Below are 144,179 nucleotides of genomic sequence, written 5' to 3' on the forward strand. Positions count from 1 at the left end.
TTTTATCTCAACCATCGGCTAAAAACATCCAATCTCGTTATTCTTGTCCAAAAGAAAAATAAAATACAACTTAATGTTTTTTTCTTGCCTAAATCTACGAGAAAAATGGTTAAATTATTCATTTCACATTAATCTAGAATTGATTGTGGATGAATTAGAAACACAGTGAAAATCCAGTCTTCATCTGCCCTCCGTCACTGTTCACTACCCGAGTGCACGACTACCAATCATCATCCTCGTCATTATTATACGTTTCCTAAACAAGTATAAGCTCAAGTTTCCACACAGGAGGGCCTGAGTGGAAACTTGAGCTGTTTATACTGAACCAAGAACGAGATGTTCATACATCAGAATAAACCATTTGTACGTCAAAAGAACCGTTCGTACATCTGGATTAACCTTTCACGAACCAGAATGAGCCATTCATACATCAGAACAAACAGTTTGTACATCAGAACGAACTGTTCATATGTCAGAACAAACTGTTCATACGTCAGAATGAACTGTTCGTACATCCAAATGAACCATTCATTCCTCAGAATGAACAGTTCGTTCATCAGAACAAACTGTTCGTACTTCAGAACGGACCGTTCGTTTATCAGAAAGAACCATTCATACATCAGAATGAACTGTTCATTCATCAGAAAGAACTGTTCATACATCAGAATGAACCATTCGTATGTCAGAACAAACTGTTCGTACACTCAGAATGAACCATTTGCAAATCTGAATGAACCGTTTGTAAGTCAGAACGAACTGTTCGTACATCAGAATAAACCGCATGTATGAACATCAGAATGAAGCCTTTACACTTCTGAATCCTGAACAGTTTATGCTTCGAAAAGAACTGTTCATGATTTAGAAAGAACTGTTCATACATCTAATTGAACTGTTCGTAAACTGTTCATCCTAATTGATAAAACTCTCCTTCGTCTATCAGATAGAGAAGATTTGAACAAGCCTTTCATGAGGGCATTTGGACCAGAACCGGATCATGTTAGGACCCTGTCTCATCACATCATGTGGTTCTGTGTGCGAGGTAGTTCTGAGAACTTCCTGAATTAACTCAGAACAACCTAGAATCTGAATGTTTTACAGCAATGAGTCCAACACGAACACAGCTTCCATCGGATGTGAGGAACCGGTCCGTCTGACAGGAAGTTGGTGTGAAGGGAGTGATGTCGTCCCGTTCAGCAGCAGTCACGTCAGAGCGGATCAGAAGGTTCAGAAATATAAAAACCCAGAAGCAACAGATGAGATAAAAACACAGGAAGGTTAAAACGTGAGACACCGCTGCCGAGTTCCAGTAGATACCTGAGTTACACACCTGCGTCACAACATCAATGTGTCAGCTGACCCCGACTCAGCGGCCGAGTCCACCTCGGTCCGTCGAAGGACCGTAAACAAACCTGATCCAGTTAAAAGGAGGACGGACCCAAGTCTGACCAGAACACAAGACCGGGTCCGATCCAGGAATCTTTGATTTTATACAACACACACATCAATGCCTGATTCGCTTCTGATCATTTGACTGATGCGAAGATGCTGCCGTTGTCATGGTTACTAAAACGTAGGAGAAACAGAGAGGTTCTGGAGGTGTCATTTTGTCTGGGTCGGATTCTTCCTGCACATGATCAGAACACAGTGTCAGAACCCCACGGTTCTGCTGAAGCTGTCCTCAGTCTGAGAGGAGGAGGAGGAGGAGGAGCGTCAGGAGGAAGGAGGCGGGATGGAGGCGTGTTGGGCATCACACAGGATCTGCTCCAGAACCGTCAGCAGGTGTTTCAGGCCGTAGATGTAGCCGTGATCCTGGCTCTGGCTGGGGAAGACGTGGGCAAAGTCAATCATCCTGACCTCCACCTCCGGGTCTCCGCCGTCCCCCTGTCCTTCCTCACCTCCTTGTCCCTCCTCTTCCTCCTCGTCCCGTCTCCTCATGCTGCTGTTCTTCCCTCCTCCATCTTCATCGTGCTCCAACTTATTCCCGTTTCTATGAGCTTCCTGTCTCGGCTCAGCCGTTTGCGTCCAGGTGGCGTTGTCTTCCTCCCACAGAGCCGAGGTCTTCGCCTCAGAATCTGGGCTCTTCATCAGCTGTGTGACACCATTGTCATCATCGGCACTCTTCCTGTGACCGGTGCAGTCCCACGGCGTCGCCACCAGGATGTTGTTGTTGGTCTCAGTCGCCTCCTTCTCCCGACTGACCTTCAGCTTTGTTGCTGTCGGACCGACTGGCGGATCGCTGTGAAGGGAGGAAGAGGAGAGGGAGGAGGGGAGGCCCTCATAGACGAAGAGCAGGGAGCTGGCGTAGAAGGCCAACTGGTTCTGGGAACGGAACCAGTGGAGGATCCGCTGGACTCTGCGTATGCTGGCTGAGATGGCATCCTTCCTCAGACTGACTCCGTTATGGAAGAACTTCGCCAAACCTGGAGGAAGAAGAGAAGAGTCATCAGACCTCCTCTGTTTAACCACAGAGGGGACAAAAATACAAAAATAGTCAAATAATGAAACCAGATTTTATTCCCAGTAGAAGATAAACATCATGTCAGATTTTATTCCCAGTAGAAGATAAACATCATGTCTGATGATGAAACTGGGACATTTTATCATCTGATGGAAAATATGAATCTGATGCAGCAACACGTCTGGAAACATCTGGAACAGGAGCAACAGAAGTCTGGAGAAGCATTAAAAGAGGAACATGTTGCAGTTAATCAGGTTAACTATCAGGTTTATGTTACACAGGTCAAGAGATCTTTAGAGAGGCAGAGTCTCTCAGAAGTAAAGCCAGACGGAGCTTCAGCCATCAGCAAAACTAAAACATGAAAACATTTCAGATTAATGTTCCTGCATGTAAAACTGAAAACTTTTAATCTGAAGACTCTCCTTCAACATCTGCACTGGAGGATCGTCTGCATTAAAACCAGCCAGGATTCTCTGCCAGACCTGATTCTGGATCTACAGGATCCAGAAACACACCGTCTTCTCTGGACCAAAGCTCATCTAAAATGTTCAGAGTGGAAACCTGGATGAAGATGTGGAATAGTTTGTGGACAGCATGGACGGCGTGTCCTGCAGACTAAAGAGGAGAGGGAGCATCCAGCTTGTTATCAGCCTGCATCTCTGATGGGATGGGGTTGCATTAGTGCCGATGGCGTGGGCAGCTTCCACATCTGGGAAGCTCCATCAATGCTGAAACATCTGCTCCCATCCAGACAACGTCTCTTTCAGGGAAGATCAGCTCATAATCTCTATCAAATGATTAAATGTCTTCATCATCCTGCATGTTGTTTATCTTCTACCAGGAATAAAATATGAGTGAGATTCTATTTCATTTACATTTTGCACAGAGAACCGATTCAAACTGGTTTTATTGATAAATCTGATGAAAAACCCACCGTCTTTAACGGTGTCCTTATCCAGTCCTCTTCCGTAGTGCTGGTCGTAGGACTCAAAGGTGTCACCTCGGATGTCGTACACCTGAAAAACAAGGTAAACAAAACACTGCGTTTCCATGGTTACCAGAACATCATGCATGTAGTCAGCAGCTGTTGGCTTGACTACTCTATGTTCTTTCAGGACAATAGAAACCATCCTAGAGCGCAGCTGTGGTCTGATCTGGATCACATGGTGGATCTATTTCTACTGGAATAAAACGAACTGGATTAAACTGGACTGAGTCTGTATAAATGATCCGATGCTCGTCTGTTCAGCTGAACTGAATTACAGCTGGTTTTCCTCTGGCTCCACCTGCTGGTCGTCTGACAGGGCTGCATCAGAAACATGCAGCAGATCTTCATCGTTCAGATCAATCTACTCCCTCCTCCTCCTCCTCCTCCTCTTCCTCCATCTTCATTTTAAACCAAACCAGCAGCATCCAACTGGTGGAAACAGGACAGCAGTGCTTCCCAGCATGCACCAGTCACACACCTTCACTTCCTCTGTTATGGTTCCCAGTTCATGATCCAGTAGAGAAACCAGATCTAACAAGACCGGTTCTGATCCGCTTGTAAAATAATGCAGCTTCACGTTTTCATGGAGAAAACTGTTGATCTGAAGTCTCCAGACCAGAATCTGGTTTAACTGGTCTCAGTTAGTCTGGACTAGAATCTGGTTTAACTGGTCTCAGTCAGACCAGAATCTGGTTTAACTGGTCTCAGTTAGTCTGGACCAGAATCTGGTTTAACTGGTCTGAGTTAGTCCAGACCAGAATCTAGTTTAACTGGTCTGAGTCAGACTAGAATCTGGTTTAACTGGTCTGAGTCAGACCAGAATCTGGTTTAACTGGTTTGAGTCGGTCCGGACCAGAATCTGGTTTAACTGGTCTGAGTTAGTCCAGACCAGAATCTAGTTTAACTGGTCTGAGTCAGACCAGTTAAACCAGATTCTGGTCTAACTGGTCTGAGTTTGGACCAGAATCTGGTTTAACTGGTCTGAGTCAGTCCAGAATCTGGTTTAACTGGTTTGAGTCGGTCCGGACCAGAATCTGGTTTAACTGGTCTGAGTTAGTCCAGGTATGCTGGTCTGAAGCGGGTTTTTGGATCGGGTCACTGACAGCTGGAGAACGTCTCCAGAGGGTTCTGGATCCTCCGTCTCATCGTGTTCCTGTCGGATCAAAGTGAGTCTGGGAAAAACCTGAGTCCACCGAGTCAAACATCACTGAAGCCAGAAAACTGTTTAAAACGAGCTGTTCAGGAGCAGCAAGCGGAGTTCGGACTTATCAGAACTTTCCCACACTCTCCTGTATCCGTAAACTTTTCCCAAATTCCTCTGATTATCTGCATCTGGATCAGGAAGTCCATCATCTCTAATCAGCCTCGTTTCCATCCAAACAAACAGGAAGAACGTTTTCCAGTCACGCAAACCTCATCCAGAACCAGGAGGCACGACATCCCGGTCCCATCCAGCAGGTCCGATCCACAACGGAACAGAGACACTTTTCTCTTAACCAGTTCACTTAGTCAGTGTCCTGATCCTGGTTCTGGTTCTAGGAATCCACTGCTCAAACGAATGGATCCAGAACCAGAACCACACACTACTGCTTCAACACATCCAGCATTTTAAATTCTACAGAAACTGAACAACCTGAGATGTTTCTCATCTGGTTTTACTTTGTTCTACAAACGGATCAGAACCAAACAGGGGACAGAACCAGGGACAGGAAGCAGAACTGGATCCGGTTTGTTTGGCAGAACCAGGTTCTGAAACAGGAAAGTTATCCAGTCTCCAGAAATGAGAGAACATGTTTCAGAGGATTCCAGGAGAAGACTGTGGTTCCGGTCCAGTTACAGACGGACTGAAGTCCAGAAGACGCATCATAAATGTTCAGATCCTACGGAGGAAACTAAAATCTGCAGGTTTTCTTCTGTACAGATCCAGAGATGGTCTCAGAACCAGCACAACAGCTCAGTCTGGGTCGGAGGCTTGGAGCTGGTCCAAGTTCTGTTGGACCTCACAGAGACGGGTTCAGGTGAAGAAGCTGATGTTGCCGAGACTGATCCAACGTTAGAAACCAGAAACATGATCAGACATTTCATCTCCTGATGGATTCTCATCCTGGAACAAACAGAAAACTTCTAAAAAGTGAAGATGCATCACTCAGTGTCAAATCCTGGGGCAGAAATGCCGCCTTGCATAAGACGAGCTCCATATTCCTTCATTTAAATAAACTTTTTATAACTTTCTGACCTTAAAAACTCATTTTGATGCCACTTCACAACTTTTCAGCTCGGAGAATCACTTTACAGTAACATTTTGCTTTATGGCACTACGTCACCGACTGCCAACCAGATGTCAACGCACCGGCTGTTTAGTACAGAAAACAGCGAATTCATTAGAGAAACTCATGTAGATAATGGTTCGGGGTCGTCAGGAGAGGTCTTAGAAGAAGAAGAAGAAGAAAAAGAGACAGGACGAAGGCGATGCCGGATTAGACGTTGTTGGGGGGGTCTCAGAGAAGAGACAGGGCGAAGACGATGCCGGATTAGACGTTGTTGGGGGGGGTCTCAGAGAAGAGACAGGACGAAGACGATGCCGGATTAGACGTTGTTGGGGGGGTCTCAGAGAAGAGACAGGACGAAGACGATGCCGGATTAGACGTTGTTGGGGGGGTCTCAGAGAAGAGACAGGACGAAGACGATGCCGGATTAGACGTTGTTGGGGGGGTCTCAGAGAAGAGACAGGACGAAGACGATGCCGGATTAGACGTTGTTGGGGGGGTCTCAGAGAAGAGACAGGACGAAGACGATGCCGGATTAGACGTTGTTGGGGGGGTCTCAGAGAAGAGACAGGGCGAAGACGATGCCGGATTAGACGTTGTTGGGGGGGGTCTCAGAGAAGAGACAGGACGAAGACGATGCCGGATTAGACGTTGTTGGGGGGGTCTCAGAGAAGAGACAGGACGAAGACGATGCCGGATTAGACGTTGTTGGGGGGGTCTCAGAGAAGAGACAGGGCGAAGACGATGCCGGATTAGACGTTGTTGGGGGGGGTCTCAGAGAAGAGACAGGGCGAAGACGATGCCGGATTAGACGTTGTTGGGGGGGTCTCAGAGAAGAGACAGGACGAAGACGATGCCGGATTAGACGTTGTTGGGGGGGTCTCAGAGAAGAGACAGGGCGAAGACGATGCCGGATTAGTAAACCTCTGAGTTCTAACAGGTTTTGGACAATAACCAACAGATTTACGACCACTGTTGTCTGGTTAGATTTGGGTTTCTTTGGTAAAACTGTCCCAGAAAGGAGAGGGAGGAAGAAGACAAAGATGGGTGATACTAAGTGAACAGAACCTGAGGAGACACTGTGACTATCAACCATCTAGTTGCTGACTGCTGGTCTGAGGTGAAAGCATCTAGCTGGCCTCTAAATGTCAGGAAGACACTTTACTCAGATGGAAAACCGTCCAACAGTCCAGTAAAACACAGTCCTTGGACTTTGTGAGTAACATGTTTCCATGGCAACCGGAACCGGTTTCATTGCAACTTTAGGAGAAAAATCTTTTTGTCCCACATCAGACCGAGTTGACAACAGACCGCTTATCTCGCTGCTTACGTGAAAACCAGAGCACGTTGCCATGGAAACTGATGAAGCCGATGATAGTTTCGCTGTCTGACTCTTCATCCCAAACAGATCATTTCACAAACCCTTTCCTGTAATCTGTTTGTTCTGATCGTCCAGACAAACACAGGGGTGTGTGTTGGACGGTTTCCTGTCGAGTCGACATGAGTCGGTGTGTCAGGTCCATCCTGAGCTGCATGAGTCGTCGGTCTTTCCAAACTCTTCATGGTTTAATCCAAAAACTGTTTTTGTTACCTAAATTCTACAGTCTGCACCCCCACAAACACACTTCCTTCCTGTGATTTTTAAAGACAGCCGAAGCCGTTTTCTCTGTAAAGATTAGATTGAACCGCTGATGGTGTTACTTTCCATCTGCTGTAGCCTCTCTGCTCTTTTTCTCCTCCCGCTCTTCCGTTTACTCTCCTTTCTCTGCCACCGCCCCTCTCATCAGGTCCACTATCAATACAGACATCCTAAATGTTGTTGTTACGCTTCGGTCAATGAAAGACCGCAGGGAAGAACCGGTACAGACTCATAATGGCCACAGGAATAACTTCAATCTAACAAAAGTAATAATAAATAAAACTTCTATGAAATTTAACCAGTGAAAAACCCGACACTCCTTCTCAACCAGGCGTCAACAGAATTATGTAAAAACTTGTGAAACAGCCTGGACAGAAACGATGGTACCCTGAGCTTAATATTTTGTTGCACAACCTTTTGAGGCGATCAAACGTTTCCTGTCACTCAATGATGATGGTCTGTTTGGAAACCATAAAACTCATTTATCTGGACTTCACTGTGACCATGTTTCTGGAGTCTGCCAGCAGGATCTAAGAATCCAACATAACCGCGAAGATTTAACGTTCCCGCCTCATTTCCACACTTCATTACAGCAGAAGCTGGTTCCCAGTCCAGGTGGAACCTGGTCTGATCCTCCAGGACCAGGACCACAAGCATGTTTCTGGTGAACCCAGATGTACGGTCTGACCCATCAGGGCCTGGACTTACCCTCATGCCGAGGATCAGGAAACCTATTTCCTCCATCAGAGGGTATTTCCTGATCTGCTGTTCCCGCTTCTCTTCGGAGGCAAACGGATCGTAGCTCTGCTGGCCCAGCTTCACGTCCATGATGCACGGCCTGGTGAAGCGACGGGTCACGTCCTCCAGCTTCAGGTAGAGGTCTGGATCACACACAGCAAACAGATCTCATGGGTATCATTATCATTCTGGGTTTTGCCAATCCAATTTCTTTATCAATAATTTAAATTCCTCTTTAATTCTGAATAAAAGTTAATTCTGCTTTAAACTGATGAAAAACGACCATGTAAACACTTATTCCTAATGCTAGTTGAGAATTAAACTTAATTCCGATGTAAGTGTGTGGTTTATTCGCATTTTAATCCCGAACTTTTTAATTCCTCTGTCATGTAAACCTTCATTCCGCTCTAAGTTAATTCCAGTCGTTCTGAGCATGCTCGTTACCTTGTCCTGTCCCGATGACGCACGTTGTTTTACCTCCCGTGTTCGGTGGTCTATCCTTCGTCTTCTCAGTTGCTGCAGAAAGTGAAGTAGTATGCTGGTGTTGAGCTGCTAATTCACATTTATAATAAAAATAGCGGCGAAACTGGTACTTATTATGTAGTTTTTATAAGTTAGGACTGAAAAGACGAGAAGCAGGGAGCGACTTTGTTTATTTCAGGTATACATCATACGTCACGTGTCCAATCAGAACCCTTCCCAACCCGCCGCTCTAAAGAGGAATTAAGTGTTTCATGTGAACCTTCATTTGGAATTATTATTTTCATGTAAACTTGTAGGAGAATACGTTAATTCCAAATGATTAAATTCTGAATTAAAAAACATCATGTAACCGCAGTCTATGTGTCATTGATCCTTTCAAGCCTGAGCTCTTTTTTAATCCTTGCTTTGTTATATGAAAAATTAACACAAACATCAATTATTTTCTACATAATTAACATCAGGGGGTGATTCTTTGTTGGTGATTAGAATCTTAGATATGTCAAAGATTGATGTTTTCAGTAGTTTTTATGTATTATTATGTAGTGGAGGGAAAATCTAATCGAAAATCTGGATTCTTTTGCTTCACAATTTTAAAATTGATTTTTCTTCTTAAAAAAAAATCTTTTTTTTTTCCAAATAAAAATAATCCATTATAAAATTTTTGTAATTTTTATTGTTTTTATTGATCTTTTTACTTGTCTTCTTGGGCATTATAGCAGCAGAATGGTTGCTGTGTTGTTTTTTCCCCACATTGAAATCAAGAAAAATCATGGGCAAAAAAACAAAAAAAACCCCAGTTTTATATATTTATTTTGTTTTGTAATCTACAAAAATCAGCAATATCGAAGAATTGTGAGAATCGCAATATAAATCGAATTGACACTCAAAAAATAGGAATCGAATCGGGACAAAAGCATCATCACAGCCCTAATTATCAGATAATCCCTGTGGTGGCCTTTGTAGCCAAACTGTCCCATTGACGTCTATTAAAACTACTTATTTTAAACTCATAGTTGTTATGGTTTTAAACCTTTAAAATGTAAATGTCAGCATTTTATTTGGAATAAAAATGGTAATAATTGACATTTTTTTCTGGATTCTACCAGATTCAACTGGTTTCCTGATGTAAGCAGATGAAATTCAAGCCTTTCTGTTGGTTATATGATGAAGTCATGAGATCACCAGGGTGGCATTATCACTGAATCGTTGTCAAAATTCTTATCACCACCTAGAGATACATCCCCTTAATATTTATTATATAGAAAACAATTGAATTTGTGGGTTTTTGTAATAAATTATTAATAATTCAAATAATCAAACTGTAATTTAAAGGGTTAAAACCTAAAAAAAGGTTTAATATTTGGAAATTTTGAGCTGTTAAAATGATTTATAAAAGAAAAAACGGAGTTCATGATGATGATGTTGCAGTTTCTTCTGGACATATTTGACCACTAAGGTCCCCATAAGGTGGTGAAAGAGGTTAAAGGTCGTCTTACCGTTGGGGCTGTCGGGAGACGACCAGGTGCCGTAATATTTGGGAAGATGGTTCTGAAGGTCCAGGAGACACGGATCACAGCAGTCATCTGCATACACCTATAACACACACATCATCATCATCATCATCATCAATGGATGAAGCTCATCAGCAACACTTTCTTCCTCCTTTCCATCTCATCTTCTCCTCCTGGTCACGCGAGCTAACATTTCTACAGGTCTGATCTTTTCTTGTGTTTGTGTTCCTTCAGTTTTTCTGTGGTGTTCTGGTCGTAGGACTAGTTCATTACATATTTACATTTATGCCCATACGAGATCATCCAGAAAACCATCACATCTGCTGCTGAAGGAGCTTCTAGAAGCTGCTGGACGAGTTTTCCATTGGATCCGACTTCAGCTCATCTGTTACTGAATCCAGCAGCTGGTGAAGAGCCGGGTGGGGTTAGAGGTGTGTTTCATATCGAGTAGCAGCTGGTGAAGAGCCGGGTGGGGTTAGGGGGTGTGTTTCATACAGAGAAGCAGCTGGTGAAGAGCCGGGTGGGGTTAGGGGTGTGTTTCATACAGAGAAGCAGCTGGTGAAGAGCCGGGTGGGGTTAGAGGTGTGTTTCATACAGAGAAGCAGCTGGTGAAGAGCCGGGTGGGGTTAGGGGTGTGTTTCATACAGAGAAGCAGCTGGTGAAGAGCCGGGTGGGGTTAGGGGTGTGTTTCATACAGAGAAGCAGCTGGTGAAGAGCCGGGTGGGGTTAGAGGTGTGTTTCATACAGAGAAGCAGCTGGTGAAGAGCCGGGTGGCGATAGAGGTATGTTTTGTACAGCGGAGCACATGTGACCAGAAACTCTTGTTTTCTTGTTCTTATCAGTGTGGTTAACATTTCTCAGATGTGGGTGGAGGACTTTAATCTCACATCTGTGGATTAATAGTTACTTCCTTCCTTACTGAGCTCACATAACGAGCTCACAGCGACATAAACAGACAGAGATGAAATGGTCGTGTCCTCTGATTTAACACAATACTGCTTCACATTTACGGGACCAGATTTGTTTATTGTTTCCTACCAATGGACCGTATATAAAAGATAGACTGTGCCTCCGGCTGTTAAAAGTGAAGCTTATGTTGAAGTGCAATATACTGCAGTTCCCCCTTCATCCACTAGGGGCTGCAAAACAGAGTAAATCCCCATAGACTCCCATGTTAAAAAGACCAACTTCACAGCAGAAATAAACATGTTTACAGCAGAAATAAACATGTTTACAGCATAAATTAACATGTTTACAGCAGAAATAAACATGTTTACAGCAGAAATAAACATGTTTACAGCCTGGTACAAAATTCCATTTTCAGTTTAATAGGTCCGGTTTACCTTCATGACAACTTTGGAGCGTTTAAAAGTAATTTAATATAAAAATTCTGCATATTTAGGGGCGTGTCCTTTTGATTGACAGGTACCCAATCTCCCGCTTCAAGTCAGAAGAACGTAGAACAACCGCGGTTTTTAGCCGGTTAACAACGTGACTTAGCTTTAGCCCGCTTACCTCCGTTAGCTGGTTAGCTACTGTTATCTCCAGGTTAGCTCGGTTAGCTCTTAGCTAGAGTTCGCTTGATGTCAATCATCCACCATGACGCTCACAGCCCCCCTCTCAGCTCCACCTCTTTGCCCATATTTGTATTTTCCAGGTGAGACGACACGCATGCCCCTGCCAAGATGACGATGGTAGGAACCGCCCACCGAGCTTCAATTCAGCTCTTCAGAAACCTGGGGGTGACGTCACAGAGGCTCTGTCTATCTTTTATATACAGTCTATGTTCCTGCCTCATTCTGGCTGATCAGCGCTGTGACTTCATTGTTCAGCAACCCAGACCTGACCCAGCGTTGGCTAGCAGACTCTCCAAAACTAGCGGCTACAACAAGACTGCTTCTTCACCGGCTGTGGATTGATATATATACAGTATCTCACAAAAGTGAGTACACCCCTTGCATTTCTTAAAATATTTTCTCATATCTGTTTATGGGACGACACTACGGAAATGACCCTTTGATGCAATGTACAGTAGTCAGTGTACAGCTTGTATAACAGTCTGAATTCACTGTCCCCTCAAAATAACTCAACGCATAGCCATTAATGTCTAAACTGCAGGCAACAAAAGTGAGTAAACCCTTATGTTACACAGGTCCAAACTGGGCCCAATTAGCACATTTTCCCACCCCGGTGTCATATGATTCCTTAGTGTTGTAAGTCCTCAGGTGTGAATGGGGAGCAGGTGTTTAAAATTGCTGTAATTTCTTTAAGACTGTCATACTGTTCACTGGGAGTTCAACATGGCACTTCATAGCAAAGAACTTTCTGAGGATCTTCAAGAAAGGATTGTTGCTCAACATAAAGATGGCCTTGCCTATAAGAAGATTGCCATCATCCTGAACCCAAGCTGCAGCACGGTGGCCAAAACCATGCAGCGGTTTACCAGGAAAAGTTCCACCCAGAACAGGCCTCGCTGTGGTCCACCACAGAGTGCACATGCTCAGCGTCATATCCGTAGGTCGTCTTCGAAAAATAAATGTATGACTGCTGCCAGTATTGCTGCAGAGTTTAAGGGAATGGGTAGTCAGCCTGTAAGTGTTCAGACCATACGATGCACACTGCATCAGGTTGGTCTGCATGGCTGTGGTCCAAGGAAGAAGCCTCTTCTTAAGAGGATGCACAAGAAAGCCCGAAAACAGTTCGCTGAAGACAAGCAGACTAAGGACATCAATTACTGGAACCAGGTTCTGTGGTCTGACGAGACCAAGATTAACCTGTTTGGTTCAGATGGTGTCCTGTGTGTTTGGCGGAAACTAGGTGAGGAGTACAAAGACAAGTGTGTCTTGCCAACAGTTAAACATGGTGGTGGGAGTGTCATGATTTGAGGTTGCATGAGTGCTTCGGCACTGGGGAGCTTCAGATAGTCGAGGGAACAATGAATGCCAACATGTACTGTGACATATTGAAGAAGAGCATGATCCCCTCCCTTCAGAAACTGGGCCCAGGGCAGTATTCCAACATGATGCCGACCCCAAAACACACCTCCAAGACAACCACTGCCTTCCTAAAGAAGCTAATGGTAAAGGTGATTGACAGGCCAATCATGTCTCCAGACCTAAACCCTATGGAGCATCTATGGGGCATCCTCAAATGGAAGGTAGAGGAGCACAAAGTCTCAAACATTTACCAGCTCTGTGATGTCATCACAATCTGTGTGGCTCTAGTCAACTCCATGCCCAAGAGGGTTAAGGCATTGCTGTAAAATATTGGTGGCCACACAAAATATTAACACTATGGGCCCAAATTGGATCTGTTCACTTGAGGGTGTACTCACGTTGCCTGCAGTTTATTTTGAGTTATTTTGAGGGGACAGTGAATTCAGACTGTTATACAAGCTGTACACTGACTACTGTACATTGTATCAAAGGGTCATTTCTGTAGTGTCGTCCCATGAACAGTTAGGATGAAATGTTTACGGAAATGTAAGGAGTGTACTCACTTTTGTGAGGTACTGTATATCTATCTATCTGATAAAACTTTATAGAATGCGCCCCCACAGTCTGCAGTGTGCATCTGTGTAATCAGCGTAGCGGGAAATTGTGCATCAACAAAGGTTCCGCAATTAAATGCATTTATTATTAACGCATTAACTGCTCTGTAATTAATTCAAAATAATTAACACAGTGTCACACCCCTAGTTTCTTTATTTAACTCTTAAAAAAATTATTGTACAATTTTGCATGTGGCTACTGGAAGTGTGGAGCTGTCGCCCTAATAAAGAACTGATGCATCAGCCGCAAAATCGGTTTCACTGTTTGAAATGTTTTGTTTCATTCAGCTGAGTGAAGCAACAAGTTTATTCTAACAATAATGTTTTTTTTTGTTTTTTTTTTTTAAAGGAAAACGTTCCAGTGCAAAGAGTAAATGTGAAATCAGAGATTTTATTTTCCTGATCGCTGCGTGTTCAGGCTGCAGACGGATTACCAGAAAGCAGCTGCTGATCCACACATGCTGCCTCTGCAGTTTCCACCCGCTAACAAAGCAGCAGCAGTCGGGCCTGAAAGCTGCCTGAAAAGAGCTTTTTATTCATCAGAGACAAACGACTGGTCTGAACTGACGGAAGTCCTGCTTCATGTTGCGCCTGACGATTTACACTTACATTTATTAACAGCTGACCTGTGGAAACGGCACGTGTGTAGGTTCTGGATCAACAAATACATTACTGCTAATTGCAAAATGGTGAAGAGGAACAAGCCTGATTTTTACATATTTACATTTGCAACAGTTTTTTTAAAGAAATTTGTTAAAAAAAATAAATAAATAATTATTAGTGAATTACTACCATTACCTTAAAAACTCCAAATGCATCTTTTGCTATTTTTAGGTTTTTCTGTTTTGTGTTAAACATGGTGTAAAAACTAAACTTTTACTCCCGGTCCGCATGCAGACGTGACGTTTCCATGCGGACGCGACGTCTCCATGCAGACGCGACGCCTCCATGCGGACGCGACGCCTCCATGCGGACGCGACGTCTCCATGCGGACGCGACGTCTCCATGCGGACGCGACGCCTCCATGCGGACGCGACGCCTCCATGCGGACGCGACGCCTCCATGCGGACGCGACGCCTCCATGCGGACGCGACGCCTCCATGCGGACGCGACGTCTCCATGCGGACGCGACGCCTCCATGCGGACGCGACGTCTCCATGCGGACGCGACGCCTCCATGCGGACGCGACGCCTCTATGCGGACGCGACGCCTCCATGCGGACGCGACGTTTCCATGCGGACGCGAGGTTTCCAAGCGGACGCGACGCTTCCATGCGAATGTGATGTTTCTATGCGGACGTGATGTTTCAGCCTGTCAGATTATGAGGCCAAAATGATGTATAATGAATGTATCAATAGATATAGCCACATTTGCACCACAAATAAGCAAAAAACAGGAATTACTAATAGAACTTCCACTTCTTCCTGCTACTATCTAATTGCTGTTGTCACTGCAGCACCTCCACCTCAGCTGCATCACCAACATCTTCTTGGGTTGATTCCACTCATAGAGGATCAATATTTTCCTGCTTTTCTCATCACTTGTTGATCTTTGGCTGCTCCTGATTGGACGTTACCGTCAGTTTAAACTCTCTGATTGGTGGAAAGTCTGACAGGAAGTGTCTTCATCATAATGTCCAGGTGAAAATAGAGGTCTCTTAGCAACATGGTAGTGATGGTGATGAAGATGTGATAAATAATGGTGGATTTACCATCTAGAATCTCTGAATAAACACTACATGTAGTGTCTGGATTGTAAACCTCCTGGATGAGACAGAAATGTGTAATCCATCACAGACTTGCACACTGCCGTAGAAACCGATGATAATGGAAGAGATGGTGCTGGAGGTGGCGGTTTAAGGGTTAAAGTAGGTAAACAGACTGCATATGTAACCCAGTGACCAAAAAATAACTATCTGGGGTCTGGTTGTGGGAGTTTCTGTCTAAGCAAGGAAACCCAGACTTCCCTTGCCCTCACCACTTCTTCCAGCTCACCAGGGGGGACCCCAGGTGTTTTCAGGCCAGTGGAGAGATGTCATGGGTCTCATCCTGGTGGGACATGCCTGGAACAGCTCACCAGGGAGGCATCCAGGAGACATCCAGACCACATTTCCAAACCTCCTCATCTGGTCCATGATGTTCCTGGGATTCAGCATTCTTTCCCCTCCTAACACGGCAAGTGGAGACTATACCAAAAAGTTCTATTTTGGTCTCATCTTACTGCATGACATTCTCCCAGTCCTCCTGTGGTTCATCCAGATGGTCACAGGCAAACTTTAAACGGACGAAAGCAAGACAACCCTTCGGGTGTTGCAGGATTTTAATCCATGACGGATAACCTTTGTGACTGTGGTCCCAGCTCTTCAGGTCATTTACCAGTTCCCCTCGTTGAATTTTGGACTGATTCCTCACCATTCTCAGGAACATTCATTCCCCACGAGGTGAGATTCTATTCTATTCTATTCTACGAACATTTAGCAGACACTTTTATCCAAAGTGAGTGAGAGCAACACAAGCACGAAATCAAACAGTAGAGGACATCATAGGTGCTGGTGGACTGTCCAGTTGGACGCAGGTCCTTACATGAAGTGCTACAGGCTTTTTTTTTGTTTTTTTTCCCATGGGGCTCCACCTTGAGGGAGATTTTCAGTAAGTTTGCATTTGTTTCATTTTCTAATAATTTCACCAACAGCTGATTTTGTCTCACCATGACTGGCTAATCCCATACTTGTGCAGGTCTACATTTTATCCCTGGTGTCCTTGGATAGTTCTCTGGGCTTGGCCATGGTGGAGATTGGTGCCTGACTATGTTTTGTACATCTAACGAGTTCAAACAGGCACTATTAACACAGGTTACATGTGGTTACACTGTGTGTGTGTGTGTGTGTGTGTGTGTGTGTGTGTGTGTGTGTGTGTGTGTGTGTGTGTGTGTTGTATTACCATGCTATAGAACTGTGTTTCCCGCAGACCTCTGGGTGGAGGCTGAACTTGCTTCAGGACTGTTCCGTCTGGGTGCTGCAGAATACCTGCAACCACACAGAAATGATAAAAACATCAAAACTATAAATATCAATGTGATGATGATATTTAACTAGTAATATCACTTTTTTATTTTTATAATAACATTTTCAGTCCACTTGTTTCTCCTCTTCATCTTCACAGGAGCAGGCACAGCTGTACGTAGCAGCAAGACAACGCAGCTTTAAAGCAACTTTTCCACCTAACTGGACCACGTCGTCCACTTCATACCATTCTGCAATCAAGGACGGGGATCGACCGATACGTCTGCAGGATGATGGATCGGTCTATCAGCTGATAAACCGGTGTGCTCACTGGTATACTTTTCCCAGAATGAGGACTTGAGTCACATTTACAGACAGTCACATTTACAGACACAGTCCGGTTATAGTCCAGTTATAGTCCAGTTACAGTCCAGTTACAGACACAGTCCAGTTGTAGTCCAGTTACAGACACAGTCCAGTTATAGTCCAGTTACAGACACAGTCCAGTTAAAGACACAGTCCAGTTATGGTCCAGTTACAGACACAGTCCAGTTATGGTCCAGTTGCAGACACAGTCCAGTTGTAGTCCAGTTACAAACACAGTCCAGTTATGGTCCAGTTACAGACACAGTCCAGTTATAGTCCAGTTACAGACACAGTCCAGTTATGGTCCAGTTACAGACACAGTCCAGTTAAAGACACAGTCCAGTTATGGTCCAGTTACAGTCCAGTTATGTTCCAGTTACAGACACAGTGCCAGTTACAGTCCAGTTATAGTCCAGTTACAGACACAGTCCAGTTGTAGTCCAGTTACAGACACAGTCCAGTTATAGTCCAGTTACAGACACAGTCCAGTTATAGTCCAGTTGTAGTCCAGTTACAGACACAGTCCAGTTGTAGTCCAGTTACAGACACAGTCCAGTTGTAGTCCAGTTACAGACACAGTCCAGTTGTAGTCCAGTTACAGACACAGTCCAGTTATTGAACAGTTACAGACACAGTCCAGTTATGGTCCAGTTACAGACACAGTCCAGTTATTGAACAGTTACAGACACAGTCCAGTTATGGTCCAGTTACAGAAACAGTCCAGTTGTAGTCCAGTTACAGACACAGTCCAGTTATAGTCCAGTTACAGACACAGTCCAGTTAAAGACACAGTCCAGTTATGGTCCAGTTACAGACACAGTCCAGTTATGGTCCAGTTGCAGACACAGTCCAGTTGTAGTCCAGTTACAGACACAGTCCAGTTATGGTCCAGTTACAGACACAGTCCAGTTATAGTCCAGTTACAGACACAGTCCAGTTATGGTCCAGTTACAGACACAGTCCAGTTAAAGACACAGTCCAGTTATGGTCCAGTTACAGTCCAGTTATGTTCCAGTTACAGACACAGTGCCAGTTACAGTCCAGTTATAGTCCAGTTACAGACACAGTCCAGTTGTAGTCCAGTTACAGACACAGTCCAGTTATAGTCCAGTTACAGACACAGTCCAGTTATAGTCCAGTTGTAGTCCAGTTACAGACACAGTCCAGTTGTAGTCCAGTTACAGACACAGTCCAGTTGTAGTCCAGTTGTAGTCCAGTTACAGACACAGTCCAGTTGTAGTCCAGTTACAGACACAGTCCAGTTATTGAACAGTTACAGACACAGTCCAGTTATAGTCCAGTTACAGACACAGTCCAGTTATAGTCCAGTTGTAGTCCAGTTACAGACACAGTCCAGTTGTAGTCCAGTTACAGACACAGTCCAGTTATTGAACAGTTACAGACACAGTCCAGTTATGGTCCAGTTACAGACACAGTCCAGTTATTGAACAGTTACAGACACAGTCCAGTTATGGTCCAGTTACAGAAACAGTCCAGTTGTAGTCCAGTTACAGACACAGTCCAGTTATAGTCCAGTTACAGACACAGTCCAGTTATGGTCCAGTTACAGACACAGTCCAGTTATAGTCCAGTTACAGACACAGTCCAGTTGTAGTCCAGTTACAGACACAGTCCAGTTGTAGTCCAGTTGTAGTCCACCAGTTGTAGTCCAGTTACAGACACAGTCCAGTTATGGTCCAGTTACAGACACAGTCCAGTTAAAGACACAGTCCAGTTATGGTCCAGTTATAGTCCAGTTACAGTCCAGTTGTAGTCCAGTTACAGACACAGTCCAGTTACAGACACAGTCCAGTTATAGTCCAGTTACAGACACAGTCCAGTTATAGTCCAGTTGTAGTCCAGTTACAGACAGTCCAGTTGTAGTCCAGTTATAGACACAGTCCAGTTGTAGTCCAGTTACAGACACAGTCCAGTTGTAGTCCAGTTACAGACACAGTCCAGTTGTAGTCCAGTTACAGACACAGTCCAGTTATGGTCCAGTTACAGAAACAGTCCAGTTATGGTCCAGTTACAGAAACAGTCCAGTTGTAGTCCAGTTACAGACACAGTCCAGTTATAGAACAGTTACAGACACAGTCCAGTTATGGTCCAGTTACAGACACAGTCCAGTTACGGTCCAGTTACAGACACAGTCCAGTTATGGTCCAGTTACAGACACAGTCCAGTTATAGTCCAGTTACAGACACAGTCCAGTTGTAGTCCAGTTACAGACACAGTCCAGTTGTAGTCCAGTTACAGACACAGTCCAGTTATAGTCCAGTTGTAGTCCACCAGTTGAAGTCCAGTTACAGACACAGTCCAGTTATAGTCCAGTTGTAGTCCACCAGTTGAAGTCCAGTTACAGACACAGTCCAGTTATAGTCCAGTTGTAGTCCACCAGTTGTAGTCCAGTTACAGACACAGTCCAGTTGTAGTCCAGTTACAGACACAGTCCAGTTGTAGTCCAGTTACAGACACAGTCCAGTTATAGTCCAGTTGTAGTCCACCAGTTGAAGTCCAGTTACAGACACAGTCCAGTTATAGTCCAGTTGTAGTCCACCAGTTGTAGTCCAGTTACAGACACAGTCCAGTTATAGTCCAGTTATAGACACAGTCCAGTTACAGACACAGTCCAGTTATGGTCCAGTTACAGACACAGTCCAGTTATGGTCCAGTTACAGTTACAGTCCAGTTATGTTCCAGTTACAAACACAGTGCCAGTTACAGTCCAGTTATAGTCCAGTTATAGTCCAGTTACAGACACAGTCCAGTTGTAGTCCAGTTACAGACACAGTCCAGTTATAGTCCAGTTACAGACACAGTCCAGTTATAGTCCAGTTGTAGTCCAGTTACAGACACAGTCCAGTTGTAGTCCAGTTACAGACACAGTCCAGTTGTAGTCCAGTTACAGACACAGTCCAGTTGTAGTCCAGTTACAGACACAGTCCAGTTATTGAACAGTTACAGACACAGTCCAGTTATGGTCCAGTTACAGACACAGTCCAGTTATTGAACAGTTACAGACACAGTCCAGTTATGGTCCAGTTACAGAAACAGTCCAGTTGTAGTCCAGTTACAGACACAGTCCAGTTACAGACACAGTCCAGTTAAAGACACAGTCCAGTTATGGTCCAGTTACAGACACAGTCCAGTTATGGTCCAGTTGCAGACACAGTCCAGTTGTAGTCCAGTTACAGACACAGTCCAGTTATGGTCCAGTTACAGACACAGTCCAGTTATAGTCCAGTTACAGACACAGTCCAGTTATGGTCCAGTTACAGACACAGTCCAGTTAAAGACACAGTCCAGTTATGGTCCAGTTACAGTCCAGTTATGTTCCAGTTACAGACACAGTGCCAGTTACAGTCCAGTTATAGTCCAGTTATAGTCCAGTTGCAGACACAGTCCAGTTGTAGTCCAGTTACAGACACAGTCCAGTTATGGTCCAGTTACAGACACAGTCCAGTTATGGTCCAGTTACAGACACAGTCCAGTTATGGTCCAGTTACAGACACAGTCCAGTTAAAGACACAGTTCAGTTATGGTCCAGTTACAGTCCAGTTATGTTCCAGTTACAGACACAGTGCCAGTTACAGTCCAGTTATAGTCCAGTTACAGACACAGTCCAGTTGTAGTCCAGTTACAGACACAGTCCAGTTATAGTCCAGTTACAGACACAGTCCAGTTATAGTCCAGTTACAGACACAGTCCAGTTATAGTCCAGTTGTAGTCCAGTTACAGACACAGTCCAGTTGTAGTCCAGTTACAGACACAGTCCAGTTGTAGTCCAGTTGTAGTCCAGTTACAGACACAGTCCAGTTGTAGTCCAGTTACAGACACAGTCCAGTTGTAGTCCAGTTGTAGTCCAGTTACAGACACAGTCCAGTTGTAGTCCAGTTACAGACACAGTCCAGTTATTGAACAGTTACAGACACAGTCCAGTTATAGTCCAGTTACAGACACAGTCCAGTTATAGTCCAGTTGTAGTCCAGTTACAGACACAGTCCAGTTGTAGTCCAGTTACAGACACAGTCCAGTTATTGAACAGTTACAGACACAGTCCAGTTATGGTCCAGTTACAGACACAGTCCAGTTATTGAACAGTTACAGACACAGTCCAGTTATGGTCCAGTTACAGACACAGTCCAGTTGTAGTCCAGTTACAGACACAGTCCAGTTATAGTCCAGTTACAGACACAGTCCAGTTATGGTCCAGTTACAGACACAGTCCAGTTGTAGTCCAGTTACAGACACAGTCCAGTTGTAGTCCAGTTGTAGTCCACCAGTTGTAGTCCAGTTACAGACACAGTCCAGTTATGGTCCAGTTACAGACACAGTCCAGTTAAAGACACAGTCCAGTTATGGTCCAGTTATAGTCCAGTTACAGTCCAGTTGTAGTCCAGTTACAGACACAGTCCAGTTACAGACACAGTCCAGTTATAGTCCATTTGCAGTCCAGTTACAGACACAGTCCAGTTATAGTCCAGTTGTAGTCCAGTTACAGACAGTCCAGTTGTAGTCCAGTTATAGACACAGTCCAGTTGTAGTCCAGTTACAGACACAGTCCAGTTGTAGTCCAGTTACAGACACAGTCCAGTTGTAGTCCAGTTACAGACACAGTCCAGTTATGGTCCAGTTACAGAAACAGTCCAGTTATGGTCCAGTTACAGAAACAGTCCAGTTGTAGTCCAGTTACAGACACAGTCCAGTTATAGAACAGTTACAGACACAGTCCAGTTACGGTCCAGTTACAGACACAGTCCAGTTACGGTCCAGTTACAGACACAGTCCAGTTATGGTCCAGTTACAGACACAGTCCAGTTGTAGTCCAGTTACAGACACAGTCCAGTTGTAGTCCAGTTACAGACACAGTCCAGTTGTAGTCCAGTTACAGACACAGTCCAGTTATAGTCCAGTTGTAGTCCACCAGTTGAAGTCCAGTTACAGACACAGTCCAGTTATAGTCCAGTTGTAGTCCACCAGTTGAAGTCCAGTTACAGACACAGTCCAGTTATAGTCCAGTTGTAGTCCACCAGTTGTAGTCCAGTTACAGACACAGTCCAGTTATAGTCCAGTTGTAGTCCACCAGTTGTAGTCCAGTTACAGACACAGTCCAGTTGTAGTCCAGTTACAGACACAGTCCAGTTGTAGTCCAGTTACAGACACAGTCCAGTTGTAGTCCAGTTACAGACACAGTCCAGTTATAGTCCAGTTGTAGTCCACCAGTTGAAGTCCAGTTACAGACACAGTCCAGTTATAGTCCAGTTGTAGTCCACCAGTTGTAGTCCAGTTACAGACACAGTCCAGTTATAGTCCAGTTACAGACACAGTCCAGTTGTAGTCCAGTTACAGACACAGTCCAGTTGTAGTCCAGTTACAGACACAGTCCAGTTATTGAACAGTTACAGACACAGTCCAGTTATTGAACAGTTACAGACACAGTCCAGTTATTGAACAGTTACAGACACAGTCCAGTTATGGTCCAGTTACAGAAACAGTCCAGTTGTAGTCCAGTTACAGACACAGTCCAGTTATAGTCCAGTTACAGACACAGTCCAGTTAAAGACACAGTCCAGTTATGGTCCAGTTGCAGACACAGTCCAGTTGTAGTCCAGTTACAGACACAGTCCAGTTATGGTCCAGTTACAGACACAGTCCAGTTAAAGACACAGTCCAGTTATGGACCAGTTACAGTCCAGTTATGTTCCAGTTACAGACACAGTGCCAGTTACAGTCCAGTTATAGTCCAGTTACAGACACAGTCCAGTTGTAGTCCAGTTACAGACACAGTCCAGTTATAGTCCAGTTACAGACACAGTCCAGTTATAGTCCAGTTGTAGTCCAGTTACAGACACAGTCCAGTTGTAGTCCAGTTACAGACACAGTCCAGTTGTAGTCCAGTTGTAGTCCAGTTAGACACAGTCCAGTTGTAGTCCAGTTACAGACACAGTCCAGTTATTGAACAGTTACAGACACAGTCCAGTTATAGTCCAGTTGTAGTCCAGTTACAGACACAGTCCAGTTGTAGTCCAGTTACAGACACAGTCCAGTTATTGAACAGTTACAGACACAGTCCAGTTATGGTCCAGTTACAGACACAGTCCAGTTATTGAACAGTTACAGACACAGTCCAGTTATGGTCCAGTTACAGAAACAGTCCAGTTGTAGTCCAGTTACAGACACAGTCCAGTTATAGTCCAGTTACAGACACAGTCCAGTTATGGTCCAGTTACAGACACAGTCCAGTTATAGTCCAGTTACAGACACAGTCCAGTTGTAGTCCAGTTACAGACACAGTCCAGTTGTAGTCCAGTTGTAGTCCACCAGTTGTAGTCCAGTTACAGACACAGTCCAGTTATGGTCCAGTTACAGACACAGTCCAGTTAAAGACACAGTCCAGTTATGGTCCAGTTATAGTCCAGTTACAGTCCAGTTGTAGTCCAGTTACAGACACAGTCCAGTTATAGTCCATTTGCAGTCCAGTTACAGACACAGTCCAGTTATAGTCCAGTTGTAGTCCAGTTACAGACAGTCCAGTTGTAGTCCAGTTATAGACACAGTCCAGTTGTAGTCCAGTTACAGACACAGTCCAGTTGTAGTCCAGTTACAGACACAGTCCAGTTGTAGTCCAGTTACAGACACAGTCCAGTTATGGTCCAGTTACAGAAACAGTCCAGTTATGGTCCAGTTACAGAAAAAGTCCAGTTGTAGTCCAGTTACAGACACAGTCCAGTTATAGAACAGTTACAGACACAGTCCAGTTACGGTCCAGTTACAGACACAGTCCAGTTACGGTCCAGTTACAGACACAGTCCAGTTATAGTCCAGTTACAGACACAGTCCAGTTGTAGTCCAGTTACAGACACAGTCCAGTTGTAGTCCAGTTACAGACACAGTCCAGTTATAGTCCAGTTGTAGTCCACCAGTTGAAGTCCAGTTACAGACACAGTCCAGTTATAGTCCAGTTGTAGTCCACCAGTTGAAGTCCAGTTACAGACACAGTCCAGTTATAGTCCAGTTGTAGTCCACCAGTTGTAGTCCAGTTACAGACACAGTCCAGTTGTAGTCCAGTTACAGACACAGTCCAGTTGTAGTCCAGTTACAGACACAGTCCAGTTATAGTCCAGTTGTAGTCCACCAGTTGAAGTCCAGTTACAGACACAGTCCAGTTATAGTCCAGTTGTAGTCCACCAGTTGTAGTCCAGTTACAGACACAGTCCAGTTATAGTCCAGTTATAGACACAGTCCAGTTAAAGACACAGTCCAATTATGGTCCAGTTACAGTCCAGTTATAGACACAGTCCAGTTATGGTCCAGTTACAGACACAGTCCAGTTACAGACACAGTCCAGTTAAAGACACAGTCCAGTTATAGTCCAGTTACAGTCCAGTTACAGACACACTCCAGTTATGGTCCAGTTACAGACACAGTCCAGTTGTAGTCCAGTTGTAGTCCAGTTAGACACAGTCCAGTTGTAGTCCAGTTACAGACACAGTCCAGTTATTGAACAGTTACAGACACAGTCCAGTTATAGTCCAGTTGTAGTCCAGTTACAGACACAGTCCAGTTGTAGTCCAGTTACAGACACAGTCCAGTTATTGAACAGTTACAGACACAGTCCAGTTATGGTCCAGTTACAGACACAGTCCAGTTATTGAACAGTTACAGACACAGTCCAGTTATGGTCCAGTTACAGAAACAGTCCAGTTGTAGTCCAGTTACAGACACAGTCCAGTTATAGTCCAGTTACAGACACAGTCCAGTTATGGTCCAGTTACAGACACAGTCCAGTTATAGTCCAGTTACAGACACAGTCCAGTTGTAGTCCAGTTGTAGTCCACCAGTTGTAGTCCAGTTACAGACACAGTCCAGTTATGGTCCAGTTACAGACACAGTCCAGTTAAAGACACAGTCCAGTTATGGTCCAGTTATAGTCCAGTTACAGTCCAGTTGTAGTCCAGTTACAGACACAGTCCAGTTATAGTCCATTTGCAGTCCAGTTACAGACACAGTCCAGTTATAGTCCAGTTGTAGTCCAGTTACAGACAGTCCAGTTGTAGTCCAGTTATAGACACAGTCCAGTTGTAGTCCAGTTACAGACACAGTCCAGTTGTAGTCCAGTTACAGACACAGTCCAGTTGTAGTCCAGTTACAGACACAGTCCAGTTATGGTCCAGTTACAGAAACAGTCCAGTTATGGTCCAGTTACAGAAAAAGTCCAGTTGTAGTCCAGTTACAGACACAGTCCAGTTATAGAACAGTTACAGACACAGTCCAGTTACGGTCCAGTTACAGACACAGTCCAGTTACGGTCCAGTTACAGACACAGTCCAGTTATGGTCCAGTTACAGACACAGTCCAGTTATAGTCCAGTTACAGACACAGTCCAGTTGTAGTCCAGTTACAGACACAGTCCAGTTGTAGTCCAGTTACAGACACAGTCCAGTTATAGTCCAGTTGTAGTCCACCAGTTGAAGTCCAGTTACAGACACAGTCCAGTTATAGTCCAGTTGTAGTCCACCAGTTGAAGTCCAGTTACAGACACAGTCCAGTTATAGTCCAGTTGTAGTCCACCAGTTGTAGTCCAGTTACAGACACAGTCCAGTTGTAGTCCAGTTACAGACACAGTCCAGTTGTAGTCCAGTTACAGACACAGTCCAGTTATAGTCCAGTTGTAGTCCACCAGTTGAAGTCCAGTTACAGACACAGTCCAGTTATAGTCCAGTTGTAGTCCACCAGTTGTAGTCCAGTTACAGACACAGTCCAGTTATAGTCCAGTTATAGACACAGTCCAGTTAAAGACACAGTCCAATTATGGTCCAGTTACAGTCCAGTTATAGACACAGTCCAGTTATGGTCCAGTTACAGACACAGTCCAGTTACAGACACAGTCCAGTTAAAGACACAGTCCAGTTATAGTCCAGTTACAGTCCAGTTACAGACACACTCCAGTTATGGTCCAGTTACAGACACAGTCCAGTTACAGACACAGTCCAGTTAAAGACACAGTCCAGTTATAGTCCAGTTACAGTCCAGTTACAGACACACTCCAGTTGTAGTCCAGTTACAGACACAGTCCAGTTATGGTCCAGTTACAGACACAGTCCAGTTATATTCCAGTTACAGACACAGTCCAGTTATGTTCCAGTTACAGACACAGTCCAGTTATAGTCCAGTTGCAGTCCAGTTACAGACATAGTCCAGTTGTAGTCCAGTTACAGACACAGTCCAGTTATGGTCCAGTTACAGACACAGTCCAGTTGTAGTCCAGTTACAGACACAGTCCAGTTATTGAACAGTTACAGACACAGTCCAGTTACAGACACAGTCCAGTTATGGTCCAGTTACAGACACAGTCCAGTTATGGTCCAGTTACAGACACAGTCCAGTTATAGTCCAGTTACAGACACAGTCCAGTTATAGTCCAGTTATAGACACAGTCCAGTTAAAGACACAGTCCAGTTATGGTCCAGTTACAGTCCAGTTATAGACACAGTCCAGTTATGGTCCAGTTACAGACACAGTCCAGTTACAGACACAGTCCAGTTATGGTCCAGTTACAGACACAGTCCAGTTACAGACACAGTCCAGTTATGGTCCAATTACAGTCCAGTTATAGACACAGTCCAGTTATGGTCCAGTTACAGACACAGTCCAGTTATGGTCCAGTTACAGTCCAGTTATAGACCAGTTACAGACACAGTGCAGTTAGTTTGTTTTTGTTCCTGTTTCTATGGAGGAGAAATCAGCTGATCATCAGCTGATCCCAGTCCTCAGCTGGACCAGTCAGAGGAACGAGACGCATGAGGAAGTCTCTCCAGAAGCTGCATGTGTACGTTATGATCCTCATGTTCTTCCAGGAGCCGAAGACAAGGGGGGAATTTCCTGCTTTGCAACGAGGGCGACTCATTAAACTTGGCTGAACTTTGGCACAATGTGATTGGTTCTGGGTACCAGCAGGGGGTGCTCACTCGCCTGTCACCTGTCAGAACTTCTGGTTTCCATCCTCACTTTCACAAAAACTAATCTAAAGGCACACAAAGTGCGATTTTCCCGGCGGACTTGGAATATATTCTTTTTATAGCTTACTTTTTATTAAATTTTGCAATGCTCAAGTATTACAAATATGCCACATGTCATCAACATGTCTGCAGTTAAATGTTTGCAAAGTGAGGCTGACTTGAAAATAAAACACAGAACAAATAGTACAAAAAAACAAGAAATAAATAAATGAATAAATACATAATACATATCAGACTTATTTTCAACATAACAGGACTTTTGCAGGACTCCACCTTTTAATAAACAACTCCCTTTGTATTCTTAATGAAAAGGTAATCACATATTTCTCTGACTTTCTTAATCCACATGGAATAAGTGGGTGGCTCCAGTTTCCACCATTTAATACATTACATTACTTAATACATTATTGACTTAATACAGTCAATAATATCCTCAAAAGGTATTTTTGTCCTTTCCGTAGAAGCAGTTGAGGATTAGGCCCAAGACTGCCAAGCGGGGTTCCTTGTCCAAAGTTTGTTGGAAGACCATGTTGATGGCTGTAACATCATCCCAAAATATCTTGATATTGGGACATGAGTCTGGGTACCGATATCCGTGCCACAGTTTCACCAGCAGGTGTCAGGGTTTCCAGTCTGGTAAGTCTAAAAAATCTACAAATAACTTTTAATTTATACCCTCTCCAAATACTGGAACTGGTCACCAATGTTGACTGGGAATATTGAAGTGGATTTTAGGCTTCTGGAAGCTTCTTTAGAGGCGGCGTGCAGCACCAGTCTGATCGCTGGCTCTGATTAATGATTGATACTGGTCAGATGAGTTTACACCCACAGAAAACAGGACAATGACACGGATCCACCTCGGTTGTTTCCTGAAGACGCGCTTAAAGCAGCTGGTCGGTCGCTCTGGAAGGATTTCATATGAAACACGACATTCCTTCAGAGGAAGTTTCTTTCCAACATCAAACGGAGCAGATAAGCTCCGGGTTCAGCTTATCTGTAGCGACAGAGGAGCCATTGTGTGAACCGCTCCCTGCAGGTTAACTAATCATTTATGGAGGTTTATTACAGATGTAACATTAACCAGCTGCACGTTTAGCCGCCAGTTCCTCCAGTTTCATGACTGCATATCTAATCTGGTCAGGCGGAGTACAGATACAGGACAGAATGGTAACTAGTCCTGTATGACCTACAGGACTAGTTAGTCCACTAACACGCTGAGTCTATCAGGACAGAGGTCACGCTTTAACTTTAACCAGTTACTGTCTCATTACCAGTTAGAGTTATCAGGATCTTCCAGTTAGTTACTACGGTGATCCTCCAGTGTTTTACCAGTTCATACATTATTACATTCACTGGAGCCGGACTGGAGCCAGACTGGGTGGGGAGCCAGACTGGAGCTAGACTGGTTGTGGAAACGGACTGGAGCCAGACTGGGTGTGGAGCTGGACTGGAGCCAGACTGGGTGGGGAGCCAGACTGGAGCTAGACTGGGTGGGGAGCCAGACTGGAGCCAGACTGGGTGTGGAGCTGGACTGGGACTGGAGCCGGACTAGAGCCAGACTGGGTGGGGAAACGGACTGGGGCCAGACTGGGTGGGGAAACGGACTGGAAGTGGTATACTAGGAACTGAAAAACACGTCTCAGACTATTAACTCTTTAGCTGCCAAAGCCGACATCACCGTCTGCTCCCAGCGTACTCCCAACCCTGACGGACCCACCCTGCCAGTCGGACCTCCACATCTGCAGTCCCAGAAGTCGAAGTTCCAGTCAGAGAGAAAATGCTCGTAACCCCGGCAGCACGGCGCTTTCTGCGATGGGTGGCAGCCAACGAGTTAACTTCCATCTGTCTACTTCAGAAAACACGTCCTCCTCCTGCTGCCTGAAACACTCGTCTCACAAGTTCTACAGGCCAAACACACCTCCAGGCTAAGTTTCTGTCTCACCGTCATGAAAACACCAAACAAAAAACAAAAAGCCACAATTAACACCCTAACAAGAAGCTAACCTGCTGGTTTTTAACGACTGATGCTGTACAGGAACGTTGACACTGCTGCTTGTAGTAGAGGTGAACCCATACGCGGATCGATACGCGGATCAATACATGGCGATGCAACACCTTCTGATTCAACAACTATTGACTATTAAAATATATATATATGTTATTCATGATAATTAAATGGCAGAAATGCAGCTGTACAGTGAGGTAGGAACATAAAAGTCCTGCATGCCATCTGGACACTTTAGGAAGATGGACCGGTCCGTCCCCAAAAAATGTCCAGGCAGCAAACGGTAAACGCGCTAGCAGGAAGCTAGCAGCTTCTGTTACAGATTTCCTCGTCGTGTTTGTAGGCGGCGTTTGGAAAAGTTACTTTTTTTTATAGACTTAAAGGTCCTATGATGGACTGGAGACCTGTCCAGGTGTTCCCGCCTCTCGGCCAATGATTGCTGGGATAGACTCCAAGTTCCCGCAACCCAGAATCACACTAAGCGGTTAAGAAAATGGATGGATGGCTACGAGAACAGACGAGACTTCCTGCATATTGAAGTTGTTTAAAGCCAAAATAAAATCTAAAAGTAACTCTGCAAATGTGACAGCAGCTCTGTTCAGCCCAGTTGTTGCTCCTCACTATTGCTAATCCATCTTTCCTGAAGATTTCATGGAACATTTAAAGATAATGTGAAAAAAATGTTCGGTGTGTGTTGGAATTATTTATGGTTCCACATAAATAAAAAAAAATAGTGTAAATTAATTTGTTTACTTGAATTAATAGAAACTGAATGAGGATAAAGTCATTTTAAGGAGCCATGGAGTGAAAAAAAAACCCTCAATGGGAAATACATAAAAAAAAACAAAAAACACATTTGATCAAATTTATCATTTAGGATTAAAAATCTTATGCAATGAAATTGTAGAATAAATTTATAGTGTTTAATAGAATTATTCAATAAATGTACATATATTCATATAAATGTATGTGCATGATCAACTATTTACATTTTAAAGGATTTGATGCGCGATTTATAAATGTAGGTTTATTTTTTATATAAAATACATGTAAAATAAAATTTAGAAATGTGTAACTGAGGCAAAATCTTATTGAAACTGCACTTTTTTTTTATTTTTGTTGGACTTCTAATGTACCAAAAGGGTAAAAATGTGGAGTTTTTTTTATATTATTTCTAAGTTATTCAGCTGTTATTCTACTGGTTCTACTGGCAGGAGACCAGACTGGTCTGGATGTGGAACCTGGACTAAGATGATCTGGACTCTCCAGATAGAAACTATGAAGCGTTAAAACAAGAGCAGGATGCTAAAATGTGATTTGACTTTGGCGTTGGGTTTAATGTAGATCAGATGCTCTGAGAGAAAATGTTCCTTCTTGTTTTGTGCAAATAGAAACTAGAGGAAACAGAAGAGGTGACCCTGTTTTTAGCACATGGTGTGAAGCGCAGAAAGGAACAGAATGAATTCTTACTGATGTGAACGTTTGGCACCAGAACAGGTTTCACTTCATCACACGCTGCCACGAAGAAGCTTCTCTGATGACTTTTAGAGATATGAGGAGGAAATGTGACTGAAATAGACGCTGCTTTTGTTACTTGCAGTTAAAGTCTTTCTTCTGAAGACCGACACGTTTCCAGCCGTTCAGTGTTACCCTTGTTTAACCGGTTTCATCAGGACGTCCAACATTTACCACAAATTCAACCTTCGTTTCCAGATGTTTCTCTGCTGACTCCACAGAGAACAGGTTGTTTGTGTCTGAACCTTTACATGGTCATGAGTGGGTCCTGTCCACGCCCAGGATGTGGCGTCCGCTGGCGCCCACTCTGTGCTTTTAGAAGGCGACTTAACGGCAGTATCCTCTACTGGGTGGGAAAATTGAACTGAAAAATTAAAATCTGAATTTTTTGCTTCACAATTTTTTAGGTAGTTTTTTTTTTTTTTTAATCCAATTTTTTATTCAAATGAATAAAAATAATTTTTAAAATTTTTTGCCATTTTTATTGATCTTTTTACTTGTCTTCTTGGGCATTATAGCAGCAGAATGATGGTTTGGCTTCTGCATTTTTTTTTTTTTGTTTTTAATCTACAAAAATCATTACTATTGAAAAACTGAAAATCGGCACCCAAAAAAATTCAAATCAGGACAAAAGCATATGGTCACGGCCCTAATATCCACTATGGGGACGGTGGTTATCTCCTTTCTGGAGGTCACATAGGAAAAGATCTCTGATTCTCTACAACGTGGAGAAAACGTGGAATTTTCTTACACAGGACACAGAGACACTAAAGACAGCTGGAAAACATTAACTTTCCTTAATGTTGGGACCTTTACAGTGTGTGTTCGTTTGACAGACTGTGTGTCGTTAAAGGGAGAAACAAGTGTGACGTGTTTTACAATCACAGCAGAACTTGGACCTAAACTTTGTCAAAGTTTAAGTGATGCAATTGTTTCCAGATTGCCTCATTAGAATTTTCAGCAAGGTGAATCACAAAGCTCCGCTCTGGATGGAGGAGGTTCCACTCCTGCACCGCATCAGGCCACAAACACAACTCTGAAGATTTTATGTGCGATCACATCATCGAATCTTTAAGTTGGAAGGGTTCACAATGAGCAAAGTGACACCAGTCCACGGGGGGTTAACGGACTCTCAGCTCTCTGGAACTGATGTTTCCTCCTAAAACCACCTTTAGAAATCATCATTGTTTATTTCTAAGGGTCTGACAACCTTATCCAACAAATATAGACACATTTATATGAAAAAATCATTTATTCAGAGTCTTTATATCAGGTTTCTGATCTGTCATTAAATGCAGGAGCTCCTCCGCCTGCTTGATCTGGCTGCACACCTGTCAGTGGCGTAAAGGTGAAGCTGTGTTTGTTTTTTGGGGTGGGGGCTCTGTGGTGGGTGTGCTGAATGTGTACACTGATTAAACATGAGGCTGATCCTTCCAAGAGCCGTTTTCAGAGTCGAACAGGCAGAATCGCCATGAAGAGGTTTGGATTAAAGATAATAATACACACATGGTCACAACATCCCAGCAAACTGGTCACTGAGACCACCAGACCAGCATGTTTAACCACCCAGACCCAGTATAATCTGAGTTTACAGTAACATGGAGCTCCGAGGGAGCTGTGTTCACAATCACAACGTCATCTGGAGTTTATATGTCCTGATCGACACGTCACGGATAAATCATGTTCTCCAGACTTTAGACTGGATGTCATGTAGAAACACGCCAGCTTTCAGACACGTTGAGACCACCACACATACAAGTTCCTGAGAAGATGATCCATCTGCCCCCAGGAAACACCGAGGTCATCGGTGTTTCATGTGGCACGATGACCCAGAGGCGCCATATGGGGGGGGAGGAAGTTTCTAAGGTCCCAATGACTTGATAGGGACCCAAAAAGATTCGCAAGCTATATAAGAAAATCATTAAACCTTCATTAAAAAAATAAAAAAATTTTCAAAGGTTGTAATAACATTTAGCAGCAATATAAACTGATAAACCATTTATATTAAAATAACCTAGTTAGATGTCTGCACTGTGATTTAACCCTTTATAGGGAACTCAATGAAATACCTTCAGATCAGAAATTTTAACCTAACATTGTCCTTCTGGTATCAACCAAGACCTCTGTTCTGTTGTTACATTAAACAAAAAATAGTTTCATGCTGAATATGAAAGGAAACAAAGTGATAAAAATAGTCACTTGCCCCATAAAGGGTTAAACACAGCCCTAGATCTTTATTATTCCCATGAAAAGCTTTTTATCAGGTTGAAGCAAAAACAAGAATCTAAACGTTGCGATCCAGTGGTGGGGTCTATTATCTTTCATAGGGCCAAAATGTCCTGGTGGCGCCTCTGCGATGGCCAAAACCACACCAGTTCCTAACCATTCAGAACTGGATCTAGATCAGGCGTGTCAAACTCTACAGCAGTCCTGTGGGTTTTAGAAGTTTCCCGCTCCAACACGCCTGACTGAAATGAACAGGTCATGGTGAGGGAGCTGACAAGGACCTGTTGGATCAGAATCAGGTGTGTTGGAGCAGGAAACATCTAAAACCTGCGGAACAGCGACGCTCCGGGACCAGCAGGAGAGACTGAAACGATCAATCCCACCACATACATGCGAATGATGGGAATTTTTATGTCTTTTAAATGGTCTCTTCGGGACTGAACTGGTTATTTTCCAGTAAGGATGACGAGCTGGAGCGGTTGGATACGGTCATGCTGGGAACATCAGGAAAACATGGAACACTGGTGGAATCATGTGACCTGAAGATCTGAGGTGTGTTCCATTTCCACACCAGCATGCACCACTTCAGAATGGAATGCGGCCCTCACTGATACACCTGAGCGGTGACGAGACCAGGTACCTGGTATCAGGTATCCGGGACCAGGTAGAGCAGGTATCCGATACCAAATACCAGATACTAGGTACACTAAGTACACCAGGGACAGCAGGTACCAAATACCAGGTACAGCAGGTACCTGGTATCAGGTAGGCACCAGAGACCAGGTACCAGGTATCCGGTACCAGGTACCGGATACAGCAGGTACAGCACGTACAGCAGGTTCTGGCGGACTTACCCACTTTGTCGACTCCGAACTTGTGGCCCGCCACCTGATGTGTGAGCGGGACGCAGCCGTTCAGGTGAGTCTGGCCCTGGGGCCCCGACAGTCGGACCGGACCGGACCTCTCTCCGGAGCCCCGCGGGTTCGGGCTGACCCCACCAGCGCCGGAGCAGGGGGTCACCTCCAGTTTTCCCAGCGCCACAGAGGACTCCATGAGCATGTTCTGTTGGGTTCTGGACATCTGAAATGGGCCACAGGTGTTCCGTCCAGCAGCAGAAACGTGACTATTTACATGCTCTCATTACGTAAGCACAGAATTCCGCGCGCACGTTAGGTCGCGAGGCGGAGAGCGGACCTCCGGACGAACCCAGGACATCAGCTTCGGTCGTGGTTGCTGGTTCCGACCCGCGCCGGCCCCGCTGCCGACCCGTGGCTCCGCTCCCGGTGTCGCGTTGATTCAGAGCTTCTCATTTCTTCGGCAGAAACATAAATACGACACATCCCACTTCCTGTCTGCGTCAAGCTGCGTCACGTCGCACCACGTCCGCTTCCGGAACGAGCCTCCAAAATAAAAGTCCAACTCAGCATGACAACGACCTCCTGGATGTTCTGTTACAAATGTTTTTAAACTCAAAGTAATCTCCCTGCTCGATACTACAAGACATTTGACAGATTACCCATCCATCCATCTTCTGTTGCTTATCCGGAGTCGGGTCGCGGGGGCAGCAGCCTAAGCAGGGAAGCCCAGACTTCCCTCTCCCCAGCCACATTTGCCAACTCTGCGGGGGAACCCAAGCCGTTTCCAGGCCAGCATAATCCCTCCAGCGTGTCCTGTGTCTTCCCCGGGGTCTCCTGCCTGAGGGACGTGTCTGGAACACCTCACCACCTCACCAGAAGGCATCCTGACAGATGCCCGAGCCACCTCAACTGGTTCCTCTCGATGCGGAGGAGCAGCGGCTCTACTCTGAGCCCCTCCCGGATGACCGAGCTCCTCACCCTATCTAAGGGAGAGCCCGGCCACCCTGCGGACAAAATTCATTTTAGCCACCTGTATGCAAGATCTCGACAGATTAATACAAAAAAAAGAAAAAAAGAAAAAAAGAAGTACAATTTCCAGTTTCTGCCCTGAGACACAACTTTACATAGTATGTACTTATTACATATCAAACTCTTCAGATACAGCTGTGCTCATATGTATTCATCCCCTTTCGTTAAAGAAAAGGATGAATTTACAACAGTCACTCAAATAACTGGAGACTTAAAAAAGGAACAATAACTAAAAATTTGCAAAATATAGTAATATAAGACACTGTTTTTTTTTCATTTCATTGGGTTGAAGAAAGAAAAAAAACAAACAAATTGGTCCTGGACAAATTAGAGCACTTTTCTGTTGAACAGTGGGACAAAATACCTGTCAACAGGTGCAGAAGTCTGACTGAGAGGAACAGAAAACACCTGACTGGAGCGGAAACATTAAAGGATTGTTCAACTAAATATTACTTTATGACTGATGGAATATGTAATAAATTATCTTATTTGTTAGCTTTTTAAAAAATATATATTTCTATTGAACCAGAATTAGAAAGTAATGATTTTCATAACATTTTTATTCATTATTACTTCAGTCAATTTCAACTTATTTTACAGGCAGTTGTTTTGTCCTTCTTTATTGAAAGTGTATGAATAAATATGAGCACAACTGTATATCTCCTCTAATGACAAAATATAACAGATTTCACGTTAAGTTTTCCAGATATTTTGTTTTTTTTTGCACAACTTGCTCCAAAACTATCATTGGTTGATATCTGTATTGGAAATTAAGAGCTGGACAAAATCGGTATATTGAATATTAAAAAAGCCGATATGGAACATCCCCTCTCCAGATCCCTGGTCCAATTATAATGCCAATGTTTATGGATTTCTTTTTGGATTTGGTTTCTTCTGAGCAGAGCAGACCTTAACCTAAAATCTGTAAACAATTTTAAATTGAGGAACATTTTTCTGATATTGTTCCATAATTTTTAGACAGAACCTCCACTTACCTTCATATCTGAGAGACTCTACCTGCAAAGCTCCTTCATATCCAGTCATAAATCATTATTCCTGCACCACCGGTGGCAAATTTTGGTTCAATAAATAGTTTGAGATTAAAGAATTTTTAATTACATGGTTCTACTTAGCTCCATAAAGCCAAACATTTCATTTTTGATACATTCAGTGTCTGAGACCGTTTGCATCAAAGCTATGATAAAAACTTTGCTCAAACCTTGTTGAACACAATTTCATGTGCTGCCCCTGATAGATACCAAAAGTATAATACACTACAATGATGTTGACTTATCAAAAGGTAATAATTGGAGGAAAATACAATAAGTAAGTAAATGAATGAATGAATGAATAACTAAATAATTAAAATTTTCATATTCGGTTAAAAGGCCAAATCAAGACTTTTCTTCTCAATTTTTCTCAGGTTTGGCTTTAAAGGTTAAATGTCCTACATTTATTATATAATATCAATGTAGCATTTATTTTTTAAAATTTTATAAATATTTTACCTGAATGTTGAATAACCTGAACTCCATGTGTGTTTTTTTTTGGTTGTTGTTTGTTTTGGGGTTTTTTTCTTTCATTTTTATACCAAACAATATTGATCAGACAAAGTAAGCTTTATTTATGCTTAACTAGGTACCAATGTACGGATAAATGTTCATGATGTTATATTATCTTCCAAATTCAATAGATTATCAGATAGTGTATATTACATTATTTTGCTTTTAATCATTTATAGTAAACGTCATTAAATGGTCTGGATCAAAACCTTGTTTTCATCCTATATTTGTCATGCAGTTCTTATAGACTCTCAGCTGAAAGAAAAAACCCAACAAAAAAAAAAAAACAAACAAAAAAAAAACAACAACACATTAATAACTCTTAATGTTTAAAAATGCAAAATGTTTTGTAAATTAATTCCCCAGCCTGGTTCAGTTCAAATCTGCTGTACATTAATGCGATTTTTAAAAATGAGTTATTCTGCATCAATTAGTTGTTAATAAAGTTTGTAAATCAAATCAAATTAAATTAAATTAAATTAAATTAAATTAAATTAAATTAAATTAAATTAAATTAAATTAAATTAAATTAAATTAAATTAAATTAAATTAAACCTTTACACTCCACGCCAGCAGGTGGCGGTGACATGCTACAGCGTTGTTTTCCAGCCGCCATGAAACAAGAGGGAGAGACTTAAGGCGCCTTTAGATGATCCTGCATGGCTGCTAAGGAGAGAGGAGGAAACACGACAAAAGTCAGAAAAACAGACTAATGCATGAACTGATTAAGCGTTGGGATCGGTTGGACTCTGCTCCGGTTCTTCTTCTCCGTATTTAACGCGCGTGCACATCAGCATGGCTCCGTTCAGCCTGATAAGTGCAGCTGTTGGCCTGGTGGGGAGGTCGTTTAGCTTCTCCTCCTTCTCAGGAACTCCGTTCAGGTATAAACTCCTCATTAATCTGGTTATTTACTGCTACAGCCTGTTTATTTACTGCTACAGCTGGAGGCTGGTTGTGCTGGGTTGGTTAGCTTTGGTTAGCAGCGTGACTAACCAAAGATGACCAGCTGGTGACCACGTGACCTGCTGGTGACATAAACAGTTTAAGGTTAAAACCAGCCTGGAAAGAAGTGACCTGCTGGTAAACAGAAACAGTTTAAGGTTAAAACCAGCCTGCAAAGAAGTGACCTGCTGGTAAACAGAAGCAGTTTAAGGTTAAAACCAGCCTGGAAAGAAGTGACCTGCTGGTAAACAGAAACAGTTTAAGGTTAAAACCAGCCTGGAAAGAAGCGATGCAGAGCATTTAGTACCTGGATAGTTGGAGGGAGGTGAAGATGAAGTAACAGGTGCAGGAGATGACACGGGTTGTGTTTGTAGACAGGAAGACTGGTCATCAGAGAAAACAGGTGGTTTTTAGTGTTACACTTATTACATATCAGACTCTTCAGATACAGTTGTGCTCACATGTCTTCATCCCCTTTCATTAAAGAAAAGGCTGAATTTACAACAGTCACTCAAATAACTGGAGACTTAAAAAAGGAACAATAACTAAAAATGTGCAAAGATATAATTTAGTAATATAAGACAATGTTTTTTCATTTAATTGGGTTGAAGAAACAAAAAAAAGAAAAAACAAACAAATGTGTCCTGGACAAATTAGAGACTTTTCTGTTGAACAGTGGGACAAAATACCTGTCAACAGGTGCAGAAGTCTGACTGAGAGGAACAGAAAACACCTGACTGGAGCGGAAACATTAAAGGATTGTTCAACTAAATATTACTTTATGACTGATGGAATATGTAATAAATTATCTTGTTTGCTTTAAAAAAAATCTTTTTATTTGACCAAAAATAGAAAATAATGTAATGATTTTCATAAAATGTTTATTTATTATTACTTTAGTCAATTTCAACTTATTTTACAGGCAGGTAAAATTACAGGTGTGTGGTGACGTCATGTTTGATCTGCAGGTGCACGAGCATCTTCTCTGTGAACATCAACCCAGTGAAGAGTCTGACATCGCAGACCAGCGGACCTCCAAAGAGACCACTCAATGGATACATGAGATATGTTATGCAGCAGAAACCAGTGGTGATGAGACAGAACCCAGGTAAACATGATGTACAACATGTCAGCTGCTCTGCAGCAGAGCTTTAAGTGGAACAGAATAAGTGGTGGTACTCCCTTAATGACTTGCTGTCAGTTTGTCATGCAAACATGGGACAAAACATGGCTGATACTTACATGTAGATCTATAAATTGATCTGTAGATTAATAGTTTTCTTGCAAAGAATAATAAAAAATTAACGCAGCAAGTTCTAAATCAAATCCACATTTGTCAAATTCAAAGTTCCACGGAGACACTTTATGAACTTCAAGCCTCATTGCTGGACATTAAAAATAACACTGAAAAGTAAATACATAAACTTAAAGTTCATTAACCCTTTCATGCATAAATTAATAATAAAACAATGCAACATTTTTCACATGTTTGTAAAAAAAACACTGAAGTGGTTTATTTACAAAAAATACCCTTCTCATTCATGAACATGCAAGAAAAAAACTTATAAATAGTTTCCCACTACAGGTCCACTATGCATGAAAGTTCTACATTTAGCTTCTTACCAGACTCATTTAACAGTGTAGTACTATTACACTTTTCCTCTGTGAAATATGTTTTTCACAGCATCAGTCCTGGTCCAGAACACTTAGTAATATTATCTTATCTTTAATCTAGAAATTATCTTCATAAATACAGACCAGCCGAACACTTAGTCTGCAGCATCTGACCTTCACTGTCTGGTGTAGTACTGTTAGTAGTACTACTGTAGTAAATGACTGTTAGTAGTACTACCGTAGTAAATGACTGTTAGTAGTACTACCGTAGTAAATGACTGTTAGTAGTACTACTGTAGTAAATGACTGTTAAGTAGTACTACCGTAGTAAATGACTGTTAGTAGTACTACTGCAGTAAATGACTGTTAAGTAGTACTACTGTAGTAAATGACTGTTAGTAGTACTACTGTAGTAAATGACTGTTAAGTAGTACTACTGTAGTAAATGACTGTTAGTAGTACTACTGTAGTAAATGACTGTTAGTAGTACTACCGTAGTAAATGACTGTTAGTAGTACTACCGTAGTAAATGACTGTTAGTAGTACTACTGCAGTAAATGACTGTTAAGTAATACTACTGTAGTAAATGACTGTTTAGTACTACTGTAGTAAATGACTGTTAGTAGTACTACTGTAGTAAATGAATGTTAGTAGTACTACTGTAGTAAATGACTGTTTAGTACTACTGTAGTAAATGACTGTTAAGTAGTACTACTGTAGTAAATGACTGTTTAGTACTACTGTAGTAAATGACTGTTAGTAGTACTACTGTAGTAAATGAATGTTAGTAGTACTACTGTAGTAAATGACTGTCAAGTAGTACTACTGTAGTAAATGACTGTCAAGTAGTACTACTGTAGTAAATGACTGTCAAGTAGTACTACTGTAGTAAATGACTGTTAAGTAGTACTACTGTAGTAAATGACTGTTGAGTAGTACTACTGTAGTAAATGACTGTTGAGTAGTACTACTGTAGTAAATGACTGTTAAGTAGTACTACTGTAGTAAATGACTGTTAAGTAGTACTACTGTAGTAAATGACTGTTAAGTAGTACTACTGTAGTAAATGACTGTTAGTAGTACTACTGTAGTAAATGACTGTTAGTAGTACTACTGTAGTAAATGACTGTTAAGTAGTACTACTGTAGTAAATGACTGTTAGTAGTACTACTGTAGTAAATGACTGTTAAGTAGTACTACTGTAGTAAATGACTGTCAAGTAGTACTACTGTAGTAAATGACTGTCAAGTAGTACTACTGTAGTAAATGACTGTCAAGTAGTACTACTGTAGTAAATGAATGTTAAGTAGTACTACTGTAGTAAATAACTGTTAAGTAGTACTACTGTAGTAAATGACTGTTAAGTAGTACTACTGTAGTAAATGAATGTTAGTAGTACTACTGTAGTAAATGAATGTTAAGTAGTACTACTGTAGTAAATGACTGTTAAGTAGTACTACTGTAGTAAATGACTGTAGTACTACTGTAGTAAATGACTGTTAGTAGTACTACTGTAGTAAATGACTGTTAAGTAGTACTACTGTAGTAAATGACTGTTAAGTAGTACTACTGTAGTAAATGACTGTCAAGTAGTACTACTGTAGTAAATGACTGTCAAGTAGTACTACTGTAGTAAATGACTGTCAAGTAGTACTACTGTAGTAAATGACTGTCAAGTAGTACTACTGTAGTAAATGACTGTCAAGTAGTACTACTGTAGTAAATGACTGTCAAGTAGTACTACTGTAGTAAATGACTGTCAAGTAGTACTACTGTAGTAAATGACTGTCAAGTAGTACTACTGTAGTAAATGACTGTCAAGTAGTACTACTGTAGTAAATGACTGTCAAGTAGTACTACTGTAGTAAATGACTGTCAAGTAGTACTACTGTAGTAAATGACTGTCAAGTAGTACTACTGTAGTAAATGACTGTCAAGTAGTACTACTGTAGTAAATGACTGTTAGTAGTACTACTGTAGTAAATGACTGTTAGTAGTACTACTGTAGTAAATGACTGTCAGTAGTACTACTGTAGTAAATGACTGTCAGTAGTACTACTGTAGTAAATGACTGTCAAGTAGTACTACTGTAGTAAATGACTGTCAAGTAGTACTACTGTAGTAAATGACTGTCAAGTAGTACTACTGTAGTAAATGACTGTCAAGTAGTACTACTGTAGTAAATGACTGTCAAGTAGTACTACTGTAGTAAATGACTGTCAAGTAGTACTACTGTAGTAAATGACTGTCAAGTAGTACTACTGTAGTAAATGACTGTCAAGTAGTACTACTGTAGTAAATGACTGTCAAGTAGTACTACTGTAGTAAATGACTGTCAAGTAGTACTACTGTAGTAAATGACTGTCAAGTAGTACTACTGTAGTAAATGACTGTCAAGTAGTACTACTGTAGTAAATGACTGTTAGTAGTACTACTGTAGTAAATGACTGTTAAGTAGTACTACTGTAGTAAATGACTGTTAAGTAGTACTACTGTAGTAAATGACTGTTAAGTAGTACTACTGTAGTAAATGACTGTTAAGTAGTACTACTGTAGTAAATGACTGTTAGTAGTACTACTGTAGTAAATGACTGTTAAGTAGTACTACTGTAGTAAATGACTGTTAAGTAGTACTACTGTAGTAAATGACTGTTAAGTAGTACTACTGTAGTAAATGACTGTTAAGTAGTACTACTGTAGTAAATGTCCCGGTGTGCACTGTACGCTGTAAAAAGTAGTCCCGGTGTGCACTGTACGCTGTAAAAAGTAGTCCCGGTGTGCACTGTACGCTGTAAAAAGTAGTCCCGGTGTGCACTGTACGCTGTAAAAAGTAGTCCCGGTGTGCACTGTACGCTGTAAAAAGTAGTCCTGGTACGCAAAGGGGTAGAATTTAAAAGTGCCGGTACTGCATACCGCTGCATACCGGCCCACTTAAAGCACTGCTCTGCAGGATGTTTCTGCATCAGGCGTGTCAAGCAGTCGTTAAATGTTCAGTGTTCTGCTGTTTATTTCTGATAAAAGTAAATGAAATAATCTTCCGCTTTCCATTCTGAACAGATGAATTTTCCTACACCTCCTTTGTATTAGGAAGGAGCTGTTTTGAAGCATGTTGGAGCCACTTTAATCTGTTAAAGTCCGGTTTACTTTGGTTTACACCAGGTGGCAGCAGATGATACTGTATGTCATTTAAAGCAGGGTTTCTCCAGTGGGGTATGTGTTCCTCTTGAGGTACTTAGAGACACTGCAGGAGCAACATCAGGGAAAAACAAAAAAAAAACCCAAAGAAATGTAAGAGAAATTCTTTTCTGGGGCTGTGACAATATGCCTTCGTCCCGATTCGATTTTATTACAACTTTTTTTGGTGCCGATTCGATTTTAAATTGCAATCCTCAAAATTCTTTGATATTGCAGATTTTTTTAGACTAAAAGCAAAAAGAAAAGTAAAAAACTTCTTTGGCTCGTCATTGTTCTTCATTTCAATGATGAAAAAGCAACCAGATCATCATTCTGCTGCTGTAACGCCCAAGAAGACAAGTAAAAAGATCAATAAAAATGACCAAAAAAAATTAAAATGGATTATTTGTAATAATTACTAAATTATTTTTAACAAAAAAAAAATCTATTTTTAATTTGTGAAGCAAAAAAAAAAAAAAAATTTTAGATTTTTTTCAATTGGATTTCCCGCCCCTATTCTGACTCCATAGATGTGACTTCAGCTTGTATGATGAGGTGATTCATGTCAGGATTACTACACACATGTGGAAACATACAAGTATGTACAGAATATAACTTGTAGAATTTTTACTCTGATCATCATACATACAGAGATACTTTTCCCACACCTGGAATGAAATGTTTGCTGGTTTTACAGATCCATGCTGATCTGGAAGCTGGATTGAACGCGTAAAACTATTAAATATGTTTATGAAATAAAAAGCAAAATAGGAAAAGTAGAAAAAAATGAGGCTTAAACCTGTAGAACAAGTGGAAATACTAATCACGTCCCGCTCTGCATCATGTTGTTTCACCGTTCCAGATGTTTTTGCTACGGTTATTGTCAGAGAAATGATCCTGATTATTCCGCGTTGATTCATTTCCAAACATTATAAATGTCTAAAATCACATCAATTCTGCTTATGTCTTCAATTTTTATTTTTTTCTATTTTTTGATGCCAAAAAAATAAAATAACAGAAAAAGAAAACAGCTAAACTAACATAAGCCTTCCTGTGCAGAATAAATAAATCTCCATATTAACTGCATTTTTCTGAGAGAAAGCAGATCTAACTAACAGGAATCTACCTGAACTGTCTGGAAACTTCTTTATGAAAAAGCTGTTGAATGCTTTTGTAAATGCTTCTGCTTCCAGCTGCTGTTTAACACACAAATAAAACTGGATAATAACAGAAATATTAAGAATATTACACTAAAACGCATCGTGCTCACGGCGAGTCGATCACGTTTTCCATCCATGTGACACAACGTTGCATGAAATAACTCGTCACGCTGCCGTAAATCCAACGGTACAGTTCTACATGATCATTAACAGAAGGAGAGGTAAGTTCAGCGTCATGTAGCTGCTGGGAAGCAGAGAAATCCCTGCAGGATGATTTAACCTTCAGCACACTGCCGGCGCTTGCAAGCGCTCGACAGCAGCCGGCGCACGAATGCGCCCAGATACAGTCACACAGTTTACTGTTGGTGAACTTGCAGCGCTGCATTTAGAAGACAATGACGTGTCTGAAGGGGAATGTTTGAGTTATTCTTCTACGCAGAGATCGTCGCTCTGTTCGTCCGCCAGACTAATCGATATGCGGACCAGATAAAAGATGCAAACGGGGACGGAGCAGGACGATCGGGTCGTGTTAATCACTTTGAGTTTCAAGGTAGAATAAACCCCTGATCTTCATCAGAAAAAAGTTCCAAAGAAAAACTGTAAATAAATTTTTGTGTTTTTTCAAGCAATGTATGCAAAAGACACAATGAACATATTTGTTCATTCTTTAATACAACAATAAACAAGATGTGCTTTTCAAACAGGTAGGCATGATTTGTTTTCTGTTTGTGAAAAGAAAAAAAAACTTATTTTTTATGCAGTGATGAAGGTAAATCTGTTAGTTTGGAGGAAATAACTCTTCCTCCTTCCTGCTGTACTTTCCCATGAAAACAGAAACCATAACACATGTTGTTTACTTTCCTGGTATGATGGGATTGAGACATAATCTCACATGGAAAGGAATTACTTTGGGAGATATTTACTATTAATTAATCAGCTGTAGTGTTTAATATTGTGGTTAGTTGAGGAAAAAACTAAACCTCGTCTCTAAGACAAATAATAATTCAGAAATAGAAATGTTTTCACTTGATGAAAGATTTAAAAAAAAAAAAAAAAAAGATTGTAGGAAGCTCAAGTTATTTTTATTTATTTCTAACCTTTATTTAACCAGAACAACTTCTCATTTACAATGATGACCTGGCAGCAAATTAAACAAAAACAAAACAAGATCAAATGAAGCCAGAGAAGATCAAGTAAAAGGAAACAATACAGACAAATGAAATCTCACAACCAAAAAGTAAAGATATTATGAAGGTAAATCCAGTTAAATACTCGAGGTTAAAGCTGCTCATCATACGTACACACTTAACCTTTCTTTTGTTTTTGTTTCTTATTCCCTCTGTCCTGAATCTCTGTGATGCATTTAAATTATGTTGATCCAAGCAGGAGCTTGAGCACAGAAACCCAGCCAGAGACCAGAACCTGATTCTAACTGTGACCCGGAAACCAAGTCCGAACCATCTGAAAGTCACTTCGTCCCCCTGAGACCCACAATCTGTCCAGAAGTTGGTGTGCAGTCAGATTCACCGTCCTTTATGAAACTAGAAAGGATCCTGGCTCCTTTTTGTATTTTCTTGGCAGTAAATAAATAAACTGGTTCATTTTCCCATGTTGAACTGGTTCTAATGGTTGTAAGAAGTGTCTGTTAAGTTGAGCCGTGATGATTGTTCATCAGGTGCGACGCTGCCCTCTAGTGGCAGCAGAACACACTGACAGGTGCTGATTTTTCCCTGCAGAACTCAAATCAGTGGACATGATCCGGAAGATCGCCCAGCAGTGGAGAACGATGAGTCCAGAGCAGAAGAAGGTATTTCTGACCGCATTTTGTCAGACATGCATCTCAGATTCAGATGAAATGTGAAGAACCAAACCTCCCGGTGGTTTCTCTCCATCACAGCCTTTTCAGGACGCCTCTATCCAGGCCAGGGAACAGTTCAAGGTGGACCTCCAGAGATACCAGGCCCTGCTGACGCCAGCACAGCTCCAGCAGCAAGCCGTAGAGAAGAAGCAGAGGTTGGCCAAGAGGAAGGCCATCAGAAAGAAGAGGGTAAGACGGCGTCCTCGTCTTCCTCATCTGATGGTCCCAGACGGCTTCAGAAGCAGAAGCTGAAAGTCTGATGTTGTAGTGCTCCAGTGAGCGACATCGGTGTGACAACTTCTCACAGTTATTATTATTATTATTATAATTTATTTATTTATGAAATGTAAAACATTTTGAGGGAACATAATCAATTCAGCAGTAAAAGGGTTTGAAAGGAAAAGGTGAAGGAAAACCCTGACAACCTCAGCGCGCTCTCTTCAGGAAATACAAACTTTTTATTTTAATGAGATAAAGTGTAGATTTACAAAGACATAAAATGTAGACAAGATGTGGGAAGTTATTCAACATTACAAAGAAAAAAGTGAACAGATAAATAAATGGTAGATAGTTGGTGGAAATGCACAATCTTTAAAATGGAAAATAATTCAAATTCTGAAAAAGTATAAATATATAGATATGGTCCTTTTGGGGCAAGAAGAATATAAAACTGGTTTAAAAGAATCAGTTAAAAGTTTTCAATCAATTTAAAATATAATTGATCCAATATTGATGAACTTAATTTTTTTTTTTTACTTTCCAGTGAAAACAGTGCTGCTAATCTAACATATTTATACAACTAAAGGTTTCCTGTGTAATATCCTACCAGAATTAGCTTTAGCGGGTTGTCACATTAGCGGCTAATGGTATGATTCCTCTCATATTAGCAGCTAATGCTATGACTCCTGGCTCTCATGTTAGCAGCTAATGCTATGACTTCTAGCTCTCATGTTAGCAGCTAATGCTATGACTTCTGGCTCTCACATTAGCAGTTTATGCTAAGACTGTAGCTCTCACATTAGCATCTAATGCTGTGTCTGTAGCTCTCACATTAGCAGCTAATGCTAAGACCGTGGCTCTCACATTAGCAGCTAATGCTAAGACCGTGGCTCTCACATTAGCAGCTAATGCTAAGACCGTGGCTCTCACATTAGCAGCTAATGCTAAGACCGTGGCTCTCACATTAGCAGCTAATGCTAAGACCGTGGCTCTCACATTAGCAGCTAATGCTAAGACCGTGGCTCTCACATTAGCAGCTAATGCTAAGACCGTAGCTCTCACATTAGCAGCTAATGCTAAGACCGTAGCTCTCACATTAGCAGCTAATGCTAAGACCGTGGCTCTCACATTAGCAGCTAATGCTAAGACCGTGGCTCTCACATTAGCAGCTAATGCTAAGACCGTGGCTCTCACATTAGCAGCTAATGCTAAGACCGTGGCTCTCACATTAGCAGCTAATGCTAAGACCGTGGCTCTCACATTAGCAGCTAATGCTAAGACCGTGACTCTTACATTAGCAGAGGCGTCTTGGATGAAAACGCAGTCAAGTGGTTTGTCAGACTCAGGATGCTGTTTCACAGAAACAGAAATGTCACTGTGCCATCAAACGAGTCAGAACTTTAAGTTTTATTGTTATAGAATTACGTCATACGACTTCTAATGGTTGTAAACTTTTCATTTGAGACGTTTTAACCTTTTCATGTGGCGTTTAATCCTCTGCAGTCCTCTGACTCTCAGAAACCTTGTTGTTTTAGGGATTTGTTGGCTGTTATTGATGGTGAAAACAGGAGACTAGTGATAAAATCTGTTTGTGTTTCAGGAGCTGACCAGTTTGGGGAAACCCAAACGTCCTCGTTCTGCTTTTAACATCTTCATGTCGGAGCACTTTGAGGAGGCCAGAGGAGCCACCACCCAGGTCAGGAACCCCGTCTCAGTCGGTAACTTCTCTGGTGTTTCCCTCCAACATGGCGGCAGGATTGTTGTTGACTTCCAGCTTTTTGTCCTCTGTCTCTGCCAAGGAGATTGTTTTATTAAAACAATGAGACGCGTTGTAACTAAAATCCATCCCTGCTGGTGTTTCAGGCTAAAATGAAGTCTCTGTTGGAGGACTGGCGGAATCTGTTCAGCCATCAGAAACAGGTTTGTTATTCTGTTATTCATGTTTCTCCTGCCGCTGTACGCCAGTGTCTTGACTTCTTCTGCTCCGTCCAGGTCTACACACAGCTGGCCGTGGACGATAAAATCCGCTACAAGAATGAAATGAAGTCCTGGGAGGACCACATGGTTGAGATCGGGCGAGAAGACCTGGTCCGAGAACAGACCCTGTCCACCAGGAAAACAGCTGCAGTTAAAGCTGCCAGAGCCAAGAAGACAAAATCTAAGACGGCAAAGAAAACCGCGAGAACGTCCAAAAAGAGCGTCCAAAATACGACAAAAAGCAGCTCCGCAAAACCTGCCCGGAAAGGCTCCACCAGCAAGAAGACCTGAGATGCTCCTCCGTCAGCTCCACCTTGTAGCTTAGTTTGTTTTTTATCTGTCCTTCAGCTCAGTAACAGTGTTAGACTGACGCATTTCATCGCGTGTGAATGTGAATGTTCAGCCATTATTATACAAATAATAAACCCAGAGAAAGATTTTTACACAGCCAGCGGTCGTTATTCTCAGTCATGACTGATCATGTTCCTGTTAGAAGTAACACCACAGATGTATCAACAGCTAATTAATTTATGGTTGCTGTATTTAAATAGTTTAACCAACATTGTGATCTTCATGTCAGGAAATGTTAGGAGTCAATTTAAATATTTTTTCTGTCAAACCAAGTGGTTATAAACATAAAAGGTCACCATTAGACTAAAAAACATTTCAAAGAGCATTTATATTTGTGTAACTGGGACAGTGCTGGTGAGGGAACACCAGAACCAGAGAGGCTTGATGGAAACATGCTGCATTAAAGCAAAGATGCTCTTTTCATCCCTGCTCTTAAACCAGGAGAGTTAGATGCATCTTAGTCCAGTCTGGTCTCACGTTATCCAGATGTTAACATTTATAAACAACCATCTGTTATTTAAATCCTGTATTTGTATTGTATTTGTTTATACGTCACATCCACGCCGTGTCATGGTGGATGTTTCCTACCAGGGAAGATGAGTGACTGCAAGTCGCTACCATTTGATTGATCTGATCTTGAAATGATTGATGATCTCAGTGTAAATGATTGATCAGTTTCTAAAACTCCAACATCGCCCTGTGATGGACTGGAGACCTGTCCAGGTGTTCCTGCGTCTCACTGGGATGGACTCCAGCATCCCAGCGACCCTGAACTGGACTAAGTGGTTCAGAAAACTCCGGATGAACTCTGACATCATGTTGCCACGACAACCCATGTCTGATGTCTGCTTCGAGGTGGAGACTGCCAAAGAGGAGGTTTCTTCTGCGGAGTCTGTTGCCATGGCAACAGATACAGAGTAGACTTACCTGTTCGTGGAACAAAAAAGTCTGCGTTTCCCTCAAATGAGGTTTGTGGAACAGGCCCCCGGTGTTCGAGTAAATTTAAAGTAGTACCTAAAGTACCTTAATCTACAACTGCAGGTAAATAACTGCAGATAGAAGTATTAAAAACACGATCGTCTAAGAACAGCCTGAAATAAATCAGTTGAATTTGCGATAAATGACTTGTGTGAAGCAGGGCCGGATTAAAAGTACACAGGGCCCTGGGCCCAGAGTGTTCCAGGGGCCCCCTTCCCCCCCCGCAGCATTGTGAAAATTGTGAATGATAAAATTGTGAACATCTCTCAGCTAGTGGTACCAGTAGCAACACACTAGACACTGTGGTGTAACCACCTGGCTTTTATATACATTTTGTTTCATGTCCAAACTGCTGGTATTTTCCCTACGTGGGGCCCTGGGTCCGTAATGCCCACTGGATAATCCTGCCTTGGTCTGAAGGACCTACAGCATGAATCTCACACCAGCTACAGTTCCTGTGCAGGTTGGGCTTCGTCACAACGTCCATCAGATGGGAACAAAATCAGCTGAAATGCTCGTAACTGCGGATTTGTCCTTTAAAAACACTTTGGGGGGATGCACGGTGGCATAGTGGTTAGCACGGTGGCCTCACAGCAAGAAGATCGCTGGTCCGATCCTCGGCTGGGGAGGGGTTTGGGCAGTGGCCTTTCTGTATGGAGTTTGCATGTTCTCCCCGTGTATGTGTGGGTTCTCTCCGGGTTCTCCGGCTTCCTCCCACCATCCAAAGACATGATGTTAGGTTACTTGGTTACTTTAAATTGTCCCTAGGAGTGAGTGAGTGTGTGTGTGTGTGTGTGTTGTTGTTTGTCTCAGTGTGTCCATGCGATGGACTGGCGAGCTGTCCAGGATGTACCCTGCCTTTCACCCAGAGACTGCTGGGATAGGCTCCAGCTTCCCCGCGACCTTTCAGCGGACTAAGCAGTTGGGAGAATGAATGAAAACACTTTGGTTGTCCGCTGAAACAGATGTCATCGGACAGCTCTTGTGCATGTGTTCTCATGGACGATGGACTGACATTTTAGGATCACGCTGCTTATTTTTCCCCCTCATCTCCGCGTGACATGCAGGCTGTGTAGCTTCTGCTTGGCTCACGTATAACAGCAGCCGTCCAACCGGCTTTACAAGGTGGAGGAAGAGTGAAACAACTGGAGAGCGTTGTGGAAGTCCCAGTTGAAGCTGTTTCCCATGTTTATGCCTTTTATGTGTCACATGATTACATGAAAGGCATAAACTATGTGTCACATGCCTACTGAACCAGTAGGTCCAGTAGGCATGTGACCGCCACACCTGTTGCGCTGTAAATACATCTGAGGGCTACTTTCGTTGGTTACTGGTTTTATTAACTGGTTTATATGAGCACATTATCATAAACTGGATTTATCTGGATCATATGCTGGTTTAGGTTTGGTTGGATTATAACTGGATTGGACTGGTATGAAAAGTCACACAGTGTTTCTCAGTCCAGGTCCTCCAGACCTCCTGGCCTGCATGTTTACTCTGTAAAACTATGAACTGAGTTTCTCGTTAACAAAGACGGTGATGAGGAAGCAGAATCATCTGCGTTGGAGCAGGAGCACATCTAAGACATGTAGGGAAGGGGGTCTGGAGGGCGGTGGAGGATGGCACATGCTGTCTGGATGTTCTCCGACTGGATCAGTTAGCTGTCCTGCCGTTCCAGGATGTTCCAGGATGTTCCAGGATCCTGGTTTCTGACAGGTCACGCTGGCTCCACTTCGCAGAGAACTGATCACACATGTACCTAAAACACACACACATCCGTACAGGTATGCAGCCCTTTAAATCACACGTTTGTAGACACACAGCAGCTTCTCTTCATCCTGCAAACACACTCACTGATGCACACATTAAGTCTGTCTTTCGACGACTTCCCCCTGATTGGCTGGAGACTCTGGCGCCGAAGAGGAAGTTTTTCCGTAACCTAAAACGGACGTGCGGATGCCGTCAGCGTGAAGAAGAAAAGCCTGCAGACCAGAGATCTGGATCACACAAGATGTTTCCTTAATCCCTTTTATCTTTGTGCTCATTTCACCGGTGTACAAACAGAAACTTAACATCACCGTGGCAACAGGAAGTTGCGTATTACAGAGATTCCATGTGTCCAAACCCGTCGCCAGCATCCATCCCATCATCTCATCAGAGGAACAAACTGCTTGTGTGACTGTTTGCTTCTTTTAAAGGAAGGACTGGAGAACTCACCACCACCACCAAGCTGCTGAGCAGGTCTATGTCCATGTTGACATTAGCAGACCCCAGAACCACATCCTGGTCCATTGTCCTGATCCAGTCCTCATGTCTGCATCATTGCTGAGCTTCATCAGTGGTTGTCCAGTTTTCTAAGATCTCAAGATGTCTGTTTCCCTTCATTTCCAGGCCAGAAGAACTAGGAGTCTAATTCCTTCAGGATAAAACGGCTCCTAACTCACAGGATAAACCAGTTCATCCCACACTGTTAACACACAACTCAGCAAAGAACCGGTCTGAACTGGAGCTTATGGCCTTTTGTCACAAATTTATTTAGTTTCAACTGTGATCATCAAAGATCAGACAGAAAACCGGATTTCAGTTGGGATTAAAAATTAACCACAGCTGAAGAAATCCAGTAGAGACCTGAACCAGGACCTGACAGATGCATCTGGACCTTCAGCTGATTCATCTGCAGCTGGCCATCAGAGATGGTCTCCGTGGAAACCTGACTGTTGAGAAGGGCTGGGGTGCGTCCACTAAAACTGGACTGGGCTTCAGTGACAACAGGTCTGATGGGGGGGATTCCCAGAACCCGGACCAGTACTGAAGCAGTGTGGGATCGTCTGGACCGAGTACACAACAAAATGCCGAAACATCCAAGGAAAAACTTTGGAAAATCCTTTAAGGATCCTGGAGAACTGTTTCAGGAGACCACTGAGAGACGGGACAGAAAGCGTGTCTCAGAGACCGATCAGATCTGGATCAGGACGGTTGACCAGAACTGCTAAAAGGTGCTCCTATATGGACCATTTCCCAGCACATAGCATTAAAACCATTTACAATCAAGACATGGAGGAAGACATTCTTCTTGCTGTGACTGGAGACAGTTTTTCGAAGGTCTGCCTATTATAGAGTCTTCAGCGCCTGTGGATAGTACTTGAGGAAGATCCTGTAGGCGATCTCATAAGTGTCTCCTTGAGGTTGGGTGGGATATTTCCTCCCATTGTAGACGAATCCCTGTTCCACCTGGAAAACCGCCTTGTTGAAGGTGTCCTGATGGTACGGTATTCCCGTATCCAGGCTCTCCACCAGTGTTTGGACAAACAGGCCCCATCGCTGGGCATAGTAGTCCTCCATCAGGCCCCCCCACTGTTTGTTGGCGTAATCCAGGATCTCTCCGCTCGGCCCCCACAGCGTGAGCTGGTTTCTGGCGTTCATGTCGTACAGCTGCGCCTCCTTCTCATCCAGGCCTTTGGACCGCGCCTGCTCCAGCCACGTTCCCAACAGAAAGTTACGGTTGCTGTTCAGTAGACGACTGAGTTCAGGTAGGAGGTCGTAAATCAGGACGCCTCCTGCAGTCAACAGCTCCGCCATCTTCTTATTCTGGAAGGCATCGGCAATGTCCTGGTAGAAGGAGGTCGTAAGGACCTCTAGGACCTGCCGAGTCACATCTACAAGATCATACCGGAAGGTCTCCTTGGACATCAGAGAAGGAGCTGCTTCCATGAAGAGTTTCCAGCTTTCAAATAAGTCTGCCGGCTCATACCAGAGCCCGGTGTTGAGGCGAAAGGACGGCCTGCGGACCAGGGGGCTGTGGTTGTGGTTCCTGTAATGCTCCACGGTGCAGTTGTAGACGCTGGCGAACAGCAGCTTCCAGGCAGCCGTCAGCTTCTCCTCCGGGCTGCCATAGCGACGCATCGCATACAGGGAAGCCCACTTGGCCAGGTTGACCGGCTCCTTGCGCCACGCCAGCTCGCTCATCAGCTCGTAGATTACAGGGTTCTGCTCAATTCCCTCAGGCGTCATGCCGACGCCCACCAGGGTGGAGTTTGGGAAGTTCAGGGCTTTGAAGGGCCCCGAGTTGATGCTTTCAACGGTGCCATAGAAACCGCTGTTGCCACCAAAGTTGTGCAGCATGCACCAAATGAAGGGCTGCCCGTAGAAAGACTCCGTCCTGGAGAAAATGGGCTCGGTTTCTGCAAACAGGTCGAGGACGATCATTCGTCCCAGGGGCACTCCACGCAGCAGAGACCGGATCTGCGGCGGCTGCCAGAATGTGGGATTACTGAAGAACAGCCAGCCTTGCATCAGCCAAATGGCCTTGGGATCGACTGAAAGCAGGAGAAGAAAGGACAGATTTGGATTAGTGTCAAAGAGAGGACAGCGCTTTAATGAACTCAGGCCTTCTGTGTAATAGGTCACTCATGGGCCATTAAACTGGGTCAGTTACTGGGTTTGCATCCAGAAATGTCCGCCTGCAGTCAGCTGATCAGGTTTCAGCTGCAGGACGGTCAACTCACCAGCAGTCATGGAAGCAAAGACGGAGCGGCTGATGGCAGACAGGTAGTCGGGGTCAGAAGAAGGCGGAGTCATCTCATTGAAGGTGTCGGTGTTGTAGATGTGATCCGTCCCGAACATCTTCACCACCTGGGACAGGTAGAGCGACCCGATGTGGAGGAACAACGGATCCCGGGGGTCTAAGATCAAGGAGCACGAGTAGCTGCAGTTGAACTGAGCCCAGGGTCCGAGTTTGGTGACGTTGGCTTCGGGGTAGAGTCTGAAAAACGTGTGTGAAACATGAGTTCTGACCATAGACTGTATTTAAAAAGATGGGCGGAGCCTCCGTGACGTCACCCGTAGGTTTCTGAAGAGCTGAATTGAAGCTCGGTGGGCGGTTCCTACCATCACCATGGCAGGCGAGTCGTCTCGCCCAGAAAATACAAATATGGGCAAAGAGGTGGAGCTGAGAGGGGGGCTGTGAGCGTCATGGTGGATGATTGACATCGAGCGAACTCCGAGCTTTATGTAGCTAAGAGCTAACCAAGCTAACCCGGAGATAACAGGAGATAACCAGCTAACGGAGGTAAGCGGGCTAAAGCTAAGTCACGTTGTTAACCGGCTAAAAACTGCGGTTGTTCTACGTTCTTCTTACTTGAAGCGGGAGATCTGGTACCTGTCAATCAAAAGGACACGCCCCTAAATATGCCAAACTTCAAGTTAAATTACTTTTAAACGGGTGAGTTAGAAAAAAATTCACTCCCCCCACAGTTGTCATAAAGGTAAACCTGACCTATTAAACCTAACATGGATTTTTATAACCAGGATGTAAACAAGTTTATTTCTGCTGTAAACATGTTTATTTCTGCTGTAAACATGTTTATTTCTTTTGTAAACATGTTTATTTCTCCTGTAAACATGTTTATTTCTGCTGTGAAGTAGGTCTTTTTAACATGGGAGTCTATGGGGATTCGCTCTGTTTTGCAGCCCCTAGTGGATGGAGGGGGAACTGCAGTTTTATGCACTTCCACATGGGCTTAACTTCTAACCGCCGGAGGCTCCGTTCATCTTTCATATACGGTCTATGGTTCTGACCCGACTACAGCCCGGCGCCTCAGAGACGATGAGTTCACTCCCCAAACTAAAACAAACTCGGTTTTCTGGTTTTTGCTCAGAATAAAAATCCAGAATGAAACATTTCCTGACTTTCACTTCAAAACGAAACTGGTTTGATGTGTTGGGGAATGCTTGTTTCCATGGAAACCAAGCAGCCTGATCCACGGATGCTCGTTGCTGTTTAACTCCCAGATGTTACGTTAGAAAAGCTTTCAGTAGGATTTCTTCTGCATTTGCACATTTTTAACCCTTAAAACTCCTTTTCCCACCATTTCTGCCCTTTTGGTTTTTTTCAAACCTAAACCATCTTCTGGGAGCTGAATTGTCTTAATCCCAGTCAGGATGCAGACATGATGTGTTCAGACCAGCACAGAACTGGTGGAGCTTTAATGGTTAAATAAATGTCAACAATGGTGTCAGGATCTGCATCAACGTCTGTATTTAATCTGTTTTAAGAGAAGCGCTGCAAGATAAGTCACCTGAGAATTCCTCTGGGAATGTTTCCGGAGAAGGCAGGCAGCACCGGGATCATCCCAAACGCTCTCATTCGCTCCAGGATCTTAAACTGCGGAGAAAGGAGGAGGAAGAGGAGTCACGCCACACGACTTCTCGCAGCAACGACGGCAAATGAGCAGGGAGCAGTCGGTACTTGGAGATGCAGCTGATTGACGTGCCAGGACTGCGGCAGAGGGCCACCAAACTTGTATATGTTGGCCATGCGGTTCCAGGCCAGGAACGCCGGTCCGGTGAAGAACTCCTCGATTTCGGACTGGTTTAATCCCAGAGAGCGGTACACCTGTAGGAGAGGAGAAGCTCATCAGTTCAGGTTTACGTCCTGCTTCCATCTTGATCACCTCAGACGTCTAGTCAGTTCCTCTGCTCTTGGTTTCTCTTTTCCTGCCCTGAACATAAAACAACCAACCGGATCCTCAAGGTTTTCGGTTTCTGCGTCATTTTGAACGAAAACGTCCCATTTTTACTCGTTCTGCCGGCTTTTATTGATCAGACAATTTAACGACCAGAATAACAAGACGTACTTCACGTATTCCTTTCCCAGCAAGTTTCTCCTCTCTGAGCCACTGGAGACCAGACTGGTCTGATATGACAGTGTGTGATACTAAATGGTCCATAATGAACTGGTTTGACATTGACTGTCTGTCAAAGTGCTGTGAAATGACATTGTTATGAACTGGTAAATAAAACTGGATGTACAGCTTACAGCTGCCATGTTTGTACTTCCTGTTTGTACCTCTTGCCACAGCACTTCCTGGCCGGTGAAAGCCAGCGGCAGGTTGATTCCGTTCAGCGCCATCCAGTCGATCTCTCTTTCCCATCTCGGCCAGTCCCACCACACGGAGGAGTAGCTAACCGTGCAAACGTTCTGGTAATACCGAAATCTAGATGCAAAAACAGAAACTTTGTCACCATTTCAGCTCATTTTCGATTTCGTGCAAAAAACTTTTGTTTTTGATTGGTGGATGTCCACCGCAGCTGTTTAATCCTCTTCTTCTTTATTTGCTTCCTGTTACGACACCTCCCTCATCACCCTTTGTAACACTAAACAATCTCGAGCACTAACTTTAAATCATTTCATGGAAAGATGGTGATTATTTGTAGCTCCGTCCCTTTCTTTTCCTCTCTTTCCACAATAACATCCTCTTTCCAACATGGCGGAGAAAAGCGGGGTGCTGATATGATGGGAAAGTTAAGAAGTAGTGCTTTTAAAGCTGATTGGTTAAACCTTAACTTGGCCGGGACAACAACTGGTTTCATAAAAGTTGTGAAAAGTGACAGATATGAATGATTAACACTTCGTTGCACACCAGCTGAAGACTGATATGAATATTGTGTTTTCCACTGCAGAGAAGCTGAAACACCAACAACAGAATGGAAATATCCTGGAAATAACATGTTGTTACCTGATTAATCCCATTATAATAACCTTCCCACAGTTTACATTTCCTTTCAACAGATCAGATTCATTCATGTCGGGACATTGGGGGGGCATCGGGGGCTCGCAGGCGGCGTAAAACCTGGAATCAGCTGGAAATGTGATTTTTCTCTACGTTTCACCTTGTTGAGCAGTCTGGGGTGAACTGGGAGGGTCTGTCTGTCCTCCAGTAAAGGTTCAATTTGCGACAAACGAGATGTTACTTCTCCTCACCGTGTTCATCAGGGCTGTGATGACATGCTTTCGTCCTGATTCGATTTGATTCAGATTGTTTTGGGTGCCAATTCAATTTAAGTTGCGATTCTCACAATTCTTTGATATTGTTGATTTTTGTCGATATAAAAAAAAAAATTATATATAAAACTTTTTTTTTTTTTTGCTCGTCATTTTTCTTGATTTCAATGAGGAAAAAACAACACAGTAACCAGACCATCATTATGCTGCTATAACGCCCAAGAAAACAAGGGAAAAGATCAATAAAAATACTAAAAATGACAAAAATTTTAAAATAGATTATTTTTATTTGAAATGAAAAATAAAATTTTTAACATAAAAATTTAATTTAAAATTGTAAAGCAAAAAATCTTGATTCTCGATTTTTTTTACTCGATTTTTCCACCCTTAGTGTTCATGAGCAGCTGCGACTTGCAGACCTGCATCAGTTTACATGTTTTACAGAAGATTTGATGTTGCTGGCGGCGGCTGGGATAAAATACTGATACGAGGCCAGAGATCAGCAGCTTCAGCAGCAGTTTAACAAACTTCCAATTCATGATTATTGTTGATAAAACCAAAAAGATTAAAGTTTCCCCAGCTGACTGCTGGTTATTTATGATCTTGATCTGTTTAATTTCTGAGAAGCTGATCAGAAGTCAGATTAACCCGACGTATTAGAAGTGATGCTTATCTGTCATCCGGCCAGATTTCTAAATGTTCCAGCAGGAGGCCACATGACCATGAATGTGTTTCCACCACTCTTTTCCATCAGGTGAAGGAGACATCAAAGCCTCCTCCAGGTTCTGCAACATACGTGTGATTAACGCGACGGCTACGGAGGATTCGTCTGAAGCAGGGACAGTTACTGACCTCATCCTCCTCGCTCTTTGAAATTCTTATAACTTTTCTATTTTTCCTATTTATTGGCGGACACGGTCTGTGTCTTACTTCAGAAGCAGTTTCTTGTAAAACAATCAGCATGTGTGACCTTTGTGGCAAATAAATTTTCAATGCACAAGAACTGCTATATAGTCATAAAACATTATTTCTCTGCCAAGGAGGTTATGTTTTTATCAGCGTTTATCTGTTTGTTTGTGTTCAAGATAACTCAAAAAGTTATGGACGAATTTTCATGAAATTTTCAGGACTTGTTGGAAATGCAAAAAGGAAGAACTGATGAAACTTTAGTGGTGATTCGGATCACATTTTGGATCCAGAAACTTTTAAAAGGATTCTTTAACGGAGGCGGAGGTTTGAGCTCTCTGAGTGCTTTTCTAGTTTTTTCTTTTTTCTGCCCAAAAATCTCTTTAATAACCTCAGAACTGATCAAAACTATAAAACATTTAATATTTATAGGATCTGAACCCTTTAAATTCCAGTTTATTGTATGTTTTTTGTTAAAAACTGCAGGAAGCTGGCTTTAACTGATGTGTCTGTAAAGTGCCCTGAGATGACTTTTTTGTGAAGCGGTGCTTTACAAACACAGCTGAACTGAACTGAATAAAAAGCATGAATTATTTTCCATCCAATAAACATCAATAGGATGGGTCTTTGTTGGTGATTAGAGTCTTGGATATGTCAAAGATTAGGATCTAAACTGATCTGATTGCATTAGTATGTTTTATGTAGAATCAGAAACTTCCTCTGAGGACCTTTGTGGAAAAAACGTCCCTTTGACTTCCATTAAAACTACATCATTTAATCTCGCTGTCATCACAGTTTAAAATAATTTGTTTTTTTAACATAAGCATTTTGTTTGGAAGATATGTCATGCTAATTTACATTTTTACTGGATTCTACCAGATTCAACTGGTTTCCTGTTGCAGGCAGATGCAACAAATTCTGGTGTTTTTACCAGTTATGGTATGGAGCAGTGGCACCACCTTGAGGGCGCCAGGGATGATTTGTTTATGTGAAATGAAAGGGAAAGAAATTCATGAAAAAAAACTGAAAGCAATATGGACTGATGATTTTATTGAAGTGCATGGGCATAGTTGGCCACTGAGTTCACCAGTAGGTGCAAAATGCATCAACAGAGTATAAAAGTCTTTCATCGCTCAGGACGGGGCTCTGAATTAAAGACCAGAGTCAACGCTAACCACTGGTTTTCTTAGCCAGGCTATTTTTTTTTTTTTTTTTTTGTGAATTGGCTTCATTGAACACAGTTATTGCAAAATGGACTAATGCAGATTGGTTTTAATTGGGTCACAATAAAATGAGATTGTGTCTGTAAAGTGTCTCGAGATGATTTTGTTGTGAATTGGTTCTTTATAAATGAAGCTGAACTGAACTGAAAACAGGCTGAAAAGGGTCACAGAGTTTATATATTTGACTTCAAACGACGGTGATTGCACAAATCCATGTAGTAAAACAGGTTAAATGATCCCCAAATTAAAAATGAATTGAGAAAAATGTATAAAAAATAGACTGAAGTGGACAGAGATATTGAAATGACATAAAGGATTATTTATAAGAATGAAACATCCTCAAAGCTCCAAGTTTCCTTATAAAACTGTTGAATAACAAGCAAAAACCGTCTAGTTTCTGAACAGATATCGACGGACTGAGCTGATGAGACGACGTCCACTCTGACCCAACATGACATGACCACATAACCTCTTTTCATATCTTTACACACTACGCAGTAAAAGAAACAAACATCACTTCTATTGAAAACTTAGCAATCTTTAGCTGAATCTGCTTCAAGTTACGGGAAACCAGAAGTTTGATGAGATGATAAACAACAGATAATTGTGGGGACGGGTCCTTTAAGGGTCTGGCCACAGTGCCAGAATTCAAAGAGCCCACCAGAACAATGAAAAACAATGTGCAACAACACTCTGTTTGTCATGCACCCGCGGGTTCGGCTGCCCACCCCCCACATCATTAGCCCCAAACGTGCAGAAAAACCTGGCATGTTTCTGTGTGAAGTGAAGCTTCATGACAGTTTTTCTGTTAAACGTGTTAACCAAGACGAGACGGCGGCAGATCTTCATTCTGCTGGACTTCTGTCCTGAGCTCGGGTTTGAACCGTTGGCATGAGGCCCATCAACAGCAGCGTGAACGCTATTTGGTGGGAAAACATTTTCAAAGAAGTTGTTTTGCTGACAGTAAATGTGGAAAGCAACCAAGAGGAAAAAGTGAAGTGTTTCCAGCTACATCAGACATCAGCAGTCACAGGTTTCAGTCCAGACGGAACTGAGAAAGACCACGACATCCAAAACATTCAGGTTTTATGATACAGTTAAAGCACAGGAATAAAAGTACAGAGGCTCAGACTTCCTTCATTCCTCACATGTGACCAAAAACACCTCAGAAGAGGTCGTACCCGCAGCACCTAAACAGATCAGAGCAATGATGTTTGTGGAGAAACAGAAAAATATTATTAAGTTTGAACAGAAACCACCAAAGTTTGATCTGAAGCAGACACAGAAATAACATTAACCAATCAATAATCAAAATAAACTGAAAACGTTCAAACAGAAACCTATAAAGTTTGATCGGAAGCAAATAAAGTCTGATTAGAATTTCGAGCACAAACAGATCAAGTGGGAACATAAACTGATGACAGTTGTACGAATGAAATGACAAAATGTAAACAGAAACCATCAAGTCTGAATGCAAACTGATGAAGTTTGTATGTAAAACAAAAAAACCTGAACGTAAACCGACAAAGTCTGAATTTAGACCGACAAAACCTGAACGCGTAAACCAACAGTCTGAACGTAAACCGACAAAACCTGAACGTAAACCGACAAAACCTGAACATAGACCAACAAAACCTGAACATAGACCAACAAAACCAGAACATTGACCAACAAAACCTGAACATAAACTGACAAAATCTCTGAACGTAAACCAACACATGAACGTAAACCGACAAATCCTGAACGTAAACCAACAACACATGAACGTAAACCAACAACACATGAACGTAAACCAACAACACATGAACGTAAACCAACAACACATGAACGTAAACCAACAACACATGAACGTAAACCAACAACACATGAACGTAAACCAACACATGAACATAAACCAACAACACATGAACATAAACCAACAACACATGAACGTAAACCAACAAATCCTTAACATAAACCAACAAATCCTGAACGTAAACCAACAAATCCTGAACGTAAACCAACAAAACCTGAACGTAAACCAACAACACATGAACGTAAACCAACAAATCCTGAACGTAAACCAACAACACATGAACATAAACCAACAAAACCTGAACGTAAACCAACAAATCCTGAACGTAAACCAACAAATCCTGAACGTAAACCAACAAATCCTGAACGTAAACCAACAACACATGAATGTAAACCAACAAATCCTGAACGTAAACCAACAAATCCTGAACGTAAACCAACAACACATGAATGTAAACCAACAACACAGATACATAAACCAACAACACATGAACGTAAACCAACAAATCCTGAACGTAAACCAACAAATCCTGAACGTAAACCAACAAAACCTGAACGTAAACCAACAAATCCTGAACGTAAACCAACAACACATGAATGTAAACCAACAACACAGATACATAAACCAACAACACATGAACATAAACCAACAAATCCTGAACGTAAACCAACAAATCCTGAACGTAAACCAACAAAACCTGAACGTAAACCAACAACACATGAACGTAAACCAACAAATCCTGAACGTAAACCAACAAATCCTGAACGTAAACCAACAAAACCTGAACGTAAACCAACAACACATGAACGTAAACCAACAAATCCTGAACGTAAACCAACAACACATGAACATAAACCAACAAATCCTGAACGTAAACCAACAAATCCTGAACGTAAACCAACAAATCCTGAACGTAAACCAACAACACATGAACGTAAACCAACAAATCCTGAACGTAAACCAACAAATCCTGAACGTAAACCAACAAATCCTGAACGTAAACCAACAACACATGAATGTAAACCAACAAATCCTGAACGTAAACCAACAAATCCTGAACGTAAACCAACAACACATGAATGTAAACCAACAACACAGATACATAAACCAACAACACATGAACGTAAACCAACAAATCCTGAACGTAAACCAACAAATCCTGAACGTAAACCAACAAAACCTGAACGTAAACCAACAAATCCTGAACGTAAACCAACAACACATGAATGTAAACCAACAACACAGATACATAAACCAACAACACATGAACATAAACCAACAAATCCTGAACGTAAACCAACAAATCCTGAACGTAAACCAACAAAACCTGAACGTAAACCAACAACACATGAACGTAAACCAACAAATCCTGAACGTAAACCAACAAATCCTGAACGTAAACCAACAAAACCTGAACGTAAACCAACAACACATGAACGTAAACCAACAAATCCTGAACGTAAACCAACAACACATGAACATAAACCAACAAATCCTGAACGTAAACCAACAAATCCTGAACGTAAACCAACAAATCCTGAACGTAAACCAACAACACATGAACGTAAACCAACAAATCCTGAACGTAAACCAACAAATCCTGAACGTAAACCAACAAATCCTGAACGTAAACCAACAAATCTTGAATGTAAACCAACAAAGACTTAACGTAAACCAACAACACATAAATGTGAAGCTCCAAATTCTGAAACTTAAACCAACAACACCCAAACATAGACCAACAAATTGTGAATGTAAACCAATAAATTCTGAATGTAAACTGACATATCCTGAATGTAATCTAACAAAGTCTGAATGTTAACCGTCAAATCCTGAACGTAAACCAACAAATCCTGAACATAAACCGACAAAGTCTGAACCTGAACCGACAAAGTCTGAACGTAAACCAACAAAGTCTGAATGTAAACCGACAAATCTTGTACGCGAAGCTCCAAATCCTGAAACTGAAACCAACAACCAACAACACCCGAATATAAACCAAAATATCGTGAATGTAAAGCAACAAATTCTGAACGTAAACTGACATATCCTGAATGTAATCTAACAAAGTCTGAATGTTAACCCTCAAATCCTGAACGTAAACCAACAAATCCTGAACGTAAACTAACACTTTGAACGTAAACCGACAAAACCTGAACGTAAACCGACAAATCCTGAACGGAAAACTACAAAGTCTGAACGGAAACAAACAAAACCTGAACATAGACCAACAAAACCTTATAAGGCATCAATGTAAACAAATGATCTTTGATCAGAAACGGATAAATTGTAAACAGAGAGCGTTGGTCGGCTCCTGGAACAATGAGGGTGCATTCACATAGGATAGTCCACAGGGCTCGGTCTCAGTGAGGAATTGGTTCAGTTGGGTGGTGGCGAGTTGGGATGGGGGTGTTGGGCCAGACCGAGATTGCTCTTCTGCTGCACTTCTCAAACAAATCAAACCTTGCTTCCCCACGACCCTGAATTAGACTAAGTGGTGAAGAATATGAATGAATAAACGAACGAACGAATATATGGAATGATTTAATGTAAAAGAATTGTTTAAATGTGACCTTTATTATGAAGACAAAAACCAGTCAAACTTCTCTGCAAAGGTTTAATATGTATGAAAGTGAACATCTCCTCTCTGGCAGAACCTCTCTGTTTACACTCAGACTGTTCCGGACTCCACCGCAGGAATAAAATTCACATCCTGCTCACCTGCAACAGATCACCTGATCAGGTGTATTACTGTTACACCTGTGTGAGGAGCTGGAAACAGTGAAACCACCAAAAGGACTCCAGTACAGGAGTCTTTTATTGGTGAGGGTAAGAAATAAACCAGTAGGGCCACATCAGCTGACTGGGGAGCAGCTCAGCCTCCACCAGCAGACCCCCCCCCAAATGAGCCAACTGGCCCCATTTTATCTCCTCAGCTGCTGATTGGGTGAAACCATTTCCCACTTAACAGAGATGTAAAAAACCCACACTGCATTCTAAAAGCAGCCCTACCCATCTGTCCCATGACTTCTCATCTCACACAGTCATAGATATAAACTCTTATGCTCTGTATGTGCATCTGTGTCTATGTAAGAGTGTATATGTGCATGTATGTGAATAAATGTGCACGTGTGACTGCATGTGAGAGACATAATGATGAGTGTGTTTTAAATTACTATTTTGTTTACTTTGGTGTGTGTATATTAATTTTATATTAATATGTATAAATAGTTTCATCATGCAGAGTATGTGTTGCTTTTTGGCGGGAAAATTGCTTCATAAATAAAGTTTAATTTGATTTTATAAAGAAAAGGAAGAGGGACGTCAGGATTTAGAAGTTTCAGTCACAAAGAAATCACCTGTTATCTGGTGATTAATGGTGATAATAACAGTCAGAAAACCTGTTTCCTCAGCATGACTCAGCGTTTTATCAGGTGACTGAATGAAAGCTGCAGGTAGTTCAGAGAGAGGAGGAGAGGATGAGGAAGGTGGAGAGGAAGGTCAGCTTTAACACTCAGAGTTGTGACTTGGTCTGAATGAATAAAAACGTTATAATATTTCATTCTGAAGAGTTTACCTGACCTTCACGTGTTATTATTGTACAGACTAAATATAAGGTTGGTATAATAATTCATTTTAATATGTTTTAATTAAAATGATAACGATGTAGAAGAGAGCGCTCCGTCTTACGTCACTGATCCTGTCAGATAAATTACATAGATTTTCTTTTTTCATAAATGATTCCAGCTGATGATGATAAACTCTGTAGACATGCTTCATTACTTTTTATAACTTTATCTGTTTGTGATCTGATTTTTTTTAAAGGCTTTATTAATTTGAAAAATTTCAGTCGTGGATTTCTGGCATGATTAAAAAATATTTCTGAGATGAGACGATATGGTACAAACTGTTTCCTTGTCTGGTAAAACTGATGTAAAACAACTACATCAACAGAAGTTTTCAGCTGGTAAAATGACAGAAAACTTCACGTAAAATGATCCTGGATTCGGTTTGAACTAAGAACAAAATTCACATCTTGCATAATAAACTTCTGTTTGTTCAGATTTTCTATCCAGTTACACGAGACAAATAAACATCCATCTTTTGCACATCTACACGCGTGTTTTCCTCTGTTTGCTGTTTTTATGTCTCTACTATCAGAAAACGTGAATAAAAACGACCAGCTGTTAAACATCATGACACGTCTCCATATTACTGAACACAAACCTTCTGTTTTCTCTCATCTGGAGACCATGTTGGACTGGTTTATGGACCAGTTCACTGACCAGTCTGCGGACCAGTCTGTGGACCATTTTCCAGACCAGTCTGTGGACCAGTTCGCAGACCAGTCTCTCACCTGTGCGGGGTGCTGATGCGCAGGACTCCGCTGAGCTTCGGCAGCGGACTGGGAACCTCCAACTGGTTCCCGGACCAGGAAACATGGCAGTTGCAGAAATACTTGAGGTAGTTGTAGATCCCGGACGCCACGGCCACCCCCGTGCTGCCTGCGGCCACGATCTTGTTGTTTTTGGTGGACCTGAGCTCGCACACGTCCAGGCTGTCGTTGGAGAGGCTCCTGTTGACTGAAACCACAAACTCCGTGGACCTGTTCCCCAGGAGCCGCTTGAGGAGCCCCGCCACGGCTCTGCCCTGCGCCTTGTCCCCGGCTCTCGGGCTGATGTGGTCCAGGCTGGGGAACCTCCCCACCGCGGACGGTAAGAGGCAGAGGAGGAGCAGCAGAACCGGAGACATTTCGACCCGGTTCGGATAAAAACCACCGTGGATCAGATTTAAAATCTACTTTATTTCTTTATTTGCCGACAAGCAGGAAACGCTGCGTGCTGGCCAATCAGAGGCGGAGCTGCGGCCACCGCCGAAACTCTCAGCCAATGAGAGCCCAGCGTGTCTGTGACGTCGCGGCACATGATGGCTCTTTCATGTGACTGTGAGATTTCGGAAGTGATTTGACAGGTAAACACCTGAATCCCGTAACCCAGGTGAAAGAAAAGAAGAAGAAGATGCTGAACCAGCAGAGCACATGTTTGTTTTTCTGTAAGGAACCAATAAAAAACTTTTATTTACAAATAAAACAACAGAATCACATAGAAAGGATTGAATCCAAAAAATTGACAAAATCTAGGTCCTGATCATGATTCTTGCCCATTTTTAATAAAGGCTTTTTATTCAATCCACTTTGAGTGCCTGGACCTGAGTTTTCTCCATTTTTTGGATTCAGTCCTTTCTCTGTGATTCTGTTGTTTTATTTGTAAATAAAAGTTTTTTATTGGCTCCTTACAGAAAAACAAACATGTGATCTGGACGTTTATTCCTGCTGGTTCAGCATCTTCTTCTTTCACCTCGGTTTGGGATTTAGGTGTTTACCTGTCATGCCCCTGTGGTTTGAGGGATACCTGCAGCACACCTGACCATAACAATGTTACTGATTAAATAAAAGCATTAAAGTTGAGGAAGGCATGATTTTGGGGTTTATTCTTTTAGAAATGCTTAAAGTGTTTAGCTAAAACTAAGGAAAGTGGCTTCCTGCTTCCTGGGCATGAATTTACACGTATGGATGTAATTTTTGTAAATAAAATAACCAGATTTACTAAATAAACATCAACATGGCCCTTTCCTCTTTTGGCTGTATATTCCAGCACTGATGAGCCTCAGACTGGGTCATTAGAAGGAAGAAATTGTCTCATGTAAAGCAGAAGGTGGTTTGGTTTATCATTATTTTTATTTTTCCATTTTTATTTTCACATTATTTGATATATTTTATTAATTAACATGCTTATAATAGTTTTTGTACTGTTTGTAATTCTGATTATATGTTCTTTCTATCGACTAAAACCAGACATGTATAAAAACAGAGGACCAGGCTACCTGTTAGGCTGCCTAACAGGTAAAAGTAAGAAACATTTTATGTGAGGCATTAGAAATTATTTTTATGTACAAAATGTGTGATATAAATAAACTTGCCTTGAATCACATAATTTTTAAATAATTTATTTCTCTAATTTAAAGATGTGTATATTTATTAGTGCTGTTTTTTACCTATTTAATTTATTTTTTAAAGGTCCTGTGTGTGGATTTAGCGCCATCTAGTGATAAAGACTGAAATAGCAAAGTTGTGACCGTACGGTGCCTGTCAGTGGCCAAACTTCCTCCAGACAAGAAAGAGGTTTTCATGTGTGATTGGATCTAGTGATCTCAGGTGCAGCTACGACTGCACTACAGGTGTTACCCGTCTACTAACTCACCTGAGCCAAATAAATCCACCAGCCTATGAAGTTCTGACTCATTAATGTGACCAGGTGTGTTGGAGCAGGGACACCTAGAAAACCTGCAGGATTGTGGCCCCTGAGGACCAGAGCTGGACACCCCTGTTTTAAGTTGTTCCTTACCCTGAAAGGTGCTCTGGCTCTGAGCAAATAAAGGTGAAAAGCTTTTTGTCCATTCAGAGACACCGTAGTAAAAGTGGCAGGAGCTGCTTTCATTTGTGGACCCTCGGTGAGGAGATATAAACGCTTTATTCTGAGGGAATAAAAACATAACAGGTATTTTCATAAAGAGACTAGAGACCAATAGAAACGCAGCTTTTAATAGATGACACTTTTCTCTCATACACCTTTAATTTTGTTCCACTGCATCGTTAACGTTTCCCCTGTTTTAATAAAGTTTTATCCAGAATTTATCAACAGAATCAGAGAAATAAAGTGTTCACGTGAGGAATACTGAGGTGAAGATATTTCTGTTTGTCTAGAAGATGTTTATTTAAGGTTGTAAAATCTAACCAGTTTAGACCAACGTGATGTCTTTAACGACTCTGCTTCTTCCAGATGAATCATTTTAATACGGATTATTGGTGTTTAATGACAACGTGTTGGTCGCGGTATTTTCTTCTAGTTTCATCAGTCACAAGGTTCTGCGAGGAACTGAAGAAGTCCAGAAATGTCTGAGGATGATTCTAATCTCTCTTGGTGGATCTTGGCCGACCCGAGCATGGACAGCTGAACTCCACCACGGTGCAGCCTGCTGGAGCAAACAGAAAACTGGACTGCTGAGTCAACACCGGTAAACACACTCCTCACTGTGACAAGGAAGTGAGATTATCTGCTGTGAAAGAGGAACTTTCTTTGATTTCAGACGTGGAGGAAGGCAGAAGTATTTTTCGTGAACTAATCTTTCAGTTCAGTTCTGTACCAGCAGGTCCTGCTTCATCTCTCAGCATGGATGCTGCTGCTTGGAAGCTCTGATACAGATTATCATCGTTTCACCATGAGCAACGTCACGACTAACATGTTCATCACCGCTGAGCCTCCAGCTTCTGCTCCTCCACCTTCTCCTCCTCCAGCTTCTTCTCCTCAGACTCCTCCATCTCCTCCACCTTCTCCTCCATCTTCTGCATTTCCTCCAGCTTCTCCTCCTCCAGCTTCTTCTCCTCAGACTCCTCCATCTCCTCCACCTTCTCCTCCATCTTCTGCATTTCCTCCAGCTTCTCCTCCTCCAGCTTCTTCTCCTCAGACTCCTCCATCTCCTCCACCTTCTCCTCCATCTTCTGCATTTCCTCCAGCTTCTCCTCCTCTCCCTCCTCCAGCGTTTCCTCCTGTATGACTTCCTGCATCTTTACTATCCATCACCTGATGCGTGACGTGAAAGGTGGGAGAGTTTGGGTGCAGCAATCATCAGTTTTGATGAGAAGAACTCATTTGTATATATTGTAATTTTCCTTTTTTATTATTAATAACAATGATAATAATAATAATATAAATTTTATTTATCAGCGCCTCCAATAAAAAAAAACAAAACAATTTTACAAGATTATTGTGAGCTTCATAAATGATGAGGATATGCTGCTTTAGGAAGCTGATGAAGGTGTTGCAGGAGTAACTTCCACTTTTAAAGAAGTCTCTTATGTTCACTTTTTGCTTTTAGGCATTGTGGCTGTACTTAATTATCACACACACACACACACACACACGCACACCCTGCGATGGACTGGTGAGCTGTCCAGAGTGTACCCTGCCTTTCGCCCAAAGCCAGCTGGGATAGGCTCCAGCTTCCCCACGACCCTGTAGATGGAGGATCTTCAGAGTCTGGGGAATATCTTTATGAAATTGTTCCACATCTTTTAGGTCCAGTTTGTCTCAGATTGGTGAAGATCTGTCCATCTTTCCATCAGAGACTCTGGGTTCTGTTCAGACTGCTGCTGCATTAAAGGAACCGTGGTCCTCCTCCGAGGATCGTGTTGGATGTTTGCGCAGTATGAACACCAACCTAAGAAGCGACTGCGGTCCACTTGAAAGGAGAGTCTCTAAGTTTGCTTGCAAACAGAGAAGGAAGTGATGCAAGTGACTGTTAGGAAGAAAAACAAAACCAACCGCATGTGTTCAGAAAACGGATGTTCTGCACACTAAAACCAGAGTCCAGTTTTACCGACCCAAACCTATGAGGATAACCAAACTCTGACCTGTTCATGTAGAACCTGCAACCCGACCGGCACATTAACACATTCATGGTAAACGCAGCCTGTCCCTCCTGCATTACTTTTCTTTATTCCTTCTTATATTTAATGTGATCAATATTCAGTCATTGTTTCATTTCCAGTAAATAAGTTCAATGTGTTGTCATCTATTTACAGAACCAGCAGCAGAAACATGTTTTACTGGCTGTTCTGGGCGCTGAGATGGAGAACGTTCCTCGTATTAAGTGCAAGGTTTGGAAATGCTCCTGCAGGGCTTCAGGATAAAGACACCTGATCAGTGAAACACTCCTCATGTCCACAGAAACAGGAAAGAAAAGGAGAAATGCTCCTTTAATCCCAGTCATGTTACTGATCTGCTGTCAAACGCTCCTCCAGTTGTTCCTTTCCCAGCCTCCTGTTCCAGCTGTTTACAGATGTGTTGCTGCATCAGATTCACAATCCGTTCTTTTTTTCCATCAAATGATAAAATGTCAGCGTTGTGTCTCTTCTTCAGCCTGGATCCAGAGCTGAAAACAAACCCGGCCTTCTTCTGGTTTCGTGAAGGGAAGACAGAATAAAAGTCAGCTGGTGCTGGAAGTCAAATAAAACTGCATCAAATGAGAAAAGCATGCAGTAAAATTCAGCTGCAACACGTCCAGACCGCATGCAGAGGTAAGAAGAAAGAGGTCCACATCAGAAGATGAATAATTAGAAAAACTTTTATTATCCCAAAAATAAACTCCCAGTAAAATGTAGTACAAAGCTGAAGAAGAGATTCCAGCTGCTGGTTACAGACGGAAAGAGAAAATATTCATGTTTATACGTTTCTTTTATAAAGATTAAAAATATTCCATCTGCATCTGATGCGACTCTGCTGCTTTTCTTTCCGGAGAACTTTTCATTTTTAATGATCTGAGGTGTTTTAAACACCAGAACATCCAGACGGGGGCGGTCCTCACTGCGGGGGAAGATTAACCACGTTACTCCAATTCATTCAACAGCTGGGTCTGATCCGCAAGGAAGAAGACACACCATAAACACACCACAGAGAGGAAACACACCGCTGACGGATCAGAGCTGACTGAATAATATCATTGATTATTAAAGACTTTTGATTATTAGGTTTTCACAACCTGATCTCTTCCTCCAGGAGGATGCAGAGAGCAGATGAAGTTGTGGAGAACTATTCTGAAAAACACGTTTGTCACCTGGTTAAGATTTTAGATTTAGGCCATTTTACTATAATTACTTTATTATTACCTGTAATTTTAACAATTAGCTTAAAAAAACACATTGATTCTTGTTATTATCATCACCCAAAAACACAAACTGACATTTTACTTTTGCTTCTTTCTTAGTGTAAACGTTAAAGGGCTAATAGATCTCCCTTTATTGTGACGTTAGAAGTCGGCAAACACACTGGTCATTATGGGGTTGTAGGTAAAAATTAGCAGGGTGTACTGGTCACCTGCCAGGCTGCAGAGTGTGGAACGACGCTGACCGCCGGAGGTGGAGAGAGATGGAGGTCCACCTCTACATACGTCTTTATCCAGGTTTACTGGTGGAAGAAAGCGTTAAATCTAAAACTCTGCCGGCACTTTCAGCCGTTATCAAACAGATATTAAGTTGATATTAAAATACATTTCTGAGACAGGAGCATGGTTACCATGGTTACTGAGCTGCATCTTTACACCAAACTGAGAATCTGAAGAAACTAAATCCTGGACTCATTTCGTTATGTTGTGAAGACATCATGATGAGCTGATGATGATGATGATGATTGTGACTTGGTTTAGGGTGTTTTCTTCATCATCATCATCATCATCAGCTGTGATGTAACGTTACCGTCTTTAACACAGAGTGAACTGTGTGATGAAGAAGTGAGGCAGATAAAAACTTTCTGGTAGTTTCCAGAAGATCAGAAACACGTGATTCTAGGATTAAACTGAACTGGAACCAGTACCAGAGTCCAGTCCTGGTCCGCTATCTGTGCGTCGTCCCCTCCTTTCTGTCAGTAACACCTGAGAACCATAAAACCAACCAATGAGCTCCAGGATCTGCAGCAGCTGAGGAACCATGCAGGAACAACCGCTCTCAGGGAGGTTTATGACATGATGCAGACCAGGCCATCGGAGGGATCTGCTGGACCTGGCTTGGTTCAGGGCAGTTCTGCTGGGCCCGGTCTGGTTCAGCAGGACCCTGGTGTGTGCAGCAGTTTCAGGACTGCTGGCTGCTCCACTGGTTGGCCATGGGCCTGCGAAGCAGCTCCTCCACGTGACGGGCCACGTCCATGGAGTCCCCCAGGTCAAAGTCTCCGTCCGGGTCCAACATGGTGTCACCTCTGTCAGAACAGAGACAGAACCAGAACTGAATAATGGGCTGCATTCGTCACCATGACAACAGGAGAAACATCAGAACTCTGTTCACTGCAGCAACAATGATATAACAGAACGTCTGTAGTTTGATTCCCAACAGCTCCACCTGCCACAGCGTCCAGGACAGAACCAGAACTGGGACAGTACTGACTTCCAGACTTTACAACGAGGAGTCAGTCCCCTCGACAGGTCACCATCTTTACTTTGGATAAAGTTAGATTTTAATGCAGGGCCTGAAGAGGGGGAACGAGGAACTAGATGAAAACAGAATGTGGAGACGGTAACAGAGACAGTAGCAGGAGTTGTAGCAGAAGCTTGTAAGGGTGATTGACATGTTATTGGAGGGGGTAACAAGGGTAGTAACGGGCTGAGGGTAACACAGCCAAGACATAAAGGCAGTAAAATGGCTAGTAGTTAAGACTAATGTTGTGAAGAAGGTAACAGACGGTAATACAGATATGTTAACAGAGACAGTAACATGGTAACAGATACATCAACAGAGCCGGTAACACAGTAACAGACAGTAACAGAGCCGGTAACACAGTAACAGAAACGGTAACAGAGATGGTAATACAATAACAGAGACGGCAACACAGTACCAGAGACGGTAACACAGTAACAGAGACCGTAACACTGTAACAGAGATGGAAACACAGTAACATAGACAGTCACACTGTAACAGAGACCGTAACAGAGACAGGAACACAGTAACAGAGATGGTAACACAGTAACAGAGACCGTAACACTGTAACAGAGATGGAAACACAGTAACATAGACAGTCACACTGTAACAGAGACCGTAACAGAGACAGGAACACGGTAACAGAGACGGTAACACAGTAACACAGTATCAGTAACACTTTAACAGAGGCCGTAACAGAGATGGTAAGAGAGACGGTAACACAGTAACATAGATGGTAATAGAGACGGTAACACAGTAACATAGACAGTAACACTGTAACAGAGACCGTAACAGAGATGATAACAGAGACGGTAACACAGTAACATACATGGTAATAGAGACAGTAACACAGTAACATAGACAGTAACCCTTTAACAGAGACCGTAACACAGTAACAGAGACAGTAACAGAGATGGTAAGAGAGACGGTAACATGGTGAAAGAGAGAATAACAAGACAGAGATGCTAACAAAGTTGCAAGAACAGACATTAACAGGTGCTTATGGAGGCAATAATGGAGGTAGTAACAGCCCTGGCTACAGTCTTCCTCCTGGATGTCAGGTGGGAAGATGGCTGTGGCCCGCTCCTAGGTCCTGGGTCCTATGTATCTGTTTGACTGCTGGTGTTTTCTTACACGGTCCATGAAGTTTCTCTTCAGGTGTCTCTGTTACAGTCTCCTCCATCTTTCCTTTTTTCGTCATGCTACCGTCTCTGTTGCTGTCTCCATCTTTCCTTAATCGCCACGCTATAGTCTCTGTTACAGTCTCCTCCATCTTTCCTTTATCGCCACGCTATAGTCTCTGTTACAGTCTCCTCCATCTTTCCCTTATCGCCACGCTATAGTCTCTGTTACAGTCTCCTCCATCTTTCCTTTATCGCCACGCTATAATCTCTGTTACAGTCTCCTCCATCTTTCCTTTATCGCCACGCTATAATCTCTGTTACAGTCTCCTCCATCTTTCCTTTATCGCCACGCTATAGTCTCTGTTACAGTCTCCTCCATCTTTCCTTTATCGCCACGCTATAGTCTCTGTTACAGTCTCCTCCATCTTTCCTTTATCGCCATGCTATAGTCTCTGTTACAGTCTCCTCCATCTTTCCTTTATTGCCATGCTATAATCTCTGTTACAGTCTCCTCCATCTTTCCTTAATCGCCACGCTATAGTCTCTGTTACAGTCTCCTCCATCTTTCCTTTATCGCCACGCTATAGTCTCTGTTACAGTCTCCTCCATCTTTCCTTTATCGCCACGCTATAATCTCTGTTACAGTCTCCTCCATCTTTCCTTTATCGCCACGCTATAATCTCTGTTACAGTCTCCTCCATCTTTCCTTTATCGCCACGCTATAGTCTCTGTTACAGTCTCCTCCATCTTTCCTTTATCGCCACGCTATAATCTCTGTTACAGTCTCCTCCATCTTTCCTTTATCGCCACGCTATAGTCTCTGTTACAGTCTCCTCCATCTTTCCTTTATCGCCACGCTATAGTCTCTGTTACAGTCTCCTCCATCTTTCCTTTATCGCCACGCTATAGTCTCTGTTACAGTCTCCTCCATCTTTCCCTTATCGCCACGCTATAGTCTCTGTTACAGTCTCCTCCATCTTTCCTTTATCGCCACGCTATAGTCTCTGTTACAGTCTCCTCCATCTTTCCTTTATCGCCACGCTATAGTCTCTGTTACAGTCTCCTCCATCTTTCCCTTATCGCCACGCTATAGTCTCTGTTACAGTCTCCTCCATCTTTCCTTTATCGCCACGCTATAGTCTCTGTTACAGTCTCCTCCATCTTTCCTTTATCGCCACGCTATAATCTCTGTTACAGTCTCCTCCATCTTTCCTTTATCGCCACGCTATAGTCTCTGTTACAGTCTCCTCCATCTTTCCTTTATCGCTACGCTATAGTCTCTGTTACAGTCTCCTCCATCTTTCCTTTATCGCCACGCTATAGTCTCTGTTACAGTCTCCTCCATCTTTCCTTTATCGCTACGCTATAGTCTCTGTTACAGTCTCCTCCATCTTTCCTTTATCGCCACGCTATAGTCTCTGTTACAGTCTCCTCCATCTTTCCTTTATCGCCACGCTATAGTCTCTGTTACAGTCTCCTCCATCTTTCCTTTATCGCCACGCTATAGTCTCTGTTACAGTCTCTTCCATCTTTCCTTTATCGCCATGCTACCATCTCTGTTGCCGTTTGAGGCCTGTTCACTTTCCATCGCATTATCGCCTCTACTACCAGCCATTTCACTGGTTTTGTTGGTCTCAGCCTGAGTGTAACTGTGTTACTGCTTCTGTAAGCGCCTCTCCCAGCGACCGCCTTCATGAAGTGCATCAGATACCCCACAAAAAGTGAGAACTTTGTTCTTACTCTCCTGCAAGACCAAAAAATGTTTTTGCTTTTTGCAGAGTATGCAACAGACTTCTTGTTTCTGGCTCCACCAATGATATCTTCGCCAATTCTATTCTATTCTGTTGTGTTCTGTTCTATTCCACTGTCATTTAGAAGACACTTTTATCCAAAGCATCTTACAATTGAGTGAGAATAAATATATATTTGTTATTCGTTCCCTTCCCTCCCCAATTCTTTCACATCTCCAGCTGACGGAGGCTGACTGTGACTGACGGAGGCTGACGGAAGCTGATGAATCTCTCTGTTTTCTCTGTTGTTTCTTCTTTTATAAAACAATTAAATCTGCGTGGATATTTTAGCTTCGCTTCAGATTTTCAGGTATTTTCTAACATCTGAGCCGTGACTCCATCCTCAGCACTGAAACAAGTGTTTTGTTTGTATTATTTTCAACTTTTATCTTCATTAAACGTGAAGGAAGAAGCTGTGATTATCAGAACACAGAATAACATCTTCGCGATGAGACATGAAGGTGTAGGAAGAGAAGCTATTACATCGACTGGTAGATGGTGAAGTTGTTGGAGTGGCTCACAGAAGGAGAAGGTGTTTGGTCCATGAAGGTGGATGCACCTCCACTGGGTTCAGGACTCGGGGTGGTGAATCTGCCAGAGACACACAGCAACAGGATTACTGCAGTCCTTCATATGCATTCCATCATCATCATCATTCCGCTAACTTAGCTGGTCTGTGGTAACAGTGCAGATGTTACATCATCATCATCAAAAGGTATAAATGCTCCTGACGACCTGGAAAATAACTAAATCCAGACTCCATATGCTTCCAAACTTTACACAGTTGTACTGGGATCTGGAGCTTTCTGCTTCCATTAGTCCTGGGTGCGGCACCTACAGGGATTCCTTCTGGAAACTTCCACAGCAGCTACAGTTATATGATGTCTTTTACCTCAGAATGAACTATTCCAAATTAAATATTTACTAATAAAGCATTCTCCTTCACGTTTATCTGGAAAGAGTCATTTCGAATCGAGGTTTACATGGACAACACGTTTAATTAATTCCGCTTTAGATCGGCGGGTTGGGGAGGGTTCTGATTGGACGGGGTGGATAAGCCATAATTGGGTATACTGAAAAAACTTCCTGCTTCTCATCTTTTAGGCTAAAACAGGGAAAACCACGTGATAAGAACCGTTTTCACTTTCATTTTGATTATAACTTTAAAGCAGCAGCTCGACACGATCATACTACTTCACTTATGTCAACAGCTGATGAGGAGGAGGAAGATAAAGAACCGCAGACGGGGGGCAGAAGACCACGTGCAGGAACAAGCTAACGAGCATTCGCAGAGCAACCGGAATTAACTTAAAGCGGAATGAAGGTTTACATGACAGAGGAATGAATCAGTTCAGAGTTAAAATGAGAATAAACCAGCCACTAACATTTTATTTCAGAATTAAGTGTTTACATGGTCATTTTATTCACTTTTATTTGGAGTGAAGAGGAATTAAAACTCTTGTAAACGGTGAGTTACAGAGGCAGGACTTACTCTGGAACAACTTGCTTGATCTCTGGTTTCACGTATCCGTCCACTGCTTTGGCTGGAAGAGACAGCCGGGCTTCAGTTCACCTGAGCAGCAGCATCTCCTCATGACACCATGACAACATGAAGCTGGCCATACGTACAGAGTGGAGGGGTGTAGTACTTGGCGAAGACTTCATCTTTGGGCCGGTCGGGGTACAGGAACAGGAGGTGGTTCAGGTCACTGATGCGGTCGGCCAGAGAGCGGATGGAGAAGTCCTTGGTTGTGTACGGCAGCAGGTTCCAGACCAGCCTCTCACCTGGAAAACAGCCGCATTTACCTGGATTTACGGTGGATTTAAGGTGTTCACATCACACCTGCAGGACAACTGGAAAACTGGCATTCCTACAAATCCTTCTCATCCTCTTTTTACAGCTTAGAGCGGATGGTGTGAATGTTGGTAAATATCAGAGGAGCGCTGATCTGAACAGGAAACTGCTGCAGTTCCAGGAATTTCAGCGTAATGATCAATCAGTCTCTTTCAGAATGAATCTACAGTTTACCAATAACACCAGTAAGAACTGATCATCACTGACCAGAGCGACCAGTAAGAACTGATCCCTGCTGACCTGGGCTCTGGGAGGTCGTCATCAGACAGCTGAATTGATGGATACGGGACGTTCCTGTACCTCTGCTGTGGGTCCAGAACACCTGTTAACATCTGACTGTGGTCCACCAGAACATCCTGCATCTGTGAACTGGGACCACAGACCACAGACCACAACTGGGACCAGTTTTACCTTGTTTGTTGGGATTTTCCGCCACCCAGGCGATGGTGATGCCGCCGATCTCAGAGTCACTGAATCTCAGCAGGAAGGTCCCGTTGGGTTTGGACATGAGGAGGTCCTGGGCCTGCTGCTTGTTCACAAAACCGAGGATGGCCCTGAAGACACACACACACACACACACACACACACACACACACACACACACACACACACACACACACACACACACGTTAACCACAGCTGAGCCCAGACCCGATCCCTCCATCTGACCCGGACATACAACATGTGACGTTACCCATCGTTCCAGTGAGGCTTCAGGTGCTTCTTCATGAGCTCCACGACTCCATCAAACCACTGCCAGAAGGTGAAGCTGCGTCCAGGTAGGCTCTCCTGGAGACGTCACACACACAAGTTCACACAATCCACAGACACCACAGAACCAGAACCGGGTCAGCACTGGTTTATCACCCACTGCAGATTATATTAACCGAACATTTGACTTTTAACAGCCTTTGTCTGATAAACCGTCTCATTACGAGCATCACCTACAGACTGGAAGACGGAGACACGCAGCTGGTTCCTACAGGTTCTACAGCAGAACCTTCAGGTATCAGAACCAGGTCCTGGTCTGGTTTCTGGAGGCAGAACTTCAGACCGACCCTCTCCGTAGGCTGTCAGATCAGCCTGTGGGCAAAACGAGTGGATTGAGACTCTTCCGCATTAAGCCCCGCCTCCCACCACTGCGCTACATCGGGAGCGCGCACCGCACCTGCTTTCGCTTCATTGTAACATCTCATAAACAGAAGGATTAGGCTCATATGAACTCAATAAAAAAACAAAATACAATGTCAACACATAGCATCCAGCCCTACATGTTGGAACCTGAATCAGAGCCTGAAAACGAAGTGGAAAACAGCAACCCACAGCAACGAATGCAGCAGGATGTCTCTCTTTGGTAAACTCACCAGCCATCGTTGGAAATAACTTTATCCCACGTTTTCCACCCGCCTGATGTATTTGTACATGCCCTTGTTAACCAGTAGAAGGTAACCAATCACCGAACCTTATCCCCCGGGACGTCACAAGGATATCAAAGTAGAAACAAACTCTCTAAAACGAGGCGTTTTTTGTTGCCATGGAAACTGAACGGAGAGCATGCTGGAACTCAAACTCAAACTCAAACATGCGTTTAGGTGATAAAAAACAGTGCCGTTCACATGTCTGATGGGGATTCAACACTGTAACACTGTAGAAAGCTCAGAAAACTCCAAATACCATAATAGCGCCCCTTTAAGGAAGTAGAACCAGATCCCGGTTTGGTTTAGGGAAGCAGAACCAGATCCAAAAGTGGACTATACCTGGACTTTGACAGGTCTAAAAGTGGTCTAAAACTTAACTATACCTGGACTATGACTGGTTCGTAACTGGTCTAAAACAACTAGCTGGTCTAGAACTGGTCTAAAACTGGACTATAACTGGTGTAAAACTGATCTAAAATTGAACTACACCTGGACTATAACTGATCTAAACTGGACTATAACTGGTCTACTACTGGACTATACCTGGACTATAACTAGACCATGACTGGACTGTAACTGGATTACAACTAATCTAAAACAGGACCGTAACTGGACTATAATAGGACGAAAATTGTACTGTAACTGGAGTGTAACTGGATTATAACTGGACTGGAATTGGATTATAACTGGACTGTAACTGGACTCTAACCGGTCTGTAACTGGACTGTAACTGGACAATAACTGGACTGTATGTGGAGTGTAACTGGACTATAATTGGACTATAACTGGACTATAACTGGTCTGTAACTGGTCTGTAACTGGACAATAACTGGACTGTATGTGGAGTATACCTGGACTTTAACTGGACTATAACTAGTCTGTAACAGGACTATAACTTGAGTCCAACTGGAGTGCAACTGAGTGTAACTGGAGTGTAACTGGTCTGTACTTGGTCTGTAACTGGACTATAACTGGACTGTAAGTGGAGTGTAACTGGACTTTAACTTGACTATAACTGGTCTGTAACTGGACTATAATTGGACTATAACTGGTCTGTAACTGCAGTGTAACTGGCCTGTAAGTGGACTATAACTTGACTATAACTGGACTATAACTGGACTATAACTGGCCTGTAACTGGTCTGTAACTGGTCTGTAACTAGACTATAATTGGACTACAACTGGACTATAACTGGACTGTAAGTGGAGTGTAACTGGACTATAACTGGTCTGTAACTGGAATATAATTGGACTATAACTGGTCTGTAACTGCAGTGAAACTGGCCTGTAACTGGACTATAACTGGACTGTAACTGGTCTGTAACTGGTCTGTAACTGGACTATAATTGGACTATAACTGGACTACAACTTGACTATAACTGGACTGTAAGTGGACTGTAAGTGGAGTGTAACTGGACTTTAACTGGACTATAACTGATCTGTAACTGGACTATAACTGGTCTAAAACTGGACTGTAACTAGACTATAACTGGAGTATACCTGGACTTTAACCGGACTATAACTGGTCTAGCTGGACTATAACGGGTCTGTAACTGGACTATAACGGGTCTGTAACTGGACTGTAACTGGAGTACAACTGGAGAACAACTGGAGTACAACTGGAGTGCAACTTGGCTATAACTGGACTATAACTGGACTGTAACTGGACTGTAAATGGAGTGTAACAGGTCTGTAACTGGTCTGTAACTGGACAATAACTGGACTATAACTGGTCTGTAACTACAGTGTTACTGGAGTTTAACTAGTCTGTAACTGGACTCTAACCGGGTTGTAACTGGTCTGTAACTGGAGTGTAACTGGACTGTAACTGGACTATAACTGGTCTGTAACTGGACTGTAACTGGACTATAACTGGAGTGTAACTGCAGTGTGACTGGTCTGTAACTGGTCTGTAACTGGACTACAACTGGACTATAACTGGTCTGTAACTGGTATGTAAGTAGAGTGTAACCGGACTATAACTGGTCTGTAACTGGACTGTAACTGGACTATAACTGGAGTGTAACTGCAGTGTAACTGGTCTGTAACTGGAGTAAAACTGGACTATAACTGGTCTATAACTGGTCTGTAACTGGAGTGTAACTCGACTATAACTGGTCTGTAACTGGACTATAACTGTTCTGTAACTGCAGTGTAACTGGTCTGTAATTGGACTACAACTGGACAATAACTGGTCTGTAACTAGAGTGTAACTGGTCTGTAACTGGACTATAACTGGAGTGTAACTGCAGTGTAACTGGTCTGTAACTGGACTAAAACTGGACTATAACTGGTCTATAACTGGTCTGTCACTGGAGTGTAACTGGAGTGTAACTCGACTATAACTGGTCTGTAACTGGACTGTAACTGGACTATAACTGGTCTGTAACTGCAGTGTAACTGGTCTGTAACTGGACTACAACTGGTCTGTAACTGGTCTGTAACTAGAGTGTAACTGGTCTGTAACTGGACTGTTAAACACCACATCGTCACCCTATTGTTTTTGTAAAACAGGTCCTGCTGTATGTTCTGACAGCTCAGATTGAAGATAAAAATCAGGCCAGCTGGTTTTTTCTGGCTTTACCAGCCCAACAGTACCTGGTGTTCCTCAGCTCAAGTGACAGTGACGTGGAGCCAGAAACCCACTCTGAGTGGAACGATGTGTGGAAATGTGAGTCTGCTAGGATCAGTGGAACTAATCTGGTCTCACCCGGTTGAACTGGGCCCAAGTCATGGTCATACTGTGGTAGTCCTCCGGGTTGTTGCTGCTGCTGGAAAACGCCTTCTGAGCCAGGAAGACCAGGTTGTCCTCCGTCAGGCCCCGCCCACTGTGCATCTCCGCCTTGTACTTCATATCCAGGGCCTCACAGAGCTGAGGCCACAGAACCTTATCTGGGACGGCGAAGGGGACTCTGCCCTGGTGTGGGAATAAAAAAGTCTGATGAAGATTGAACATAACTTTACTGATTCCTCATGTTCAGGAGTCAGGCGTTTCATTTCAACATTTTAACTGTCATGGCAGCTAAAACTCATCAGTACTGCTTCAGGATGCCGCTGAAAGAGCAGCTCATAATCGCCACCACACAAACCACAAGAAACAGGATTTATTACTGACAGAACTTTGTAGAAATAACACACAGATCATCAGTGACCAAGCCTTTTCTCATCTGCACGTCATTCTCTCACGTCTGAAACAAACATACAACCTGCAACGATTAGTCGACAATGAAAATTCATCGACGCAAAATTTCATTGTCGACGCGTCGTGTTATAAACGCTGTAACGGCTTTGCTAATAAAACGCTGAACCAGGCGACTTAACGCCGTTTACCAACCACAGCTTTCCAGACAGTATCAGAACTCTAAACACCAAGCAAACGATGCAAAGCACCACAGGAAGCACTGGGGGCAGTATTGTCATTTTGTTTAAACAACGAAGAAGAAACTGACGGCGGCGTAACCTGTTTCTAAAGTTTGGGGATATTTCACGCTAAACAGTGTCAAACAGGTGAAATGTGTCGTCTGCCACGCAGAGTCGGCGTACCACGGCAGCACGACGGTCATGCATTAGCATCTGGAAGGAAAGCAGCCGGAGTCATGGTTTCCAGCGTTCCTGATAGCAAAGTTAGCATTAGCTAAAGTTAGCATTAGCGAGTAGCGATGTGCTGTTGTTACCTCTGCCAAAGAGCTTTTTTACCGCCGTTTATCTGTTTGTGTTCAAGATAACTCAGAAAGTTATGGAGAGATTTTCATGAGATGTTCAGGAGTTGTTGGAAATGTGAAAAGGAAGAAGTGATTTAATTCTGGTGGTGATCCGGATCACCGTTTGGATTTAGGAACTTTTTAAAGGATTCTGGTCCTTGTTTACCTACAAAACAGGCTTTTTCAAGATGTAAATAATCATTTTAATGCAATTCTACAAAGATTAAGATGTTAAAATATTTTATTTATTTTATTTTCCTATTGAGGCAAATTCTGCACAGCTTGGATATGAGACTGTCGCTAAGTTTGGATGTTTCAGAATAAATTAGTAGTAAGCTGTTAAGCTTAATTCAATATTCACCTGGTTCAGGAGTCGTTCTTTTAACTTCCTAAAGGACATGAGGTTGGGACTGACTGGGAATCAGGGGGACGTTCATATGTTGCAGATGGACAGAGTGGGGTAAAACATACTGGAACCAGTAAAAAGAGCCGCGTCAACTGGAAGCACAGATGGTGGGCGGGACAGAAATAATCAGGTCTAATTGAAAAAATTATTTACAGATCAGTTGACTGTTAAAATAATCGTTTGTTGCAGCCCTCCACTCAACAGAAGCTATTTTCATGTTTACACTTTCTTCCTCATTTCCATTTATTTATTTACCAACTATCTTGTCAGAAGTGTCTTCTTGGCTTTATTCCAGCCATAAAGAATCATTATTTTCCTGCTTTTCTCATCACTTGTTGATCTTTGACTGCTCTTGATTGGACATTACCATCAGTTTAAGCTCTCTGATTGGTGGAAAGTCTGACAGGAAGTGGCTCTATTATCATTTTGATTAATTAGTTAGTTAATTAATTAATTCGTTTTTTTATGATGAAAATGTGATAAATAAATGTGTTATCATGGATCATTTACCATCTAGAGTCTCTGAATAAACACTACATGTTGTGTCTGGATCATAAACCTCCTGGACGGATAGAAACGCTGGAAAACTTCCGTAGACCAGCTGGAGGGTCACATATCTATCACAGATTTACACACTGCTGTTCCTGAGACACTGATGATGATAGAAATTATGGCTGTTGGGAATCTGGTGGAGTTTTGCAGATTAATGCTGATCCAAATCTTTTTTTTTTCCCCTTTAACCCTTTCGGGTCTGTTTCTGGAGTGAAAAAAAAAAGACTAAGTTTGGACTTACCGGCTCAGCAAACGCGTTGTCCCAGAGGACAGTAGCGGTGGCGTTGTTGTCCTGACTGCCGTGGACGATCACCACCACAGGCAGGGACAGGGTCTGCAGACAGGACAACAGACTCCATCATCATCCTCACTCATTTATCAACAAACAGCAGCTTTTCATGCTTTAACATCTCTGACGTACCTTAACGTGGAAAACCAGCTCGTTGCCTCCAACACTGAACTGAGACTCAAATAGGATGGTGAACTTCTCCTCCGTCACGAACTCGGCTCCGCGCCGGTCCGAGCGCTTGATTCGCTTCAGCGACTGCAGACAGTTTTACATCCATGTAAAGTCAAATCCTCCAGCTGTGGTGGAACATGTGGATTCCTGAGACAGCAGCAGGGCTCACCATGTTTCTGAAGTGTGCGCTGAGTGTCCCAGTGGCCTGATGGTACTCCATCACACAGTTGTTGTTGAGGATCTCCCCACTGCTTTCACTAGCAACAGAGAAAAGATGTGTTCAGTTTTATTCACTCGTCAGTGACCTGAAAGCAGCAGATTTCAGATCGCTGCTTCCTGAGAGAAACATATCAGGTTCACGCTGCTGTTTCATGTGGAAGATGTAAAACAACTGATCTGCTCGTTGCTGCAGTAATTTGATCAGGATTTAAAACGAATCTGATTAAAAAGAGGTTGAACCTGTTCAGTTCAAGTTCATTTCAAGCCAGCTCAGTTCAATCTTCTTTATTATTTATTATTATCATATTTACTCTGGATGCTGAAAAAACAAAATGTAGAAAAGCAAACCCCTGGACTGATTACTAATGACTCATTTTTATCATAAATGTATCATAAACGTATCATACATATGTATCATGAATGTGATTTTATGTATTGCAGTATAGGGAAGTACATTTAAAACATTTACGCAGAAATAATTTATTCTTGGGAAGTAATTACAGAGATTCATCAAATCCATCAAAAACTGTTGAAATTTCAGTAAACAGTTGAGTATAACATTTTAGTTGTATTGTTTAAAGCAAACCAAAATCTGTTGCCAGCAGGGGTGGGAAAATCAAATAGAAAAAAAAAAAAAAAAAATAAAAAAAAATCTGGATTTTTTTTTTTTTTTGCTTCACAGTTTGTTAAAAAAAAATCTTTTTTTTTTTTTTCCCCCCAAATAAATGAAAATAATCTATTATAAAATTTTTGTCATTTTTATTGTTTTTCATGAACTTTTCACTTGTTTTCTTGGGTAGTATAGCAGCAGAATGATTATCTGGATACGGTGTTGTTTTTTCCTCATTGAAATCAAGAAAACTGACGAGCAAAAAAAAAAAGTTTTAGACATTTTTTTGTTTTTAATTTTCAAAAATCAGCAATATTGACGGATTGTGAGAATTGCAAGTTGAATTGAATGGAATGGAATCGGGACAAAGGTGTTTCGTCATTTCGTAAATATTCAGAAAAGATTTAAAATAAGGGAAAATGTGGGTAATTTCAGGAAACTGTACTTTAGGACTACGTTAAAGGAACTATGTGTCTCAGTGAAAGGAGTCAGTTTGTGGTTTGGACCAAGAATGTGAAGCGTGTTCTGGTTGTCATTCCTCACCTGTGCGTGCTTTCATTCTTCAGCAGAGCTTTGGCCTGCTGCTCGCTGACGATGACAGCCTTGACCTGCGGCGGGTTCATTTGCACGTTGAGCTTCCCGCCCACCAGTAGCCGGACTGTGGCTGCATACTTGGTTTGGGTTTTTAACACCTGGGGGGGCTGCTTCTCGATGATGAAGGTGCTGAAAAAAAAATACCATAGAACAACACCATGGTAAACATCTATTTTTTGAGTGTGCAGGTGAAGCAGGTTCTGATTAGATCTTTGGTTCAGGCACGTACTTAAGGTTGACTCCACTCAACAACAGAATAAATATACAGTTAACTCAGATAACGCAGCTCAATCATTCATATTTACAGGTTGGGAGGAGTTAGTCCAAGATGTAACTTGGACTCACGTAAATTCTGTGGGATGTTCCCCAAGGATCAATTTTAGGCCCAATACTTTTTAATCTGTACATTTTGCCCGTTGGGGACGTCATCAAGAGACTCTGTGTTTCTCTTCACAGCTATGCTGATGATACGCAGCTTTACATCGCCATGTCTCCTGACGACCTAGAGCCCATTAACACTGTATTTTAGATATTAAGTCATGGATGGTCAGAGAATTTCTTACAGCTCAACCAGGACAAAACTGAGGTTTTAATTATCGGTCCTGAAGACGAGAGAGAGAGGATTTCATGCAGACTGCGAGGTTTCCATCACATTTTTTTCCACACATCAGAAACGTAACAAAGACAGGATTTTATCATCTTAAAAACATCGCCAGAGTCGGTCCATTTCTCTCTCTTGTCAGTACGGAGATGCTGAGGCTTTTATTTCTAGTAGAATAGTTACTGTACCTCCCTGCTCTCTGGTCTTCCGTAGAAGAGTACCTCCAGCTTGCAGTCACTCCAGTTCTGAGGAGGACCAGAGGGCGAGAACACATTACACCTGTTTTAAAATCGCTGCATTGGCCCCCCCGTTCGTTTCAGGATTGATTTTAAGGTTCTTTTAATCATTTATAAATGTCTTAATGGTCCTGGCCTTCTTACTTACCTGAACTTGTTTTAAGTTATGAGCCCTTGCGGACCCTGAGGTCTTCTGGTACCGGCCTTTTAAATATACCAAAGGTTAGAACTAAAACATAGGACGTTCCAGTTTCATGGTCCTCACCTTTGGACCAGCCTGCCAGAGAACCTCAGGGCTGCAGAGACTGGAGGTGTTTTTGAAAAGAAGCTCAAGACCTTTTTAGTTTAGCTTTTACTTGAATTTTTCTTCTTTTCTTATTTATTTATCTGTGTATTTATTAGTTTACTTTTTAATAAATATATTTATTTACGTATTTATTTTTTTAAATTAATTTTTAATCTTTTATATGTTATTGTCTTTTTATGACATATTTGACATACTTTTTTATGAACATATTAATAAGGTTTAATCTTATTGTTTTAATTATTGTTTTACTGAATTATTGATTTATTTATTTTATCTTGTGTGTCTTTATTTTGTCTTTTTAGCACCAGAATTTATTTTTCCTCATGGGGATCATCCGCGTGGGGGCTGCGGCTGTTTGACCGGCGGGGCCGTTGTGGCGGGTGTCGTCCTGCCGCCGGTGTTGGTGTTCTGCACTGCAGCCATATGGCTGCGGTGTGGACCCTGGCCTGCCCCGGTCTGGGCATTCCCTGTGGCTGCGTCTCTGCTGGTCATTCCCGAGGCGGCTCCTGACATGGACGGATTCCCCAGATGTCGTTTCTTCGCAGCAGCGTCAAGCCAGATAATCAGACAGGATCCTGACGTTATTAGTTTTCTAAATTTTGCATAAATGGTCATGGGAAGGGTGAAGTGGGGTGTGAGTGTGTGTTTTTAAGTGTGAAACTGTTTTTTCTCTTCTTTTATGTTGTTGCTTTGGATGAAAAGTGCTATACAAATAAAGTTTGAGTTATTTCTATAGTTAGGTCTGAAGATTTTGAAAAGATGTGATGTGAAACAAATTTAAATTATAACATGATAAGCAAGAAACTATTTTTGGATATTAGAGCAAATTTTAAGTTTGTTTTAATCAACTCCTGTAGCTTTAAAAAATACTAATGTATCAAAATCCATAATCTTATCAATAATCAACCCGGTCAAGGCTTTAACAATATCATAATAAATAATATAGAAAATAAAATAAAATAAAATAGAATAGAAAAATGAAACGCCTGGAACTTCACACAACCCTGTTTAAGTTACGGGTCTGGTAAATGTCTGAACTCCTCCACAGCCTGAATCCCAGCAGAGATATGGACCAACACATGAGCTTTGCTTTCAGGGGTTCTGCCATGCTGCCAGACCCTGACCATTCCAGGTGTTCCTACCTGGTGACCAGGGCGGAGATGATGTCTGTGATGTCAGCGTTGAGTTTGGTCAGCAGCTCCTCCATCGGACCCGGCAGCGCAAGCTGCTGAGTCAGATGTTCACAGCGCCGAATCTGCTGCCGGTTCTGCCAGATCAGGTCTGCCAGCTTCTCACACCTGAGAGCAGGGAAGGCATTAAAGGAGAGAAACTCCTGGACATCTGCTGGTTCCTTCCTTCTGTGCTCAGATATCTGAAATGAACTGGAAGGCTGGATAAATACCAGGACTGCAGGACATCCAGACCCCCCTCATGTGGACCTCCGTTTCCAGCCAGCTGCTGCCTCCTCTTCCACTGGATGAGCTCCTCATCCAGGATGAGAGTCTGCTGCTTCCTCAGCAGGGCCAGGGTCTTCTGGTGCTGCTCAGACAGGTCCTGCAGACAGACAGAGACGTGTGTCTCGAGAAAACTCACTTTAACACCAAATTCAGACAAGTTAACAGACATCATGCTGCAGTGTGCAGCTCAGCTGGGATTTACCAACATCTGGATCTTTCCAGACCCATGTCAACATCTGATGTGACTGAACATAAAAAGAGCATCGAACCTCTCTTTAGGAACCCTGACAGGTTCTTACTTGTTCTGAGGAAAAACACAAACTACAACAGAATGCTGCCTGCTGACGCGACATGCCTGAGCATTCAGCAGATGTCAGTCAGGAAGCCATCGGTTGATGATAATTGTAGTTGCACTTTGTTTTTTTTCTTTACCACAGACTTTGAAGTCATTCTAGCAACATTGTATTTGATATGAGAGTACACCAGTTCTTCTTTCTTTTAGTTTTAATAAGAACAATATAACAAAATATGAACAAGACCACACGATCAAAAAACTACGTTGCTTCTAACGTCTCTGGTTTCAATCTGACTAATCAGCACATTCCCAGTGACGTATGGTAACTTAAGAAAAATGATCAAATATATTACCATGTATAATATATTCTATATTAATTAAAATGATACATTTTAAGCAAAAAAAAACTTCCAGAGCTCTTTCTTGTAAATTAAATTATAATATGTAAAATAATAAATTTGACTCCAGCAATGATAATGGACACTCTATCAGGAGAATCCAGGTATAGACCCCACATTCAGCAGAGAAACACCATGAGGGTCCAGAAAGACGTGAAGCCTCAGGTAGTTTATAACAGGAAGAGAGAATACTTCCCTTCATCTCCATGGTTACTAGCAGGACCTTCATGATTAATTCCCAATAAAGAGAGAGTCATAGGACACGTTAACAGCTATTCTGCTAAAGGACACCTGGAAGATGTTTTCCTGCGTTCCAAACAAAAGTTTAGTGATTAAAACAACCAAAAACAAGTGTGTGTAACAGCAGGTGTGTGCGTGTTGAATGATGATGCGTTTGTGTCTTCGTACAAGCCTGTATTTCTGCAGCGTGGTGGCCTCTCTGGTCAGCCAGGCCTCCACGGTGGCTTTCTTGCTCTGCAGGGGGGTCTCCCGCTGGGCGCGCTCCGCCTGAGGCAGCGAGGTCAGGCTGCTCAGCTGGGCTGACCAATCAACAAGCAGGAAACCGCTTCAGTCAAACCTCCAACGTTTCACACACAGTTTGCTTTTCAGCTTAAAAAATGCAGGTTAAATCAGACAGAGCCGAGGGTCGTTTAAATCCAGATCCGGTTCTAACGCCAGAACAGAACCTGGTTCCAGCTGGTAGAAAGCAGTCAAACGAAACCTGGTCTGAGATAAAAGAAGAGTGACTTGAGTTGGTCAGAGAGCTGCCGGTCGTTGGGACGGGTCAGAAGGTTCTGAGTCAGTTCAGACGGGTCAGAAGGTTCTGAGTCAGTTCAGACTGGTCAGAAGGTTCTGAGTCAGTTCAGACGGTTCAGAAGGTTCTGAGTCAGTTCGGATGGGTCAGAAGGTTCTGAGTCGGTCAGAGAGCTGCCGGCCATCCGGACGGGTCAGAAAGTTCTGAGTCAGTTCAGACTGGTCAGAAGGTTCTGAGTCAGTTCGGATGGGTCAGAAGGTTCTGAGTCAGTTCAGACGGTTCAGAAGGTTCTGAGTCAGTTCGGATGGGTCAGAAGGTTCTGAGTCGGTCAGAGAGCTGCCGGCCATCCGGACGGGTCAGAAAGTTCTGAGTCAGTTCGGACGGGTCAGAAGGTTCTGAGTCAGTTCAGACGGGTCAGAAGGTTCTGAGTCAGTTCGGATGGGTCAGAAGGTTCTGAGTCGGTCAGAGAGCTGCCGGCCATCCGGACGGGTCAGAAGGTTCTGAGTCAGTTCAGACGGGTCAGAAGGTTCTGAGTCAGTTCGGATGGGTCAGAAGGTTCTGAGTCGGTCAGAGAGCTGCCGGCCATCCGGACGGGTCAGAAAGTTCTGAGTCAGTTCGGACGGGTCAGAAGGTTCTGAGTCAGTTCGGATGGGTCAGAAGGTTCTGAGTCAGTTCATACGGGTCAGAAGGTTCTGAGTCAGTTCGGATGGGTCAGAAGGTTCTGAGTCGGTCAGAGAGCTGCCGGTTGTTCAGACCCATCAGGAAGTTCCTGGTCGGTTCTTATGGGTCAAAAGGTTCTGATTTGGTCAGAGAGCTGCCAGTCGTTCGGACGAATCAGACGTTGTGAGTCGGTTCAAATGGTTTAGAGTCGGTTTAGATGGTTCTGAGTCGGGTCAGACGGTTCTGAATCGGCTCAGACGGTTCTGAGAGGGCCGTTCGGGCCCCGTCTCCCGCTGCGAGCTGCAGGCTCACCCTGGATGCGCAGGCTCTCCTGGTACTGGATGATGAAGTACTCCTGGCTGTGCTGCAGCTTCCTCAGCTCGTTCTCAGACTCCTGCGTGGAAAGGCGGAGCTCCTCGAAGGCCTGGTTGATCTGCTGATGGCGCTGTGAGAGGGTGTCCATGGCCTGCGCCCCTCCCCCACAGCTCACCTGCAAACAAGGTGATCTCAGATTCCTCGCAGAGTTCCTCACAGATTAGTTCCTGTCCCGGTTTTAATGTCTTTATACATAAATGCCTTTGCAGGAACCTTCTTCTAAAACTTCCACTGTGCGTCTTATTTTTATGCTGAAGATAATCTGATTTATGTGTGAAGCCCAGAGGAGACTCTCATGTTTCCACAGACTTGTTAGAAATCTAAAACTGTTTATTTCTTTCAGCTAAATCACAATAAAACTTCTTTTATTTTGTTTTTTTAATTGAGAAATGTTTTAAACATTCACCCTGTTTTCCTTCAAGCTTTTAGAAAAAAGATCACACTACTTTACGGAATGGAATCTCTTTATTATTCTAAATCATTCTCATATTACAACAGCTGTCATCACTTCCAGAAAGATTCATTCTTTTTAAAGATAGATTTTATTTCTAATCACTAAATATTGCTGGATTTTCATGTAAAAAAGATTAGTGTTGTTGCTGTTTCCACTCTATGTTCTATCAGGGAGTATTAAAGAACACTGTAGAGTGTTGACGTTTGGTTTTTTAAATGATTAACTTTAGATTATAGTGCAACAATTTGTTTTTAATCTAGTCATGTGGCTTCCAACATGATTTAAATTGCCACATTGAATTTAATTGATATTTTTTTTAATTTCCATGATCCTACATTTTTTTTGTAGATGAGGTTTAAAGATTTCCACATATTTTCAATATTTTTGTTTTTAAAAATAGTGTTAGTTTTTTTTTTTTTTTAAAGTATTTATTTGATTTCTTTAATTTTTCACTTCCTTCAGAGGTTGTTCTGGTTACTACCTCATCAGTCCTCATTGCATTTAAAATGAATCGTCATTAACGCATAAAGAGCAAAAGGTCAGGAAACAGATCCCTGGGGAACTCCACATAAAACAGTTTTTAAGTTGTACAAACTAGTTTTAATTTCTTTTTTAATTATTAATCTACAGTATCAATGCTTTTTTGGGACGGTCGATCATGATTTACTTCTTCTACATCTACCCTGTGAGGTCCCCGAGGACCCTCCAGTGGAGGTTTGGACCAAGCCGCAGCCTCCGGCGGTTAAAAGTGAAGCCTGTGTGGAAGTGTATGAAACTGCAGTTCCCCCCTCATCGACCAGGGGCTGCAAAACAGAGCAAATCTACAAGCAGCTCGGAGTTCATTAAATGTCAACATGGACTGTATATAAAGAGATGGGCGGAGCCTCTGTGACGTCACACTGAAGAGCTGAATTGAAGCTCGGTGGGCGGTTCCTACCATCGCCATCTTGGCAAGGGCATGCATGTCGTTTCGCCCAGAAAATACAAATATGGGCAAAGAGGTGGAGCTGAGAGGGGGCTGTAAGCGTCATGGTGGATGATTGACATCAAGCGAACTCCGAGCTTTCTGTAGCTAAGAGCTAACCGAGCTAACCCGGAGATAATAGGAGCTAACCAGCTAACGGAGGTAAGCGGGCTAAAGCTAAGTCACGTTGTTAACTAAACACTGCGGTTGTTCTACGTTCTTCTGACTTGAAGCAGGAGATCGGGTACCTGTCAATCAAAAGGACACGCCCCTAAATATGTCGAACTTCAAGATTAAATTACTTTTAAACGGGCAAGTTAGAAAAAAATTCACTCCCTACACAGTTGTCATGAAGGTAAACCTGACCTATTAAACCTAACATGGATTTTTGTACCAGGCTGTAAACATGTTTATTTCTGCTGGAAATCTGTTTATTTCTGCTGTAAACGTGTTTATTCCTGCTGTAAACGTGTTTATTTCTGCTGTGAAGTTGGTCTTTTTAACATGGGAGTCTATGGGGATTTGCTCTGTTTTGCAGCCCCTAGTGGATGAAGGGGGAACTGCAGTTTTATGCACTTCCACATAGGCTTCACTTTTGACCACTGGAGACTCCGTCAATCTTTCATATACGGTCTATGGATGTAAATACTCAACCATGACGCTCACAGCCCCCCTCTCAGCTCCACCTCTTTGCCCATATTTGTATTTTCCAGGCGAGACGTTACGCATGCCCCTGCTAAGATGGCGACGGTAGGAACCGCCCACCGAGCTTCAATTCAGTTCCTTAGAAACCTACGGGTGACGTCACGGAGGCTCCATCTTTTTATATGAAGTCATCATGGACTGAGAAGTGGACGGTCCTGTTTGCAGTCCAGGGACCTCTCTGGGTCAGATCTGCAGGATCCTGGACACGTTGAGATTTATTTCTTCTTAAATTTTGCATTTATATTTGCCATGTCGAATGTCTTATTTTAACATGTTGCCTGGTTTCTTTGCTCCACCAGTTTTAACCTGAATCTTCTCCATTTATTTCACTGCAGTTTTACATTTTGCATTAATTCGCTGTGTTCTTCATGTTGCTGCTTCAAATATTGTCTTTTTGTCTGCAGTTTTTTCTGTCAAACTTGTTGTAATGCAGGTTTTCAGGAACTACATTGCAAACAAATGTACTTAGTCTTTCAGAGATGTGCACGTTAGTGCCACTACAACCAGCAAATGACACAAACTTACATTTGTAGCTTCCTGGACGAGCCTCTGTTCTGACTGCAGGATGTGTTTGATGCAGCGGACCAGCTCGAAGGGACAGCGGTCATACGTGCTCTGCAGAGACAAACACACTCACTCATCAGTCCAGATGTTCTGCAACTGTGCCAGAAACAGCCGCTGTAGACTCATCAGGTTGGTTTCCAACCTCAGGAAAACCTGAATGAGAAAGATTTCTGTGAACTTCTCAAAAGAGAACAAACTGAGCTGCACAGTCACCACATGAGGGCGCTAAAGGTCACCTTGTCTTAGTGGTGAATTGGAATGAACTGAATTTCCATGTATAAACGGATCCCATTACTGGCACCATTAGCTTGTTATTGAAGAACATGCGATACAATCCGTTGGTTTCCTATGCAAGGTAATTATTTATACAAATTGTCTTGTATGAACACAGTTACTATTAACTGGATTAGTGTGGGTTAGTTTCATCTGGATCATGATAAATTGGTTTGAATGAATTATTTCTGAAAAGTGCCTTGAGATGACTTTATTTATTGATTGATATTTCTTTATTTCAAACTGAAACACAATTTCAACACAATCATGTTCTTTTCTTCCTTGCAGTTGTTAAATTAATCCCTTAATTGTCAGTTTTCTTTCTTTTTTAATTTTTTTTTTTTTTTAGACAAAAATAACAAAATACAAAAATTAATTAATGAATATAGATGTGTACACAAACATACTCATGTACACATCTACTGGTACATATATATGTACACACATACACTGGTGTAGTCCAGGGTATACGCAGGTATACGGAATGTACCCACTTCTTTTTCAGTCAGCATTGAGTATACCCACTTCTAACCCCCTGTGATGCTGCTTTTACTATTACAAACATCCCTACATGCACTACTCACAAAAAGTTAGGGATATTTGGCTTTCAGGTGAAATTTCACAACAAGCCTAAAATGCATTCAAACCTGTACAGGTGAACTTAATGTGATCTTCTCTAAGCTTTTAAATGCACATGTCCAACTGTTAAATGTTTCAATAAATTTTGCACAAGTTGCTGTTCTCTAACAAGGAGCTTAACGGCAAAAATCACAGCAGGTGTGTGATCCTTGAATTGACCAATAAATGTCCAGGTTCAATTAGAGCTGGTGTTTAAACAGTTGTCCTCATCATGCTGTTCACATTTTGACATCATGAGACCAAGACGACACCTAACAATGGAACAACAGTCCCTTGCCATTGCGATGCTTCAAACAGGACGTTCTCAGACAGAAGTGGCCACTGAGCTTGGAGTGTCACAGAGTGTCATCAGCAGGTTGCAACAGAGATATGGAGAGACTGGAAGAGTCACAGAAAGGCCTAGAAGTGGACGTCCTTTGGCCACATCCCGTGCTGATGACCGCTACATTGTGAACACTGCCCTGAGAAACCGGATGATGAATGCCACTCAACTCCAGGCACGTTTAAGAGAGGTGAGAGGCACCCAAGTGTCACGTCAGACCATTCCAAACCGTTTCCATCAGCGTGGTCTGCGTGCTAGACGACCTGCACGGGTACCTGACCACACCACCAGACACAGGCATCATCGTCTTGCATGGGCCAGGGAGCATTTACGCTGGACGAGGAACCAGTGGGCCTCAGTGCTGTTCTCTGATGAAAGTCGATTCACACTGAGCAGAAATGATGGCCGGCAACGATGTTGGAGACGTCAGGGAGAGCGCTATGCATCAGCCACTGTTGTCACCAGGCCAGCTTTTGGTGGTGGTGGTGTTACAGTGTGGGCAGGGGTGTCCACTTGGTACAGAACTGCCCTACACTTTGTGAATGGTACAGTGACAAGCCCATACTACCTGAATAACATCATTAATCCAGTGATTGTGCCCCTACATGAACAGCACAGGCCTAATTTCATCTTCATGGACGACAATGCTCCTGCTCATCGAGGCCGCATCATCAGGGAACGGCTGTTGGAGACTGGTGTACCTCAAATGGAATGGCCTGCACTCTCTCCAGACCTGAAGCCCATTGAAAACCTGTGGGATCAGCTGAGCCGTCGTGTAGAGGCTCGAAACCCTGCACCCCAGAACCTCAATGACCTGAGGGCTGCCCTTCAAGAAGAGTGGGATGCCATGCCTCAGCAGGCAATAAGTTGCCTTGTGAACAGCATGAGACGTCGTTGTCAAGCTGTAATTGATGCTCAAGGGCACATGACGAGATATTGAGACGTTCACATTCTTTGTTGTGGTGTAACTACCATTGTTGTTACCTTTTGTGTTGAATGAATTTTTTGAGATGAGGAAATCAGTAGTGCATCCTTCTACTTAAATGTCTTACTTTTATGATATTATATCACTGTAGCATGAACATATTGCATTTTCCATAAATTTCACCTGAAAGCCAAATATCCCTAACTTTTTGTGAGTAGTGTATGTACTGATGTCAACCAGCAGCTCAGCTAAGATTAGCTATGCTTTACTGGTCCAGTTAGTCAGCAGCTGCATTAACTGTAACCTAAACACAGACATAATAAGGATCCATGTATATATGTCTATGAGCCTGTCTCTCACTAGTCTGTCTACTGGTTTAGTCATTTCATAACTTTTCCTCCCTGAAACCGAAGAGCAGAAATTATGTGACAATGAGCAGATATACTGCTCTGATGAACTACTCTGTTTAGTTCACTCCAAAAATCCAAGTCTTACACGTCACTTTTTATTAAACAGCGTTGGGTTTTTTTCTCCGTTTTTTGAAAGAATGGTGAAAAATTGAGAGTATACTTAGTTATAGCTTAGCTTACTTAGTTCTTGAGGGACCACAACAGCACTGCACACATACACATATGAAAACCCAACTAAAGTTAAACTTAACTCGCTATAATCCAGTAAAAGTGTTATAACAGATAATAAACATGGAGGACATTTTGATATTGGTTTGTTTGTTGGAACAGAAATGAAACAGCTGATGAGTGTTTTTAGTCTTTAACAGGTCAGTTTGGTGATATTTCTGTTCCTGCTAGTAAACACAAACTCTTACCCAGCTTTTTAAAGGGTTTTATCCAGTTTCTTTTAGCCAACAACTTTCCTGCTGTCAAAGATATGAACAAAATGATACTCAAGGAGCTGAAGTTTATGCATACGGCATATCAGGGTGTCCTGCAGGTTTTCTTTGGTTCCCTGCTCCAACACACAAATTAACTGGATCCAACAGCCTGGGAAGTTTAGCACAATGACTCATTACTGCAAGTCAGGTGTGATAGAGCAGGAAACACTGAAACCTGCAGACCGTGGTCCTCGTGGGATCATACTAATTAGCCCTGCTGTATTCATGTGTGAAGGACTTAAAATGGTTTATGTGTAGACAAACTAATGAAACTTTATCAGTGTCTCTCTGAAGATAACGACACAAACTTCCCTATTTTCAAGCGGCTTTTAGAGCAGCACAATGCATCGTTTGAGTATCGCCATCACAATGTATGTGTGCAACAGTCACACCGCAGGTCCTGCAATGTAGGAGGCAAATAAACTCAACATTTTCTCATCAGTTTCAGTGGTAGCTGGCAATAATGGCAATAAACTTTTACGGTTAAGCATAACTCACGTTTGCACAACACAGAGCGAAACATTTACTCAGGACCTAGCACGATAAAAGCAACCAATAAAAAATAGAAATAATTCTCAGATACAGACAAAAACCATACTTGTAACATTCACAATAAAGGCAAGATCAGTGCAGGTTAACTTTCAACCGTTCAGCTCAATTCTACTCTTTTTGCAGAGTGCCACTTCACAACAATGTTATGTCAGGACACTTTACAGACACATCGGTTCCATCCATCCATCCATCCATCCATCCATCCATCCATCAGTTGTCTGCCACTTATCCGGGGTCGGGTCGCGGGGGCAGCAGCCTAAGCAGGGAAGCCCAGACTTCCCTCTCCCCAGCCACATTTGCCAACTCTGCGGGGGGGATCCCGAGGCGTTCCCAGGCCAGCCGAGAGATATAATCCCTCCAGCTAGGGCTGGGTGATATGACCTTTTAGTAATATCCCGATATTTTTATGGCCTGTCACGATATACGATATATATCTCGATATTTACCTTAGCCTTAAATTAATGCTTTGGTGCATACAATCACATCAGTAAGATGATTTTGTGTCTCCATTAAAACATAATTGTTCATACTGCTTTAAGATATGCTGATTTTAAACATTCCTGCCAAAAGGATGAAATTGTAACGAAGCAAACTGATCAAAACCGTATTTATTGAACAGTTAAAACAGTGGCAGAAACATGTCATTTTAAAACAAAATAAAGTGACTTTGCATGATGTAATAAATGCAACGTATGAAAATAGGTGCTCTAGGGGGGACTTTTCAAATGAACTATTATAAGGCTTTGCTTTATGGATACATTTTTGAGTTGTCGTGTATTTTTTTTAATCGCAGAGTTTAGCGTAGAAATCAGTCTTATAAAACAGGCAGAATGTCCTCTTATCGTCTCCAATAAACGGCTTCAGACAGTTTTTAATTCACGATTTGATTCCCACTGCTTTCTATACTTTCTAGAGACATGACGAGCCAGATAAATATGCTTGTGTCACACACACAGTGGATGAGGTGAGTAAGTGACAGAGGCTGTGAATGTAATCAAATAGAATGAATTATTTTTGCGTGACGTGAAAAACTTTGTAATTTACGTCCCACTCTGTAATCCAGAGCGGGATCAGTGGTGGATTTGGCTGTTCATTGTGACTGGAGGTGGAGTCGTGCAGGTGTCCTCTCTGCTCCTCTGACTGGCTGCAGCTGCAGCCGGAGCGACTGAGTGCTTTAGGACGGGGAGAGACTCTCCTTCTGACAATAACTTTACAATATGCGCTTTAAAGTCAGTCGCCACAACACCAGGAAAGTCTCCAATAACTCCTGTAAAAGTTGCTAGATTTGTCGCTTTTCACAAAAAAAGTCGCCAGATTTAGCGAGAAAGTGGCTCCACGCTGCCTCTCATGACGTAGCACGTAGCTCACGTTATGTACGTAACTGGGTGCACTTGCTTTAACTCTCTGTGCAAAGCGGTGCAGAGTCGAGGAGAAGGGAGGAAACCCCGCCCACAGCTAAAAACACCTGCGTGACAACAGGACACTCGAATATGACGAATATAGGCATTTTCTATATTCGCACAGGGGACTAGCAACGATCTATCGAGTATATTTGATATATCGCCCAGCCCTACCTCCAGCGTGTCCTGGGTCTTCCCTTCCTCCCAGAGGGACGTGCCCGGAACACCTCACCAGGGAGGCGTCCAGGAGGCATCCTGACCAGATGCCCGAGCCACCTCAACTGGTTCCTCTCGATGCGAAGGAGCAGCGGCTCTACTCTGAGCCCCTCCCGGATGACCGAGCTCCTCACCCTATCTCTAAGGGAGAGCCCGGCCACCCTGTGGAGGAAACCCATTTCAGCCGCCTGTATACGAGATCTCGTTCTTTCAGTCACGACCCACAGCTCATGCCCATAGGTGAGGGTAGGAACGTAGATCGACTGGTAAATCGAGAGCTTCGCCTTCTGGCTCAGCTCCTTCTTCACCACGACAGACCGGCGCAGAGTCCGCATTACTGCAGACGCCGCACCGATCCGTCTGTCGATCTCACGCTCCATCCTTCCCTCACTCGTGAACAAGACCCCGACATATTTAAACTCCTCCCCCTGAAGTAGGACCTGACTCCCAACCTGTTGAATATTCCTGCATCTTTCATTTTGCAATATCTATCTTAAAGTTTAAAAAAAATAGTTTCTTTCCATGCAGCCCTACTGGCTTTTCACCCCCAATTCAATTCAGCTTTATTTATACAGAAACAGTCATCTGAAGGCACTTTTCTTGACACAGTCCAATCCAGTTCACTTTGACTGATTATAATCCAATTATTATGAAGGCATCAAATGATCAACATTAGTCTATTTGTCTCAGAACCAGAGCCAGGAAGGCTTGTCATCTGGCTGGACCAGTTAGGGGTACCTCCACTGGGTCAATTGGAAAGATTTACAACAGCTGATCGAGGAAAAAGATCTGAGAGCACAAAGTTTAAGATCAGATGTGATTGCAGCAGAAAGTCTCGGGATAACCTTCCAGTAAGTGGTTTTCTGGACAGCCCAGTTGGTTTTTTTCTGGTCCTGCAGCAGTTTTTTTGGTACCTTGAGCTGGCTAGCATAGTGGCCCAGCTTGATCTTGAGCAGAAAACCATCCTCCCCTCCCTGAAGCTGTGCTTTCTTCTGCAGCTCAGTCACCAGGTTGTCCAGAAGACGCTTGGCTTTGGCTTCATCTGATGGGTTATCCAGCTCCACAGAATCCCTGAGAAACAAAATGTTGATTTTGGCTACTAAAGCAGGGAAAATAGCAGCAATGCTGGGAGAAAGTGTGGAAATCCCACAGCAACTGGATGATCTAGGTGACATTTCATCATCAGCAGGATACAAAGGAAACTTCAGTTCTGAGATTTTTAGGTTTATGTCAGTTCAAACTGATGAAATTAACGTGTATTTTTGTTTGTCTTAAAGGGGCTTTGAGTGGATATCATTGTTTCTGGATTGAAGGAATAAAAAGGAATTGCTGCATGAAGAAGCAGAGGTGTAATTTCATCTGGATTATAGCAACAAGGATTCATGACATACCAGGACTGGCTTTCAATCCACTGGGCCAGGTAGTGTCGCACCTCTATGGGAAAGTGCTGACCATACAGGGCCTGCATCTGATGCAGCGCTTCGCCCTGAAGCTGTTGGGCCTGAATCCACATCGCCATGATGCTCCTGCGGAACAGGAAAAGTTTTATCACAGTTTGACTGAAAACACAAAACCATAAAGTTCAGATGCAGAAACATGAGGCGCTTTCTGTCCAGTCTTCCCAGTTTGCTGTTTACTTGATCATCATTTTGACAAATAACATTATATTTTCAGCAACTCTTCTTTTTGGTTTAGCCTTTTTCTCTTGCGTCTCTGTTGAACCTCTGATGACCTTCACGGCCAAAAAGTTAATTCATTCATTCATTAACCGAACCGCTTAGTCCGATTAAAGGTCGCGGGGAAGCTGGATCCCAGCAGTCTTTGGGTGAAAGGCAGGGTACACCCTGGACAGCTTCCCAGTCCATCACAGGGCAGCCGAAAGGTTTACGCATAAAAACAGTTATAAAATAATGAAAAAACAATAATTTTGGACATTTTTCCATTTAAATGTATTTTTTTAACATATTAATTACTGCCTTTTTTTTATTAAAAAAATATTTATTTCTATAAAATAAATATCAGAAGGGAGGGTCATTGGTTGTGATTAGAGTCTTGGATATGTCAAAGATGTTTTTAGTTTTTTATTGGCACAAGAGATTTTCCCCTCTAGGGAACTCTGAAGCAAAAAATGTGCACATGATTAAAAACTACAATAAAATTATCAATATTTTTCAATCATTTAATCATTTTAACCCTTTATATGCTAGTTTAACTATGTCAATGACTAATTATTGATTAAAATCAGCATAAAAAACATGAACTATCTTCCATATAATCAATACGGGGGGGGGGGGGGGGGGGGGGGGGGGTGTGAATGTTTGGTGATCATTAGTTTGGGACATGTCAAACATTAGCAGCTAAATTTAATAGATCATTCATAGTTCATGTAGTAACAAATACTCCTTCTGTAGACCCCGGTGGGCAAAAACGTCCCATTGGCTTCCATTAAAACTACATCTTTCATTGATTAAACTTTAAACTCATTCATTGTTTTATTCATTATATTTGGAACAAAGTCATGATACTTGATTTTTTTACTGGATTCCACCAGATTCAACTGGTTTCGTGTTGCAGGCACATCCAGGAAACTGTGGTATGCTTTGACAGTTATATTATCCAGCCACAAGGAGCCATGAAGATTTTTTTTGTGTGCAATTGTGAAATAATATTCGAATCAACATCTAAAAGAGATTTAGGAAAATCAGAAATGATTTCAAACATGTTCATCTTAGCGCAGCGCCTCCTGGTGGTCCCATTACTCTGTAACATTAACTGTAAACATGCCTGAATTTCCTGCATCTGACGACAATAAATGCTTTAATAAAAGATGCAACGCTATGCAAACAGAAGATTCTACAGAATAATCAAGTGTTTGCAGTGGAAACTATAATAAATAAGTGATTATCATCAAAAATAAGTGACTTTCTGGAGCAGGAAAGTTCCACAGTAACATAAATCTCATTTAGCGATGTCACTATGGCAGATTTCTTTGGTACGATTATTGTCAATGAAATAATCACAGTTTTACAATTATCTTACATTATTAAATTTCACAACCATATAAATTATATTAATTAATAATAATATTAAAAAATAATTATATTAAATTAATAATGTGTGAAATTACATTTTAACATCTTGTATGTATTTAAAGTTTAATTGAGAATGTCAAAATTCACGTTCATCATCTGTGGAATTAATGCATTTTTCAGAGACTTATTATTTATCAATATAAACAACATGTATTATTATTCAAGCCATAATAAAATTTGCATTCGGTATCATATCTGAGGAAGAAGCCTACTTTTGGCATATGGGTCTTTTGACATGATGTTAAAACCACTTTATCCTCCACAGACATGATCTATTGTGAAGTGATCATATTGAGGAAACTTTGATTAATGGCGGCGTTTGATAACACGATTAATCGTAAGTAACCATGATGTTCCTAGTGTCATTCAGATGCAATAAAACTCCAGAGACAGATGTAATGTGAAGGTTTCAGTGACGTGTTTGGATCAGAATATTGTGATTAAAAACGCAGGCTGAAAAAGGGAATGTGGGAACACTGGATGTTATGAGTTTACTGGAAAACACAAGATTTATGTGATAAGTAAAATCTGCTTCATAAATACCAAGAGTTTTGGTAATAAAACTAAAATGAGGACCAGACCTAAACTCTACATCTTATAAAACACAGATTTTTATTTTTTAAAAAAAAAAAGAAGAAAGTTATGAGCAGATTGTGAATCTGATGCAGCAACACGTCTGTAAAAGTGTTTCCAGGATGATGTTTAGCATCGTTAGCATCTCCTCTTCTTCTAACATCTGGAAACATCTGGAAGTGAGGAGAGCAGCTCTGTGGTCCAGCATGGTGGAAGGTCTTCCCTGAAAGAGACGTTGTCTGGATGGGAGCAGATGTTTCAGCATTGATGGAGCTTCCCAGATGTGGAAGCTGCCCACGCCATCGGCACTAATGCAACCCCATCCCATCAGAGATGCAGGCTGATAACAAGCTGGATGCTCCCTCTCCTCTTTAGTCTGCAGGACACGCCGTCCATGCTGTCCACAAACTATTCCACATCTTCATCCAGGTTTCCACTCAGAACATTTTAAATGAGCTTTGGTCCAGAGAAGACGGCGTGTTTCTGGATCCTCTTCACATATGATGGAGCTTTAACCTGCAGGTGTGGATTTCAGCCTGAACTGGGTTCACACTGGTTTCTGGAATCTTCCCGAGTCCATGCACTGGTTTCCAGTAGAGAATCATGTCTGATTTTACTGCAGAAGATCACCAGCATCCACATTTGTCCCAAGCATACAGAGATTCTACCTGATTCTCTCAATTTGTTGACGTCATGTTACTGCCCTGTTGCCAGTTAAACCAGTTATTGTCAAACACTCCTCCAGATGTTACTTCTCCAGACTTCTGTTGCTCCTGTTCCAGATGTTTACAGACGTGTTGCTGCATCAGATTCATATTTTCCATCAGATGATAAAATGTCCCAGTTTCATCATATATGTGTATTTTATCATCAACTGGGACTAAAATAAAACTTGTGGAGTTTCTGGTGTGTTTTACATTCTGCACAGCGTCCCAGCTTTCTTATGAGATCAGGTTGTACAGACACAGGCAACCTGACCAGGTGCTTTCCACTGCTGCTAATTTACCTATTCTATCTGAGTTCAGCTCCTTCTCGGCTCTTCAGAGACATTTTTCCATCTCAGAGAATTTTTCAATTCAACTTTATTTGTAGAGCGCCAGTTCACAACAACGTTGTCACAGGACACTTTACACATCATTTCAAGCCAGTTCATACATATCCTATAATATAAACCAACTGATTGCATCGAGTCATGACTTCCATCCTGAGCTGCACGCGGCGGCAGTGGGAAGGAAAAAAAACCTCCGGCAGAACCCGGCTCAGGTAGGGCAGCCACCTGCCTCGACTGGTTGGGGTGGAAGCATAATAATTCATTTAACTTGTGATTTTTATCAGTAAATGCTGCTGTCAGAACATTAATCAGCCTTTATCTGCTTCCCTGGAACTGGAAATATGGTAAAAAGATCATCTTAACTGGAAAATCAGGAAGCAACTAGGTCTGGGCGATTAATCAGATTTTAATCTCAACTACGATCTGGGTTTCCATCGATGATAAAACTAAAAGGGTGTGATTATTTTTCTCTCTGCAGTTTCCTCTCCTGCTGTCTTCAGCTGCTAATCGAGCGTCTCTGGCATTGCAGCGCTGTGCTGTAAACTCCTCCCACAGCCGCTTTGCTTTCATTCAGACACTGTTGCCAACTTGGAGACTTTCTCGCTAAATCTGGAGACTTTTTTTGTTAAAAGCGACAAATCTAGCAGCTTTTACTGGAGTTATTGGAGACTTTTCTGGTGTTTTGGCGACTGACTTGAAGGCACATATTGTTCTGCAGTTACTGTAAGGAAGGAGCAGCGGGAGCCTCTCCCGTCCTAAAGCACTCCCAGGCGGCCAGTCTCAGTCGGCTCCGGCTGCAGGTCCATGTAGAATAACTGCAGTAGGTTGTGGAAGTTCACCTAAACATACTTTATACCATTGTCACTGACAACTGGCTGCATTATTTTCCTATACATAGTTCGGCCAGTTAAACACTGTAATATCCCTCAGTTACGGGGCGTTACCATAGCAACGCGTTAACCAGCTGGTTCAGATCAGCCGTCTTTTAACAGGTGAATGAGAGAAACGCGCTGCAGCCTGACAGCGGTTGTTTGGCATAAAACGTACATCCAGGCCAACGTAAAATAGTTCCTATATAAGCGGTAAAAGCGGATTAAACAACTCAGAACCGTACATTAGACGGTTATAATGCAACAATTGGTTATAATATGACGTTATAACAACTTCGCTGCCCCACGGACCGTTCATTCCTGCCCACCTCAATAAGACTGTTCAATGCTTCTTCCTTGTGTCTTAGATAACATCATGAATGTTACCAATGTTATTTATCTCTTCTCAACAGTCAAGAACACCAACGTTGTTTAAAAATACTGGATAATTGTGTTAAATAATCAAGATCTCAATTTCAGTCAAAATAATCGTGATTATAATTTTTGTCATAATCAAGCAGCCCTAAAAGAAATATTCCCCAGAAAAGGGTTGACGCGAAACAGAATGACGTGATAATGTCATGAATACTGTTACTACTATATAACACCCTCCAGCCATGAGTTTTACTTCATCAAAGCATGTTTAAACAGCATCAGTCCATTTTCTTCTTATTCAAAATTCAAGGTTGCTGTAGCCGGGGTGGGGGGGTTAGACCTATAAGGAAAAAACCAGGACACAACCTGGGCGTGTTTCCAGTCAGTACAGGGTTTCAGCAACACTGGTGATGCCAACTGTACTGTCCAACTTGCAGAAGACTGTCGCAACCACTTTTTGGCTCAACCCCCCCTAGTACCCCCCAGTACCATGAGATCCTGCAGTCCAGATGTGTGCAAACAGCAGGAAGCAGCAATGCTAACATGCAGCATTATGGAGAGAAACTCAGCTCAAAAACTCTTTCAAGCAGTGGCATCCAAACCAAACACAGTTCAAACCCCGAGCAATGAAGTGGGAACAGCTTCTGCTTTCCCTCGATTCTCCTGGTTCTGATGTTAGACCACGTGTCCATCACCAACATCTGCCAACGCCTCCCTGAGATATTCAAACCATAAAACTCTTCTGGATCCACCAAACACCATCAGTTCTGTCAGGAGGTTTACAATCCAGACTCCACACGATAAATCCATAATGAGTGATCCATAACACCATTACTGATACATGTTCATCCTAAAAGTGATGACAATAATAATAGATGACCTCTATTTTCACCTTTACATGATGATGAAGACACTTCCTGTCAGACTTTGCACCAATCAGAGAGCTTAAACTGACGGTAGTGTCCAATCAGGAGCAGCCAAAGATCAACATGAGAAAAGCAGAAAAATAATGACCCTCTATGGCTGGAATGAAGCCAAGAAGACGTTTGGGATGCAGCTGAGGTGGAGGTGCTGCAGTGAGGATAGCAGGTAGATAGTAGCAGGAAGAAGTGTGGAAACATGGAAACTGTTTGTGTTGTGTTTGTTACAAAGCCAATATTTTTGTCCTGAAAGCCAAGACTTGAGAGGATGAAAATAACAAGCAGTAATCTCACATAATCTCAGCTTTCATTTGAGACCAAGATTGTACACACAGTAATGTATTGGCGTGCTGTGGGTTTGTCACAGGAGACAGGAACACAGCTTGCAGGGTTCTGATCTGATCTTTTAAAGCATTTCTGTCCAGATGCTGTGATTTAAGATTGTTAAGATTCATTCTGCTGTCAACATTTGCAAAAACCTTAAAACAAGAAAAAAGATCCGATGGGACCCTACCTTCAGATTACACACTAAATCCTCCATCTGGTAGTTGTTTACAATTTACTTACTTTATGTATTTATTTTAACTTAAGATAAATATTGGGTCCCTTCATATTTACTATCATTACTGTTTCTGAACAGCTGTTTGGTGTTATCAAACTTCACTGTGGTGTTGTTTACAGGCTGGATGAATCATGCAGCACATCTGCAGCTCCACAGCTCCAACTTCATGACACTAAACAGAAGTTTGCAGATGTAGCTTAGCCTGGCAACCCCACTGTTCAACCCCTCAGGCTTAGCCTGGCAACCCCACTGTAAAACCCCTCAAACTGGCTCCGTTTGTAACTGAGAGGTTGTCAACAACCGAAGACCAAACCATCCATGAACCTGGTTTTTCTTTCGGCTGCGCTGTTAGCATGGAGGAGGAACTGAATGCAGCAACAAACTTTACTCCCATACGCCACCAGTTCACCCAGTCCTAGATCCATACGCCACCAGTTCACCCAGTCCTGGACCCATACACCACCAGTTCACCAAGTCCTGGACCCATACACCACCAGTTCACCCAGTCCTGGTACCAAATGCCACCAGTTCACCCAGTCCTGGACCCAAACGCCACCAGTTCACCGAGTCTTGGACCCATACGCCACCAGTTCACCCAGTCCTAGATCCATACGCCACCAGTTCAACCAGTCATGGACCCAAAGACCACCAGTTCACCCAGTCCTGGACCCAAAGGCCACCAGTTCACCCAGTCCTGGACCTATATGCTACCAGTTCACCCAGTTCTGGACCCAGAGACCACCAGATCACCCAGTCCTGGACCTATATGCCACCAGTTCACCCAGTCCTGGACCTATATGCCACCAGTTCACCCAGTCCTGGACCTATATGCCACCAGTTCACCCAGTCCTGGACCTATATGCCACCAGTTTACCCAGTCCTGGACCCATACACCACCAGTTTACCCAGTCCTGGACCCATACACCACCAGTTCACCCAGTCCTGGACCCAAAGGCCACCAGTTCACCCAGTCCTGGACCCAAAGGCCACCAGTTCACCCAGTTCTGGACCCAGAGACCACCAGTTCACCCAGTCCTGGACCTATATGCTACCAGTTCACCCAGTCCTGGACCTATATGCCACCAGTTTACCCAGTCCTGGACATATATGCCACCAGTTTACCCAGTCCTGGACCCAAACACCACCAGTTTACCCAGTCCTGGACCCAAACACCACCAGTTCACCCAGTCCTGGACCCAAAGACCACCAGTTCACCCAGTCCTGGACCCAAAGGCCACCAGTTCACCCAGTCTTGGACCCAAAGGCCACCAGTTCACCCAGTCCTGGACCTATATGCTACCAGTTCACCCAGTTCTGGACCCAAAGACCACCAGTTCACCCACTCCTGGACCTATATGCTACTAGTTCACCCAGTCCTGGACCTATATGCCACCAGTTTACCCAGTCCTGGACCCATACACCACCAGTTTACCCAGTCCTGGACCCAAACACCACCAGTTCACCCAGTCCTGGACCCATACGCCACCAGTTCACCCAGTCCTGGACTGAAACTCACCTTTAGTCGGACTAACAGCTGGACCAACTTTCAGAACCTCCTCAGTCCGACTGTCATCCTATTCCGTCCAACAGCGACACGTTAACCTCCTGATTTCTGCTAAATCAGCTGTTTGCTTAAAAACAAAAACAAAAAACGACGTAAAACGTTTTAAAACCAAACCGGAAATGTCAGAAACAGGAACCTCAGCCTGACTGCTCCGTTTGTGGCTGTTCTTCGCCGAAAAAACAAAGTTTTTCTCTGACTTTTGATGGTTAGTTTCGTGTTTTGCTGTAAGTGATCTATTTCCGGGTGCAGCGTGGAGGCTGCGGGCGGTTCGGAAGCGCGTGCAACCCGCGCCGCCGCGCGCCGCGCCGCCTGCGCGCGACTCTTTAACCCTTTAAAGCCCGACCCCAGACAGAATACAGACAAAATCCGTTTCTGTCATCCGAAGTCTTTATTTGGCTCTTGAAATGTAATAAACAAACAAACAAACAAACGCTAGTTTAGAATATTAATCGTTTATCTCTGTGTAAATTTGTGTAGTTGTGCGGTCAGGGCCGGATTAAAAGTGCACAGGCTCCTGGGCCCAGGGTGTCCCAGGAGCCCCCTTCCCCACTGCAACACTGTAAAGAATTGTGAATGATACAATGTGACACGACACTTCTAACATCTCTCAGCCAGTGGTACCAAAAGCAATAGGTGTAACTATGCGGCTTTTATGTACATTTTGTTTCATGTCCAAACTGCTGGTGTTTGCCCTGCATGGGTTATCCAGTGGGAATTATGGGCATAGGTCAAGGGGCTCAAATCCACTTGGGGCCCATGTGGATTTGAGCCCCTTGACCTATGCCCATAATTCCCACTGGATAATCCGGCCTTGTGTGCAGTGAATCCATTGAGATAGTTTTGGCTGCCATTGTTCTTTAGTCATGAAACGCGGAAGTGTGTGTTGTGATCCTGTTCCCTGGTGGGCGTGTCCAGCATCCTGGCACCTGGATCAGCACCTGATCTTCATCTGGGCAATCAGCAACAGCACTATTTAAGACCAGCTCAGCCTGCTGTTCATCGCCAGAGTGTTGAATGCCATGTGGTACAACGCATGGCCTCAAAGATTCTTCTCTGTGTAACTTACAGATCGATAACCTGTGTTTTCCCCCGTCAGAGATCCTGCTTGTCTGCCCGATTGCTGCCCTACCGCTTGCCTGCCTGCCTACCTGCCTGCTTGCTTCTCAGCCTGTCGGTTTGCCTCCCCGCTTGTCTGCCTGCCTGCTAACCTGTCTTCCGCATCTACCTTGGAAATTAAACGAATTCAGAAAGGAACAAATAAAGTATTAGTTGTAACTCCGAGCTGAGTCCGCACGTGAATTCCACTCACCTGACGTCAGCATAACAGTGTGTGTGTGTTTCAATGTATATTCAGACTTTGGAGTTTCATCCATATCTGCTCTATTCTGACAGTGTAAGATGTTTTTGTTACCTCTGTAGTGTTAACTACACAACTTGTACCATAAACTTCCATTTCATCCACTTTTTTTGTACTTTAAAATGAAAAAATAAGTGTGTGTGTTTGCATGTTTGCTTACATCAGATAATTAGGCTGTAAATTAATACCATGTTTGTTTCCTGTCACACACACATGTCACACACACACACCAACATTTACACACATATAAACACACACACAGGAGATTTCACAACAGCTGACTGTGTGCTTCATTTCTCTAAAGTCAACAGATCATGTTCAGTTTCCTTTAACTCGACAGAAGACATTAACGTGATCCAAGTAAAGCAGAACCAGTGTTAGTGCGGCAGCCCACACGGTGTGAAACTGTTCACAGGGTTGACCAGACTGAATACACACCGCAACACAAACGCTTCTGTCAAATCATGGTATTTTATAAAGTCAGGCAAAGCCACATCAGAGGAACATGATGCCACGACGATGGTACCAGCAGCAGAACATCTCCATCCATTCTTGGACCAAAAACCATTCTTCAGTCCACCATCACCACCACCATCACCATCATCATCAGAGTCTGAACTACCTCCGCTGGGTGGGGGCACACCGGAGACTCAACATGACTTACTGACTTCAGAGGAATGAATATGTAACCAGTAGTCTTTTGGCACTCCGGGGCTGCCGTAGCCAGGTAGTCGAAATCATGCTTCCACTTTGTCAATTTGGCCTCATTTGTAAAAACACGAGCAAACAGCTGTGTTCAAACAGTCAGGCCATGTGCCTGCAGCTGTACAGAGTTCAGATGGCAGGCAGGAAGTCCAATGATCTTAGAACACACTGACACAGCATTGCTTAAGCAGTTCCCACCATGCAGGGTGATGGTGTGACACCAGCAGCATATAGGGAAGGCTAAAACACTTCCAATGAATGAGTCGTAGAAAGTCAGTCAGGTATTGTTACTGACAGAACAGGAGTTCAGTTTCCTGAGCAGGTACAGTTGTGCTCATATTTATTCATACCCTTTCATTAAAGAAGGAAAAAAAACAGCTGCCTGTAAAATAAGTTGAAACTGACTAAAGTAATAATAAACATTTTATGAAAATCATGACTTTATTTTCTAATTCTGGTTCAATAGAAATATTTTTTTTAAAAAAGAAAACAAATAAGATAATTTATTACATATTACATCAGTCATAAAGTAATATTTAGTTGAACAATCCTTTAATGTTTCCGCTCCAGTCAGGTGTTTTCTGTTCCTCTCAGTCAGACTTCTGCACCTGTTGACAGGTATTTTGTCCCACTGTTCAACAGAAAACGTCTCTAATTTGTCCAGGACACATTTGTTTGTTCATTTTTTTTTTCTCTCTTCAACTCAATTAAATTAAAAAACATAGTCTTATATTATGTTTTTTAAATTATAAAAACATAATATAAATTATATTATATTTTTGCACATTTTTTGTTATTCCTTTTTTAAGTCTCCAGTTATTTGAGTGACTGTTGTAAATTCAGCCTTTTTGTTTTAATGAAAGGGGATGAATACATATGAGCACAACTGTACATCGTCTGATGACACTGCCTCAGGATCCCCTCAGAGTTGGAGGAGACCCTCAGCTGGTTGTCCAAGATGGAACCCAGGTATTTATACCCCACTACAGTCTCGACTGGTGAGCGGTGGATCATGGTGGTGACAGCTGCCGCCAGTTCTCTTTGACTGCTGGAGAAGGTCACCACCATCTCTTTATTTTTACTGACGTTCAGCTCCAGATGCGAAGAGTCGCACCCCCCCACAAACTGCAGCAGAGCAGGTCCGTGGTGCAGGGAGGAACCAGACAGGAGAACTGTATCAGCAGCAAACCTCACCAGGTGGGTTTTGGGCTGTTTGGATCTACGCTCATCAATGTGGAGCATGAACAGCAGCGGGGAGAGCGCATGGCCTTGTGGTGAGCCGGTGGAGGTGGTGAGGAGATCTGAGAGGCAGTGGGAATTCAGACTCACTGAGCTCTGTTTGTGAGAAAATCCAGGATCCAGAGAATGAGCTGACGGCTCATGCTGAAAGTTCTGGAGAAGAGTCTCAGCTAGGATGTGGGGCTTAAGGGGGTTAAAGGCACAGGAAAAGTCAGTCCAGTCCTCCGTAGCCTAGCAACTAAATATGCAAAGTTTATCTAATTATTGATCTCATTCTTCCACAAAAAACACAAAAGTATTTTTTTCAAATGACAGAAAATGGCACCGGTAATTTTAATTTGATTTATAGTAATTAAAATTTGTGTCTAAATGACAAACATGAGAAGGAGACGGGCTCTCTTCTGGCAGCTCATCCTGTCAAGCCGATGTTACCTTCAGTGAAAAATAATCCTGGTTAGACGCATGTAATTAAATTCTTTTGTGGTTATCGGACACTATGTCGTTGTCATCCCAGCTTGTCTGCTGGGACAAATATGTGTATATATATATATATATATATATATATATATATATATATATATATATATATATATATATGTATATATATATATATATATATATATATATATACAGTACTCACAAAAAGTTAGGGATATTTGGCTTTCAGGTGAAATTTATGGAAAATGCAATATGTTCATGCTACAGTGATATAATATCATAAAAGTAAGACATTTAAGTAGAAGGATGCACTACTGATTTCCTCATCTCAAAAAATTCATTCAACACAAAAGGTAACAACAATGGTAGTTACACCACAACAAAAAATTTGAACGTCTCAATATCTGGTCATGTGCCCTTGAGCATCAATTACAGCTTGACAACGACGTCTCATGCTGTTCACAAGGCAACTTATTGCCTGCTGAGGCATGGCATCCCACTCTTCTTGAAGGGCAGCCCTCAGGTCATTGAGGTTCTGGGGTGCAGGGTTTCGAGCCTCTACACGACGGCTCAGCTGATCCCACAGGTTTTCAATGGGATTCAGGTCTGGAGAGAGTGCAGGCCATTCCATTTGAGGTCCACCAGTCTCCAACAGCCGTTCCCTGATGATGCGGCCTCGATGAGCAGGAGCATTGTCGTCCATGAAGATGAAATTAGGCCTGTGCTGTTCATGTAGGGGCACAATCACTGGATTAATGATGTTATTCAGGTAGTATGGGCTTGTCACTGTACCATTCACAAAGTGTAGGGCAGTTCTGTACCGAGTGGACTCCCCTGCCCACACTGTAACACCGCCACCACCAAAAGCTGGCCTGGTGACAACAGTGGCTGATGCATAGCGCTCTCCCTGACGTCTCCAACATCGTTGCCGGCCATCATTTCTGCTCAGTGTGAATCGACTTTCATCAGAGAACAGCACTGAGGCCCACTGGTTCCTCGTCCAGCGTAAATGCTCCCTGGCCCATGCAAGACGATGATGCCTGTGCCTGGTGGTGTGGTCAGGTACCCGTGCAGGTCGTCTAGCACGCAGACCACGCTGATGGAAACGGTTTCCAATGGTCTGACGTGACACTTGGGTGCCTCTCACCTCTCTTAAACGTGCCTGGAGTTGAGTGGCATTCATCATCCGGTTTCTCAGGGCAGTGTTCACAATGTAGCGGTCATCAGCACGGGATGTGGCCAAAGGACGTCCACTTCTAGGCCTTTCTGTGACTCTTCCAGTCTCTCCATATCTCTGTTGCAACCTGCTGGTGACACTCTGTGACACTCCAAGCTCAGTGGCCACTTCTGTCTGATAACGTCCTGTTTGAAGCATGGCAATGGCAAGGGACTGTTGTTCCATTGTTAGGTGTCGTCTTGGTCTCATGATGTCAAAATGTGAACAGCATGATGAGGACAACTGTTTAAACACCAGCTCTAATTGAACCAGGACATTTATTGGTCAATTCAAGGATCACACACCTGCCGTGATTTTTGCCGTTAAGCTCCTTGTTAGAGAACAGCAACTTGTGCAAAATTTATTGAAACATTTAACAGTTGGACATGTGCATTTAAAAGCTTAGAGAAGATCACATTAAGTTCACCTGTACAGGTTTGAATGCATTTTAGGCTTGTTGGGAAATTTCACCCAAAAGCTGAATATCCCTAACTTTTTGTGAATAGTGTATGTATATATATATATATATATATATATATATATATATATATATATATATATATATATATATATATATATATACACACACACACATTTATATATACATTTATTTAAAAAAAAAAAAAAAAAGAGGCCTTGCTGGTGTGGTAACTACACAGGACGTAATGACTTCTGAAAGAAATGAGGCCATGAAGGATGCATCGCTTGTAGCCTTCGTTTTAAGTTGATCTGGAGCCAAATGAAGTGTTGACTTTTAGGGGGGATTCAAAGGAGTCTTTAAATGAGGACAGCAATTGGCATGCAGCCTATGAATTTGCCCTTCGAAGGGTGCAGACCCGTATCCTATTGGAACGCTTCAGAATCTTGATTGGGTAAAAGTCTGGTCTCTCCCACACAAATATTTTCTCACCAGTAAAGTCAAAGAAGTTTCTTTCAAGTTACAGACAAGCACGGCCAATCGACCCCTATGATGATCACAAACCTGGGCAGAAATGTTCCCTTGACCGGACGCTGGTTACCGGGACCCCCCCTGGAGCCAGGCCTGGTGATGGGGTACGAGAGCGAGCGTCTGGTGGCCGGGCCTTTGCCCATGGGGCCCTGTCAGGCTCAGCCCAAAAGGGTTACATGGGCCCAACCTCCCCTGGGCTCACCATCTGGGGGAGGAGATGTGTGAGCTGTGCGGCAGAAAGGGGCGGGGACCCTGGCGGTCCGATCCCTGGCTGCAGAATCTGGCTCTAGGGATGTGGAATGTCACCTCTCTGGTGGGGAAAGAGCCTGAGCTTGTGCGCGAGGTTGAGCGGTTCCAGCTAGATATAGTTGGACTCACCTCGACGCATGGCTTGGGCTCTGGAACCAGTACCCTCGACAGGGGCTGGACTTTCTTCCACTTTGGAGTTGCCCATGGTGAGAGGCGCCGAGCAGGTGTGGGCATTCTCATCAGCCCCCAGCTTGGTGCCTGCACGTTGGGGTTTACCCTGGTGGATGAAAGGGTAGTTTTCCTCCGCCTTCGGGTGGGGGGACGGGTCCTGACTGTTGTCTGTACCTATGTGTAACCGGCACATAGAAGGGGAGTCTAATTTCCCTTCAGAGTTGCCGTAGTTAAAGAGCAATGCATTCCTGGGTTGCATTACACAGGTGTGTGTAATTTGGGAGCATAAAAGCCAGAAAATGCAGCTTTAGGCGTGCATGGTGGCTGGTTGCACGGTTCGCTGCAGGATGCTCTGTAGGTTGCAAGCTTAGCATCAAGGCTGTTCATAACCTGGGCGTGAATCTATGCAGGGTGGAAGAGGCTGATGTACAGAGAACCAGCAGCTGGGCTTGAATTCCAATTGTAAGACGCCAAACCTTCTGGTCCCTGCCGTTTTGTTCAGTTAGTTTTATTGTTTTATACATGGTTTTTTATTTTGTTTTAATCAACTGATCATTTATTTTTATCTTGTTGTTCCCTCAAGATCTTTATGCTGCCAGACCAGTAAATGTACAGGAGCCCTCATGGTGGCAGCAGCTGTCAGGGTCGAGCTTGGGTAGGAGTAGGTGGTCACCCTGTCCTCAAAGGTTTTTATTGAGTGCTTGAGTAAACGTACATGCCCATTTTTATCCCTATTTATATAATTTATTCTTTTTATTTGCATATGAGTCTTTTTTTTAGACTCGGACTTAGGACTTTTAGGTGGGATCCGCCTTCACCCATGCTTTCTCCCCTGTAGTATTTTTAGCTGTGGTCACTGTTGTAGACCTTTTTTAAACTGGTTTCATCGGCTTGTTTTTAATTCTTTGTCTTCTGTTTTTAAATAAACTTGTGATCCTGAGGGAAACAGTTTGTTGTGCCTATCCTTGACCACATGTGTTCCTAAATTTGGACCTGAAGGTCGGTCACATTTGCACCAAACAGCAGTTCAGAGTACCCACCCTTTCTGGAGTCCTTGGAGGGAGTGCTGGAGGGTGCTCCTTCTGGGGACTCCATTGTTCTGCTGGGGACTTTAATGCTCACGTGGGAAATGACAGTGAGACCTGGAGAGGAGTGATTGGGAGGCATGGTCCCCCCCTCTGAACCCAAATGATGTTTTGTTATTGGACTTCTGTGCTCGTCATGGATTGTCCATAATGAACACCATGTTCCAACATAAGAGTGTCCATATGTACACCTGGCATCAGGATTCCCTGGGCCGCAGTTCGATGATTGATTTTGTAGTCGTATCGTTGGACCTGCGGCCACATGCCTTGGACACTCAGGTGAAGAGGGGGGCGGAGCTGTCAACTAATCACCAACTGGTGATGAGTTGGCTCAGATGGTGGGGGAGGAAGCCGGTCAGATCTGGCAGGCCCAAACGTGTTGTGAGGGTCTGCTGAGAACGTCTGGCTGAGTCCCCTGTCAGAGCAAGCTTCAACTCCCACCTTCAGCAGAGCTTCAAACATGTCCGGAGTGAGGCGAGGGACATTGAGTCCGAATGGGCTGTGTTCCGTGCCTCTATTGTTGAGGCGACCAGCTGGAGCTGTGGCTGTAAGGTCGTTGGTGCCTGTCGTGGCGGTAATCCCAGGACTCGTTGGTGGACACCAGCAGTGAGGGATGCCGTCAAGCTGAAGAAGGAGTCCTATCAGGCCTTCTTGGCCTGTGGGACTCTGGAGGCAGCTGATGGGTACCGACAGGCTAAGCGGCATGCGGCTTTGGCTGTCACCAAGGCAAAAACTCGGGCATGGGAGGAGTTCGGCGAGGCCATGGAGAAAGACTTCCGGACGGCTTTGAGGCGATTCTGGTCCACCATCCGGCGGCTCAGGAGGGGGAAGCAGTGCTCCATCAACACTGTGTACAGTGGAGGTGGGGAGCTGCTGACCTCCACTCAGGACGTAGTGGGTTGGTGGAAGGAATACTTCGAAGACCTCTTCAATCCTACCAACATGTTTTCCAATGAGGAAGCAGAGCCGGGGGACTCAGGAGTGGACTCTCCTATCTCTGGGGCTGAAGTTGCTGAGGTGGTCAAAAAGTTCCTTGGCGGCAAGGCCCCAGGGGTGGATGAGATCCACCCGGAGTTCCTTAAGGCTCTGGATGCTGTAGTGCTGTCCTGGCTGACACGCCCCTGCAGCATCGCGCGGACATCGGGGACAGTGCCGCTGGATTGGCAGACTGGGGTGGTGGTCCCCCTTTTTAGGGAAGGGGGACCAGGGGGTGTGTTCTAGTTACAGGGGAATCACACTACTCAGCCTACCCGGGTAAGGTCTATTCAGGGGTCCTGGAGAGGAGGGTCCACCGTTTTTGTCCTGGTTGCGGAAGAGTGGACCAGCTCTATACCCTCTTTGGGGTCCTGGAGGGGGCATGGGAGTTTGCTCATCCAGTCTACATGTGCTTTGTGGACCTGGAGAAGGCATTCGACCGTGTCCCCCGGGGGCTCCTGTGGGGGGTACTCCGGGAGTATGGGGTACCGGACCCCCTTGTACTAGCTGTCAGGTCCCTGTACAACAGGTGTCAGAGTTTGGTTTGCTTTGCTGGTAGTAAATCGGATTAGTGTCCGATGAGGGTTGGACTCTGCCAAGGCTGCCCTATATCGCCGATTCTGTTGATAACTTATATGGACAGAATTTCTTGGCGCAGCCGAGGTATTGAGGGGATCCAGGTTGGTGGCTAGAATCGGGTGGATTGCCTTCTCCAGGTCGGGAGTCAGGTCCTGCCTCAAGTGGAGGAGTTTAAATATCTCAGGGTCTTGTTCACGAGTGAGGGAAGGATGGAGCGCGAGATCGACAGACGGATCGGTGCGGCGTCTGCAGTAATGCGGACTCTGCGCCGGTCTGTCGTGGTGAAGAAGGAGCTGAGCCAGAAGGCGAAGCTCTTGATTTACCAGTCGATCTACGTTCCTACTCTCACCTATGGTCATGAGCTGTGGGTCATGACCGAAAGAAGGAGATCTCGTATACAGGTGGCTGAAGTGAGTTTCCTCCGCAGGGTGGCCGGGCTCTCCCTTAGAGATAGGGTGAGGAGCTCGGTCATCCTGGCGGAGATCAGAGTAGAGCCGCTGCTCCTCTGCATCGAGAGGAACCAGTTGAGGTGGCTCGGGTATCTGGTCAGGATGCCTCCTGGACCTCCCTGGTGAGGTGTTCCAGGCACGTCCCTCTGGGAGGAGACCCCGGGGAAGACCCAGGACACGCTGGAGGGATTATATCTCTCGGCTGGCCTGGGAACGCCTCGGGATCCCCCCCGCAGAGTTGGCAAATGTGTCTGGGGAGAGGGAAGTCTGGGCTTCCCTGCTTAGGCTGCTGCCCCCGCGACCTGACCCCGGATAAGCGGCAGAAGATGAAGATGAAGATGAAGATTAAGTTTCTTTCAAATTAATCCACAGATTTTATCCAACCAAGCACTATTTTCAGAGATTCACAACTGAGGTTGATGTTTCTTGTTCCTTTTGTAAACTTCACCCAGAGACTTCTACTCATCTTTTTTGGACATAAACTCACAGAACTTCTGGAAGGACATTGTTACATTGATCTCCAATAACATCAAACCAGGTTTCCTTCTGTATTTTAAAAATGTCTTGTTTGGTATCACGGATTTTAAGAAGAAAGATTCCCCTGCCATATTTCTTTCCAACCTGATACTTTTTCCTTCAGAGTTCCACATTCACAAAGTAAAGTGATGCATAGAAAACCACTTTTTAATCTCTTCATAACAGAAGTAAAAATGTATCTTGATACAATCTCAGACTCAAACAACAAAATGGCAAAAAAAAACAAAGGATATTTGTAACAAATGTAATTTAATTCTGTAACTCGCATTTACCCTTTTATTTATTTATGTATTTATTTTATTTTATTTACTTTATTTATTTATTTTTTAATAGCAACTCTCTCTTCTCATTAGAGTCCTATGTCCCTTTTTTGCTTTTTCTACAATTGTCTTTTACTGTCTCTCTTTTTTTCTTTTTGAAGATTGTTGTAAATTCTGTAAAGAAAATTGAAGTTATGTATAAAAAAAAAAAAAAAAAAAAAAAAAAAAAAAAAAAAAAAAGGGTGCAGACCCTGAATTGGGATGCAGCTTGTGAGTCCTGACAATAAGGGGCGAAATACCAGGTGGACTAAATGAGACTGATAAGCACAGGCAACATGGTTATTAGGAAGCCTCAGGTGGACGGGTTCCAAATAAGGAGTGTCATGAGGAAAGAAGTAATTTCTTCTTCCTTGAGGGCTACTGTCCTGCTGGTTGTGGTGGTAGTGTTTCCCTGGTACAACACACTCAATTCAAATGAAAAAGGTTCTCTAACAACTCTTTATCTTCTGCACCTGCCTGTCAATGAGCCATTGGTTTGGGTCAGTTGGTAAAGACCGCTGGCCTAAAGCAACCAAAGAAACACCCAGCAGCGTCACGTTCCAGAAGACAGTAAACATCAGTCGTAACATAATTGTTTACTGAGATAAATCCTTTATAAATGGTAAAAACAGTGTCCAGATCTCTTAAATGTTGGTAGGATTCTTAGTAGCGGGTCTCTGGTAAAGAAACTGCGTTTGTCCTGCAACACGCAGACTTTTAACAGCTTTCTTTCACCTCCATGTAATTGGGAGAAGATAAGAAAAGTTTCATTTTTCATCCACTGGAAAAACTTCAAGCCGTGTACTTTTACAGGAGTTATAATGTTCTAATCAGCCATTTGTACGGTGATCGTTGGGTCTGGTTTTAATGGTTTTGGCTTTGAGCTGCATGGCAGGCTTTCCTGTTCCTGGTTAAAAGTCACGTGATAACTTGATGGGTTTATCTCAGAAGTGTTGGTCTTTTTCAGCTGTTGCTCACCAGAGGTCCTCCTGGAGCACAGCTTGCAGGAGGTCGGGATCTCGCATCTCATTTTGGGATAAAAGGAGTCTGCTGCCAACCCTCCTGAGTTTTAACCCTCATGAATCTCTCCATGACTCTGGGATCAGCTTCGCTGTGACTCCATAGCCTTCGTAACACCTCTGTCTGAGAACTCTGGATATCATCAGGACTCCTTTTCCACCAACATACTGCTGCACACTCTCCAGTTTCACACAGTTTCTGGAACATATGGATCTCCTTCAACCATGACCTCATCTCTGTACTCATCCTGGATAACAGTAAATAAACACATTAAAAACTCATTTGTCACCTAAAAGTGCAGCACGTGGGTCAAGCAGCACGCTAAAACCATGACATGAAGGACTGGTTCTGATGCCACATAGAGAGAATTTTTTAATAATAGGATTTTTTTATGTCTTTTTTTTTTATAAGTGTTGTGGTTTGAGCTGAATAGAAGTATAACTATTGATCATTTTAAACGGTAGTTCTCTGTACGTTCCCAGGATAGGGTCTATGAAGACTGGAGTACTGTCTGGCTGGACTAAGGGCACTAAAAGTCCATCACGGTAACAAGAAAGATGTAACAAAGACGGAACTTGGGTGTTTATTGTTCTGTATGAATCTTGTACAGAAGGTCCCAGTTTTCCCTGCATCACAAGATGAGCCAGTTTCTCCATCTCTGGTTTGGTGTAATGGCTAATCAGCATCAGATGCAGAAACATGTCACAACTCCTGACAAAGTTAAATAAAAAAAATAAAACATCCTCTGTTTGCAGGGCCGTGTTTACCAAGTTTAGGATGGGGGGGCCAGGTCGGGGCACAGACTGGGGGAAAAAGGTCAGACATGTAAACCAGAAAATCACACAGAGGGCGCAAACCTCCACAAAGGGCCACTGTTCTAAAGAATTCCTGGATCCAAACGGTGATCTGGATCAAAATGAAATTTTAATTAATTCCCATAAACTCATGAAAATTTCATGAAAATCCGTCCGTGACATTTTATATTATCGTGAACACAAAAAAAAACCAGATAAATGCTGGTAAAAACATAACCTCCTTGGTGGAGCTAATGAGGTTTAGGTAATTAAGAACTAATTATTACCACTAATGTGAAAAGATAAATTAAATTTGCACAACTAAAGAGCTAACAATGTTCTGGCTGAAACCAGAGGAAAATCACTTCAGGTGGGCAGGATATCTACACACATGTGGAAATGTTCACATATGTAGATTTAAAATAACTTTAAGATCTGGAAAAGTTTCTTTACCCATGATGTCAAATACTGAGATTTTTCACTTTCAGATAGCTGGAATTAAATGTTATAGTATTCATTCATTCATTCATTCATTCATTATCATAACTGCTTCGTCCAATAATTTTTTTCCCCATAAATGTCAGATTATTCATAAAATTTTCTAAAGTGATAGATAATTAAATGTAAAGATGTCGATCACATACTTGTACTTAGAACTAAAACATTATTCATTGGTTATTATGTAGCAACCTCCCAAGGCTGAATTAACCCCCGAATCAGATAAGAACTCATGACTTTCTACTTCATAAAGAAGTCTATCCACACATCTCCAAAACAGAGCTCAATGAAAGCCCTAAAATTCAGATCCATCTCAATACTGCAGACAGACCTCCACGTTAAACCAGGAACCCTGCTGGTTTTATCTTGTTCCTGGTAGGAAATGTCTACACAGACAGACTGTGGCACCCTTTTGAAGTTGGACCCTTGTAAGGGCCTGTTGTCCATCACCCCAGGAGATCCCTTTGTATCCACATCACACAAAGACCAAATTCCAGAGCAGAACCTTAAGCTCTGAATTCTAAACTGTATCAAATCCTGGACGTACCCTCAGCACACCTGGATAAATGGACTCTTCTTCCTTTCTAAATTAATCCAAGATGTGAAATCCACAGAAGTTAGCAAGTTAGTTCATTTCTGTGATTCCTTGGATGGAGCAATGGTACCATCTAGCAGACACCCTCGAACAGGTTGAGAAATGCATTCCAGGCTGATTAAATACACCGTGATTAACATTATATGCTGTTGTTATTAACGACTCTGACTCAAAGTAAGAACTTGTTGTGTGGAAATGATTTTTTGACCCACCAGGTCCGTGGAAAGAGAAAATCATCAATGAAATGTATTTGAAATGTCTTGTACCTGTTGACAAACCTTTTCCCCTTTTGACAACAGCAAAACTGTTTTAAGGTTCATGGTGAAAAGAATCATTCATACTTCTTCTCATCAATAAATGGATTTTATAGACATGTTTTGAGGTTGGAAAAATGTTAAGTTTAATTCCCCAAGAACTTAATATTTAGACCAAACCTTCAGACCCCATGTCCTGATCCCTGCGCTCTGATTGGATAATCTAAAGTCCGCCCCAGAGCGCCGGCAAATTTAACTGCGGGTCTTCCTGGAACTTGCTCTCTTGTTTTTTTTTTTTTTTTTTTGCTCTTCTCGTTTTTCTTTTCTCTTGTCTTACATTTTCTCTCTTGTTTTGTTTTCCTCTTGTTTTTTCTTGTTATTTTTTTAGTTTTTTTCTCTTCGTTTTTCTTTTCGCTTGTTTTACTTTTCCTCTTTGTTGGCGTTTGATGTTTGCATTAGTCGTGTTTTTGTCCGTCTGGCGCCGTGTTCGTTTTTTATTACAGTAAGCTCGCTCGACTGCTTAACACCAGGAAACCTCATCCAATTCTGGCTGAACAATTTTTGCTTCTGACATCATCAAGTCACACTTTGCCGGCACCCGTGACCCGTGGATTCTTAACAGAGTTGGTCCAGTTTTAGACGTCGAACCAGGCGGTTCCAGGCGAGCTCCTGACCTCTGCGGAGGCCCCCTTTGGACATGTATCAGGACGACCACTGAATTCTTGTCCACTGTGCCCCCAAGGTACGGGTTCTCAACCACCAACGCTGAATAAGGATTCCACTGTCTCCGATCACCAGCTGGTGTCTTAGCAGAAGCTGCCCTTTCTAAATCCATTCCCCCGGTATCGGCCTGATAATCTACCCTGACATAGGACTAGTTAACATTATTAGATTTGCCATCTTTCCAACCTTCCTAGTTGTGTAAGTTATGTAAGCTGCTAATACAACTTTACCTTTAATAGTTTTATTTTACATTTTTGTTGTTGGCTTGGCTCGAGCTTCCATACTCTCTCTCTCTCCCTCTCTCTCATCTTGGCTAATTCAGTATTGATGCTTGCTGCAGCTATTTCTGGTTTACATTATTAATTTCATCTGTGACTGTTGATTTTAACCGGTGTGAGTTTTAATAAAGTGTGTTATATTTTAAGAGGTCGTGGTAGCGTGATCAATTTTTGAGAAGTGATTTGTTCCCTCTGACGAAAACTTACGGTAAGCGTATTCTGAGACTGATGATTATCTGTTATTAGACAAATATCATTGTCATATTACGGTATTCCCTTTCTGACTGTATAACAAATTTAGGGCTGGGTGATGCCCCGAGATCGTCTGCTTGTCTAAGGACACAGCGAATTAATAAGTAAAACACCCACTGTTGCCCAGACACTGGATCACAGATTAACATTAATGGTAATATGTTACAATTATGTTGTTATTTTACTGGTGTGACACACTGGAAACCAGATTCAACTACATGTGAACTAAAAAACCTGATCCAGTACATGTTTATTATGTATATTAATCTTTCATTTAATCTATTTATTTATTTTTTTTTAAAGGAACTGTTGGAACACCCTGAATTTCCCCCCTGGGGATGAATAAAGTATCTATCTATCTATCTATCTATCTATCTATCTATCTATCTATCTATCTATCTCTCTATCTATCTATCTATCTATCTATCTATCTATCTATCTATCTATCTATCTATCTATCTGTCTGTCTGTCTGTCTGTCTGTCTGTCTGTGTGTGTGTGTGTGTGTGTGTGTGTGTGTGTGTGTGTGTGTGTGTGTGTGTGTGTGTGCGTGAGCCATTTTCCCATCAGCTTTATTTTATATCCACATTTAAAAACATCTCTAGGTTCTTTATTTTATCAGCCAATCTTATATAAAGCTGGTTTGGAAAGTCCTACAGAAGCTACAGAGCACTATAATAACACCACCACCACCATTACCTTCGCCCAGCGGTCTGACAAACATGTAAAACATACAACCATCCCTGTTGTCATTTCTGTGTTTCATTCAGAAGCAGTGCAGAGAGGAGGCGGCGGGAGGCCCGGTGGACCCTAAGAACACTCTGATCTCTGAACAACGTGGGAGGTTCACAGTTTGCCAACAGTTACATAAAACTCTTTGTTTAATATTTATCTGTACTGTTTTCTCAGATCGTCCTACCATAAGCTAATGGATAAGTTCACAGCACCCCACCCTGCCTCCTGCCAGACTCAGACCAGATTCAGGCTGTTAAAGAGGGAGCAGTGACCACTAGGGGTCCGTGTTGGACCACAACACCGGTGCTTTGGTTTGGGAAACATACCGACAGTTTGGTTTCTTATCACAGTTTATTTGCAGAAGACATCTTAAAAACAACTTGCTTAAACACAGAAGAGTCTCAGAATGAATGAAAATAAATGTGAAAATGTAAGCTGTGTCTTACATTCAGCAGAAATGAACCGATTATTAAAGATGAAGGCAGAAATATGACGAACTCTGCAAGAATGAAGGCGAGCTGAGTGGAAACGTGACATAAGCTGTGACGTGTGATTACATACTAAATCATCCACAATACATGTGCTCATGACAGCCTAGAGCAGACGTGACGCTAATAAGGTGAATTAAGCAGATAATAATACATTTAAAGAGCTGATCAGCAACAAAAGGTGAAAGGAATGATTGAAGATGTCTGATATTTAAAACACAGGATCTCTGTGAGAACAGACATATTGATGGAAGGAAAATCATTTATAACAAATATACTGAAATTCAAGGATCAGACATCATCGTACTAAAATTCCATCAGACTTTCCACCAGCAGAACGATGCCCCCCCCATGATTTCCTTCCTCATCACATCACTGCTGATCTTATCACCCCCCATGTCCACAACACAGTTATTGTTTTCTTCCTATTTTGTCTTCACTTATTGATCATGTTCACCTTAAACCAGCAACTCTTTATTCTATTCTTTATTCTTCACTCTGAACCCAGATTCCGCCTTGTAACACTGCTTTGGATTTTCTTTTCATTTAGTTTCTGCCATTATTCCTGCAATGGAACACATCTTTACGTTTAAGTTTCCTGTTCTGTTATCCTCTCTGTGTGTTACAGCAGTGTGAGAAGTAGCTCCGCATCCAGTTTACTAACTTACCGAGTGTAAGCGTGAACAAGTAAATAAAAAATTGTTAGGAGGATTATTTATCTAAAGAAGCTGTTTGGCCTGAGCAGAAAAGATCTGGCAAGTTTGTCATGGCAACCCACGTCTTCACCTCTGCTGTCTGTCCTATAAGAACATTTTCCTTACAAATATGGCCAATTGTAGGGAAACTAATAATAATAATAATAATAATATAATATTAATAATAACAGAAATAAACCCTTGACAAATAGTCCAAAAAACACTCATTTGGAGCAGTGGTTCTCAAACCATGGGTCTGGACCCCCACGGTGGTCGTGAGATAATTTCAGAGGGTCGATAGATAATTATAAAACATATGCGGCTTAAATTTATCAAATAAATTAGTAATTTTTATCAGGGCTGTCTAATTAAATAATTTCTGCAGAGATATATCTGTAAGTAAGCATCTTCATCTTTTTAACGCATTAACGAACAAATAACACTTTTAAAATCTGAATTTGACATTATCTCGATAAGAAAAGCTGGTGTTTTGTCACAGCCGGGAACCGAATTCTCCCAAAAACACTCTTCTCTTTATTTATGGGTATTTTGACAGTTTTCCATTCTTACTTTTAGAAGACGCATCTAATGTGTCACACACTCACGGGGATCGCGAACACCAACCTATGGTATTTGGTGGTCGTGGCTCAAAGCGTTTGAGAAGAACTGCTTTACAGACTGAATCTGATAAATTTAAGAAGTGGACTTTTATGCATTTCATATTCATACCATATTCCGCTTGTCTAATCGGTCTTTTTGAAAACTGCTTTGTTATATTATATCATTTAAAAAGTGAGCAATGTAAACATTAAGTGGTTAGATTAATAAATCCTCTATCTAAAGTCTTCTTTTGTAAGATCAAAATAAAGTTTTTTTCTATTCATTTTATGTGAACTGAAATGTTCTCATCGAAAAAGTATTCTGTTAGTTCATTTTTCCATCATAAAAAATTATTCTTTAGCATTAAAACAATAAAAAATTTCCCATATTTTGATATTAATGGTTAATTGATCACATTTAAAACATTTCTGAGAGCTTTCGAATCATTTTACGGTAAAAACTTCTGCATACACCATGATTCTTGTCTTCTGCTTCCTTCAACACTCATACATTAATATGCACATGACTTTTGTTAAAGACCAAAAAGGACTTCAAATTGTGTTTTAAATAATTTTCTGGCCATGGTAACATAAATTACATTTTGTTGGCCAGAAGAATGAAAATGTGGGGTCGTGTATACGCTGGACTGAGTGGTTAATCAGGTCAATTAGTCTTCTGAAAGACTTAAACATAAGATTTCGGATCATTTTTCATATTGCAAGTTACAATTTACCCCCTGGGATAAAAAGGGAATACATTTCAAATGATATTGCCCAGATTAACGCCTACTGCAGCATTCCTCATCGCATGTGGCTCACCAACTCTTGACTTGCGGCTCGTGAAGCAGCCTCTGGCTTTCTGAAAATGCGATCTAAACAAGTCATAATGATCATCAACACTGCAGTTCTCTCCACTAACAAGAGCTGCAGGCTGCTTGCAGAAACTTTGCTGTCCTAACGGCCCTAACTGACCCTGTCAGAGTTGCCAGGTTTGGCTGATTTCAGCTGCACCGAACTCCACCAAAGAACTGCTCCGTCGGTAGCTCCGTATATATAATGAAAAAGAAACGCCCACTTTCTAGAGCCATTATTGTATTTTCACCATATACTGTTGCATAAGAATGTCATTACTCCGTGCAATATGTAGGATAACCATTCCTTGGTAAAAAGCTGAATGTTACTGATTTGGCAACGTAGCGTGGGAATGCTTTTTATGGGGGTGGCGTCTCTCCTCTTGTCGTGGTGTATTGAATATGGCTCTTGTTGGATTAACAGCGAGGATCTCTGGCCTAATGCATCATATTTGGAACACTACCGAAGATATTCGGTCTTCTTCCCCCTGGTGGACATCATGCCAACTACAGTCATTCTGACTCACGTTTCGCTCAAATGAAGCTTCAGATAAAAAAATGTAGAATTTTTTTTTTGTACATTAGTTGTTTGGTCACACAGAGTCAACACTGATATCATTGACCAAAAATATTTGAGACATGGTGAGAGTTGCACCAGGCTGCAGATCCCATGGAGGAAAGTCCTGAAACTGCTTTCTTTCTAATGGTCGAACTCTTTCTTTCAGGAGACGTTATTGGTTATTTAGCTCAGTTACAAGTTGGCAATCAGGTGCATTTTAGGTTCTGGCTTCTCTGTCTATGATCGACGAGTTACTACAGTGTGAGTCCTCTCATTCTGTAATTCTGATCTTTCAGACGCTTTTCATATCCAGTTTGACCAAAAGACAGAAAAAAGATGCAACACGTATGACACATACTAACAGAGGATGCATATCTATGCAAACTGGAGCTGTGATGCAGACAGTCGGGCTAGACAGAGACAAACCAGCAGTTAGCCACCAGATAGACGACAAGCCTGCTATTGTTACCTTGTTTGTGAAGAGAAAGAACACAAAGAACTGCATTTGTGACATTTCCATGTTGTGAGAATGTCATTTAGGGAATTTGGCTCACAGTAGGAATAATGGCCAAACTTATGAAAACATAATCTGTTGTTATTGATCAATCTTCTGAATCAGCGTTTCCCAGTCCTGGTCCTGGGGTCCGACCGCCCTGTGTGTTTCAGACGCTACTTTCACACAGCTGAATGAAACGAATGGCTCGGTAACAGGCTGCAGAGAGCCTGATGAAGAAAAAGCATCATCAGAACCAGGCTTGCTGGAGTCGGAACAGGTCTCAGACGTGCAGGGCGGTGGTACATGTGGACCAGGATCGGGAAAACACTGAACTGAAACAAACTGATTGTGTTGTGATAAAAAAAAAACAGAGTAGGGGCGAAGGATTGGTGTTAATGTTTGCATTTAGTCGCTGTCTCTATCTCTTTCATCGTTTTCCTGCAAAGCATCGTGGGTGTCTTCCTCTTCATCCTCCTCAGCTTCCTCTTCATCCCCAGCGCCGTTCATCATCTCCATCTCAACCTCCACCTCCACGTCGTCTACGGGCCCATCCACCCCCTCGAAGGGCTCGGCATCCCTCGATACCTCCACCATCTCGGTTCCTTGGACCACCTCGACAGCCCCCTCTCGGATCTTCTTGACGTGGAAGGTGAAGGGGGGCACCTTGTACACGGCGGTCTTGGACCGAGCGTAGACCACATGGTCTGGCGTGAAGGACTTCTTCATCTTGTCACTGGATGTCTTCATCTTTTGTTTGCGCTCAGGGTTGACGCTCATGCGTGTTCCGAGTTTTCCCATTTTCTTCTCGATGTTGTGGCGCGTCTTCTCCAGGTTCTCCTTGGTTCTCTGTCTGGTCTTCTCCAGGTTCTCCTTGGTTCTCTGTCTGGTCTTCTCCAGGTTCTCCTTTGTCTTCTGCTTGGTCTTCTCCAGGTTCTCTTTAGTTTTTTGCTTGGTCTTCTCCAGGTTCTCTTTGGTCTTTGCTCTGGTCTTGTCCATCTTCTCCTTTGAGAAAACGGTCTTCAGGTTTTGGACGCGTTGCAGACTGCTGCGCTTGATGCGCTCAGCTCGGGACTCCTCAATGGTCTCCTCAATCTCCAACCCCTCCTCGTCTGATGAGAGGTCGACGTTGGGTTTGTCTGCCTTTTCACCTTCTCCGCCTTCTTCTCCGGGTTCCTCCACAGCTTCTTTGAGCTCCAGCAGACTTCCTCCTCTGCTTCCTGACACCGACTCGGACACCTTCATGGACTTAGAGATGCTCAGTTTGGAGGGAATCTTAACTTCATCCTGCGGAGAAAAGAACATGAAGAGAGTTGATGAAATGTGTTCTCATTAAGTCTCAGTTGAAGTACTAGATGTTTCTGCACAAACCCAGAAACGTTTAGACTTACTGAGTATTAATAAGTAATAGCAACAAATAACTAGAATCTGGGATGGAGATGCACAGTGTTTGGCGGAAATGACAATTCCACAGTAACTGAATATAGAAGGCTGGACTGGGTGGAAAGGTTGGATATACACTGTAAAAAAGAAACTGTAAATTATACTTTTTCTGATTTTTTTTTTTGTTTCATTTTAAATACAAGAAATTTCATGAACAACTAAAACACATTCGTTGTGTTTAGATAAATGTGTGAACTTTCCATCAGACAGCAAAGCCTCCACCAATGATTGAACAATGTGATGCGAGAAGGTGAGATGTTTGCAGATTTTAAGGTTAAACTTTATTCATTCATCACATCCTCCACTCTAATGATGTATGATGTGATTATGATGAACTGGTGATAATGACCAGCAGGTTTTGCATCTCACACATGAAATGGGAGTCTGTCCAACCAGAACCTTTCCCTCCTCTACTCTTTCATTCCTCTAGCTTCACCATCTTCCACCCAATCCTTTCTCTTTCCCCTGTTTTCTTGCCAGTTGAGCCTATATTTCTTTCTCTGCCTCCCATTTGCCCTTTTCACCTCATAAATACAATGATCTGGTGGTTAATGAGGGGGTGGGACGGAGGGACCTGGGGAGGGGTTCCAATTGGGCTCCTGAATGTCTACATGGAGTACTTGTATGTAATGTCTTTTCCTCTCCCTCTGCACTGCCTTTATGGCCAAAACAGGAACACGGCAAAGCCAGAACAAAGGATTCCCGGGGAGGGGTGGGAGATGGGGGTAAGTGTGGAAAATGGATGTGTTTTTTTTTGCTGTTTTATGTATCAAGTAATGGCACAAGTGGGAGGATTCTCCAGAGTCTTGGAAAACCATCTGCCCAGCAGGAAGATGATAGCATCAGAGTGTTAGCTGGAAGGTTGAAGGGGGGGAAATATCTATTGTGTTCACTTGCAGTGTGATGATGGTCACTCTGTGAAGGTATTGTACCGAGGTATCTTGGGTAAACTTGACCTTGAAGGAGGGATTTGGGCTTTCCTGAGCAGCTGTGTTGAGAGGGGGAGGAGGGAGAGGGGGTATGAAAGTACCTGTCCACGTCAAATTCATTACTTTTTGTTTCGAAGCAAAGAATGGAGTGGTGGTTTGCTTCAGGAATGTGTCTGACGTGGCCTCTATAGGACTCTGTTCGACCGGGGTTTTAATGCCGTTTGACTGTGTGCCGCCTTTTCCTGCAGAAATTCATCAGAAGATCAAAGATTCCTGCTTTCACTTTATGAAACAATCCAATATTTTAGTGCAGAGTTGTGAAATTCATCACACACATATCTGAACATAGAGAAAAACCACCGGCCCTGACTCATCCGTCCAACTCAAACACCTCCAAACCTGAAAATGCATGCAGTAACGCCTCAATACCACAAGTTTCCACAACAACATTCCCAGAGGGAAAGTATGAGGATTACACCTGCAAGTGGAATATTTACATGCAAAGCTGGAATGCAGCCAAAGGCGGCTTCCAGGATATCAGCGTTAGCTGACAACGTGGACACTAATAAGCTGTAAAATACAATGTTTAACTTTTTACACACCATTTTCCCACTGCTGCATGCCACCATATTTTTCTTTAATTTTCTGCTCATGTTGTCATGGCGCCATCCTTTTACCAGAAGTTGCTAAAAAGACGACAGTGCAGCATATTTGTGCTCAAGTTGTAAAAACATAAAATCCTTAATGGGTCTTCATGTACAAACACATTGGAGTATTTGGAAGAAATCTAGGTGTGTTATCTGATTTCTCATAATCAGATAACTTCCATTATTAGATAAAGCATTATCAGATTATGACGTCATGATTTCTGGAATGATCTAAAAATGTCAGAACTTAGATAACAGTCAGATTTTAGTCAGCATGGACCATGACCTCATCTGGATACCAAAGTATTCAAGAGTCAGATGGGAGTTCATCTGTCTGTCAGATAAAGCTTGTCCAGAACTGTTCCATGGAGCAGGACCATGATGCCAAAAAGAGAATCAAGGTGTTGTCATGGTCCAGTTAAAGTCCAGACCTAATCCTGACTGGAGGACCAAACAGGTTGAAGGAGGAGGTCTCAACGTGGTCCAGTTAAAGTCCAGACCTAATCCTGACTGGAGGAACCAAACAGGTTGAAGGAGGAGGTCTCAACGTGGTCCAGTTAAAGTCCAGACCTAATCCTGACTGGAGGAACCAAACAGGTTGAAGGAGGAGGTCTCAACGTGGTCCAGTTAAAGTCCAGACCTAATCCTGACTGGAGGACCAAACAGGTTGAAGGAGGAGGTCTCAACGTGGTCCAGTTAAAGTCCAGACCTAATCCTGACTGGAGGAACCAAACAGGTTGAAGGAGGAGGTCTCAACGTGGTCCAGTTAAAGTCCAGACCTAATCCTGACTGGAGGAACCAAACAGGTTGAAGGAGGAGGTCTCAACGTGGTCCAGTTAAAGTCCAGACCTAATCCTGACTGGAGGAACCAAACAGGTTGAAGGAGGAGGTCTCAACGTGGTCCAGTTAAAGTCCAGACCTAATCCTGACTGGAGGACCAAACAGGTTGAAGGAGGAGGTCTCAACGTGGTCCAGTTAAAGTCCAGACCTAATCCTGACTGGAGGAACCAAACAGGTTGAAGGAGGAGGTCTCAGCGTGGTCCAGTTAAAGTCCAGACCTAATCCTGACTGGAGGAACCAAACAGGTTGAAGGAGGAGGTCTCAGCGTGGTCCAGTTAAAGTCCAGACCTAATCCTGACTGGAGGACCAAACAGGTTGAAGGAGGAGGTCTCAACGTGGTCCAGTTAAAGTCCAGACCTAATCCTGACTGGAGGAACCAAACAGGTTGAAGGAGGAGGTCTCAACGTGGTCCAGTTAAAGTCCAGACCTAATCCTGACTGGAGGACCAAACAGGTTGAAGGAGGAGGTCTCAACGTGGTCCAGTTAAAGTCCAGACTTAATCCTGACTGGAGGACCAAACAGGTTGAAGGAGGAGGTCTCAGCGTGGTCCAGTTAAAGTCCAGACCTAATCCTGACTGGAGGACCAAACAGGTTGAAGGAGGAGGTCTCAGCGTGGTCCAGTTAAAGTCCAGACCTAATCCTGACTGGAGGAACCAAACAGGTTGAAGGAGGAGGTCTCAACGTGGTCCAGTTAAAGTCCAGACCTAATCCTGACTGGAGGAACCAAACAGGTTGAAGGAGGAGGTCTCAACGTGGTCCAGTTAAAGTCCAGACCTAATCCTGACTGGAGGACCAAACAGGTTGAAGGAGGAGGTCTCAACGTGGTCCAGTTAAAGTCCAGACCTAATCCTGACTGGAGGACCAAACAGGTTGAAGGAGGAGGTCTCAACGTGGTCCAGTTAAAGTCCAGACCTAATCCTGACTGGAGGAACCAAACAGGTTGAAGGAGGAGGTCTCAACGTGGTCCAGTTAAAGTCCAGACTTAATCCTGACTGGAGGAACCAAACAGGTTGAAGGAGGAGGTCTCAGCGTGGTCCAGTTAAAGTCCAGACCTAATCCTGACTGGAGGACCAAACAGGTTGAAGGAGGAGGTCTCAACGTGGTCCAGTTAAAGTCCAGACCTAATCCTGACTGGAGGAACCAAACAGGTTGAAGGAGGAGGTCTCAACGTGGTCCAGTTAAAGTCCAGACCTAATCCTGACTGGAGGAACCAAACAGGTTGAAGGAGGAGGTCTCAGCGTGGTCCAGTTAAAGTCCAGACCTAATCCTGACTGGAGGAACCAAACAGGTTGAAGGAGGAGGTCTCAACGTGGTCCAGTTAAAGTCCAGACCTAATCCTGACTGGAGGAACCAAACAGGTTGAAGGAGGAGGTCTCAGCGTGGTCCAGTTAAAGTCCAGACCTAATCCTGACTGGAGGAACCAAACAGGTTGAAGGAGGAGGTCTCAGCGTGGTCCAGTTAAAGTCCAGACCTAATCCTGACTGGAGGACCAAACAGGTTGAAGGAGGAGGTCTCAGCGTGGTCCAGTTAAAGTCCAGCTCTGATCCTGATGGAAATACTGTGGCGGGACCATCAGAGAACTTCCAAAAAACAAGAAGATCGACCCTAATTCCTCCAGGACTATAACAGAGACTGATCATCTGGATCATTACTTTGACCTCCAGGAGCTGCAGGAGCTTCTAGAAGCTGCTGGGTGATGAGGTAGCCATGGTCTTTGGTCAGTGATACAGTGTGATGTGTCATGTTGTTCATCTCAGGCTGGAGCTGCTGAAGTTCAGTGTTTTTATGACCTGACATGTGAAGACTTGGACTGAAGGAGGGTGTAGCTGATGACTGCATCTCATCTTAAATGTTTGTTGACATCCAGGTGAATAAAAACTCAGCTGCAGCAACAAAGTGTTTACCCCAAAACTTTACCCAGTGAGCCACAGAGAATAAATCCAGTAGGTTAACTGGGAACTGGGCAGGTGATGTTGGAGCAGTTGGTGAATGCATTTGGAGAGTAATATTAGTGTGACTGTAGGTATTCCTGTTTCCTTATCTGAGGGCTGCCTGGAGTCCTGTCTGACAGCTCAGAGGATGGAAGGTTAATGTGCTGCTACATGAAGGAGCGGGACACAGGAGGGAATTCTACACCAAAGTACATGGAAAGATCTGTGGGAAGTTCAGGCATCCACCTTGGTGTTTGACTTCCTGACCCTCCTAATTTAATGGGACATTGTTCTCTGTGAGACTGTTGCTCCAAAGACAGGAAGGTACACGGAGTCGTGGAAAATAGATGAACGAGGTATGTAATGGTTCAGTGTGTGTGTGTGTGTGTGTGTGTGTGTATGTGTTTGTGTGGTTGTCAGGGAAAAACAGTGAGATGTTTCAGACTCAGCTCTTACAAAACACTCAGACAATTTTCATATCTACTCTGCACTTAAATCACAGAATGACAGCTGGGAGGGAGGTTTGTTGTGAAACACAGTTAACCACAACGTGTGTGTGTGTGTGTGTGTGTGTGTGTGTGTGTGTGTGTGTGTGTGTTTTCAGTGTGTCAGAGAGTCATTATGTCCTGGAGCAATAGGAGTCGTTGTCTCCTGATCACTGGATGAAGCTGATGAAAGAATCCTCTTCTTCATCTGCTGTTAATCCTGACTGGTGTGTTGGTTACCAGCCTCTCTGTCCTCAGCGTGTCCCTGGTTGGACCAGTCTCTGGTCCCTCTCTGTCCTCAGCGTGTCCCTGGTTGGACCAGTCTCTGGTCCCTCTCTGTCCTCAGCGTGTCCCTGGTTGGACCAGTCTCTGGTCCCTTTCTGTCCTCAGCGTGTCCCTGGTTGGACCAGTCTCTGGTCCCTCTCTGTCCTCAGTGTGTCCCTGGTTGGACCAGTTTCTGGTCCCTCTCTGTCCTCAGCGTGTCCCTGGTTGGACCAGTCTCTGGTCCCTCTCTGTCCTCAGCGTGTCCCTGGTTGGACCAGTCTCTGGTCCCTTTCTGTCCTCAGCGTGTCCCTGGTTGGACCAGTCTCTGGTCCCTCTCTGTCCTCAGCGTGTCCCTGGTTGGACCAGTTTCTGGTCCCTCTCTGTCCTCAGCGTGTCCCTGGTTGGACCAGTCTCTGGTCCCTCTCTGTCCTCAGCGTGTCCCTGGTTGGACCAGTCTCTGGTCCCTCTCTGTCCTCAGCGTGTCCCTGGTTGGACCAGTTTCTGGTCATTCTCTGTCCTCAGCGTGTCCCTGGTTGGACCAGTTTCTGGTCCCTCTCTGTCCTCAGCGTGTCCCTGGTTGGACCAGTCTCTGGTCCCTCTCTGTCCTCAGCGTGTCCCTGGTTGGACCAGTCTCTGGTCCCTCTCTGTCCTCAGCGTGTCCCTGGTTGGACCAGTTTCTGGTCCCTCTCTGTCCTCAGCGTGTCCCTGGTTGGACCAGTTTCTGGTCCCTCTCTGTCCTCAGCGTGTCCCTGGTTGGACCAGTTTCTGGTCCCTCTCTGTCCTCAGCGTGTCCCTGGTTGGACCAGTTTCTGGTCCCTCTCTGTCCTCAGCGTGTCCCTGGTTGGACCAGTCTCTGGTCCCTCTCTGTCCTCAGCGTGTCCCTGGTTGGACCAGTTTCTGGTCCCTCTCTGTCCTCAGCGTGTCCCTGGTTGGACCAGTTTCTGGTCCCTCTCTGTCCTCAGCGTGTCCCTGGTTGGACCAGTTTCTGGTCCCTCTCTGTCCTCAGCGTGTCCCTGGTTGGACCAGTCTCTGGTCCCTCTCTGTCCTCAGCGTGTCCCTGGTTGGACCAGTCTCTGGTCCCTCTCTGTCCTCCGCGTGTCCCTGGTTGGACCAGTTTCTGGTCCCTCTCTGTCCTCAGCGTGTCCCTGGTTGGACCAGTTTCTGGTCCCTCTCTGTCCTCAGCGTGTCCCTGGTTGGACCAGTTTCTGGTCCCTCTCTGTCCTCAGCGTGTCCCTGGTTGGACCAGTTTCTGGTCCCTCTCTGTCCTCAGCGTGTCCCTGGTTGGACCAGTTTCTGGTCCCTCTCTGTCCTCAGCGTGTCCCTGGTTGGACCAGTTTCTGGTCCCTCTCTGTCCTCAGCGTGTCCCTGGTTGGACCAGTTTCTGGTCCCTCTCTGTCCTCAGCGTGTCCCTGGTTGGACCAGTTTCTGGTCCCTCTCTGTCCTCAGCGTGTCCCTGGTTGGACCAGTCTCTGGTCCCTCTCTGTCCTCAGCGTGTCCCTGGTTGGACCAGTCTCTGGTCCCTCTCTGTCCTCAGCGTGTCCCTGGTTGGACCAGTCTCTGGTCCCTCTCTGTCCTCAGCGTGTCCCTGGTTGGACCAGTTTCTGGTCCCTCTCTGTCCTCAGCGTGTCCCTGGTTGGACCAGTTTCTGGTCCCTCTCTGTCCTCAGCGTGTCCCTGGTTGGACCAGTTTCTGGTCCCTCTCTGTCCTCAGCGTGTCCCTGGTTGGACCAGTTTCTGGTCCCTCTCTGTCCTCAGCGTGTCCCTGGTTGGACCAGTCTCTGGTCCCTCTCTGTCCTCAGCGTGTCCCTGGTTGGACCAGTTTCTGGTCCCTCTCTGTCCTCAGCGTGTCCCTGGTTGGACCAGTTTCTGGTCCCTCTCTGTCCTCAGCGTGTCCCTGGTTGGACCAGTTTCTGGTCCCTCTCTGTCCTCAGCGTGTCCCTGGTTGGACCAGTCTCTGGTCCCTCTCTGTCCTCAGCGTGTCCCTGGTTGGACCAGTCTCTGGTCCCTCTCTGTCCTCAGCGTGTCCCTGGTTGGACCAGTCTCTGGTCCCTCTCTGTCCTCAGCGTGTCCCTGGTTGGACCAGTTTCTGGTCCCTCTCTGTCCTCAGCGTGTCCCTGGTTGGACCAGTTTCTGGTCCCTCTCTGTCCTCAGCGTGTCCCTGGTTGGACCAGTTTCTGGTCCCTCTCTGTCCTCAGCGTGTCCCTGGTTGGACCAGTTTCTGGTCCCTCTCTGTCCTCAGCGTGTCCCTGGTTGGACCAGTCTCTGGTCCCTCTCTGTCCTCAGCGTGTCCCTGGTTGGACCAGTTTCTGGTCCCTCTCTGTCCTCAGCGTGTCCCTGGTTGGACCAGTCTCTGGTCCCTCTCTGTCCTCAGCGTGTCCCTGGTTGGACCAGTCTCTGGTCCCTCTCTGTCCTCAGCGTGTCCCTGGTTGGACCAGTCTCTGGTCCCTCTCTGTCCTCAGCGTGTCCCTGGTTGGACCAGTCTCTGGTCCCTCTCTGTCCTCCGCGTGTCCCTGGTTGGACCAGTCTCTGGTCCCTCTCTGTCCTCAGCGTGTCCCTGGTTGGACCAGTCTCTGGTCCCTCTCTGTCCTCAGCGTGTCCCTGGTTGGACCAGTTTCTGGTCCCTCTCTGTCCTCAGCGTGTCCCTGGTTGGACCAGTCTCTGGTCCCTCTCTGTCCTCAGCGTGTCCCTGGTTGGACCAGTCTCTGGTCCCTCTCTGTCCTCAGCGTGTCCCTGGTTGGACCAGTCTCTGGTCCCTCTCTGTCCTCCGCGTGTCCCTGGTTGGACCAGTCTCTGGTCCCTTTCTGTCCTCAGCGTGTCCCTGGTTGGACCAGTTTCTGGTCCCTCTCTGTCCTCAGCGTGTCCCTGGTTGGACCAGTCTCTGGTCCCTCTCTTTCCTCAGCGTGTCCCTGGTTGGACCAGTCTCTGGTCCCTCTCTGTCCTCAGCGTGTCCCTGGTTGGACCAGTCTCTGGTCCCTCTCTGTCCTCCGCGTGTCCCTGGTTGGACCAGTTTCTGGTCCCTCTCTGTCCTCAGCGTGTCCCTGGTTGGACCAGTCTCTGGTCCCTCTCTGTCCTCAGCGTGTCCCTGGTTGGACCAGTTTCTGGTCCCTCTCTGTCCTCAGCGTGTCCCTGGTTGGACCAGTTTCTGGTCCCTCTCTGTCCTCAGCGTGTCCCTGGTTGGACCAGTCTCTGGTCCCTCTCTGTCCTCAGCGTGTCCCTGGTTGGACCAGTCTCTGGTCCCTCTCTGTCCTCCGCGTGTCCCTGGTTGGACCAGTTTCTGGTCCCTCTCTGTCCTCAGCGTGTCCCTGGTTGGACCAGTCTCTGGTCCCTCTCTGTCCTCCGCGTGTCCCTGGTTGGACCAGTTTCTGGTCCCTCTCTGTCCTCAGCGTGTCCCTGGTTGGACCAGTCTCTGGTCCCTCTCTGTCCTCAGCGTGTCCCTGGTTGGACCAGTCTCTGGTCCCTCTCTGTCCTCCGCGTGTCCCTGTGTTAACTGCTGGTAAACCACTGTTTAACTGCTATTGAACTGATAGTTACCAGCTGGTAAACATCTAGTAAACTGTGTTAACTGCTGGTAAACCACTGTTTAACAGCTGACAAATGGTTGGTTAACAGGTGGATGACTGCAGATAAACTGATAGTTACAAGTTGGTAAACACTTTTTAACTGCTATTAAACTGATGGTTACCAGCTGGTAAACAGGTGGTGGTAAACGCCCGGTCATCCTCATCTTTTGGAAATGAATGGTGTCTTGTGGAAAATCTCCGCCTTTTGAAGGATTTGTGGGGTTTTTGGTTTCAGCTGGATTTTTATGGATCGGCTGATCAGGTCAACTTTCTGTTCCCACAGTAAAAACCAAACATGGAGGCAGCGTTCAGGTTTTATGCTCCTCATCTGTGGAACAAACTCCCAGAAAACTGAAGGTCAGATGAAACTCTCAGCTGCTTTAAATCAAGATTAAAAACTTTTTATTTGTCGCCTTTTATCAAAGTAACTTAATTCCTCACTGTCATTTTTATCCAAAGCATTTTATTGTCTTTTTATTTAATTATTTTCTTTCTCTTTTAAACATTTAATTAATATTTAATTTGTTTGTTTTTAATGCTCTCTGCACCTCGCTGTAATGCTTTAATAACTACCTTCTACATGAAATGAGCTGTATAAATAAACCTGCCTTGCCCAGCTGATGGTGAAACTAGGACCAGATCAGAACCAGATCAGCCTGCAGGTCTTTAAATAAAACCAGGACGGAAGGGCTCGGGTTCAGGTCTACCAGCTGCTTCAAGGCAAAACACTGGTGTCTCCATGGTAACCGCGGTGAGCCTGACTGGAACTATAATGTTTCCAGAAGAAAGCAGAAGATGTTTCATTAAACTGTGTGTGTGTGTGTGTTTGTGTGAAGCTTTCCGCCCTCACACTGCGACCAGTCATCGGAGAGAGGAATCCTGCAGGAACACACCCCTCTCTGTTTTCCTTTAAACTCAAACCACCACAAACTTCCCCACCGCTGTGGAACGCCAGCTGTGTGTGTGCGTGATTGTCCGTGTGAGCAGCTTGGATACTGTACTGGGTGAGCTTCACAACTCCACATTCCACTCCACGCCCACTCCAACGGGAGATCCAGGAAAAAGGGGAATCCTCCTGATACAGCTGCTGATGTAGGAAGGAAATCCACCACCAGTTCATCATATACCCCCATCCATCCTCCCTCCGTCCTTTTCAGGGTCTTGTCCTTTATCTGAGTCTACAGTTGTCTTCTCACAAAACACCCAACATAAGTCCAGCAAGACCTCACCTCCAGTTTCATCCAGTTATCTCTAGTAAATAAAGCTTGCAGTTGGTGAATAAACATGTTTTAATATCTTCTGTGACTCACATTAAATAGTTTCCCAGATCTTAAAACCAATGATTCATTGCTTCCAATCCAAGGAATCCAACCCTCACCTTCTCCCAGTCAACAAGGCAAGCCTGACACCATGTCATGGCCTTACATCCCAGTTTACCTCTGCAGCGACCGTAATGAGCGACATGCGGACAAAGCAGGGTCAAACCGGACTTTTTGTTATACTGGGGACTTATTTGGAGACCTGAGGCTTGTCCTGCGAAGCTGGATTTAGTCTTCTCAGGGTTAACTTTGGGTTTACTGTACTACAACGCCGGTTCACTCCTTTCCGAGGTTTTTTTCTTCCCGGTAACTCTACACTGAACATCTAACCTGCTCAGGATAAGAGATCAGAGTCTAAAAGCACCGCCTTCTGACTGATCAGTACTGTTGGAAAACAGCTGATGTTCTGTCAGTGTTGGATTGTGGGAGTAGCTCTGAGGAGAAAGTTTTTAGGGACAGATGCATCCTTCTGATGAAGAAATAAAGTCTTGTCATTGAACCGTTTGCAGGATGTTTGTATAGTTGACTTGTTACCAGTCCGTTTAGCGCCACAAGCGTTGCATCTAGAAGAATGTTTATAAGAATGGTCACAAATCCAGGAATTTATGGAACACACAACTGCTTCTACTGTCACTGTGAGGAATTCATTTTCCAACACAAAACATGCTTTTGATGAGGCCTAAAAGAAGAAAAAATAAATGAAGGGAAGGAGGTGAGGAACCTCTGTCTGAAACGCCTCCTAAAGCAAAACTGTCCGATCAGTGTTGTTTGTTTTTATTGTCTGATTCATGAATTTGGTAAAATATCGCAAATTCACACATTAAATGAGTGTGATTTCTACCTGGCTGTTGCTATAGCAACGGCGTTGCTTTTGGTCTGGATGATATGTTAGAATTCTCGGTATTTCGATGGATAGTTGTCTCCTCCTCCGGGATAAAAACAAGCCGCTCTGCAGGGTTTTGCCATGTCTGTGATTGGTCAGATGCTGTAAACTCCGCCCCTTTTATGTGAGTGCGTATTGATCAAGGTGGAAAAATGGCTGAATTAGCGAGTCGATAACCAGTTTGGTTGTACCGCTTATCCAGATCCTGAATGTCTGCCTTTCATAAAAACTAAAGGGAAAGTCTGAAGTCTCCAACAAGCAGTGTGAAAAGATCTGCAGTTACATCCAGAACTGAAATCCAGACCAGACCAGGATCTGCAACCCAGATTTTGATGTTGGGAAATGTTGGGAAAGGGTTATCTGATGAAATAAGACGGGGAGTTATTAGATCTTGGCTGAAACGTGTCTGGAGAAATGCAGACACGTTTAATGAGACATAAAATGGCCGAGCCAGGACTCCTGCTGGAGATGTGATTCTGGTCTTTCCATGCTCCGTGTTAGGGTCTCTGCTCGGGTTCAGCAGTCGCTGCTGTGTGGACGAGGCTTACATGTCCACCAGATGTCATGGTGCAGGACCGTTGGTTTAACGGAGCGACATCTGAGGAAAAGAGCAAAATTAGAAACAGAAGGATTTCCTAACAGTCTGCAAAGATCAGCAGATCTCAGCCGGTGGGGAAACAACCAACACCTCCCTCTGCGGTGGTGAGCTGGACAACAGCTGCACACTGAGATGTCAGACAGGGACAGGTTCACATATAAAAGCACTTTTTAGGCGCGTGGATGATCAGACTTTAGGTGAGCTGGGAGGAGGATCCCTGCAGAACTGCTCAGATTTCTGGCAACAAGCAGAACTTCAGGAGATGAATGGAGGAACTGCATGGACTGTCAGTCACTGTTGACTTTTAATATAATGATGTCTATGAGGAGGCGACTAGAAATGATGTGACCTCTCCTGATCTTCCAGCTCTCTGCTGGACTGTGGACACGCATTGCTCCAACCAGTTGCTGTTGTGTCCTATGGGAAAGACTGAAATGGTCCCACACACACACAAAAAAAAAAAAAAAAAACCCGAGGGAGAGAACTCCTCTGGTTTCCATTTGTCCCCTTTAATCAGAGGGAGCAGAGAGGGAGACTTCTATATAAAGTGATGGCATGCTGCAGGTCCCCGAGGGCAGCAGGAGGACGATGAGTCACCGAGCTGAAGCTCAGCACAGGACCAGGCTTCGTTTTTCTCTTTTCTTTCTCCGCTTGTTTAAATTCTTCCTGCTGTTGTTGCCGAACAGCCGCAGAGAAAATGTAGGCTGTTTGAGCTCAGAGGAAATATCCAGATTGGCGTCACGACTCCATGGCAACAGAACAAACACTCATGCACCGTTTCTGAGCCAGATAACACACTTCATTCACATCTACTTGGTTCTGGTTAATGGCACAACACCCAGTTGTTGCTCGGCCGCAGTGGAGAAGTAAACTGGTAAAATGAGCTTTTCCTTATGGATTAAAACATTTCTTCTTCTATCATCAGGAAAAGAAACCCCCTGTCCTCCGCCTTTAAGACCTCCCGTCCTCTGAGACTCTGAGAATTTGCATGAAACACAAACGAAGACATGAGTGTTTCCCAGGGCTGCAGACGTGTGTGTGTGAAGCATCTCCATACTGTTTTCACTGACCTGGTAAGACACAGCCTGCTGCTGTCAGCCATCACATGCTCCTTACAGCACAGTTCAGGTTCTGCTTCTGACCCTGGTCTTCGTACAACTGATCCCATCGACGGTATGCAGCATCACCAGCAAGAGCGTGCACCATGGGAGTCCCACAGGGCTCCATTTTAGGACTGTTTTACTTTATACACATAAACAGTCTCCTCTTGGTCTGTGAAGATGATGTAAAACTGTAGATGTATGCAGATGATACTGGTGTCCAGACGCACCGGAAGGATGCTAATCCATTGTTATGGCTCTTACTCTAAGCAAGTGGTGGGGAAGCTTGGCTCTTGTCCTGCAAGTTTTCCATGTTTCCCTGCTCCAACTCACCTGGTTAAAATAAACGGAGTCACTATGCAGAATTTAATCAGCTGTTGGAGTCATTTCATTCTAATCAGGTGTGTTAAATCAGGGACACATGTCACCGTGCAGGACTGCAACCCTCTAAGACCAGGGTTCCCCACCCACTGCTCTAAACCAAAGGTGCCCAAGTCTGACCCTGGAGATCTGCTTTACTGCAACTTTCAGGTGCATCCCTTCTCCGACACACCTGAATCAAATGGCTGAATTCCTTCATCTCTATGTCATTTAGATCTGCAGAGGCCTGCTAACCAGCCATCCAGCTCATGTTAGTGTGTGGGAGCAGACATGCAACTAAAAGCTGCAGGATCGTAGATCTGCAGGACGGGACTTGTGCACTCCTGCTCTTAGCGTCGGGGAAACGACTGCTACGTATTTCATCAACAAACCCATGACAATAAACATTAGTGCCAATCGAGAATATGTGAGTTTAAATGTGTGAACGTCAAAGCCTCCGATTTAATACTGGTAGCATCTAAAACCTTTCAGACAAAAGGATCTTATCCCACTTCTCTTACACAAATAAGACCACTTTTAACACTTCAAGCCTCACCAAGCTGTTGAAACCCAGAAAACTTGATGAGTTACTATTGTCATAAAACTCACAGGCTCGAGATGCAACGTTTTGCTTGTTTGGTTTTTTATGCGACTGGTCTCAAAACCCCGCGACCCTTCATCGGATTAAGCAGTTAGGATAATGAATGAATGAATGAATGAATGAATGGTCCCATAATGAACAGATTAACAAGAACTACCTCTAGATGGCGTTGTGGTGTTCCTAAACATAAAACTGTTTTTAAACAATCGGCTTTTACTTATTAAGAAATGAAGAAATGCACAAAATAAAGAATTTTATCCAGAGAAAAAAATAAGTAATCAGGATTTTAGTAAATGAAACATGTCAGGATTTTTTACTTCTTAATAATATCTGGATTCCCTCCTTTGTCCTGTTCAGCTTTCACGCTGTACAAGTCGCAATTTGTTTCTAATCCTTTTTCTTCTTTTTCTTTCTTCCCCCTCTACTGGATAGAAACCAGCCTGAATCTATAATCTGTTGCAGAGCATCTCTCCTCAGTCTGGTTCCAGTTTAACGTGTTTACGTTAAAACTAAACTATTAAAAATAAAACATCTCAGAATATTTCATGTGAAAAACGAGAGCAAAGTGGATCCTATCTGGAGCATGCCAACATTCCCAAGCCGCCTCACCACACTCGACTAACTCAGATGTAGACAGTGAGGGATGTTGGTGGCCGTCACCATGGCAACCATGTGATACTCTTTCCAATAACAATGAAGAGGCCGATGTTTACTGAGAGATTTATGAAGCTGCAGAAGAAGTGGCCTCTTCCTGACCTGCATGTGAGAGTGAAGCCGTTAACTAGTTTACTTTCCAGCAGGAATAAACAAGCTCCTGTTTTCCTGTTTGTTTTATCTGTCAGGCTGCCATGTTGGGTGGAACTGTCCCTCCACGGAGCCCAAAGCTTCCACTTACGATAACAGCTGCAAGAGCTGGAAATGTGACACTGACGTGTTGGAAGAGATAACCAGCTGCAAGGAGCAGAACGAAGAGACAAGATGAAATATTTCAGGAAGTTAGTCACGTTTGTTTTTGTTTTTTTTCTTCCAGTGATCAAATAATCTGAGTGAAGAGGAACCTGATGTCCATCTTCTGTCACTCCACAACGCGAGAAGGAGAAATTTATCTCTTCATTTAAATTACAGGAAGAAACTTCCAGAAAAAGTCACAAACTGGAAGCACGTTACAAAAACTTTGACTGCAAAACATGATCTGAAAACCAAAAAGATTCAGTTGCGTTTAAAAATAAATCAGAGATGTAACATTAATTAGGTCTAAGATAAACTGATGGAAAATATGAGCAGATTGTGAATCTGATGCAGCAACACGTCTGTAAAAGTGTTTCCAGGATGATGTTTAGCATCGTTAGCATCTCCTCCATCTCTCCAACATCTGGAAACATCTGGAAGTGAGGAGAGCAGTTCTGTGGTCCAGCATGGTGGAACCTGCAAGGTCTTCCCTGAAAGAGACGTTGTCTGGATGGGAGCAGATGTTTCAGCATTGATGGAGCTTCCCAGATGTGGAAGCTGCCCACGCCATCGGCACTAATGCAACCCCATCCCATCAGAGATGCAGGCTGATAACAAGCTGGATGCTCCCTCTCCTCTTTAGTCTGCAGGACACGCCGTCCATGCTGTCCACAAACTATTCCACATCTTCATCCAGGTTTCCACTCAGAACATTTTAGATGAGCTTTGGTCCAGAGAAGACGGCGTGTTTCTGGATCCTGTAGATCCAGAATCAGGTCTGGCAGAGAATCCTGGCTGGTTTTAATGCAGAAGATCCTCCAGTGCAGATGTTGAAGGAGAGTCTTCAGATTAAAAGTTTTCAGTTTTACATGCAGGAACATTAATCTGAAATGTTTTCATGTTTTAGTTTTGCTGATGGCTGAAGCTCCGTCTGGCTTTACTTCTGAGAGACTCTGCCTCTCTAAAGATCTCTTGACCTGTGTAACATAAACCTGATAGTTAACCTGATTAACTGCAACATGTTCCTCTTTTAATGCTTCTCCAGACTTCTGTTGCTCCTGTTCCAGATGTTTCCAGACGTGTTGCTGCATCAGATTCATATTTTCCATCAGATGATAAAATGTCCCAGTTTCATCATCAGACATGATGTTTATCTTCTACTGGGAATAAAATCTGACCTAATGTTTATCTTCTACTGGGAATAAAACCTGACATGATGTTTATCTTCTACTGGGAATAAAATCTGACCTAATGTTTATCTTCTACTGGGAATAAAACCTGACATGATGTTTATCTTCTACTGGGAATAAAATCTGACCTGATGTTTATCTTCTACTGGGAATAAAATCTGACATGATGTTTATCTTCTACTGGGAATAAAACCTGACATGATGTTTATCTTCTACTGGGAATAAAATCTGACATGACGTTTATCTTCTACTGGGAATAAAATCTGACATGATGTTTATCTTCTACTGGGAATAAAATCTAACTTGATGTTTATCTTCTACTGGGAATAAAATCTGACATGATGTTTATCTTCTACTGGGAATAAAACCTGACATGATGTTTATCTTCTACTGGGAATAAAATCTGACATGATGTTTATCTTCTACTGGGAATAAAATCTGACATGATGTTTATCTTCTACTGGGAATAAAACCTGACATGATGTTTATCTTCTACTGGGAATAAAACCTGACATGATGTTTATCTTCTACTGGGAATAAAATCTGACCTGATGTTTATCTTCTACTGGGAATAAAATCTGACATGATGTTTATCTTCTACTGGGAATAAAACCTGACATGATGTTTATCTTCTACTGGGAATAAAATCTGACATGACGTTTATCTTCTACTGGGAATAAAATCTGACATGATGTTTATCTTCTACTGGGAATAAAATCTGACATGATGTTTATCTTCTACTGGGAATAAAATCTGACATGATGTTTATCTTCTACTGGGAATAAAATCTGACATGATGTTTATCTTCTACTGGGAATAAAATCTGACATGATGTTTATCTTCTACTGGGAATAAAATCTGACCTGATGTTTATCTTCTACTGGGAATAAAATCTGACATGACGTTTATCTTCTACTGGGAATAAAATCTGACATGATGTTTATCTTCTACTGGGAATAAAATCTGACATGATGTTTATCTTCTACTGGGAATAAAATCTAACTTGATGTTTATCTTCTACTGGGAATAAAATCTGACATGATGTTTATCTTCTACTGGGAATAAAACCTGACATGATGTTTATCTTCTACTGGGAATAAAATCTGACATGATGTTTATCTTCTACTGGGAATAAAACCTGACATGATGTTTATCTTCTACTGGGAATAAAATCTGACATGATGTTTATCTTCTACTGGGAATAAAATCTGACATGATGTTTATCTTCTACTGGGAATAAAATCTGACATGATGTTTATCTTCTACTGGGAATAAAACCTGACATGATGTTTATCTTCTACTGGGAATAAAACCTGACATGATGTTTATCTTCTACTGGGAATAAAATCTGACATGATGTTTATCTTCTACTGGGAATAAAATCTGACATGATGTTTATCTTCTACTGGGAATAAAATCTGACATGATGTTTATCTTCTACTGGGAATAAAATCTGGCATGATGTTTATCTTCTACTGGGAATAAAACCTGACATGATGTTTATCTTCTACTGGGAATAAAATCTGACATGATGTTTATCTTCTACTGGGAATAAAACCTGACATGATGTTTATCTTCTACTGGGAATAAAATCTGACATGATGTTTATCTTCTACTGGGAATAAAATCTGACATGATGTTTATCTTCTACTGGGAATAAAATCTGACATGATGTTTATCTTCTACTGGGAATAAAATCTGACATGATGTTTATCTTCTACTGGGAATAAAACCTGACATGATGTTTATCTTCTACTGGGAATAAAATCTGACATGATGTTTATCTTCTACTGGGAATAAAATCTGACATGATGTTTATCTTCTACTGGGAATAAAACCTGACATGATGTTTATCTTCTACTGGGAATAAAATCTGACATGATGTTTATCTTCTACTGGGAATAAAATCTGACATGATGTTTATCTTCTACTGGGAATAAAACCTGACCTGATGGGATTCTGGTTTTATCTACATTTCACTGAGGGACGCAGCTTTCTTGGATTTGGGTTGTTAGAATCAAACCAAGAAGTCAAACTCTAATCAGTAAAATGTGGTAGTTG

At 43.2% G+C, this 144,179-nt stretch overlaps 5 protein-coding genes across 5 annotated transcripts in view; 1 reads left to right on the forward strand and 4 right to left on the reverse strand.

Moving 5' to 3' along the window:
• Positions 1–590: 590 nt before the first annotated feature.
• ipmkb (inositol polyphosphate multikinase b) lies at positions 591–34,063 on the reverse strand. The gene is made up of 6 exons (XM_079261106.1): positions 33,624–34,063; positions 16,574–16,659; positions 10,070–10,166; positions 8,061–8,233; positions 3,393–3,474; positions 591–2,420 (listed from the first exon to the last, which is right to left on the reverse strand). Exons 1-6 carry the CDS (start codon positions 33,847–33,849, stop codon positions 1,711–1,713), a joined length of 1,374 nt encoding a protein of 457 aa, XP_079117232.1. The 5' UTR covers positions 33,850–34,063; the 3' UTR covers positions 591–1,710.
• A 2,774-nt stretch (positions 34,064–36,837) lies between these two features.
• On the forward strand, positions 36,838–47,606 carry tfam (transcription factor A, mitochondrial). Its single transcript, XM_079260476.1, has 7 exons — positions 36,838–37,098; positions 38,128–38,267; positions 44,844–44,914; positions 45,005–45,154; positions 46,785–46,880; positions 47,048–47,104; positions 47,177–47,606. Exons 1-7 carry the CDS (start codon positions 37,013–37,015, stop codon positions 47,450–47,452), a joined length of 876 nt encoding a protein of 291 aa, XP_079116602.1. The 5' UTR covers positions 36,838–37,012; the 3' UTR covers positions 47,453–47,606.
• Positions 47,607–51,151: 3,545 nt separating this feature from the next.
• Positions 51,152–64,949, reverse strand: naglu (N-acetylglucosaminidase, alpha; the record flags this gene model as incomplete). Its single annotated transcript, XM_079260643.1, has 6 exons — positions 51,152–52,806; positions 52,996–53,252; positions 54,568–54,653; positions 54,738–54,884; positions 55,338–55,485; positions 64,555–64,949. The coding sequence occupies 6 exons, from the start codon at positions 64,947–64,949 to the stop codon at positions 51,602–51,604; spliced, it is 2,238 nt and encodes a 745-aa protein (XP_079116769.1). The 3' UTR covers positions 51,152–51,601.
• A 4,459-nt stretch (positions 64,950–69,408) lies between these two features.
• On the reverse strand, positions 69,409–106,087 carry LOC306772026 (signal transducer and activator of transcription 5B-like). The gene is made up of 19 exons (XM_079261402.1): positions 105,893–106,087; positions 98,326–98,460; positions 97,849–98,005; positions 91,677–91,766; positions 88,966–89,143; positions 87,648–87,778; positions 86,492–86,643; positions 86,232–86,387; positions 83,895–84,074; positions 82,692–82,779; positions 82,484–82,606; positions 82,304–82,396; positions 80,114–80,320; positions 76,681–76,775; positions 76,398–76,540; positions 75,761–75,916; positions 75,624–75,675; positions 74,615–74,722; positions 69,409–71,002 (listed from the first exon to the last, which is right to left on the reverse strand). The coding sequence occupies exons 2-19, from the start codon at positions 98,451–98,453 to the stop codon at positions 70,879–70,881; spliced, it is 2,361 nt and encodes a 786-aa protein (XP_079117528.1). The 5' UTR covers positions 98,454–98,460; positions 105,893–106,087; the 3' UTR covers positions 69,409–70,878.
• Positions 106,088–121,679: 15,592 nt separating this feature from the next.
• Positions 121,680–144,179, reverse strand: part of LOC306772080 (caveolae-associated protein 1-like) — a 33,495-nt gene continuing 10,995 nt past the window's right edge. The window contains exon 2 of the mRNA XM_079261479.1: positions 121,680–126,308. Coding sequence (XP_079117605.1) covers positions 125,430–126,308 — 879 coding nt within the window. The 3' untranslated portion in view covers positions 121,680–125,429. The remainder of the gene's footprint in view (positions 126,309–144,179) is intronic.

This window comes from Telmatherina bonti (assembly GCF_933228915.1).
Source record: "Telmatherina bonti genome assembly, chromosome: 21".
NCBI lineage: Eukaryota > Metazoa > Chordata > Actinopteri > Atheriniformes > Telmatherinidae > Telmatherina > Telmatherina bonti.

What these genes read in the sequence shown, in the direction of transcription:
- ipmkb (XM_079261106.1), bottom strand. Translation starts at nt 33,849, where the DNA reads ATGTCCAGAACCCAACAGAACATGCTCATGGAGTCCTCTGTGGCGCTG. An exon ending in GTCTCCCGACAGCCCCAACG is followed by an intron (nt 8,234 to 10,069) that starts GTAAGACGACCT and finishes TGTGTGATCCAG; the next exon opens with ACCTCTACCTGAAGCTGGAG. An exon ending in TCCTGATCCTCGGCATGAGG is followed by an intron (nt 3,475 to 8,060) that starts GTAAGTCCAGGC and finishes CTTGTTTTTCAG; the next exon opens with GTGTACGACATCCGAGGTGA.
- tfam (XM_079260476.1), top strand. Translation starts at nt 37,013, where the DNA reads ATGGCTCCGTTCAGCCTGATAAGTGCAGCTGTTGGCCTGGTGGGGAGG. An exon ending in TGAGTCCAGAGCAGAAGAAG is followed by an intron (nt 44,915 to 45,004) that starts GTATTTCTGACC and finishes TCTCCATCACAG; the next exon opens with CCTTTTCAGGACGCCTCTAT. An exon ending in TGTTCAGCCATCAGAAACAG is followed by an intron (nt 47,105 to 47,176) that starts GTTTGTTATTCT and finishes TGCTCCGTCCAG; the next exon opens with GTCTACACACAGCTGGCCGT.
- LOC306772026 (XM_079261402.1), bottom strand. Translation starts at nt 98,453, where the DNA reads ATGGCGATGTGGATTCAGGCCCAACAGCTTCAGGGCGAAGCGCTGCAT. An exon ending in ACAACGCGTTTGCTGAGCCG is followed by an intron (nt 80,321 to 82,303) that starts GTAAGTCCAAAC and finishes TTCCCACACCAG; the next exon opens with GGCAGAGTCCCCTTCGCCGT. An exon ending in CTTGGGCCCAGTTCAACCGG is followed by an intron (nt 76,776 to 80,113) that starts GTGAGACCAGAT and finishes TGACGTCTCCAG; the next exon opens with GAGAGCCTACCTGGACGCAG.